This window comes from Notamacropus eugenii, chromosome 2 (genome assembly GCF_028372415.1).
Source record: "Notamacropus eugenii isolate mMacEug1 chromosome 2, mMacEug1.pri_v2, whole genome shotgun sequence".
Taxonomy (NCBI): domain Eukaryota; kingdom Metazoa; phylum Chordata; class Mammalia; order Diprotodontia; family Macropodidae; genus Notamacropus; species Notamacropus eugenii.
Window position 1 is genome coordinate 29,216,804 of NC_092873.1, and position 144,179 is coordinate 29,360,982.

The 144,179-nt window shown below is 40.0% G+C and overlaps 1 protein-coding gene and 1 pseudogene across 10 annotated transcripts; both read right to left on the reverse strand.

Annotated features, from left to right (window-relative positions):
- Positions 1-11,978: 11,978 nt before the first annotated feature.
- On the reverse strand, positions 11,979-102,690 carry LOC140524823 (ankyrin repeat domain-containing protein 26-like). Of its 10 annotated transcripts, none has more exons than XM_072639621.1 (22): positions 102,275-102,690; positions 86,132-87,337; positions 83,129-83,388; positions 77,281-78,564; positions 73,484-73,743; positions 68,663-68,922; positions 63,842-64,101; positions 59,019-59,278; positions 48,446-48,706; positions 47,682-47,831; positions 45,496-45,732; positions 43,732-43,790; positions 41,668-41,758; positions 39,482-39,695; positions 38,801-38,984; positions 37,042-37,185; positions 29,011-29,982; positions 19,251-19,363; positions 15,296-17,338; positions 14,911-15,014; positions 13,612-13,657; positions 11,979-12,236 (listed from the first exon to the last, which is right to left on the reverse strand). In XM_072639621.1, the coding sequence occupies exons 8-19, from the start codon at positions 59,149-59,151 to the stop codon at positions 17,203-17,205; spliced, it is 2,694 nt and encodes an 897-aa protein (XP_072495722.1). In that variant the 5' UTR covers positions 59,152-59,278; positions 63,842-64,101; positions 68,663-68,922; positions 73,484-73,743; positions 77,281-78,564; positions 83,129-83,388; positions 86,132-87,337; positions 102,275-102,690; the 3' UTR covers positions 11,979-12,236; positions 13,612-13,657; positions 14,911-15,014; positions 15,296-17,202. The 10 variants fall into 10 exon arrangements, with proteins under 10 accessions (XP_072495722.1, XP_072495727.1, XP_072495723.1 ...); XM_072639626.1 differs by having other exon boundaries at positions 13,463-13,657; XM_072639622.1 differs by having other exon boundaries at positions 11,979-13,657; positions 87,077-87,337.
- LOC140524825 (importin subunit beta-1 pseudogene) lies at positions 34,003-37,022 on the reverse strand (annotated as a pseudogene).
- Positions 102,691-144,179: the final 41,489 nt, after the last annotated feature.

Consider the following 144,179-nt stretch of genomic DNA (forward strand, 5'->3'; position numbering starts at 1 on the left):
TAGTAAGTGTCTGAGGCCCGATTTGAAATCAGGGATATAACTGATTGCTTTCACCTGCCTCTTCCGCAACTGGCTGCATCTGATATCAGGTGTTATTTAGTAGGGATGGCTTTCGGGTACCAGTCTCTGTTAACAGCAGCAAAAGATTAGAGAGCAGGGTGACTCAATGTTCAGTCACCAATTTCCTAACAACGACCTCCTAAAGATTCCTTTAAACTCTAAAGAAAATTAGGACTCATCAAACCAGTCATTTAGTGGGAATTTCCTCTTTTCTAAAGGAAGCAAAGCAGGGTTTCTTTAAACAGATGACTTCCCTAGTGCATTCATGTTTGCTCACAATTATGTTAATTTAGAATTCTTCACAAACTGGAAGCAAGGACAAAGTAATTTTGAATGATGTCAATCAGACAAATAAGAAAAGAGGATTTAATTTATGAAAATTCATTTTATGTACAGAAAATAAGTTACCATTGACATAGGGCTTAAAAGTTTGCAAAACACACTGTATCATATTTGGTGTTCATAAGAGTCCTGTGAGGTAGGTGCAACTATTGCTCTTGCTTTACACACAAGGAAGCCGAAGTTAAGTGATCTGTCTAGTTTAACTCAGTTAGTACATGTCTGAGGCAGGACTGGAACTCAGATCTTCCTGACTCTTGGCTAACCACCCTTACCTGATGGGCCACCTAGCTACCATGCCTTCATTTCCAAAGGAGGAGCTCTGAATTTTCACATTATCCTCAGATGTAGGTAGGGTTCTGTGTGTTTGTGTGTCCATCCTTTGTTCCCAAAGATGACCATGCCATTAGGGAAATAATGACGTAGGGTTGTGCAAGTCCCCAACCTGACTTCTCCTCCAGAGCCATCTGAATCCAGTGAACTCATCAGCATGACTGCAGATGACCCAGGACAAGGCAATTGGGGTTAAGTGACTTGCCCAAGGTCACACAGCTAGTGAGTGTCAAGTGTCTGAGGTGAGATTTGAACTCAGGTCCTCCTGACTCCTGCACTGGTGCTCTATAGACTACACCACCTAGCTTCCACTCACTAGTAAGGGTGGTATCCCTAAGTAGGAATTGCGTTATTGAGGAGAAATGGGGATGAATAGCCTGCTCTCTTTCCTTCCCTACACCCTTCACATGTGCCAACCAACTGCTCAGTCACAGAATTCCCCAGTAAAAGAACCTAAGCAGGAGGCTCATCTCCCCAAACTTGTGACTTCTTGGGGCTGAACACCATCTCTGAGTTCAGCTGTGTAAAAGCTTCTTTTTCAAATGATCCAACAGAGTCAGTTGCGATGGAGATACTTCCTTCAATTCATCACACCAGCCACCAGGTTCCCACTGGAACAACTGGCCACGAATCAAGACATTCTCACCCACAGAATCTACCTCTTCTTCTACAAGAGCCCCTGCTGTGCCAAAGACATCAGCGGGAGTGAACACGGCAAACAGGAGCCTGTTGCTTGCCTTGACTTCAGATGAAACAACAACTACATCTGACTCAAGTACTCTTTTACAGACCAGGCTGCCTGGGAGCCTTTCCTCTCTTCTCTCAATCATCACATCTAGAGCACCCCCAACTACCATGGAGAACTCCAGTATGGGATCAATAACTATGGCAGTTCCACCAGATATTCTCTGCACAACTGCCTCAGCTTTAGGGATGAGCACCAGTCCTCCTGCTTCCATGTCCTTCTCTCCTTCAACTTTCCATGCCAAAGAACCAGGAGAAAGCCCTGTACCAACTCCAGGGCAAGCTGAGGTCACTACCCCAGAGAAGTCAAACTCCCAGACGTGAAGAGAATCTGGCTCATCTGCCTGCACCATCCTGCTATAAGGATCATCCCAACACATGTGCATCCTTGGCACCCACAAAAGGGATATCTGGGCCCATAACATTGTCTGATTCCTTTGTGGAGAGTACACTCAAGCCCCACACAACTCTCAAATATCAAACACGTTCCTTGAGACCACCAACTTTTACAAGGCCAGAGACACATCTACTGTTGCCCCCCATGATATAAGATAGCGAGCCAACCATTCTACAATTATCCCCTCACCCCACATGACAAGAGCCCCAACAAGCCAAACTCTACGTCCTCCCACTAAACACAGGGAGACCTTGAATCCTGAGGGGGCAGACATATCAGTTGGATCAGTGACTGGAGATACATCTTTTCCTCCTAGTGTTAGAAGAGATTCTAGACTACAACTCTCTTGCAAACAGGCACCTAGCTAATAATATGGCTTCCATAACCACCTCTATGTTTGAGATGAGTTGGGGGTGGGGAGCAATGGTGCTAGGGCAACTTTTCATGCTGAGACCTCAGCTGACCTCCAAGCAAGTCCTGCTGGAGTGTCCAGCACCAGGTCAGATGGCTATTCCACTCTACACCACACCCTCCTTTCTGTGGGTTATAGCAGAAACAGTCTTGTGTCCTATATCAACAATGGCAAGTCATGATACCTTTAGCAGTAGTAGCTCTGTGACTCCTACAGGAGAAAGAACTTAGAGCACCTCATCTTCTTCCACATCTGAAGCCACATCTCTTGCCATGACTGGAATGGCTAACACCTCTACTTGACCAACAATTCGCCATTCTGCTTGCCCTTATGGGATCATATTACTAGTACCTGAAGGGAATTTAATTGTCTAGTACAAATGTCTTAAAGTAGAGAAATCTCTAAAGCAGATGTGAACCTTTGCCCAAAGACTCACAAGGATAAGCATTAGAGGTGTAGATTGAATCATATTCCTTTGAAATTCTTCCTGAAATGTGGTACACAGATTTTCCCATCTCATTGCTTTCTCCAGTGAAGCCTGTGGGGTAATTGCAACTTTGGAGAATTATGGGCAAGAGATTGGACAGGTATTGATCAGTCAGTTGAGCTTAAACTAATTTTCGTTCATTATATTTTTGCAAGGCAATTGGGGTTAAGTGTCTTTGCCAGGGTCACATGGCTAGTGACATATGTCTGAGGCGGGATTTCACTCAGGTCCTCCGGATTTCAGAACCAGTTTTCTATCCATTGAACTGTCTAGCTGCCCCCGAGTCTCAGTGTCTATCCTAATTCATTCCTCTGCCACAGATATCAATAGAATTCCAAGTAAGGATCAGTACCTTCTCCTATTATCTCTATTCTGCAAGTCTCCCTGGGATCTGCATGAGTCAAAAATGAATCTTGTCACGGTATAGGTTCTCTAACATGGGTGTCTCATGGACAAATGGGGCCACACTAAGCTAACATAGCAGTGTGTAGCAGTCTCTGATGGAATCCTTAGACCGTAGGTAAGACTTATCCAGGAACTGAAGCTCAACTAATGAATGCAGGGGAAAGTGAGGTGTAGTGGGTTGGGAAATGTCTCGAATATAGTAGGGGCCAGACTAAGAGGCAATGGAAGTCTGTCTAAATGATGCCAATTTCCGCCCACCAACACTTAGGCACATTTCAACCAACTGCCAACTCCAACTAACTTCCATGTGCACAGGATTCTGCACCTGAAGCACCGGGACATTGGATAATGTCAGTGGATCTGACCTGGAAAGAGACTCAGCAGAGTCTACCACCATCTGCAAGACTGTCTCCATTGTGAGAGATTCCATTTCTGACACTGCAACAGAGGTAATCATCATGGAGACAACTCCAGGTAGAAGAGCCACTGATAATTCACCTTCTCACTGTGGCCACCATAAGAGTTGGTCTCAGGCCTAAGAAACACAGAAGAATCATATACTCTTCCATAGAAACTTCAACACCACCTGGATCATTTCTTGCAGATACCCTGAGTGCTGAAAGTCCCCTACTTTCCTTGCCTCCAAATGGAAGCCACAGCCAGCTCAAACTCCAGCGGTCCCGTTAAAGATCAGTACAGCCAGGACAATTTCTTCTACATTCCCTTTGGACTTGCTTCTATCAGAAATATCCCCTTGAAAGAGTCCAACCACCACCCAGGCTCCATAGCCCACTGCAGTTGATTCTTCCCATGTTTCTGTCTGAGGGATAGGAACCGAAATCAGGCCCATTTTTTCTCTACCTGCAACTCCTACAGCCATCAGCGCCATGGGAGTTGGGCCAAACTCAGATATGTCCATGACGTGAACGAGCCCAGAGAATTCGGATGCCTGCCCTAGACAATAATAGTGAGGATCAGTGCCCTGTCCTCCATTGCTCCCAGAATCATCCCAACATCTGCTAGAAGAGATATGAGAAATTGCTTGCTGTCTACAGAAAAGTCAATGGTGGGTAAAATAGTGGCCACCAGTTTCCTTGAGACCACAAGATACTCCAAGACATGCAGCCCACGAGGTCCAGGTGTAACACTTTTGGCCTGACAGAACCTCCACCTCTTCTCTGCCAAGCCTCCAGGACTTTCCTTTTCCTCTCTGAAGGGAGTATAAGGAGCTCAGAAAATCCCACCTGTACTGCTTCTGACTGAAGTGATGTAGCCCACAACTTCCGAGAACTGTACTACTTCTGTTACACCAGTGACTAAATGCAGTGATGGTTCTGCCTTCTCCACCAGCACCCTAAAAGTGCTAGAAGAGGACACACAGTTCTTTCAGAGCCCAGTGAAAATGCATCAAGGATGTCTCTCCTGATGAGCTGACAGCTGGCCTCTTGATAAGCCCTGTGGGGACATGAGCTAAATATCGAATAAATTGGAGATAATCAATAAGGGAAGGACCCTAGAATTAATAGCGATCACTTAAGAATCAAGGGCGTCATGTTTATTAAGATCACACCTTCCTATAGGCTGGAAGGGGCTGCCTTTCTACAGGAACGGGGGAAGATTAACAGGAGCTTGAAGGAAGTCAGGAAAATGAGGAGGGAAAGAACTCCAAGGATGGGAGACAGCTAGTGAAAATGTGTTGAGTTGGGAGATGGCTAGGCAATGTAAGGAAGAGCAAGAAGACCAGTGTCACTGGGGGATAGGAGGAATAAATTGTAAGAAGATTAGGAAATGAAAGGAAGGGCAGGTTCTGAATGACTCTGAATGCCAGCTGGAATTTTCTATTTGATTCTTGAGGTAACAGAAAGCCATTGTATTTCACTGAATGGTAAAATGACATGGTCAGACCTGGGCTTTAGAAAAATCATTTTGGTCGCTAAGTGAAGGATGGAAAAGAATGTCTTATGACAAGAAAACGAACTAGAAGGCTACTGGAGTAGTACAGGTATGAGGTGAGGTGGGCTTCCACCAGGATGATGACTGGGTCATGTGAGCGAAGGAGCATATAGGAGAGGTGTTAGGAGAGCAAAATCTACATTCCTTATCAGCAGATTGGACATGGGGTTGGGAGTATAAGTGAGTAGTCAAAATTGACCTCCTGGGCTTTGAGCCTGGGTGATAGGGAAGATGGTGATAGCCTGAAATTGGAAAGTTGAGATGAAATGAAGGTCTTGGGGGAAAGACAATGAGTAGAGTTTTTGACGTGCTGCATTTCAGATGTATACAGGACACCCAATTCAAGATTTCTAACAGGAAGTTGTCCAACAGTTGTAATATAATTGGAGGTCACTACAGAAGCTAAGGGTAGATGAGTATGTGTGAAAATCATCCATTCTCAGGATGAATTCCCAGGTGCTTACAAAATCACAAAATTTCCTAGAAAAAGGAAAAAAGAGGGCCCAAGTTAGAGCCCTAATGTGCTACGCCCAAAATTGGTATTGATGACTTGGGTGAGAATCTAGCAAAAGAGACTGAGACAGGGTTCACGCAGAGAAGCAGGAGAGTATTGTCATAAAAATCTAAAGTAGACAGTATCAATGAAAATAGGAGAATGGAATGAAAAGCTACAGAGAGACGGAGAAGAATGAGGATTGAGAAAAGGGCATTTCTTTTTGCAGTGAAGAGTTTTATAGGAACATTAGAGAGGACAATTTCATTTTACTGATGAAACTGACAACCAGACTGTAGAGATAAAAAGGGAGTGAGAGGAAAGGACATGGAAACAGCTTTTGTAAATAGCTATCTCAAGGACCTGGAAGAGAAAAAGGAAGAACTAAGAAAGAAGGAAGAATACTATCAGGGAAAGAATGACAAACTGAAGGTGTTTTTTCTTTTTCTTTTTCATATTTTGCAGATGGGTTAGTAGGGAAACAGCCAGTAGAAAACCAGAGATTGAATATACACGAGAGATTGGGACAATAGAGGAACACTGCTATGGGAAGGATGAAGAAAGCACATATTTTGGAGTTTACAATCAGAACATGTGGAGATGATATATTGTACTTTGTACTCCGTGACTGTGATATGTGCACTTATTTGTTGCTACAGTTAGGGAAGTTAGTGTACTACCTGCCACACATATTCCGTATCGTACAGCATCAGGAGGCATGGCGGTACTGCCTAGTGACCCACTGACACCCGAGTCCACTTTAAGGCCTGTGGGTAAGAAAGTGCTTCTTGTGTTTGTCTTGTGCTTCCTAGACACTTGTCTTCCAGTTTTGAAAAAAGGTAGGAATTCATCTCCGTAGTCTAAGAACAGGACACTGATGGGGAGTGGGGGGTTGTAACTAGACTACAAGTCTAGGCAGATTCATCTGCCACATTCCTTTTGCGTCCTGAAGTATGTTGTAATAAGAGCCTTTGGATGAGGTACTGCTGGGGCATTTGGTACATTTCTTGTATTCCCTTCCATGTCTACGTGCTATTGAGGGCAGTTTTCTTTCGTTCCTTAAAATCAGCTCACAGCGAACTATTTCTTCTACATTCCCTGCAGACCTACGTGTATCAGACATGTCTCCAGAGAGAGTCCCAGCACCAACCTGACTCCATGGTCCACTCCAGTTCATTCTTTTCATACTACAGTCTCAGCCCCACTTTGTCTCCCTTCTCAACTCCTACAAGCACGAGGGCTACAGAAATGAGTCCAAGCCTAGACCTTCCTCTGAGACAAAGCACCTTGGAGAAGCAAGATCCCTAGCCAGTAAGAGATCCAGGCCCAGCTTCCCTGCCCTCTACTGTTCCCAAAATAATTCCCACATCTGCTGGAGGGGAAACAAGTATTTCCTTGCAGTCTACAGAAAGGCCAACTGAGGTAAAAATTGTGTCCAGCACTTTCCCTGATATGCCTGGAATCACTACCAGAGGGCACGTGTACTCTACAAGCCAAGGAGGACTTGACAGGACCTTCACCTCTTCTCTGAGCTATCTAAGTGCAGGACTCAGCCACTACAGGGCTGTCTCCTAACATTCTGTGGAAAATATGACAAAGCTTGGCCAGGACTGAAGGTCAGAGAAGCCCAGATGAATGGTCTCCAGAACAGCTCAGAGAGTCCACACCCCCTGAGGGAGGCACTCCCTCTGCTGCACCAATGACTGACTTCAGAACTAGGTGACAGTGAAAACTGACATGGTAGTTTGGCCTCTATCAGCACATCAGTGTGGGAGACCATCAGACCATGAACCTCAGCAGCATCACAATCTGGCACACTCATCCCAGGAATGTTTTTTCTGTTTGAGAACACAGCTTACTCCATCTCAAGTCCTTTTTGACGGCCTAGTCCAGAGCCAGCTGGCTACAGGACACCTTCCCACACTCCAAGTACTTCCGGGATCAGTCTTGAAGGAGAAACAGACTCATTCTTGGTTGTCACTTCACCAGCACCTGCTATCTCCATCACCCGCTTTACTGCAGCCCTGCCGGGAATAAAAACAGAGTTTCCCTGGACCTTGACCTCTTCTGAAGCCCCAGATCTCACCAGGATGGGTAGATCTTATGTCTACTTTGTCCCAGACCTTCTCTCCTTTGTCTTCAGTCACGTTCTCTGAGGATACTTACAAGTCCAAGGCCATGAGCTTGAATACTCCTGAAACTGACAGCCCAATTGTCATCAGCAGCAGCAGTGTCATAGACATGATCTCTCTTTATCTGGAGACCACTCCCAATCAAGAGCTTCTGGGTACAGTGGGAGAAAGTAGGACAGGTGCTTCTCTGATCACTCCTTTACCTGAATCTCCTACGTCCTCACTTGCTCTTCTGGGAGAAGTACCAAGGAGGTTAGGTACCACTGCTTCCTCACTTCCATTGGTGATTGCAGTTGAAAATCTCCAGGCCTGATCAGAGAAGATGACTGGGGATATCTCTATGGCTCCTACAGGACACAGCACAGAAGCTTAAGTGAACTCAACCCTGCTTCTTACCACCAGCACCAGTTGCATGGTTTTCCTTGGACAAAGCACAATTTCCTCCTCATCTACTAAAGCTGAAGATAGTGATCTCACCATCACTGAGACAGATACCACCCTTGCCTGGCCAAGGACACTCGATTCTTCAACTCTTGTAAACTCAACTGAAGTTATTCCCTTCATAGTGAACATTAGCTCAACTGCCCCAGGGCCTGATACCACAAGTCTCACCTTTATCACCAAAATGCCAGATATTGGCCCTTTCTGTCCTGTGGTCACCCTCAGCCCTGAAATCTCAAGTAGAGTGTCAGAGACAAACACAACTGAACAATAGACTACCACTTCTACTGATGACCAACTGTTCTCAAACACTAATTCTGGAAGTTCATAGATCACCACAGCTGGCTCAACTTTGGTGGCAAGTGATGCTCATATTTTTTCACAAGCAGACACAAGGGAGCTCAGAGCTTCCTCGGACCACAGAGAGCATGATTACATGCAGGGCAATAATAAGTATCACCTCAACTCCTCCAGGGCTCCACACAGCAGCTGAATTGAGCTCAGCCATACCTCCTCCTCCAATTGCAGAAGAGACTCCAAAAAGTTCTGAGGACATTCTGACTGCCAGAGATATAAGCCCTTCCTCTACTTGGCAATGGGTAAAAGGGGGGCTGCAGGGACTCCTGTCCATATGACATGAGGTTCAGGTGTGGCTGCTGTGTCCCAAACCATCATCTCTGGATTTCAAAGTTCATTTATCATCACCAAAGCCCCATGGGAGATTGACACAATATATGCATTGTCTTGTATTGCAATCGAGGTCACTAACACAGTTACTCTATTGGATTCCACTCTGATCTCAGAGCTAGAGGAGGGCCAGGATTCCAAAGGTGCCGTCTCATGGATAGAACCCAACAGGACCCATCCCACCTTGTTTTGCCCTTCAGAAAACCCCATAACACATGGCACTAGTCCTGTGGACACCCTCTGACCAAGCATTATCCACTGGGCCAAGTGAGCAATTGCTTGAAACAGACACCAGTGCTACTACTTTTCTTTTCAAAATGCTTGCTGAAGTCACTGTTCCAGCACCACAGAAAACTACCTAAGGGCTTGAAAGTCAAAAGCATTTCTACCCTGGATGGTCAAACTGCCCTAGCAGTGGACACTGGCCTTGTTGGGAACCTTATCTCTGCATTGTCAAAGGTCACAGCTTATATCAGCAAAGATAGGGAAACAGTGTGAAATGGAGCTCCTCAGGCAGCCAGCCTTCAAGGAATTTGCATGTAATGGGGGAGACAAGGCCTAGAAAGGAGTGGTAGCCAGTGAGAGGCAACTGAGTTATGCATCATGAAGGAATGGTACCTGGGGAACCAATGGAGTACATGGACACATGACAGTAGAGAAGAATGAGAGAGAGGATTGGGTCACATTTCCAGATCTGGAGAGGATCTGGGGGATGAAAGTGTACCCTTGTACAGGAAAGGAGAGAGTGAAATGAAGCATGAGCTTGAATTCGATGAAAAAATATATGAGGAGAGTGACACACCTGTGGGGACCGTGGTAGGCCAGGGCTATGTTTCTAGAGACTAAGCTTGAATGCTGCAACAGTAGTCTTTGGTGTGGGGATCAGGGCAGTAAGGAGGCTCGAGAAGAAATAGCCACAGCATAGGTTCAAGGCCTGAGCAGGGCTGATGAGTGTGCTCTACTGGAGGAAGTGCTGATGATGTGCATGGGGGAGGAAAGTGTAGCTCAGGAGTTTGGGTATTATTCCACTGAGAGAAAATGGATACCCCTGTGACAATAGCACCAAACCTGCCCACATAACTAACCAACTCCTCTGCTTGTAGCATTCTCCTCCAGGAGCACAGTTCATGGGTTAGTGAGTCTGATGTTACTAGCAAATCAACAGTCTACCAGCGTCCCCATGATGACCTCCACAGTGAGAGATTCTATTTCAGAGACTGTAAGAATGACAGTTATGGTGGACATCCCTGCAGGCTCCGCTCCCATTTGGGGTACACTTCTCATTATGGCCATGATCATAAGTGGGCTCAGATCTGAGACATCCAGAAGACCAGTAGATTTTCCCATAAAAACATTAGTTTCACCTAACAGATTCTCTGGAGTGATCCTGGTTTCTCCCATAAACCTCCCATGCTGCTTGTCTCCCGTAGAGCCCACAGTCAGCCAAGGATCTAGTGAGCCTTGAAAGGCCACACTAGTGGCATGGGATACTCAGGCAGGACCAGAGGCAGGTTCGGCTGCCTTGTCCTTCACTGCTCCCAGCACCACCCCAACAGATGGTGGAGGGGACATAAGTCCTTTCTTGTTGTCTGCAGATGGGCCAACAGGAGGTCAAGTGGTGTACAGCAACTTCGTACAGAGCACAGACCTGAACAGAGGCCTGAGTTTCCCTGGAGCTCACTGCATGAGGTGTGAGGGAGGGATGGTCTGACTGCAGTGGGCCTCCTCTCCTGAACTAGAGTACAGGCAGGCTCAGTGGTTGGTGAACTCTGCGTTACTGTCTTCTCAATTCCCGTGGCTGAAATAAGGTACACCTGGAGTCCTGGTGTTGGTGCTTATGGGTTTCACTCCCTCTGGGGTTCAGGATCTCCTCCTGGTTCTCTGAGCTTGGCCATCTGGGACGGCCACAGCAACGGGGTGTCTCCTTATGATTTTCCTAGTCCCTTGAACTAGGAGACTGTTCACCCCTTCAACTGATCCCACTAATTCCAGGACTTTTCCTGGAGAAGTATTCTCTGGGTTTTTGAAAGTCAACAAGGGGAGTGTCCAGACACTTACAGATCACTCTGCTATCTTAGCTCCCAGAAGGTCAGGTGAGTGACTTACATTTTATCTGTGGGCTTATAGTCTCAGGAGGAGCTGACTTTGAGTTTCCGTGCTTCTCTCTCCCTCAGTTCTGCTGCACTCCTGTCCTTAACTGATATGTTTGAGAATCTGCACTGCTGTTTCTGCTTCAATCTGCCCCTGAGGTTCCTGCTGGTATGGCCTGTGCACTCTGGGCTCTCCCGGTTCTGTGTAACAGATCCTTCTTGTCTACCTTCTGGCCAGTCCTGGACTGGAAATCTGCCACATTCCTGTCTGCCAGTGGATTCTGTCACTCTAAAATTTGTTGGGATAATCTTTTTTAGTGATATGTGAAGAAAATTGGGGTAGAAGTTAGGTGAGTACGTAGTCTCACTCCATCACCTTGACTACACCCCCCTCCCCACTTATCCTGTTTTTGTGGGGTTTTGTTTTGCGGGGAATAGGGAAGAAGAGAGCAGAAAGATTTCAGCAGAAAACTCGAAAAGAATTTTTATAACTAGTGTTTGTGATCAAGTCCTCATTTCTAAAATGTATAGAAAAAGAATTCGAATTTACATGAACAGAAGTCATTCCTTAAGTGGGGAATGTTCAAAGGGTATGAACAGGCAGTTTTCAGAGAAAGAAATTAAAGCTATTCATAGTCATATGGAAAAATGTTCTAAATCACTATTGATTCGAGAGAGGCCAGTCAAAACAGCTCTGAGGGAGCCTCTGTTGATCCACTGAGATGTTCGCAATCAGCAGCAGGCTGATGATAGATGTCAGCCCAGGCTTCTCCAGCAACGACAAAATTGAAGAAAAAGACATCTGTAAGTAGGCTCGTCCTCATCTTCAATTAAAATTCGCAATTAGTTTGGCAATTGTATATCAATAATTAGTAAAACTGTCTATCTTTTGTTAATTTCTTAAATAGAAAACACATTACAGCCTTTAAAGATAGATGACTAAAGAATTTTAGTCAATTTAGCGGTTTCTAGAGTACTAGTAACAATTAACAACTTGGGGGAGAGTTACAAATATAAAGAAATAGAAGTTTTTAATAAACAGTTGTACATACATATGAATACAAATATATACACATTGTACATATTCAAACGACACAACATATTTTAAAATACATTAGGAGTTTTTCACATTCATATTCTTAGTGGAAAATCATTACACATTATTAAACATAGTTCATTACACAAATGAACATTATTTCTTCCTTTCAAGTGAGCATTATTCTGGATCTTGATTTGGCTTTGGCATTCTGGAGGAATCCGATCCTATTGGAGATATAAAAAAAAAGTTCATCAGTAGCTGGTGGAAAAAGTAAGAAGAACAATTCACATCATACACGTGTGTGTGTGTGTATCTGTGTACACACAACATATTTATGTATGTGTGCAATTTCTAAATTTTGCTTGGAACAAATGATTCATGTGAAAAAATTCTGCATGCGAGAAGCATGAAAACGGTCAATGGTCCAACGTTTCCTGAACACTTTGAAGTCAAATGACTTGCCCATGGTGTCATGGGTAGCATATATCATCGGATAGGGAGGACATGAACTCAAGTTTACCTGGAAACCATCTACCGTACAGAGTTGTATGAAAACTCAAGTCAGATCATGTCTGCATAATGCTTTGAAAAGTTAAAAGTGCTTTAATAATGTCAGTAACTATCATTACACTTAAGATGTGTGTTGATTTTGGAAGAATTCATCAAATTGTTAATGTAATACTGCTTTGTCATCCTTTGCAAAAATTACTATGAGAAGTACAATTATAAATATGTTCGTGGCGATCTGTTTACTTATGGTCACAATGAGCTCTATTTCCTACTTAATTAGCATAACGAATTGCTTGACTTTTACCTTTGAGCTCACAATCCAACCAACCAGGCCAATTGTTTCATTTGACTATTTGAGGAAAATGCGAACCGCACTTCCATTTAGCTACAATTTCTATTTTTTGCTTAAATTGTTGGCAAGGGTTTCAGTATGAATATTGCTTTATTCTTTCAGGAGTATTGGTCACTGGACAACCAGAATAACTTAAGATTCTAACACTTCAACTGATATTCGTAGATGGTTTTTGAGTTGTGGGATTCTTAGTATGTTTTCCTCCTCTCATGACCCTCCTCTGTAAAATCACAGTAGAATCACAGAATTAAATAAAATAATAGAATTTCAGAAATGAATATGAGTTTAATGGCACTCTAGGCCAAACAAACCTTGAACAGCAATCTTGATTGCATTCTCCTAAAGTCACTGAATAATTTCATATCTGAAGATCAGAAGGCCCTACATAGAATTGAGGACCGATCGCTCTTCTGTTTCATGGGATGCTGTGGCCAAAAACTGCATTACCTACTGACCAGTCTTCAGGATCTAAGTCACTCTGTAATTGGCCAGCCTTGTCTTCTGGAAACAGCCAGAAGGTGGCTCGTGCTTATTCTAGCCTATTGGAAAAAAATCTGCTAGCTTATTGGAAAGAACCTGTTAAATCACCTGCATAGAAGAATCCAAGGTTACTTCAAAGTGATGAAGAAGAGTGAGATGACACTGAAGCAACAACTTTGTGAGAGAGTTCCAGCATATTTAAAAATCAGGTAAAACATCAAATCATAACATTTTATCTGTGAGCAATTTGGACATACCATCGTTAAGTTCCCTAGTTAATCTTTCTTCATACTCCTTCTGCATCTGAAATAACATTAAAATGCAAGTCAGAACGATGACGTACATGAGGAATAGCGAACTCTAGATAATACACAGAACTCAAAATCTCTTAAGAAGGGGAAACCAGATTGTTGATCAAGGAGCTGAAGAAATAAGAACACATGTATAGATCTTACACCAAAAGATTCAGTGAAACTAGCAAAAAAGTAGTGAAGATGAGCTGATTCTCAAAGCAAAAGAGTAAATATAATTCCTGTCTATGTACAAGTAAAACAAAGTGGCCAACTGATGGTCAAGAAGGAGACTTTCACGTGGCATATTTTACTCAAAATTGCAAAACTACTGCTTTTCAAAATGAATATTTTCATTCAAGTCTTCACAGGGAAGACGGGTTTATTAAGTAACATTCATGTTTCCTTATCATATCTAAATGATGCAGTTGTTGACCTCAAAAGTTTAATCCTTTCATCTTTATGAATAGATCGATTCATTCAATATCTACATTTTTGGGGTATTTTAGCAGTGTCATCAAAAAATCTAAACATTTGCTGGATTAAATGTTTACTGTATAACATTTAGCTTGCTAGTACTGGGAGGTCCTTAGTAATGGGCATATTTTCCAAAGGGAAAGATGTCATAGACATCCAATATCTCGTAAACTTCTAACCCTAGTTGAAGAAAGTCTTTATACAAATATGAACTAAAAAAACTGAATTAGGAAATAATTCTTCATAGTACATGTGATCGCTTTGTAAAAAAATTTCTCTGTGATATTGGGGAAAAAAAGAGGGTGCGTTCCTGTGGGTAAGGTTTTTTGTGTTTATGTAGTTGTTTAAGAAGGTCTGAAAAAAAAACCCAGAAAAATCACAGGTAGACTGTATTTTCAGTGTTAAGATGCCATTGCCATGGGAAAGTAAATAGGAGGAGATCAAGCCTCTCTTTAAGTACTGTCTGGTGGGGAAATAGTATTCCATGTAAAGAATAATTATATGAATGCCACTTGTCAAGGTCACATAAATTGAGTAAAACTAGGTATAACTATTTCTGAGAAGTTCACCAACGATAGTGGTAGATCTAAAAAAAAAAAGTTTTAATACTCAAGATTTAGCACTTCAAAATATTATTAGGTAAAAGGACAATATTTAGTAGATCATTTTAATATCTCACAAAAATCAATATGACGCATTCAAATATCTAACCAGGTAATTTAACGAAGATTAATTACTTTAGATTATAGCTTTAATATAAAGGAAGACAAAAAATTCCAAATGACTAACCTTTGCCAAGAAAGCATCCACACTCCTTTGTGAAGATTTTTGGTTTCCAGTATATTAAATTTCACGAGTTGTTGTCTCGTCTCAGCTAGCCTCTCCTTAGTACTCTGTGCTTTCAAAGCACAAAAATGGTTAGAATTTTTCGTAAATGTTTGGTGTTTTTTTTTTTTATTACTGCTATCATTATTGTGTGACTTTTGCAAGAAACTACTGAAAAGAATTAAAGTATGTAGGCTATTAAAGTTTTTCCATAATTGAGTTATTTCCATTAAGATCCTTTCCTAGTAAATGATATTAAAAAAAATTGAGTCAAGAAAAAGGTTTTCATACTGTCCTCGGAAACTAAAAAACCAAACAGATACGTGTAAATCTGAGATTTCTTACTAACCTGATTTTAAAGAAACCGTCAAACTTGCATTCTATAAATTGATATTGGAAATTAGTCGGTTGGTTTTCAGGGTAGCAAATCTGGGTGATTATCCCAGGCAGTGCTTGTGCAGTCTTTCTCCCAGGATTCAAGTAGCACCAAATGAGTCAGGTATGCAGTCTCTGGAGGGGAAAGGAGGTGACTCAGCCGAGGCTAAAATATATTCCTGAGGCTCTGAACTTTATAGGCAGCCTATAATACCTACTAACCATTGTCACCAGTATTTATAGCAAGGAAGATTGCTCTAAACCTTTTTCATGAAGAAATAGTGTCTTCTGGCTGTCCAAAACTCTAATCTAAAACCTCCTGCAATATTTGCTTTCTATCCATTCCCCTCCAATAAATTCCTTAGATGAGTTTTCATCTGTATAGAAACTGAAGGGATTAGACAGTAGGGCAATTGACTTGCTCTGGGTCAATAGGATGTCCCTGCATTCTTCAGTTCTGCTTGTCACCATTGGGAGAAGATTATTTACAAAGCGTTATATATTTCTGTAGTCCTTTCATACATTTCCAGAAATAATTTAGACTTTGAAGTGTTGTCATTCAATGAAATGAGAATGATATTCTAATATTCAAAATATCTGCTTCATCCTAGAAGGACTAATCTGTAGTGGACAGTAAAAAGAAAAATATGGTATACTTAAAATAATTTAATACGATTATATATTTATTGAGAACTGAAAGGGATCTCAGAAGCCTCCTAATCAAGCAGGCTCATTTCAAAGATGAAAAAAAAACACCTGAGGTCTCGGAAAGTTAAGTGACTTGTTGAAGGTCATAAGCATCAAAGGCAAGATGTGAAGTCATATCCTCTGTCTCTACAACAAGAGCACCATTTTGCCAATGTACCACACTGCATTCCTTTCTACTTAGTTAACACTAAAAAAAATTTTTGGTTTACCTATATGTGCCAAAATATAGAATCTCTACAGGTAATACTGATTTCCCAATGAAGTCATCTATTTGTGCATCAAGAATTTGTTAAAAATCAACATGGAGAGCTTTGAAAGCAATCTGAGAAGTTGATGGACCATTTTAAGTGTCTCTGTTTGGGCTTATAGTTGCTTCAGACCCCTCTGGGAAACAACATCTCCTTTTTCATATTCTCACCCTCTTTTTGTATTACTTTATTAAAATACTGACTTTATTTCACATATATACTTCTGTCTCCCCACCATTTCCATTTGTCTGACCACCACTACAACCATGCCCTAAAATAACATTCAATATACACTTAAATGAAGCAAAGGGTGGAGTTCCATCTTTGAAAACTAAACAAGCATTTTGGACAACACATTCTTGGCAACGTAATCTGGATGACATATTTCAGACTGGGTAGGGAAAGTTCTCACTCTGCATTAGAAAAGGACAGCCAGATATCAACTGTTACAGAAATAAGAAGGAAAATTTTAACAAACTGTTCAAACTTATTTTCTTAAAGAGATTTCCTCCACATCCCGAGATCTTGAATAGCCTCCTGATCAGACATCCAGAAGCAATTCTTTACATAGTGGATGAATTTGCCTTCCACTTTTGGGAGGGAACTACCCTTTTCAATGCTTATATTCATTTTTGCTTTAATATCCTCTCGAGGAGTAGGTCCTGTGGTAGTCTTGGGAGTCTTGTCCTGCTGTCTGAAGGATTCTTGACCTTTTGGTTTTGTTGTGGACGGCTTTGAATCTTTTCCATTTTGTTTTCATTTTTGTGCATTTTTTTGCTGCAACATCACCAACAGATTTCTTCTCTGGAAGAGGATGCAGAATCAGATGATGAAGAGGAAGATGTTATGAAAATCTTAAATATGTCTGGCAAACGATATGCTCCGGGAGTTGTTGGCAAGATTCCACAGGGAAAATAAAAATGTCTCAAGAAGATGAAGATGATGATGAAGAAGGTGATGATGATGAAGATGATGATAGCTTTGAAGATGAGGAAAGTGAAGAAAAGATCGCTTCATATTCTCTTGATTTATTGTTTGTTGTTATACACAGGCTTTTATATCTGTGAGAATGAACAGAAAAATTTTGTGAAACTTTTTATAATTTAAATATTATACAAAAAAGTCTTATTTTTGATCCACTCCCTTAAATTATTTTCAGTCATAGAAGGGAAAATAAATCCGTAAAGAGTTCTTGACGTCACCCAACTCAACGGACAGTATTTTGTTAACTAAAGCAGAGAAACAGACGCCTCACTAATCGCTTCATTCATCCTCAGCTCCTGACTAACATAACTTCATTGTAGAATATTCGCTAAATGATCATTGGTTATGCTGTCATATTTGCAGAAAAAGGGATACCTTCCAGTAATACATTTATTTTGAAAAACAGATATTTTGCAGTAATGTGTTGTGCCTTGGTCATTTTAATTGTAGATCTCTGTAAAGTAGTTGGTGAAGTATTCAATGGTCTCAGTTCACAAAACACTAATAATGTCATTTAATATTAGAATACAAAATTTCATTTAAAATGTTCCTTTAGTGATGTAAATATAGGAAGTCCCTAACTTGAAAAGTCAATTGGATCCCAAAAGTTACTCTCTGAATTGACTGGTTGGAACAGGGAATGCATTTGGAACTAGTACTCCAAAAAGGAGTTCAATAGAAGCCCGCCAAAACCTAATTTAACCATAACACAACTGAATTACTGTCCTGGAAAATGCATGATGATTTAGAAACTCTCCTCCGCCAATGAAATGGCAGCCTCTAGCCTGTGGTCAGAGGATCTTACATCTCAACAGTGATAGGCTTTTGCCCTGTTCAATTAAAATTCATCTATTGTAACTCAATTAGAAATCATTAAATGCTTATGCTTAAAGGTTGTGATGGAATACAAAATTTAGACAGACCCTGGTTCATGCTTTCATTCAAGTGAAATGTAAGATATATGTGTAGATAACTGAGATATAGAACAAAATGTAAGAGCTTTGGGGGAGTGTAAGAGATATTTTGATGTCAAATCTGATGATAAAGGTCATTCATCATCAACAACAGAGATCAGAATAGGCCGCAAGGAAGAGGTGGACTTGGGGGATGATGAGTGCAGAGGGCATGGGTGAATATCACAGGCACAGGGCAGAGATGGGAAAGCACAGGGCATGATGTGAAGGAGAGAGAATAGTACAGTTTCACAGCACCTTACGTTGTAGAAGAGGGAATAACATAATTTAAGTGAGGAAAGGCAGGCTGCTGCCACATTCTGAAGGGCCTTCATTTCCAGGGCAAGATATTTTGTAGGGTCTAGCTCAAAAGTCATATCCTTAATGGAATGTTGCTGATCTTACAATGTCAGAAGAAGCCTATGTCTCCTTCAGTCTCTGACTTCATTTTCTTCGGAAAAATCTTAAGCACTTACCTCATTCTTATTTGAACATCTTATTTGAGTCCCTACGTTACCTCTTTTACTAGAATCACCTTCAAAGCAGGAACTGCTTAAATGATCCACCTCTGTCCCTCCAGAGACAAATACAGTACTTCATATGCAACAGATATTGAATAATACTTTTTGAATGAGTGGCAAATGAACAAAACGAAGTAAACAATGAAGGAAATAAATTAGGATGGAAAACCTAGAGACTTACCTGACAGAAACATTTATGTGCAGAAACAATATATTTAACAAGAGACTGTCAAATGCTGTATAGTATAATTCTAGAAAACACACTTTAAGGTACAAGTGCTATACAGAATTTTACTATAGCTTCAAAGTCGCAGGGCAGAAAGCTTGTTTTCCACCAGTAATTTAGTGAATAAAATGAAAGTGAAAAACTCTTTCTTCACTTCGAGTTATACATATTGTAATTGTTGATGCAATGGTTAATACATAAAATGAATTTGTACTTAGGATGTAACAAAATAATTAAGTCCTTGCTTACTTAATGTTTGGATGAAAAAGCCTACAAAAAGGAGTCTTACCCACTGAGCTCTTTCTCTAATTCTTCATTTCTCTTCAGTTCTCGTTCTAGACGATTTTCCAGGGACTGATTTAATTCAGTGAGTTTCTTCAACTTTTCCCTTTCAGTATAAGGCTGTAAAAATATTTTTACAGAGAAAAATGTTACAACTCAACTGACATTTCTAAAGAGGATGCTTTTCATCAATTCCAGATACAACTGTAAATGTTAGTTAAAGCATAGTTTGTAAAACCTCAACAAATATAAGGAGATTTGAAAACGATTCATCTTACTTTAAACAACAAAGCTTTCCTGAGATTTCACAACAAACTCTTTCTTTTTTTTTAAATCAATGAAAGTTCTCATTTGATTTCAATAAAAGTATTACCTATACTAATAATATTAATAAATTTAAAAATGGTAGAAATGCATAGTATGAATAGAAAGGGGGTCAAGTTTTCCAACATACAACACCGTGGTGGAACGCTGGCTTTTCTCCTTTCTCTAGAGCCAATGGAAATGTTCCCTTCATCTTCATTCCGCCTCAGTGTTGGCGCAACCGGCCCATGTTGTAAGCATTCCTGTGCTGAGATGTCTATATATGTATTCTCAGGTAAGGCTGGAAAACTACTCTCCAAATCTCTTTCTATTTGACTAAGTGAGATGCAACCCGTCAATTGGTTTAGATTATGAGCCAGGTAATCTTTTCTGTGGTACACAGGAAAAAGAACCCTCCTCATTCTTCTGAATTCTGCTGCCCTTTCTAGATTCACTCCTATTTCTCATCTTTGCTTCCACACTTCTCCACTGAATGATTACAACAGCTGCCATTTCTTCATCTCTTATTCCTCTTTCATTCGTCTATTTACCTAGGATTGTTCACTTATTTATTTCATATGTACTGTGATTTAATTGGTATGCGGAATTCTCAGTGAAAAATTCCATCTCTCAATGCAAGGAATTCCTGCCCTCAACCTGCAATTGAGAATCTGCAACTCTAAGAGTCTTGGCGAATGACTTCGAGTACCCAGAGGTTACAAGGCTGGCCCAGGTTCACACCATCATTTATGTTAGTGTTGGAAATCTGTATTACCTTCCCACTACTTAAAATGCATTCCCAATAGGCACAAGTTCTCTCTGCCAAAATCTTTTTTCTAAGTCCATGACTTCACTGAAACATAGGATTCTCTTGCTCTTATCTGATTTGTCATTTATTATCCTTTCACAGTGTTTGTCTTTCCTCTTCTATCTCATGGCTACCACTTTAGTCTTGGACTAGTACCTCAAAGAGAGGATTAAAAATTGAGGGGGGTGGATATTTTAATCCAACTTTCTCATTTTCCACATTGGGAAACAAGCACAACGATATTGTCATTCGCCTGTGGTTTAATTAAAACCAAAAGGACTACAGGGTCTTTCTGTTCTAGTTTTACCCCTACACCAAACCTTACTACAAGACGCTAAGTAAATCATTATAAAACACTGTTTAGATCATATTGGGACTGCTATGTATGGGCCAGGAGATTGAGGCTAAAATTCTCTGCCTTCTTTCGTCTAAAATCTGACCTCATTATTTTTTCCCCAACTTTTACTTCTAGTTTCTTTACAGCAACCCTCCTCACCCTCCTGTGCTTCTTCTAGTTTCCTGGACTTTACTGCGCATCTGTCCTGTTGAACCCTTCCCGTATATCAAAGGCAACTCATATTTCTAACCTTTCTTCAAAGCTTTTCTTGGTATCTTGCAACAGTGATCCTTGCCTTCACCATATTCTTGGATATTTTGTTCGGCAGCACACAGAGAGTATGCCATTCTTGTTAGTTTTGAAATTTTGTACCATCACTCACTTACACCTTTTATTATTTCAGTATCTATCGGTGATATATTGTGTAAGAATATAGCAGGAATTAAATAAATACTTTTTCACCGTAGATTTACAAGAGCTGACTAGGCTAGAAGTAAGGAGCAACAACTGCAGTAAACTCGCTTATCATCGTCAGAGTGTTAGAGCAAAAAGGGGCCCTAGTGTTGAGCTAGTACATCATTTTAGAAACGAGGAATCTGAAGCCTAAAGACAGAAAACCATTTGTCAAAGTCATATGGATGGCAAGGTCCTGAGGCAGGGCTCAAAATCTGGGAAAAAGGCACTTTCAGGTGTAGGTTTTATACGTGTGTGTGTATGTGTCTGTGTGTGTGTGTGTGTGTGTGTATGCAAAACATAAATTGAATTTACCTATTTGTCACTTGTTCCAGTAGAGTTGCTAAGTCAGTAAATTTGCATTGAGTAGTATTTTGTGTTGAGAAGAGCAGGACTGGATTAAATACCATCTGCTCTAATCTCCAGCTATAGTGATCTCTACTTTTTATAAATACTTGCATGCTTACAATTCAGTTAGCAATTGTTAATATGCTACCACGTATTGTAAAGGAACTTCCTATATTTTGCGCTGGCATCCCAGAGAGAATGCACATTCTTCAAGGAGAGAGGGCATGTCTTCCACATAATTTTGGTAACCCAGTCTGCACCTATCATAGGGTAATTTACATAATTGGCATTCACTAATTGTTGTCCGTCCTTCGTTGACAAAGAAGACAATGCCATCAGAGAAATAATGACATGATTTGCACTTCACTCTGTTTTTTTGAGTGAGGGAGAACTGTGCAGGTCACCAGCCTCATTTCTCCTCCAAAGTCGTCTGAATCCAGTGACCAGATATTCATCAGTATGACTGGAGATGACCCAAGATGAGGCAATTGGTGTTAAGTGACTTGCCCAAGGTCACACAGTTAATGAGTCTCAAGTGCCTGAGGTGAGATTTGAACTCAGGTCCTCCTGACTCCTGCACTGGTGCACTATCCACTGCACCACCTAGCTGCCCTTCATTCACGAATGAATGAAGTGTTGAACCACAAAGAAATAGTCATTTGGATCAAGTATCTTATAGTGGAAATTGTCAGGGAAATTAGAAAAGCAATGGCTTCAGTTTGCCCTGAATTGCAGTTAACTGTGCTAATTCATATTGCTAAAGATGGACTCTAACTTATTGCTTCCTTGTTATATATTCTAGGGCTCACTTCACACCTAGTTTCTTGACTGCAGCCTGATGCCAAAAGCTTTTGAAGGTTAATATTTTAATCAATATGGGTTAAAAAGAAGATGAGGCAAAGAAAGAGAATGAGTGACAGGGGAGGTAATTGGGAAACAAAACTTATTTCATTCCAATACTGTCTTCTGAAACTTAGAAAAATTTCTCAAGCATAAAAATATGAAAGAAAAGAGTTTGCTGAAGAATGAGATTGGATCTCACGTTTATTTCTTAGATAAGACAAGTATACTGAAGCTAATCAAGTAAGAGAACACTTTTGTAACATTAGGAGGAACTTATCAAAATGTGGGAGGCAATGATTATTTGCATATAATGGACATTTGCCTTTACGTTTTCAGAGCAGAGAAACAAGAATTTATTAAGTGCCTACTATGTGCCAAGCACCATGCAAACACTTTTACAATTATAATCATTTGATCCTCACAACAACCCTGGGAAACAGAAGCTTTTATAATCCTCATTTTATAGTTGAGAAAAGTAAGAAAGATTAAGTGACTTGCATAGGATCAGATATATAAGGATCTGAGGTCACATGTGAAGTCAGGACTTTCTAACCCCACACCCAATATTCTATCCATTTTTCCCTCAAGGTACGTCTAAGCAGAGAAAAAGCTCATCATCAAAACCTATTTTGGGCCACTTTGGCATAGATTTCGATGACTTTACCATCGGTAATGGGTACTCGCTTGAAAATGTGTTTTGGAGCATATGAGAAATATCCATTTCTGTACTTTTTGGCTGGTGTAATGAAGAATGCCACACCTGTCACTGCCTGTAAGTGTGAGACAGCAACTGATGATGGAAAAATATATTCCATAGTAATAAAGGGAACACTTTAGGAGAATTTGACTGAAACTCTTCTATGCTTAACGTTGCTTTCATTCTAATGATTTTTAATAATAACAACAAAATGATTTAATGCTAAATTTCTATTTGCCCTTCGGGAACTCTGGGAAATTGAAAATTTATAAAAAGTCAGACTAGAAATTCTCAAAGTGCTTTAGTACAAATATCACCTTGGAGAAATTTTAATTTCAGTCAAAACTTCAACTCATGGCAAAGTCAACAAATAGATATTTAGTTTTCTTGTTCCTCTCCTTCCTCTTCATTTTCTTCTACTTTTGTTCCTCTTCTTCCTCTTACTATTCTTCTCCTTTATCTTCTTCTTTTACTGCTACTACTACTACTACTGCTACTACTACTACCATTTCTACTGCTACACTATCACCACTTCCACTACTATTACTCCTAGTACAATAATAACCATTACTTCTTCTACCTACATGCTGTGAAAAGGAAGTTCTATCGAAAATAATGGAGTATAAAAAATCCCTGTCCTCATGAAATTACAATCTAGTTGGGTAAACAAGACATAGACACAGGAAATGATAGTTTGAGAACAGATGTGAACATCATAAGAAAATAAATATAGAGTTAAATACTAACCTATATGTTGACAATGAAAAAGTGGAGCTCAGAAGATTAAGAAATCAATAGGGCTGAAAAGTCACAACAGACTTGTGGCAAAAGAATGATAAGTTTGGAATTCAAAAGCTTCTTAGAGGTGAAGGTGGGTAGGTAGCCTACATGGGGAGGTGTAACTAATCAAGAACAAAAACATGATGAAGTTAGGGAGATGGGAATCAACAGGGTGAGATCAGTTTGATTTAGAGGATAATTATGAGAATATCCATCTAATTACTTTAATTCTCAATTTCAGTTTGCATGCATAATTTCTATATTTACAAATTGTGAAGAAATATCATTTTCCATTTTTTCGAGGAGTAGTTTGAATAAAAGCATACAAATAACTTCTACTTCACAGAGCTGTTTTGGAGATTAAATGAGAAAATGAATGTAAAGGGCTTTCTAAATATAAAGTCGGATAGATATGAAAAACACTTCCTTCTTTGTGTCAGGATGGATAAACAAAATTGTCAACCCCATAAAAAGTGAATAAAATTACTAAAATTTCAGTGTACAAATGGTGGAGGTTATAGGTTTTGTTCTGTCAGTTTAAATGAAAGGCACAGAGTTCATAAAATACGTAATATTGGTGAAAAAAGAAATATCACGCTGAACACATTTTTCATAAATGGGAAGTTACTGATTTTTTGCATGCACACTTTGTTTTTGGCTTCATCTCTTTCCTTCGGTAGTTTTTTCTCAACTTCAAAATCATTTCGAGCAAATGATGTAACCTCTAGTGAAGTGTCGGTTTTGTGTTGTTCTTTTAAGAAATCAGCAAGTTCTTGTTGCCTTCGTACTGTAGTCTGATAGAGATATGTCCAAATAATTTCTCTTACATGAATCAATATCAGCTCATATAAAATGAATATACCTACAAAATTAGTTGATATCAATATTCTCACATGCACCTAAATTTCATCAACGTATTCATAATTATCATAGATTAGAGCTAGAAAAAATCCAAGGGACTATTTAATAAAAGTACCTCATTTTGCAGACGAGAAAAACTAAGTCTTAAGAGGTTAAATGACTTATCCAAGGTCATAATGGTAATAGTTAATAAAGGAAAGGATTGGAACTTGCCTTCTGAGATTGCAAAACTCTTTTGACTATATCACTCACCCTCCATTCAGCATGGATCAAATGCTATCCTCCGACCTGCTGAGTACACTCCTCATAAAGCAGTTCATTCAGCCTGATTTCCCCATTATCTCTTTTGAGAAGAATTATATCACCTCCAAAGCTTCTTAGGAGCTAATTTTTTTATGCACAATTCACATGGAAGGTGATGGAATAGGGTAGGGAAGAATATACAGTTTCTTATACTTGAGAGAAACATTAGGAGTTTCCCCTTCTATTTTTGAGAAAAGGTAACAATCTTATTTCTATGCAACTGTAAGAAAAGGTTTCATTTTCCTTGCTCTCATGGTTTCCCCTGGAGAATGAACATAAGCACTGAAACGCTTGTCAGGCTTGGTAAAAGCACTTGATATGAATGAACTGGTCTGCCCAAAGCCAAAATAACCAAAAAAAATAAGGTTTTTTAAGGTGAAGGCTACACTTCACATCTTCCACTGTCTTTGCCAAGTCTTCAAAGCAGTTCCTTTTTCTGTTCTGATAGGAATTACACTCCTGGTAGCAGTCAATGGACAGAAAAAGAGGAAACTATCGAAAATATGGTAGTTCTCATACTTATGTATATATAGTGTAGTGCAGGGTCTCAGTTTTGTAGAAAGGAGGCATGCCATTTCATTTTCTACCCTAGAAGGAAGACGTACATACATGTATTCAAGCATACATATATGTACATATACGTACATATGAATGCATGAATATATACACACAGAAATGCACACTTGTATATGTATATACAGATATGCTACAAAAAATCCTGTTGGTTTTCACTATACAGCAAAGCAAATGATTCCAAAATTACTTATAACAAACGAAGCCAAAAATCAAAAGAAATCAAAACTTTTCTCTTTTTAGATAAGATTAAGTCCCTTGTAAAAATAAATTTAACTAAAGTTTGATAAATTTTTTTAATGCAAATGCAAAACCAATGTACAGTTGTGAAGGATAAAATTGACATAATTAATTGAATTTCTACAAGTAAACTAAATTCTTGTATGGAATGACTAGATTCAAATACATGATCATACACAATTAAGCAAAATTTGAAAAAAATATTTATACAAAATTGTTACCCAGTGTAATATTTCGTAGACCTGCTAGCCACTCCATGTATGAAAAAGCACATATAATGAGAACATCTATTAGACTGTGAAACTATTCATCATCAACAAATAAAATCAGTGATTCCAGAAACTCTAATTTTGCAAACTGAGCAAGAACTGTTAGTAAAACATTGTTTTAAATGGAGATAAATAAAGAAATTAGTAGGGAAGCAAAAACAATTTTTTTGAAAAATGGAATTAGTACCACAGGCAAAAAAATTAATGCTTAATGCATAATCATATCCTTTTTGAATAGAATTATTGTCCTAAATTTTAAAGGAAACTAGTAATTGATCTTTGGAATTTCATTAAAACTTAATCCAGATGTTTCTAAAAGTAGTTCACAGCAGGTTGAATTAAAAGTAGTCATACTGATGAGTATGGTTAAATAGTTATAAAAAGGGTAACTGTAAGATCCAAAACTTGCAAAATAAGCATGCAATGGTCTCAGGCCACAGAACAGCTCAAAAAAGATTTTGAATATCAAGTAAGAGAGTTGCAGGAATAACTGGGAAGAGAAATGAGAGCAATGCAAAAAAAATCATGAAAAGCAAATAAACTGCTTGTTAAAGGAGACCCAGAACATGCTGGAGAAAATGAAACCTTTAAAAGTAGGCTAACTCAAATTGTAAAAGAGGTCTGAAAAGACAATTAGGAGAAGAAGGCTTTCGAAAGTAGAATTAGTCAAATGGCAAAGGAGGTTCAAAATCGCACTGAAGAAAATTCTTCTTGAAAAATTAGAATGAAGAAGATGGAAAGTAATGACGTTATGACAAACCAAGGAATTACAAAGCAAAACCAAAAGCATGAAAAAGTAGAAGACAATGTGAACTGTCTCATGAGAAAAGCAACTGACCTGGAAAAATAGATCCAGGAGAGACAATTTAAAAATTATGGGACTACTTGAAACCCACGATCAAAAAAAAAAAAAGAGCCTAGATATCAGCTTTCATGAAATTATCACGGAAAACTGCCCTGCTATTCTAGAACCAGAGGGTAAAATAAATATTGAAAGAATCGACCAATCACCCGCTGAAAGAGATTCGAAAAGAGATGCTCCTAGGAATATTGTAGCCAAATTCCAGGGTTCTCAGGTCATGGAGAAAATATTGCAAGCAACTAGAAAGGAAGAATTCAAGTATTGTGGAAATACAATCGGGATAACACAAGGTCTAGCAGCTTCTGCATTAAGGGGTCGAGGGCTTAGAGTATGATATTCCAGAAGTCAAAGGAACTAGGCTTGAAACCGAGAATCACCTAGTCAGCAGAACTGTGTATAATAATTCAGGAGAAAAAATGTCATTCAACGAAATACAGGATTTTCAAGCATTCTTGATTAAAAGACCAGAACTGAAAAGAAAAGTTGACTTTCAACACAAGAATCAAAAGAAGCATGAAAAGCTAAACAGGAAAGAGAAATCCTAACGCACTTACAAAAGTCGAATTCTTCACATTCCTACATGGAAAGATAATATTTGTAACTCTTGAAACATGTCTCAGTATTTGGGTAGCTGGAGGGATTATATACATATGTCTATCGACAGAGTGGACAGGGTAAATTGAATAGGAAGGGATGATATCCAGAAAAATAAAATTAAGGGATGAGAGAGGAATATATTGGGAGGAGAAAGGGAGAAATGGAATGAGGCAAATTATCTCTCATAAAAGAGGCAAGAAAATGCTTTTTCAATGAAGGGTAAAAGGGGGGAGGTGAGAGGGAGAAGGTGAAGCTTACTCTCAGCACTATTGGCTTAAGGAGGGAATAACAAGCACACTCAATTTGGTATGAAAATATATCTTCCACTACAAGAAAGTGGGGAGAATGGGAGAAGTGTGGTGGGGGAATGATAGAAAGGAGGGCAAGTGGGAGGAGGGAGTTGTTAAAAGTAAACAATTTTGGGGGAGGGAGAAGGTCAAAAGAGAGAATAGAACAAATGGTGGGCTGGATAGGATGGGGGGAAAGATAGGTAGTCTTACACAACATGATCATTATGAAAGTCTTTTGCAAAACTACGCATTAATAGCCTGTGTTGAATTGCTTGTCTCCTGAGTGAGGATGGGTGGGGAGCAAAGAAGGGAGAGAAGTTAGGACTCCGACTTTTAGGAACTATTGTTTAGAATTGCTTTTGCATACAACTGGAAAATTATAAATAGAGGTAATGGGGCATACACATTTTTCTTGCCATGCAAGACAAGAGAGAAGAGGGGTATAAGGGAAGGCAGGGGTGTGATAGAAGGGACGGCAGGCTGGGGGAAGTAGGTCATCACAATGCACGGCTTTTTCGGGTGGGGAGGGAAGAGATGGGGAGAAAATTGGGAACTCTAAATTTTGAGGAAATGAATACTGAAAACTAAAAAGAAATGAACATTTTAAAAAGGGTAACTAATATTTCACAGTAGTTCAATTGAGATGTCTGACTTGAATTGTTATATTATTACAAGAAAAATTTTGTAGGATTTTCTTAAATTTTATCGTGTCAAATTATTTATTCCATTGTATAATTAAATTGGAATATTAGGCATATTATTAGAATGATAAATTTATCAGTATTTATGGAAAAGTAACTAACCTATTTACTAAATCAAAATTGCATGGACTACATAATTTCTTTAGGTAGAGTGAGTCATCTTATCTAAAAGATGATTAAATCATTTCATTTTTAATTTATTTTACACTATTATTGTGATATTTATTATTATTCTCATTTATTCAATCAATTCTTTTGATTTTATTGCATTGTGTTACCAATTTTATAACTGTTATATTTGTATTTCATTATTTTATTATGGCCTACATCCTACTATTGATTCTTATTCTCCTTTCTTACATATCAGAATTTTTACAAGGAAAGTTAGTCACATCATCTGCCAGCTATAAATTCAAATTCCTAATTTATCTTCATGAATATTACCTTGAATTTCATTTCAAAAAGTTAAATACTTATCAAATTACATTATTTAAAGACCTACTTTTATTTCTGCTTTCTCCTTTTTATATTTATGCATCTTCTCTCTTAAGTAGTTATATTTCCTGGGTAATTCTTCATTTCTCTCTTTTCTCATAAGAGCTTGCTTTCCAGTATCACCATGAACGTAATGGCAGCGATCCATAAACTGTCCACAGCTCTCACTCATTACCTTTTCTTTAACGAAACATTTGTTTTGGGCATCTTCAAGCTGTTGTTGAAGTAACACATTTTCATTCTCGAGTTGGGCTAATCTTTTTTGGATAGATTCATGTTTGAAAATGTATTTGTCCGTTTTTTCCTTTTCTACTCGATTTAGGTGTTCAAGTTCATTTGCTTTGTGTTGGGTCTGGTTTAATTCTCTCTGTGTAGTTTCTAAAGTGAGTGTCTTTTCTCTGAGGGAATCATGTACACAGTTTAGCTCCTTTTCTAAACTACTGGTTTTACCTTCAGCCTTCCAGAGCTTTTGAGAAAGAACACCATTGTTCTCTCTTAGACTACCCAAGTGATGAATTAGTTCGTCCTGTAAACGAAGCAGCTCGTCTCGTTCTCGCTGAATGGTTTGTTCATGGTCTTGATTAGATTTGATAGGATTTGATATCTGACTTCGTTCATGATCGTGAAGAGCAGAAGTCAGACGGGAACGATATAGAGCAATTACTGTCTCTAGTCTGTCTGTTCTTCGTTTTGCCTTCTCCAATTTAGAATTCAGCACTTCATTTTCCGTTGTCAGAACGTTTAGTTGTCCGCTGTATTGGCATGTGATTTTTGTTAATGCTTCTTCCTCCAGTTGTAATTTCTTTTGAAGTTCATCAATCGTTTCTTTTAAAACTTCAGTGTCTTCTGTAAATTGATTTTCTTTTTCCTGAAGCTCCATTTTTACTCTGTGGAGTTCCAGTTTGAGCATGACAACTTCATCCTGTAGGATTTGATTTTTATCCGACAGATCTTTTCCTTTTTCATTGCTTTCAGGAACCTAAACAAAATAAACAGGAAAAAAATGATACTCAAAATATAATTATGCATTCTGATTTGTCCTTGCTATTTCAAAATAGAGCACAAGGTGCCAAAAGGCATAGCACATTGAAAGAAAAAGTAAATTGAGGGAGTTTCACCAATATCACATTTCTGTCAGACTCAATTTTCCCGAAGAAGAGTTCTTAAAAGTGTTTCATCAATCAGAACATATATACTGTATTTTGGGGGCTCAAATCTGTCTGCCATTCAGCATATTTGATTTCCTTTGCTCTCTCCATTCTATCCCACCCTGGCTACTCATGGTGTTACAATAACAATAACAGCACCTAATATGGACACATATTAGTACCTAATAAGGTACTTTGCTTAGTACTTTCAATACATTGTCTCACCAAAGCCTTGCAACATACTTACGAGGGAAATATTCATATTACTCTCTCGATGTTACACTGAGGACTTAGATGAGGAAAAGTTATTAGAGGATCTGTCCATTGTCACACTTACTAAGTATTCTAAGAGGTATTTCAATCCAGGTCTCTTCAGACTCCAAATCTAGCACTCTTTTCTTTTTTTGTTTTATTTGTTTTCACTGTTCTACAATGACTTCTGTATCCCTTTGATTTCTCCCCTCCCTCCCACCCTTGCCCCCTACCTTCCCACTCCCTTCCTGAGACAGAATACAGTTTTATATGGGTTCTGCACATACATTTCTATTAAATACATTTTCACCTTAGACATGTTGCATAGAAGAATGAAAATGAATGGGAGAAATCACAGAGCAAATCAAAATGTAACACAAAAGAAAATGATCGGCTGCATTCTGCAATCAAATTCCATAGTTCCTTCTCTGGATGTGGAAGGCATTTTGCCTTAAGAGAGCACTGGGAATTTTTTAAGTCCTTGCATTGCAATGAAGTTCTAAGTCTGCCAGAAAAATCCTCACACAAAGTTCTCCTGGTTCTGCTCCTTTCATTCAGCATCAGTTCATATAAGTCTTTCCAGGCCTCTCTGAAGTCTTCCTGTTCATCATTTCTTATAGTGAAATAGTATTCTATTACATCCATATACCACAATTTATTCAACCATTCCCTAATTGATGGGAATCCCCTTAGTTTTACGTTTTGGACAACCACATAGAGTGTTGCTGTAAATATTTATGTATGTGTGGGACTCGATCCCACTTTTATGATCTCTTGCTGATACAGTCCTAAAAACAGTATTGCTCAGTCAAAGGGTATGCACATATTTATAGCCCTTTGGGCATAGTAACACATTGCTCTCCAGAATGGTTGGATGAGGTCACAGCTCCACCAACAATGAATTAGTGTTCCAACTCTCCCACATATTCTCCAACATTTATCATTTTCCTGTTTTGTCATGTCAGTTAATCTGGTAGGTTTGATGTGATATCTCAGAGAGATTTGGACTTGCAACTCTCTAATTAATAGTGATTTAGAGCATTTTTTCATATGACTATAGATAGCTTTAATTTCTTCCTCTGAAACATGCCTGTTCACATCCTTTCATTATTTACCAATTGGGGAATGACTTGCATTTTTGTAAATTTGACTCACTTCTCTCTATATTTTAGAAATGAGGCCTTTATCACACACACTACCTGCAAAAATTCTTTCCTAGTTTTCTGCAATCATCTGAATCTTTGGTCCTATTGGGTTTGACTGCGCAAAAGATTTTCAGTTTAATGTAATCAAAAAAAATTCATTTAGCACTTCATAATGCTTTCTATCTCTTTTTCAGTCAAAAATTCTTCCCTTCTCCATAAATCTGATGAATACACTATTCCTTTCTCCACTAAATTGTTTGTAGTTTAAATCTTTATACCTAGATCATCTAACCATCGGAAGTATCTTCTTGTGTATGGATTCAAGCACTGGTCTATGTCTGGTTGCCGCCACACTATTATCCAGCTTTTCCAGAAATTTTTGTCGAAGAGTGGGTTCTTACCCCAGAAAATGGGATCCTTAGGTCTATCAAACAGTAGGGAACTATATTCATTTCCTGCTGTGTCTTGAGTACCTAGAAATATTCCACTTGTCGACGCCTCTGTTGCTTAGCCAATACCAGGTACTTTTGATAATTGTTTTATAATACAATTTCAGATCTGGTAGAGCGAAGCTACCTTCCTTAGCATTTCTTTTCGTGACTTCCCTTGATATTCTGGACTTTTTGTTCTTCCAGATGAATTTTGATATTATTTTTTCTAGCTCTAGGAAACAACTATCTGATAGTTTGATTGCTATGGCACTGAATAAGTGAATTGATTTAGGTGGAACTGTCATTTTTGTTGTATTAGCTCAGCCTACTCGTGAGCAACCGATATATTTCCACTTATTTAGAACTGACTTTACTCGTGTGGAAAGTGTTTTCTGATTGTGTTCATATAATCCCTGGTTTTGATTTGACAGATAGACTCCCAAATATCTTAGAGTGTCTGTCCTAGCTATAAATGGCATTCCTCTTTCTATCTCTTCTGCTTGGCTCTGTTAGTAATATATAGATATGGAGAAGTTGTGTGTCAGTTTATTTTGTAACCTACAATATTGATAAAGTTGTTTATTACTTCAAATAGTTTTTTACTTGAATCTCTTGGATTCTCTAAGTATATCATCATGTCATCTGCCAACAATAATAACTTAGTTTCTTTTTTTCCAATTCTAATTCCTTCAATTTCTTTTTCTTCTCTTATTGTTACAGCTAATATCTCTAGTATCATATTGAATAATAGTGGTGATAATGGACATCCGTGTTTCACCTGTGGTCTTATTGGAAATGCATTTCATTATCTCCCTTGGATGTAATGTTTGCTGAGGGTCTTAGGTAGATGCTGCTTATTATTTTATGGAAAGTTCCATTTATTCCTATGCTCTCCAATGTTGTCAGTAGAAATGGTTGTTGTAGTTTGTCAAAAGCTTTTTCTGCATCTATTAAGATAATCTTGTGGTTTCTGTTAGTTTTGTTGTTGATATGATCAATAATGCTAATAGTTTTCCTAATACTAAACCAGTTCTGCATTCCTGGTAGAAACCCTACCTGATCATAACGTATTATTCTTGTTATGAGTTGCTATATTCTTTTGCTAAAATTTTATTTAAAATTTTTTTCAAGTGTATTCATTAGAGAAATTCGACTATAAATATCTTTCTCTGTTTTGGTTCTTTTTGTTTTAGGCATCAAAATCATATTTGTATCATAAAAACAATTTGGGAGGACTCCTTCTTCCCCAATTTTTTCAAATGACCTACATAGTATTGGAATTAGCTCTCTTCTAAATGCTTGATAGCATTCATTTTTGAATCCATACAGCCCTGGAGACTTTTTGCTAGCGACTCCATTGATGGCTACTTCAATTTCTCTTTCTGAGAAAGTGATATTTGAGCCTTCAGCTTCCTCTTCTATTAATTTGGGCAATTCATATTTTTTAAAGTAATTCTCCATCTGATTTAGATGTCGAATTTATGGGCATACTGTTGGACAATATAATTTCTAATTATTATTCCAATTTCCGACTCATTGGAGGTGAGTTCACCCTTTTCATTTTTGATATTGGTAATCTGGTGTTCTTCTTTCTTTTTTTTTTATAAAAATTGACCGAAGTTTATCAATTTTACTGCTCTTTTTATAAAACCAACTCTTAGTTTTATCGATTAATTTAATAGTTTTCTTAATTTTAATTGTATTCATATCTCCTTTCATTTTCAGTATTTCTAATCTGATTATTTCCTTGGTGATTTTCAATTTGTTCTTTCTCTAGCTTTTTCAGTTGCATGCCCAATTCATTGATTTCATTTTTCTTTACTTTATTCATGTAGACATTCAAAGATATAAAACTTCCCTTAAGAACTGCTTTTGCAGTATCTCACAAGATTTTGTAGGTTGTCTCATCATTGTCATTCTCTTGAATGAAGTTGTTGATGGCTTCCATGATTTCTTATTTAAAAGACTCCTTCTTTAGGATTAGACTATTTAGTTTCCAATTTCTTTTTGGTCTATCTTTCCCTGCGTTTCATTAAATATTATTTTCATTGCATTATGATGTGAGAAGGATGAACTGACTATCTCTGCCTTTCTAGACTGGACCGTGAGGTTTTTATGTCCTAGTACATGGTCAAGTTTTGTATATTTGCCATGTACTGCTGAGAAAAAAGTGTATTTCTATCTATCCCCATTCAATTTTCTCCAGAGATCTATCATATCCGCCTTATCCAGAGTGGAATTCAACTCCTTCTTTCTTGTTTATCTTCATGTTAGATTTGTCAAGTTCAGGGATCGGGAGGTTGAGGTCCCCCACTCGTATAGACTTGCTTTCTATTTCTTCCTGTAACTCCCTTCACTTTTCCTCTAGGAATTTGGATGCTATACCAGTTGGAGAATATATGCTCGTTAATGATATTGCTTTGTGGTTTCTTTGTCTTTTAGTTGGGATATTGTTTCCTTCCTTATCTCTTTTGATTAGATCTATTTCTGCTTTAGCTTTGTAGGAGATAATAATTTCTACCCCTGTTTTTGTTACATCAGATGAAGCGCAATATATTCTGCTGCAACTTTTTACCTGGATCTTGTCCTTCAGTTATCAGTTCATGGATCAGGGGTCTGATCTCCAGTAATTTCAGCACATCCTTCCCAAAGTTGTACCTAAGTCTCCTAACAGTCCAGCCGCACAAGCTACTACTACATCTATGTGATCCTCATCTGCAGCAATGTGATCGATGTAGGAAAGAATAAATTCTACTCTGGACTGCATCAGGCTCGCAACCAGGTGTACATTCTCCTGGTCTCCCTTTAATCCCTGGAGATTCTGGTGTAGGCTTCCAAACACCTTTCCCTTCACTCATTCAGATAATACACCATGTCGTAGTGCAAATTGTCCACCTGGGCTTAGGAAGCCTCCTAAAAAATATTCACTACCACTTCAAGATACCTCTTCAACTCTTCTCCAATCACAAGGGAAATATCACCAAATACTGACAGAATCTGTGGATTGACAAATTTATGGACATTTTCATTTCTCAAGTTCACCAATAGCAACTGCATCACCTCTCACTGAAAGGTAAAATGTTGGAATATAGGGCTTGGCACTAGTCTTCCACCAGGCACACAACAGCCAAACAAACCTGGTACTCAGCATCATTCTTCAAACCAATGCCCAAGAAGTGTTTAAAGGCATCCATCTATTTCAGGATTTCACCACCCAACATTTCTACCAATGTGCTCACGGCCATCAGGGCATCTTCTTAACTCTGCCCCAGACCCAGTTGTGCTCTGGAACATCCTCAGCAAGGATTCATGGCCACATCAGAAATCGGAAAAGCGTCCTGGTGCTGCACTTTCCAGAGAACATTCTGAAGAGAATCATAGAGCAAAGACTGAAGGTCATTAAAATGAATTCTGTCTGATGTGCTCTGTATGTGAGACTATCTTCAGCACTTGCTGCAGTCGTTCCTTGATGACCAAAGTCGTTTCCTGGACTGCAGAATAACAGTCCTTGGCACTGTTTTTCATTATTTCCATCAGGGCTTCATATGCAGCACTCCTCAAGTTATTCTGGTGTTCGTTAGGTCTGTCCGTGGTCTCTAGAAGTTGCAGGACCATGAGTTCAAATGAAGTAGATAAAGAGTAGGTAGTTGGGTTTTTTTGATCATCAGCTACATCTGCAGCCTCACAAGCAGCTTCAGTCACACTAGAGAAAGCCCAGCACACGTTGCAAGCCACACTGGGTTCAGCGCTGAGGCCCTCTCAGAGACACTATAGTAAAGGAGCAAGGTAGACTCCACTGATGGCAGCCTCAGGGAGCAGCTCACAGATTCTGCCCACTGTCCAGGCAGTTGTGTTTCGAACCACCGTGCTGGGAACTTTCATTAAGCCTATGTGAGTGGGCATTGCCTGAATAACTACAAGTTTGAACTGATTCCAAGATGCAGACAAAAGCCACTGCATCCCAGTCTTAAAACTTCTTAGTATAAGTTGTGGGAAAAATCGGTCTTTTGATGGATGCATAGCATCTTCATAGCATCATTGATTTAAATTTTCTCGTCCAAATCACTCATTTTAGGGATGGGAAAAGTGAGACCTGGAGTGTGGTCAGTAGTGGGTAACCTAGGCCTAGCCATGCAATTTAAAGGAGTAATGAAAGAACCGTTGAGGCCAAAGTATAAAAAGTTGATATTGCACTCCCATCATAGTAAAACTGGTCCAGGAGCATTGGTCCCCATTCAGGACCAGTGGAAAGAGCTATATCAAAAAGCTAAGAAGCCCCATTCTAGGAGATCCCTTCTGTAAGGCAAGGGGGATTGTGTGAAGAGGTAGCAGCTGAGTTAAATGAAGCTCTCCAGTGACCAGGAACCAAAGGATTACTAAGGACCAAAAACTCAAAGGATTTACCTCAAACCACTGGGGAACAAAAGAAGAAAATGAAAAATTCTAAATTTGCCATTTGATGAACATGTGTTTCTATCATGCTAAGCAATGATGAATGCAAATGAATGAATCCTTGTAATGGATAGAGCTTTATGTCAGAAATCTAAGTGAAATTCATTCTTTCTGAAAATACTTTTATTCCTTCTCTTTCATGAAACATGAGCGAGCAACAATGTGAAGTAGACCAAACTATTAACATATGGTTTGGTGTAACCCTTCCTCTCTGCCCTGGAAAGCAGAAACAGAAGAAATCACTTAATCAAGGAAGAAAAGTGATTTGTGTATGAGATGTCCCCTTCTGCCTGGTTGCACTCCTTTCACCCCCTAGGGACCCTGAAGAGCTGCCCTTTTCCCATGTCCAGAAAGGGCCAAGGCATTACTGAGAAGCAGGGATTTTTTTCAGTAGGAATAACCTAGAGTCTCTGGGGCGATCATGCCATTCAAAGAAAAGAAACAACCGAGCAAAACAACCTGTGCTCATTTTGGTCACCACGTATGTCCCAACCTGTCTGCTGCAGACAGATGGACGTGACTGAGGATGACAAATATGTTCCAAAATGAGGAACAGAAATCCTGACTTTTCAAATATGTCGTTAAATTGGAAAATGACCAAAGTGAATACCTCAGAAGTCTGAGTCGCTTTGGAAGCAACTGCTTCTTTTTCTTTCTGCTTCCAAAGAAGATTATTCAGAGTTGACTCTTGCAAAGTTCTGGCTCTCTGCTCGTGAACAAGTTGTCTTTGAGTGTATTTTAGCTCTTCTTCAACCTGGGGACAACAATTTCATAAAATTTTTAATCATCTTTTTCCTTCAAAAGTCAGCAAATACATTTTACCTTTAACTGGAATATAGAATCTCAAAAAGGAAGGAAAATAGATTTTAAAAAATTAGGAAAAGTAGGCTACTGAAAATGAAAGTAACAAGATGGATAGTAATTGAAAATTACAAATGAACCTCGACAACTGTTTAGTTCAATCCATACCATCGTTATGTATCTAACTCTTACCAAACGCAACTTGAAGTCTTCACAGGTGGGGGAACTCTCAGGGAAACTCATTCTATTTATAGGGGTTCTATTTGTTAGCAATTTTCCCCTGACATTAACTGTAAAAATGTACTTTTTTGCCATTGCATCCATTGCTCTTAGCTCTGTCCCTTACACTGAAGAAGAGCAAAATTCACTCTTCTTCCACCTGACTGTCCTTCAATAACTTGAAGATATAAGGATAAACATCTCTAGTTCCTTTAACTGATCTTCACATGCAATAGACTCCAAGGGCCTTCCTCATTCTGTTTGCCATCCTGCTTACTAGTTACCTTAATTCTGTGGGAGCCACAAATGAATTCAATAGTACAAACAAAGTCTATTCAGGTCACAGTAAAGAGACATGTTTCGAAACTACGCTTCTCTGAATGGGAGGCAAAATTACACTAGGTTTTTGGTGGTCATATAGCAGAACTGACTCAACTTCAGCTTAGAACTGACTAAGATTCCTGTATCTTTTCAGACAAAATGCCATGTAATCATATTTCTCCCAGCTTCTACATATGAAACTATTTTTGCATCTAATTACATAATTTTACATTCATCCTTACTGAATTTCATCTTAGGCTCAGTCCAGTGCTCTGAGTAATGAAGACTTAGCCTTTCCTCCATTTAGAAAGACTTGAATAATGTTAATTGCATAAGAATTGCATCAGTAAAAGGTAAAGATGCTAGAGAACAGTAAACTATTCTGAAAGACGGAAGGATTGGGTGCTAAAGTGTCGCACAAGGGACAGAAAAGGGGATTGAACTTGCAATTTCATTGGCTTAGAGAATCTTCAGGTAAGGAATCTCTATCTACCAATGTGCTCTGGAATTTATATTCTTATCGAAGCTGAGGATAGAGCAGTGCTGTCCATTAGATCCCCCACCCCCAGTACTGGGGTCTGTGGGCAGCTTTGGGGGAATTTGAAACTTTTGGCTTGGGGTCCATCTAGATTGTCTACCCAGGGTCAATCAGTCAGGAAGTGTCCATGGCAACATTTGAACCCTCCTCCTCATGGATTTGAGGCCAGCTCTATTCATTACACCATACTGATTCTCTACTGTGAAACACACTTTCAAAAAGTATCAGCTTCAATTTATTTTTTCCATGGGCATTTAGACTGTAATTTTACATTCAAATGCTAAAATAGAGGCAACTGTTCCTTTTTTAGTTACGTATTTAAGAGTACTCATTTACAAATCATTGAACCCAACCTACTAATACCAGAAATAAAAAGCATAGCCATTTTTAGGATTCAAAAAAATGCAGTATTGATCCCCCCATTCCCAGGGAACCCATACGTATTCTTAACAAGAAAAAATTGAAATAGTGACTTTAGATTCCAATTTACCTGCTGAATATGCTTTCTTACTGTTGTCAGTTCAACTTCCAGAGATCTGGCACTGCATTCAAGTCGCTGGGTGAGATCCACTATTTTGCTATATTGCTCTTCTTCTCTTCTCAACTGTTCCATATGTTCTTCAAGTAGCATTTTTGTAGTCTCTAGCTTTATTTTCCCTTGGTTCAAGGTAAACCTAGATTAAAATTGCTGTTTATAAATGACAGGTCAGTAGAAATAAGGAATAGAATGCCATTTAAATACAGTCATCTGAATGACTAAAGGAAAAGAATATTAATTTAGGGGTAACTGGATCCATGTACGGAACTCACAGTCAAGAAACTCCTTTTAATGATGCAAATTGAACGTTCTGAGTTTTGACGCATTTGAATGACTCTGGTAAAAAGTGTAAAGGGGCATGTAGATAAAATTCAATCCATTTTCCCATCACTATGCATTATTCAGATTTTATTTTTGACCTCATTTTGAAAAAAAAATAAATTGCAAGGAAATGTGCTATCGTTTTGATAATTCACTAAAAATTTAACTCATAGATGTCCATGGAGTAACAAGGAATAAGTAGGGCTTATTCATAACATTGTTTTTCCCTTCCAACTTCAAATTCGCTGTCACATTTCTTCAACGTTAAAAGAAATGCTTCCAAGCCTTTATCGAAAATCTTGAGTTTCATACCTGATGCTACAGAGTTCTCTGTTGCATTCTGCTTTTTGATGCTCCAACTGGGATTTCATTTCTATTGTTTCTGACGTTTCCTTCTGCATTCCACTAATCATGTTTTCCAAATTCTTAACTTTTCTGGCGAGTAGTGTACAATGTGATTTTTTACGATCGACTGATTGATCATATCTTAGAACTTCATCCTTAATTTTCAAATATATAGTAGGATCTATGCAGAGAAAAATACAAGTCAATACAAATTGAGTATTTTAAAATCTGCTGAAGACTAGCAGTACATTTAGAATTCAAATGCTCTGGGAATTACAAAATAATATCTATCCATATAAATCCTACGATTATAGTAAAACACTACTTTGTCACAAGATTTACATTGAATATGAAAATAGCCTACTTCCCTGTGGGCACTGTGGACAATTAAGAAAAATCTCTAAGTTACCCATTACTTTATCAAAAAAAAAAAAACACTTGAGAGTTCCTGATTTTTCACAATATGGGAGAAGTATATGTGAGAAGTAAATATTCGGGTGTGTACTCTGTGTGGACAAATAAGATTAATAAAATGCGTCATATACTTAATATCTATGCATTACAAATATACTGAATTATTTTATAAGTAGAATAAATATTTTACTTTAAATCGTTGTCTATAAACACTGCTTCTTCTTTAGAGACTTATAGCATGAATAAGTATGTAACATGCATACAATAACATCTGTCCTCATTTATTCATTGGTCAGACTTCTGGTAACTTTAAAGAAAATATAGCTGAAACACCAGAGGAAAGTGAAAAAATCTTCTGAGCATTTTGTAAAATAGCTGCTGTCCCTTTATTTTTCAGAGAGATATGTCACCCAATTTAGACCTAATCCGGAGTTAGAAATGTATCAAGTGACAGATTCAACAGAGTTTGTTATTGGGTTTCCCTTGGTAATTTTGAAGTCTTCATATATAGTGTTTAACAGAGTTGAAGCAATGAGAGCTAACACAGTTGCTAGAGGTAGACACACTTATTGGAGCACGAAGTGAAGCTGACAGTAAAGGAAATGATAAGCTCAAAGATTCAAAGCAAAGGAAGAAACTGAGGCACAGAGAAGTGCTTGTTAAGGTTCACAGAATTAGTAGGTGTATAAGGCAGAATCTGAACCTAGCTACTCATGGTGTTGTGTCCAGTACAGTGTCCTATATGCCATGCTGACTGAAGAATTATTACAACGAGGCAGAACATTTGCAAGACTGTTGATACTTTGGCCCATTTTGTGAAAGATTTTAATATTTTGATTGTTTTTTCCATGAAAGAGCTCACTGCCTGTTACCTTTATACATCTAGTCATGTCATTCTCTTCAAATGGTTCTTCTATTACCAACCAAGCAAATCATATTCACATATCGTATCCTAGCATGCAATATTAATAACACATATTATATAATACAGCACGTAGAGCCTTACAAAATATATCCCCCCACAACAATCCTGTAATATATAGCATTTAATAGGTGAAGAAACTGAAGCTCCCAGTTTGAGAGATTTGTCTATAGACAAAATCTAGGCCCTCTCCATTATCTACCTTTCCCTTTTATTTCTTACTGCTATATATTGTCCAGTAAAACTGGATTTTTCACTGTCATTTCCTGGCTTTTTACTAAAAGTTTCCATGCCTGGAATGTTCATTTCATCCCCCTATACTTTCATGTTCTATACTGACTGAGTTCACACCAGTCCTTTAAATCTCAACACAGATGGTACGTTCACACATAGGTTATTTATTCTTAATAGTAAATGTTCTTTCTACACTGACCCTCATGTAGTAATATGACTGTATTCCTCCAACACATATATATTTTAATATTTGAGTTGTCTATGTAGGTTATATCCCCTATTAAATTGCAAACTCAATGAGAAAACTTATCCAAACTTTGTATGTTTCCCACACAGTAGGTACTTAGTAATTCCTTTTGAACTGAAACAAATAGAAGGTGGCTGAGAAATTTACTAGTCTGCAGTCAACATAATTCCTTTCACTTTGGCCACGGTCTGCCAGAGATTAGGCTCACTTCCACTTTACTATGAGTCAGACATCTCTGATTTCTGTTTAACACTGTTATTCTGTCAGAAAATTTCAAAACGTTCTTACTTTTACAATCGGCACTAAGTTGTTCAATCAATATGAAAACATTCTTACAGTTTAGGGGAGGTAAATCGTAATCCTCTGGAGCTGTGTCAGATGACTGAATGAGGTCATCATGATCATTTGCATCTCTCTGTACTTTGTCCTGTAAAATATATAACAGCAGGGTAAAATAACGCAAATTTTAAAATAATAATAACGGCTAATATTTGTGTGGCACTTTAAGGTTTTCACAACACTTTATATACATTATCTCATGCCATCCTCACAACCATTTTGTGACACAAGCATAACTGATAATGATTTTACAAAAGTTATGTGGCTTGTCCAGCATCCTACTAGACATACAAAGCTAGGAGCCCACGGATAGATTCAAATTCAGGTCTTTTTTGGTTTGTTTTCAGTGTTCTACATCCACTTCCATATATCTTTGATTTTTCCCCTCCCGCTCACCCCTCTGCCCTAACTCCCACCTCCCTCCCTGAGATGGCTTACAATTTTATGTAGGTTCTGCACATTCTTAAAATGTATAATGCATTAATACATTCTTATTACATTCTTAATACATTTTTATTAAATACATTTTCACCTTAGTCATGTTGCATGGAAGAATTAAAATGATTGGAAGTAATCATAAAACAAACCAAAATTTAATACAAAAGGAAATGATCGCCTGCATTCTGCATACAAATTCCATAGTTCCTTGTCTGGATGTGGAAGGCATTTCGCCTTAAGAGACCATTGGGAATTTTTTATGTCCTTTCATTGCAATGAAGTTCTAAGTCTACCAGAAAAAATCCTCACACACTGTGGTGGTTGCTGTGTACAAAGTTCTCCTGGTTCTGCTCCTTTCACTCAGTAGCAGTTCATATAAGTCTTTCCATGCCTCTCTGAAGTCTTCCTGTTCATCATTTCTTATAGCACAATAGTCTTCGATTACATTGATATACCACAATTTATTCAACCATTCCCCAATTGATGGGCATCCCCTTGATTTCCAGGTTTTGGCCACCACAAAGAGCACTGCTATAAAGATCTTTGCACATGTGGGACCCTTTCCCATTTCTATGATCTCTTGGGCATACAGTGCTAGAAGCGGTATTGCTGGGTCAAAGAGTATGCACATTTTTGTAACCCTTTGGGCGTAGTTTCAAATTGCTCTTCAGAATGGTTGGATCAGTTCACAGCTCCCCCAACAAAGAATTAGTCCTCCAACTCTCCCACATCTTCTCCAACTTTTATCATCACCCTATTTGTCATGTTAGGTGTGCTGTGATATCTCAGAGCTGTTTTGATTTGCATCTCTCTAATCAATAGGGATTTAGAACATTTTTTCATGTGACCATTGGTAGCTTTAACTTCTTTCTCTGAAATCTACCTGTTCATATCCTTTGATCTTTCGTCAATTGAGGAATGACTTGTGTTGCTGTACATTTGACTCAGTTCTCTATACACTTTAGAAATGAGACCTTTATCACAGACACTAGTTGCAAAAATTCTTTCCCATTTTTCTGCTTCCCTCCTAATCTTAGTTGCATTGCATTTGTTTGTGCAAAAATTTTCAGTTCAATGTAATCAAAATTATCCATTTGGCACTTCATAGTGTTAGGTCCTCAAGACACAGCAGTCTATGAATCTAGCAGTCTCCTGTTTCATAAACCCACGGATGCCAGCTTCTCAGATAAGAACTCACAGTTGGCCAAACTCAGGTCTTCTTGACTCCCTCTACTATGCCACCTAACTAATTGGAAGCTAAATGATTTAGCTTATAAAAATTATCATAATCATAACATTTCTTTCCACTTATAAATGGTCTTCATTTTATACATGTGGGAAATGAAGGAAAATCCAGCAATATCATTAGGTTTCTAGCATTCACCATGGACACATTTCACTAAGAGACTGTTTTTAAAAGTATCCGTTTTCAGACGAAAGATTCCTATACCTTATTATGCAAAAAAGAAGTCCTATGTGTTCAGTGAAAAATGCATTATGTTTTAAACCAATTTAAATGCATTTAAAAGCAAACTAAGTCCTGAAAAACTTTCAGTAACACTAGCATGAAAAGCAGCTTTAGTAAAGTAAAATATCAGAAATTTGAATGTCATTTTTACATACCTGTTGCAGGTCACTTTTATCAAAACTTTCTGAGCATTCCTCTGATGATCCTTTAAATTCTAAATGTCATGTAAAATTGATATGAATATTTAAGTAACAATTTATATTATTCAGAATTATTTTCTTACATAAATAAAATCCCATATATAATTTACCTATTTTAATCTCTTTTAAAATAAGGAATAAATAACAGAAATTCATACTAATTATGCATTCATCAAATTATATTGTATTTGCAGTCTAATGAAACAATTTACATTTCTAGTGGGACAGTCTTTTCAGACCAAATCCCAAGATGTGTGAGGATAGATTTATGTGGTTAATCTAGATGAAACCTTTATAATTCAAAATTCAAGGTAAACCAAGAGACAGTGATCATACGTGATCAATCTACTAGTTAGGCCAGCAGTTATCAATTAACTGGGTCACTTGTATTTCTCACTAACCAAAGACAACAAATCCAAGATAGGATTACTGCCCTCCATGGAATTTGGGGAAATATAAGAGAACAAAGAACGGGGACGGATAGGTGGGAAAACAATGAGTATACAGCATCCTGGGAATCAGGACAATGTGAGTCACGTTGGAAATTGGGAAGGAACCATTAGCAACAACCACTTCCTTCTCTCTTGTGACTAAGAAATATTCATTGCTTGAGTCTGCCTGCAGGGTCAGAGACAGAGGATCTGATTTCTTTAGATAATAAGCCAGACATCCTGGAAGGATAGCTTGGTGGTATAAAGATACTTGATCAGATTCCGTGGTGTCCACATGCCTCCGTTAAGGCTAGAAGATCACCTTGCAACAAGAATAGAAAAATGATCCACAACACAAGTAGATTTCTAAATATAACTCATTACAGGACTGATAAATTTCTGAGTTAAGTTCAGAGACAAAGAATCATGACATAGTCAGTGAGAGGACAAAATAAATAAATGAAAATTGACAAATCCGTTTGGTTATTTCAAGAGACAGAGCACAAAACCTAAATCTTAATATGTGAAACCACTGGCTAGGATCATTGCAAAAGAATGGAAAAACAAGACTTCTTCCTTAATGCCATGTTGCCTAGCGAAGTAAAAGTCCATGAGATCTGTATCATGAAGTAACTCAATAAGCTTTTCTCAGCAAGCCAAAATCTTGGAAGGAAGACATGCAGATAATACTCCAGCAGTGAATTTGAAAGTCACTGTACAACTTTCAGGTTCCTCAGAGCAAGACAGAGGACGATTACATGGAGAGAAAATTCCAGACCTGAACATACATACAGAACTTTAAAAGAATAGGAAGAAATAACTGTATATGTCACAGTACATCAAATCCATAGAAACAAAATCAAAATAATCATTGAAGCCTGAATATGAGACCAATTTCTTAATTTATGCAGCATCTAATAATAGTAATACAAACCAGCAACTAACTAGGTCATTTACTATTTGACATTTTAAAAAATAAAGTAGCAAATCACAGCTATCCCAGAGAAGACTAATTTTTCACAAAGGTCTAGGCTACTGCCTTTCAGTGTAGCTGGATTATGTTACACTGATTAAAGGAGAAAATAAAAATAGCTGTTCAAAAGACACCTGCCACATTATAAGCTGCATGAGAGGAGAAACAAGAAATGAATTTTGTCATCGCATGACTTCATCACTTATTTTGCTTACGTCTTCCAATAACGATTGGAATGCAACAATTTGAGAAAATGATCGACACATGAAAAATTCACAGTGTCAACTGTGCAAGATTCTGCATGAGCTTGTCTACCTTCTATTATTACAGGGGGCGGTGGTTCACCCTGCTTCTGAGGGACTTGCTTTGCTCCTGCAATCACACTTCCAGCTCCAGCTGCTTCATCTTTCAGGATAGGACTCAGTCTAAAGTCTGCGGATCCTGACCAGTTTTTGGTCACTGGCAGTGACTGGTAGGGATGATTCAAGTTAAGAATCAAATCCTTAGGATGTCTGTAACTGTCCTTTTTCCGACAACTAGTGGCAGATGCATCTGACAAGGAAATAGTGGAGTTAAATAGAACATCACTTTTATCCACCTGGCATATTACTTAAATTTATCATGGGATGTCACTCAAATTACTACCTAACTTTATGACTTGATTTTGTTAATTTATGCATCATGTATTTTATCTATGTCATGCGTGGAATAACCAATATCAAGAACGGTTTCTTTTCTTGTTTTTTATCCTACCCTCTCTTTTTGGGATTACCAGTTCTTACTCCCTCATCAAGATTTGTCTCCATGTGTAGTGTCAAACAATTTCTTAAGAAGGAAAGGCTTCAGCCAAGGCTTTTCTTTTGGGAGAAACTTTTAAAATTAACATTCACATTTGACTTTCACTACTTAGGATTAGAAAACAGACCCTGAACCTATGAATTTTACCCAGCATGTTATTTGCAAAGAACTCTCAGGTGAGGAAACTCCCCTTGAACAATGGAGACTGGCACTTTCTCTACAGCTTATAGTCTTAGAGAGTTTCCTTGAGAATATAGAGGTTAAAAAATTTGCCCAGGATCACCTAGCCGGGATGTGTCAGCGATGACATTTGAAACCATTTCGTTGTGGCTTCCAGGCCAGCACGTTATGCACCATGTTGAAGTACTTTTGCACAAGACATGCTCACAATTAGGATCCGTTCACTTCCTTTCTTTTTTTGGCGAACTCCCATTTGATCTGTGTATAGTCGCAACGATTTTGTAACATGTGAACTACATTAATTAAATGGGAAGATAGCTTTTTTTTTGAACCATCTAACTTCTTAAAGATTAATCATTTGAATTTTAACATCCACAATAAATTTACCATGAAAATAACAGTTTATAGAGTTTAAACACTCCCTTTTAAAATATAACAAGATTACTTCTATACTAGACTCAAAAAGGGCAACTAAAGGACAATGATGTAGGAAAGTAACCGCAACACAAGGACACAGAATCAACATTTAATTTCTGGGTCTTTAAAATTTCTCTCATCCTTCATTTAACCACGGCATCCCTTCAAGTTATTATTGCCCACTATCTCTCCTCCGTTTCACTCTCTAAATAATAGAGTTATTTATATCCACTCAGCACACTTTTTTTCTGGCTATGAGGCTTAAGATGAGGTTGATTACATATTTTCTTCAGTTTGCATTTTCTCTGGTAGACAGAGGGAATGAATAACCAAAGGTTTCAGAGCCAGGGGATCAGAGGGAGACGAATGAAGTTTGAGAGACAGTGTGGATGAAGATCTGACTCCAGAATGAGGAAGTCCTGAGCTTGAGTCCCACCTGTGATTTTGATGTTGCCTGTGTGATTATTAGCACACCATCTACCTTGTCAGTGCTCCAGCCCATTGTCTGAGACCCTTAGTTTCACAGAAGGTACTAACTTGTCCTGGTCAAGGAAGTTAGTTCTTCTCAATGGAATTACAAGCCTAGTCTCACAAACAAAAACAAACATGTGCCATGGACTGCTATAGCATGGAAGACACATGTATACCAAACTCATTTAACTGAAATTGAGCTCATGGTGGCTCCTGAAAGTAACCACCTAAATAGAAAAGGGATTTAAAGAGAACTCTCTCTTCCTTCAGAAACTTTGTGTGGTGTAAGCTCGAGGACAAATTCCTGCATTTTATCAGTCTTCCTGACAATTATGTGCCATTATATCGATTTGTTGGTTGCTTTGAAATGGATACTTGTTATGAAGAATATGAGTTGATGTTACCGAGCACACATTACTACATGCATGGATATGCAATCCTTCCCAAGTTTACTAAAGTAGACCCAAGAGTCATTGTTCTTTCAGAACTCCTCAAAAAGAGAAATATAGTTTAAATCTGGCAATAGGGAGATCCTTAGGGTTAAATGCACAAAGTAGAAAGCTCTGCGTGTATGTGTGTAGGGAGAAAGAATATGTGTTTGGCTCATGCGAGCCCCAGTGAGACTTTGATCTCACCTCTGATTTGGATACGGGAGTTCAAAAGCTGTGGCTGTCTGGACTGGCACAGCAAGATATAGGGTCCGTTGCCCCCATTTTCGCCAGGCCCTGCGATAAGGGTGATTAGGGAATGTTGTAGCAAGCAGCTCTCCCATGGCCAGCAACTCCCTTTGAAGAAATCAGACTAGAATAAAGTCAGAATATTAAGCCCTCTGACGTGTCCCCCTATCAAACCAAATCAACAATGAAGTTATGCAAGCAGTCATCCTGTACGCTTGTATTTATCACTCTTATAATCAACTAACTGGGTCATTTCACATCTTAGAAAAGGTAAATTGATTAAATTCCAGCTTGAGGAAGATACCTCTAAAGAGTTCAAAATGAGAGCAAAACCACGCCTATATGGCCATTGTGTGTGAACGGGAATTCATATAACCCGAATTGTTTAACTTGTTAAACATTTAGAAAGGGAAGTAGCAAATCACAGTTATCCCAGAGGAGACTAATTTATTACAATGGTCCAAGTTACTGTCTTTCAGGGCTTGTGGAATATGTTACAGTGATTAAAGGAGAAAATAAATATACCTGCTCAGAAAACACCTGCTTGATTCTAGGCTGCATGAGAGGAGAAAAAAGAAATGAATTTGGTCATTGCATGACTTTTTCATTTATTTTCTCTTGTCTCTTGTAATAAAGATTGGAACGTAAGAATTTCTGGAAGAAATTGACCCATGGAAACTTCATAATGTTAACTGCACAGCCTTCTTCATTAGCATCTTTACCTTCCATTTTTCGAGGGAGCTGTGGTTCACCGTCATTTTGAAGGACTGCTTCTGCTTCTGGATTCACAGCCTTGTACGCATGCTTAGAGCCACTTCCAGCTCCAGGTGATTCATTATCTTGGACAGGACTCATTCTAGAGCGTGTGGATCCTGACAGACTTTTGGTCACTGGCAGTGACTGGAAAGGATGATTCAAATTATCAGTGAAGTCTTTAGGATTTCTGTAACTGTTCTTTTTCCCACAATTAATGGGAGATGCATCTGAAAAGGAAATAGTGGAATTGAATGGTACATCAGTTTTATCCACCTGACATATTACTTAAATTTATCATGGGATGTCACTCAAATTACTACCGAGCTTTATGACTTGATCTTCTTAATTTACACATTATCTATTTTGTCTCATGTGTAACCGATAATGGTTTCTTTCTCTTTTTCAGCCTATCGTCTCTTTCTTGGAAATCCATCTCTTACTTCCTCATGAACATTTATCTCTATGAGTAGTCCCAAAGAATTTCTTAGCCAGATGTTTGAGGAAAGGCTTTACTTTTGGGATAACTTTCTAAAAATAACATGCACATTTGACTTCTCAAAGTCCTTAGAGTTAGGAAATAGATTTTCAACCAATTATGTTCAACCTGTGCTTCATTTACAGAGAATTCTCAGTTGAGGAAATTCCCCTTGAGTAATGAAGGTGGCCAACTTCTGTGCAACTTACAGTCTTTCACAGTGTCGAAGAGAACATAGAGGTTAAACAATTTGCCCAGGAATGGCTTAGCAAGGATGTGTCAGAGATGACACTTGAAGCCATGTCTCTGTGTCTTTGAGGCGAGCTCTCTTTCCACAATGGTCAAATATTTTGCCATAGAAAATACTCACAATTAGCATTTTTTCATTTACTTTATTTTTTGTAACGAACTTTCATTTGCTTTCTATATAGTTGATACAATTTTGTAACATTTGAACTACTTTAATTACATGAGAATTTAGCTTTTTATAGAATGATCTAACTTTTATGAATTAATCTTTAAACTTTCAATACTCCATATCAATTTAGTATGAAAATAAGAGCTTATAGAGTTTAAGCATTCCTTTCAAAAACATGACAAGACTACTTCTATACTAGGCTTAAAAATTGTAACTAAAAGACAGTGCTTTAGGAAAGTGAAAGAAGCAGCAGAAGACAGAATCAATATTTACTTTCTGTGGCTTTAAACTTTCTCTGATCCTTCATTCAATGGTGGTATCCCTTCAAGGTATTATTATCCAATATCTTTCCTCTTTTATACTCTCTCAATGATAGAGCTATTTATATTCTCTCCACACACACTTTTATCTTGGTATGGGGCTAAGACTCTACTGAAACTGCTGACTCCCAGATTATCAATGGTATCTTCACTGCTAAATTTGATAGCGTTTTTCTCCGTCTTCCTTTTGCTGCAACTTACACAGCAGGATAGCCTTGCTCAGGAGGTTGATACACGTATTGGTAGAACAAGCTCATTGCTGGGGAGGCAGTACTAGCTCAGTACTTGGAGGCTTCAAAGGAACTTATGGAAGAGAAGAGGTAATGGATTTTGGTGTGCTACCGAAACCTGGAGAGTTTACCAGTGTCATGCCAGGGAACTGAATCGCTTCCATCTAAATTTTTTTATTAAGGTACTGAAGATCATCTAGCAAGATAAGATAAGGTTTCAGATGCTGTGGTCCTTACTCGGAATTGAACTGCCAAGCATTCAAACTCCCCAACTCCATTTAAGCTGGTCATGTTGAATGCAAAATTTACGCCAGCCAAAGAAGCTATTTTATGAAGAACTGCCAAAGGGCAAGTGTTCCTATGGGGTTTCTTTCTCTTTCTGGTTCCAATGAAGCCACGTAATACTCTGCAAGTTTATGATTTCTTGATGGCTACTCTTTGGTCACTATGTACTGTCATCAGGCTATGTAATATCTTTTCCATAGTTAAAAGTGTCTGAAAATTCACAGGCTTTAGAAAGGAGATATGAAATGTCTTTTGAAAGATGGATTTTATTACATATTTTCTTCAGTTTGCATTTTATTTGATAGACACAGGAAATCAACAACCAAAGGTTTCAGAGCCAGGGGATCAGAGACACAAATGAAGTTTGAGATGCAGTGTGGATGGAGATCTGACTCCGTATTGAGGAACGCCTGAGTTGGAATCTCTCCTGTGATTGTATTATTGCCTGTGTCAGTTCAATGAAAACTTACTTTCACAGAAAGTAATAATCTGCCCTGCTCAAAGGAGTTAATTGATCCCAGTGGATTACACGTCTAATCTCGAGCACCAAAAAGGATTGTATGACATGGACTTGTATCATAGGGAAGAAATCTGCACAACAAAATCATTAAACTGAAATTGATCTGATTATGTTTCGGCAAATTAACCACCAGTTTATAAAAGTGATTTCCAAGAGAACGGAATTTCTAAACTTAACTCATTTCAAGACACATGAACATCTGAATTAAATTCAGAGACAAGGAATCAATAGTGAGGCAGGACGAGGATGATTTTTTTAACGACAAAATCAGTCTGATTATCTCAAAAGAGAGAGAGAAGAAAAACTAACTGTTAATATGTGAACCACTGGCAAGGGCTGTCTCAAAAGAAGTAGGAAAAAAGTCCTCTTCCTTGGTACCATATTGGAAGGGGAAGTCAAAGTAAATGGGATCTGAATCACTAAGTAACTCTCTAAGCTACTCTGATTGGGCCAAGAAACATGACAGCAAGATATGTATATAACACTCCAGCAGTTCATGTGAAATTCACTGTAAAAATATCAGTTCCCTCAGACGTAGACAAGAGTATGATTGCGTGGACTGAAATTCACAAGAATGAAAAGATTAACAGAACTTCCAAAGATTAGCCCCAGGTCAACCATATACTACTGTCCATATTTCTGATTTCCTGATGCCTACTCTTTGTTATAATGGATTGTCATGAGGCTGTGGAATCTCTTTTCAAAATTTACAAGTGCCTGAACATTAACAACTTTTACTAAGCAGATAGGTCATTTTATTTTAAGATGAAGTTTGTTACACATTATCTTCGGTTTGCATCTTATCTAATACACGGAGGGAATCAATAACCAATAGTATCAGAGCGAGGGGATCATAGAGAGACGAATGAAGTTTCATACGCAGTGGGTATGGTAACATGGGGAGGGGAAATATGTACCTGGATGAATAAAAATAAAAAATCTCTCATTAGAGACTGACGCCCTCATACCCTCTTCCCCCATATTGTTGAAAGCAAAGGGATCCTTGATTGCTCTCTCTTCCTATTTCCAATGAAGTTACATACTACTATGTACTTTTAGGACTTACTGATGCCTACTCTTTTCCCATGATTTATAGGCATCAGGCTGTGAAATCTCTTGTCTAAAGTTTCTAAACATTCCCACGTTTTAGTAAGGAAACATGTAAGTAGATTTGAAAGATGAAGTTTATTACCTATTTTCTTCAGTTTACGTTTATTTGATAGACATAGGGAATCAATAAGCAAACGTTTCAGAGCCAGAAGATCAGAGAGAGACGAATGCAGTTTGAGAGGCAATGTGGATGGACATGTTACTCTGGAATAAGGAAGGCCTGAGGTGGAGTCTCACCAGTGATTTTGATATTGCCTGTGTGACTCTTAACAAGCCACTTCTGGTTTCAGAGTAACCTTAGTTTGAAAGCAAGTACTAACCTGTTCTGGTGAAGGAAGTTAATAGATTCCAGAGGATTACACGTCTAATCTCCAGCACTAAAAAAATTGTGTGATATGAACTGGTGCTATAAGGAAGACATCTTCATAACAAACTCAATAAACTGAAATTGATCTTATTGTGTTTCCTGAAAATACCCACCAGAAGAGAAAAGAGATTTACAAGAGAATGGACTTTGTAAATATACCTCATTACATGACACATGAATTCCTGAAAGAATTTCAGAGACAAAGAATCAGGACTAAGACGGTACCGGGATTATTTTTTTTTTTCTTTTTAAATGACAGAATGAATCTGATTATCTCCAAAGAGAGAGAGAACAAATCCTAACTCTTAATACGTGAAACCACTGGGAAGGACCATCTCAAAAGAAGTGGGAAAAAAGTCGTCTTCCTTGATATCGTATTGCTAAAGGAAGTCAAACTAAATGACATATGAATCACTGAGCAACTCTTTAAGCTACTCTGATTAGGCCAAGAAATATAACAGGAAGATATGCAGATAACACACCAGCAGTTAATGTGAAATTCACTGTACAACTGTCACTTGCCTTAGAGATAGACAAGAGTATGATTTCATGAAAGGAAATTCACAAGATTAAACAGATAAAAAGAGCTTTCAAAGATTAGGAAGACATAACTCCATATGCCCCAGGTCAAACAAATCCATGGAAATACAACCAACATAAACACTGAAACGCGAATATAACACAATGATCATCATTTGTGGAGGTTGTAAGGACAGTATTACAAACATATTCCCTTCTATGATAAATGTATTCCATTTCATATAATTTCATGGAAGCAATTACTCAGATTTTGTACTTAGAATTTTCATTCCTTGGTATTAGATATGAGATCTCATGATTAAGGTTTAAAACATTGCTGTCACACTAAACCTAATCATATCAGCCCTCTCTCATTTCAAAGTCAAGTGGAAGTCATGTCATCATTTCTCTGATGGCATGGTGTTCTTCACCAATGGTGGACAAAAAAAACAACACTATAAAATAAAAACAATAAATAAACGCTAGCGTTAGAATGTTTTAGACTGTGCAATGAGACAGAGGAATCATGTAAAGTAAACCCGGAAGTTATTTCTGGCTAAACACTTGTTTATGTTTGACGCCCTATAAAGCAGGTGGGCACTCATCAGTGATTGGGGAATCCTCAGGGTTGAATGCACTAACTAGAATGCTGTGCATGTGGACGTGGACGTGTCCGTGGGGGGGGGGGGAAGAATGCGTGTTTCCCTCACTCGAGCCCAATGGAGATTGGATCTCAGCTCTAATTTTGATTCTAGAGTTCAAAATTGTGGCTGTCTTGACTGACACAACAAGTTGTTAGAGTCGTTGAACTCCATTTTAACCAGGCCCGTGGACAAGGGTGATTAAGGAATGTTGTAGGAAGGGGTGCTCCCATGCCAGGAAGTCCCATTGAAAATATAATTCCGGAAGAAAGTCAGAGTGTTAAGTCCTCTGACGTGATGGAATTTTAAACCGAATTAAAAAAAAAGAGGTTATGCAAACAGCCATTCTATATGCTACTATTTATCACTCTTATGCTCAACAAATTAGTTCATTTTATATCTAGGAAAATGTAAATTGATTAAACTAAAGTTTTGGGAGAGCAAGCTCTAAGAATTCAAAATCAAAGAAAAACTACGCAGAGATGGACATTTTGTGCGAAAATTAGTTCATATAGGGTGAATTGTTCAGCTTGTTAAATACTTAAATAGGCAAGTAGGAAATCACAGTTATCTCGGAGAAGATTTATTTATGACAATGGTCAGTGCTTGTGGAAAACCTTGCACTGAGTAAGGGAGAAAAGAAAATACCTGTCCAAAAGCATCTGCTTGATTCTAGGCTGCACGAGAGGAGAAATAAGTATGAATTTTGTCATTCCAAGATTTATCATTTATTCTTTCTTGTATATTGTAATAAAGACAGGAATGTAACAATTTGAGAAAAGAAGTGACCCACGGAAAAACCATAATTTGAAGTGCAGAGATTTCTTCTATAGTTTCTTTACATTCTGTTTTTTGAGGGAGCTGTCGTTCCCCGTGAATTTAAGGTACGGAAGTTTTGCTTCTGGAATCACAGCCCTGTATGCGTTCTTAGGGCCACTTCCAGCTCCAGCTCCTTTTTCACTTTGGAGAGGCCTCACTCTAGAGAGTATGGATCCTGACAGGCTTTTGGTCACTGGCAGTGACTGGACAGGATGATTCAAGTTTACAGTGACATCTTGAGGATGTATGTAACTGTCCTTTTTTCGCCAACCAATGGTAGATTCATCTAAAAAGGAAATAGTGGAGTTAAATAGTACATCAGTTTATCCACCTGATATAAGACTTGAATGTCTCATGAGACGTGACTCAAACATACTACCCAGCATTATGACTCGATCTTGTTAATTTACACATCATCTATTTTATCTCTTGTGTCACGTGTGAAAAAATAATCCCAGCAATGGTTTCTTTCTTTGTTTCAGCCAATCGTGTCTTTATCGGATATCCAGCTCTTACTTAATCATGAAGATTTATCTCCATGAGTAGTCCCAAAGAATTTCTTCATAAGATGCTTGGGAAAAGGCTTTTCTTTTGCGATATGCTTTTAAAAATACCATGCACATGTGACTTCTCCAATTCTTTACTGTTAGGAAAGAGATTCTTAACTAACAATGTCCAACCTGTGCTTCACTAACAGCGAAACATCAAGTGAGAAAATTCCTCTTTAGTAATGCAGTTTGGCACGGTCTCTGCCACACATACTCTTAAAGCCTGTCCCAGAGCAAAAAGAGGTGAAGCAATGTGCCGAGGATCACCTAGCTAGGATGTGCCAGAGAAAATACTTCAATCTTTGTCTCTGTGACTTTGAGGAGAGCTCTCTATCCACCATGTTCAAACACTTTCTCACAGAAAATACTCACAGGTAGCATCCGTTCACTTACTTTGTTTTCTGTAACGACCTCCCATTTCCTCTATGTATAGTCACAATGATATTGTAACATTTGAAGTATTTTAATTACATGGCAAGATTGATTTTTATTCAATAATCTAACGTTTTATACACTGATATATTAACTTTCAATACCCACAATCAATTCAGCATGAAAACCAGAGTTTATTGAGGTTAACCATTTCCTTTTAAAATATGACAATACTATTTCTACACTAGGCCTCAAAAGTGCAACTAAAGGACTACGATGGAGGAAAGCAATAGAAGCAGCAGGCTAGGGAATCCACATTTACTTTCTGTGACTAAAAACTTTCTCTGACACGGCATTCAATCACGGCATTCCTTCAAGGTATTATTGCCCAATACATTTCTCCTTTATACTCTGTCAATGCTAGAGCTATTTATATTCAGTCCTCTCACAAGTTTATCTTGCAAAAAGGCTAAGACTCTATGGAAGCTGTTGACTCCCAAATTGTCAATGGCATCTTCACTGTTAAAGCTGATAGTCTTTTTCTCCGTCTTTCTCTTCTATCAACGTATACAGCAACATAGCCTTGCTTAGAAGATTGACCCACATTTTAACAGAACAAGCTCATTGCTTGGGAGGCTCCAAAGAAAATTATGGGAGAGAAGAGGTAATGAATTGTGGTGTGCCTCTGAAACCTGGACAGTAGACCAGCGCCATGCCAAGAAACTGAATCGCTTCCATTTGAATTTTCTTATTAAGGTACTGAAGATCATCTGGCAAGATAGGATAAGGTTCCAGACCTTGTGGACCATATTCACAACTGAATTGCCACGTATTCAAACTCTCCAATTCCATTTGGGATGGTGATGGTGAATCTCAAATTTGCGCTAGTCAAAAAGCTATTCTACGAATAACTGCTGAAGGGAAGTGCTCACTTGGGGGATAGAAGAAACCATAAAGAGACACTCTCAACTTCTCTCTTAAGAATTTTGGAAATGATTGCTAGTCCTGGGATAGACTGACACAGGAACATTCATCGTCGCTTGCCCACATCAGAGAAGGTTTTGTGCTCTGTGAACAAAGCACAATTGAGACAGCAAAAAGGAACAGCCCGATGCTTATATTGGGAATATCCAACTCAACTATTCACACGGACTATTCATGTCTGAGTTGTGGTAAACAATTAAAAATAACTTTGGTGTGATCCTCCAGAGTCGAACACATTAAAATTTGACTCTGGCACAGTTATGCGAGTTTGGTACTCTTTGGGAAAAAAGGATACTAATGATGGCAGCATAGGCAGACTACAGAAAGACACAGTTGATTGCAGGTGAGAACTGGATCACATCTTTAATTTCCAAGAAAGAGGGATAGCTTCCGCAGCTATAACTGAGCAATATTTCATAGCATCAACATATTCTGTGTGGATATCATTATAAATCTGGCAATAGACAAATGACATTCCGCCGGTAGAAATAAAAGAAGCAGACTACACGTAGCTCACAACATAGGCAGATGGCAATGAGGGCTCAATTTCTCTCAGTTTCCACAGTATTTAGAGCAGTGTCAAGAAAAATGAAATCATGCTTCACTGGGCTCAATGAACATGTAATGCCTTTTTTGTCTACTGACTTTTTCATCAGTAATTCTCTTTCTGAGGAGTTCCTAAAGAACAATGATCCTTGTGTCTACTTTCCTAAACTTGAGTGGGATTGCATATTCATGCATGTAGTAATGTGTGCTCTGTAATATTAAGTCATAATCTTTATAACAAGTATCGATTTGAAAGCAACGAACAAATTGATATAATGGGACAGAATTGTCAGGAAGACTAACAAAATGCAGGAAATTCTGCTGGAGCTTACACCACACAGAGTTTCTGAAGAGAGAGTTGAAGAGATGACCTGAAGGGATACAAGGAGGGAACACCAGGCAGCAAGATGTGGAGACTACCCGATGTATTTGTTTGGTTTGAAGATGAGAGTGAAGATGAGCACGATTAAGTAAGGCTGGCTAGGGTCTGACTATCAAAGTCCTTAGTAGTCAAGACTTCTTCTCTTCAGAAACATTTCCAAGCACGTAACTCCGCTGAACCGCAGGAAATTTCTTTTGGAACTTTCTCTGTTATGCTATGGTCACCTAATTCAAGGATCTGTAGACTATGTAACTCGATGCCAACATGCAGGACAGCAAGCCACAAGCTGCTGAGAATGACGAGAGGAGACAGCATCAAGGCCTGGTGGGGAAATGAATATGGGGAGGGGAAACATGTATCTGGATGAGAAAAGTCAAGGAAACCCGAATTAGAGAGTGAGGTCCTCATCATCTCCACCGTCAAATTGAAGAAAGCCAAGGGATCGCTGGTTCCTTTCTCTTCCTGGTTGCAATGAAGCCACGTACTACTATGGTCGTTTAGGATTTCCTGGTGGCTGCTCTTTGCTCATGCTTTATTGGCATCACGCAATGAAATCTTTCTAAACGTTGAAGGGTCTGAAAATTCAGAGGTTTTAGTAAGGAGACTTGTCCGATTTGGAGAAAGAAGAAGGTCATTGCACATTTGCTTCAGTTTGCGTTTTATTTTAATAGGCGTAGGGAATCAATAAGCAAAGGCTTCACCAGCCAGGAGATCAGAGAGAGAGATGAATGAAGTGTGAGAGGCAGCGTGGAGGGACATCTGACTCCAAAAGGAGCAAGGCCTGATCGGGAGTCTCAGGCGTGATTTGGATACTGCCAGTGTGTCTCTTAACAAACCACTTCTACTTTCAGAGCTCTAGTCAGTTCTCTGAAACCTTCCTTTCACAGAAAGTACTAACCTGCCCTGGTCAAGGGAATGAATTGCACCCAGTCGCTTACAAGTCTAATCTCTAGCACTAAAAGGAAGTGTGGCATACTCACTTGCACCATAGGATGTCATCTGCAGAACAAGCTCGTTTTAATGCAGTTGATCTTCTTGGGTTTTCTGAATGTAACCACCAGAATACAAAGGTGATTTCCAAGAGAACGTCATGTGTAAATTTCACTCCTTACAGGACACATGAATTCTGAACTAAATTCACAGACAAAGAATCCGGTCTGAGGAAGTGCCAGGATTCTTTTTCCTTTGGAAATGACAAACTCAATCTGATGATCTCAAAAGAGAGAGGGAAAAAAACCTAACTCTTCAAATGGAAACCACTAACAAGGACCATTTCAAAAGAAGTGGGAAAAAAGTTCTCCCCTTGAAAACATACTGCAAGGCGAAGTCCAAACATGGGATCTGAATCACTAAGTAACTCTTAGGCCAAGAAACACGACAGCAAGTTCTGCAGAGAATACAGCAGCAGTTCTGTGCAGTTCACTGAAAAAGGGTCAGTTGCCTCAGACGTAGACAAGCATATGGTTGCACGCAGTGAAATGCACATGAATGAAAAGACTGGCAGCACTTCTATAGAGGAGGAAGAGATAAGTGCATATGCCCCAGGTCAACGATTTCTGTTGAAACACAATCAACTTCCACATTGAAACCTGAATATGACACCATGATCATCATTTCTGGAGTTTGTAAGGACAGCATTAGTAAAGAATTAATGTTATTACTGTTAATTCATATAAGCCGAATTGTTTCCCTTGTTAAATACTTGAAAAGGCAAATAGCAAATGACAGTTATCCGGCAGAGGACCTCTTTATGACAATGGTCAGTGCTTGTGGAATACGTCCCAGCCATTAAGGATGAAAACAAAATAGCTGTCCCAACAGACCTGCCTGATTGTAGGCTGCATGAGAGGAGCAATGAGCAAGAAATTTGGCAGCGCATGATTTGTCATTGATTCTTTCTTATCTATTGTAATAAAGAGTGGAATGTAACAACTTGAGAAAAGAAGCGACCCACGCCAAATTCATAATGTGAACTGCAGAGGCTTCTCCATGAGCTTCTTTACCTTGTGTTTTTGGAGGGAGCAGTCGTTCCCCGTGCGTTTCAGGGACGGGTTTTGCTTTTGGAATCACAGCCGTGCGTGCGTTCTCAGAACCACTTCCAGCTCCAGCTCCTTCTTCACTTTGGACAGGACTCATTCTAGAGCTTGTGGATCGTGACAGGCTTTTAGTCACTGGCAGTGACTGGACAGGATGATTCAAGTTCACAGTGACATCTTAGCACGTCTGTAGCTGTCCTTTTTCCGACAACTGATGGTAGATTCATCTGAAAAGGAAAGAGCGGAGCTAAATTGTGTATCACTTCAATCCACCTGACAGATGATGTAAATTTCTCACGAGATGGAACTCAAATTACTCCCGAAGGTTAGGACTTGGTCTTGTTAATTTACACATCATCGATTTTATCTCTTGTGTCACGTGTGAAAAAATCATCCCGACAATGGTTTCTTTCTTGCTTTCAGCCAATCGTCTCTTTCTCGGATATCCAGCTCTTACTTCCTCATGAAGATTTCTCTCCATGAGTAGTCCCAAAGAATTACTTAGTAAGATGCTGGAGGAAAGACTTTTCTCTTGAGATACCCTTTTAAAAATACCGCCCACATTGGACTCTTCCAATTCTTCTTTTGTCTTAGGAAATAGGTTCTTCACCAACAAGGTGCAACCTGTGCTTCACTAACAGCGAAATATCAGGTGAGAAAACTCCCCTTTAGTAATGGAAGTTGGCACGCCCTCTGCCTCATTTAGTCTTACAGAGTGTCCCAGAGCACAAAATGGTGAAGCAATTTGCTGAGGATCACCTAGTCAGGCTGTGTCAGAGATGACACTTCAATCTCTGTCTCTGTGACTTTGAGGAGAGCTCTCTATCCACCAGGTTCAAACGCTTTCTCACAGAAAATACTCACAGTTACCATCCATTCATGGACATTATTTTCTGTAACGACCTCCCATTTGTTCCATGTTTAGTCGCAATAATATTGCAGCATTTCAACTACTTTAGTCGCATGGCAAGACTGCTTTAATTCACTAATTTAACTTGCTATAAATTAAACTTTTCGCTTTCAATACCCACAATTAATTCTGCATGAAAATCACAGTGTATTGAGCTTAAGCGTTTCCTTTGAAAATATGAGAAGACGAATTCTATAGTAGCAGACAAAAGTGCAATTCGAGGACTATGACGTAAAAAAGTGGTCCAAGCAGCAGAGGAGGGAATGCACATTTACTTTCTTTGGCTTTCAACTTTGTCTGACACTTCGTTCAAACATGGCATTCCTTCGAGTTATTATTCCCCAAGTTCCTTCCCCCTTCATACTCTCTCAGTGCTAGAGGTATTCATATTCACTCCTCTGGCAATTTTATCTTGCAGGAAGGCTAAGCCTCTACGGAAGCTGTTGACTCCCAGATTATCAATGGCATCTTCACTGCGACAGCTGAGAGTCGTTTTCTGCGTCGTCCTCTTCCTGCAATTTACACAGCAACATAGCCTTGCCCAGGAGGGTGACTCACGCATTGGCAGAACAAGCTCATTGCTTGGGAGGCTCCAGAGCAAACTATGGGAGAGTAGAGGTAATGGACCCTGCTGTGCCTCTGAAACCTGCTCCCTAGAGCAGCGCCACGCCAGGGAACTGAGTCGCTTCCCTCTGAATTTTCTTATTAAGGTACTGCACATCATCTGGCAAGATAGGTTAAGGTTCCAGGCCTTGTGGTCCTTACTCGGAACTCAACTGCCAAGTCTTCAAACTCTCCAACTCCAACTTGGGATGGTGATGTGGAATCTCAAATTTGCGCTACCATAAAAGCAATTTTAGGAGGAACTGCCGAAGGGAAGTATTCACATGGGGGTGAGACGAATCCATAAAGGGACACTCTCAAGTGTTCTCTTAAGAATTTTGGAAGTGACTGTGTGTCCTGGGAATACACTGACACACGACCATTCATCGTCGCCTGCCCACATCAGAGAAGGTTTTGTGCTCTGTGAACAAGGCCCAATTGAGATGGCTCCAAAGAACAGCGGGATGCTCATACTGGGAGTATCCAACTCAACTATGTACACTCAGTAATGGTGCCTCTGGTGTGGTCGACAATGAAAAGAAACCGTTGGTGTGATCTTCCCCAGCTGGACACATGGAATCTTGACTCTGCCATAGTTACGCCACTTTGGTCCTGTTTGGGAGCAAAGGGCACTCATGCTGGCAGCATTGGCAGACTGAAGAGAGAGACACTCAATTGCTGGTGACAACTGGATCACATCTTTCATTTCCAGGAGGGACGGATAGCTTATGCAGCTACAGTTGAGCAATATTTGTTCGCATGTGCCTATTCTGTGTGGATATCCTTCCAAATCTGGCAATAGGCAGATGACTTTCCCACGGCAGAAATGCAGAAAGCAGACTCTACGTAACTCAGAACATAGGCAGAGGACAATGAGGCCTCAATCTCTCTCACTTTCCACAGCATCTAGAGCAGCATCAAGAACGATGAAACCATGGTTCCTTGGGCTCAATGAGCATATAATTCTCTTCGTATCTCCCTACTTTTGAATCTGTATTACACTTTCTGAGGAGTACCTAAGGAACGATGACCCTTGTGTGTCCTCTCGTAAACGTGGGAAGGATTGCATAATCATGCATGTAGTCATATGTGCTGTGTAATATTAACTCCTATTCTTTATAACAAGTATCCATTTACAAGCAACCAAGAAATCGATACAATGAGACATAATTGTCAGGAAGACTAGTGAAATGCAGCAAATTGCCCAGGAGCTTACAGCACACACAGTTTCTGAAGGAAGACAGCGTTCAAGAGATGACCTGAAGGGATACAAGGAGGGAACACCAGGCAGCAAGATGTGCAGACTAAGTGATGTATTTGTTAGGTTTGAAGATCAGTGTGAAGATGAGCACTATGAAGTAAGGCTGGTTAGGGAATGACTGTCAAAGTCCTTAGTAGTTAAGACTTCTTCCCTTCTGAAACATTTCCAAGCACGTGAGGTACTCTGCTGAACCACAGGGAATTTCTTTTGGAACTTTCCGTGTTATCCGACGGTCACCTAATTCAAGCATCCTTAGACTATGTAACTCGATGCCAACCTGCAGGACAGCAAGCCACAAGCTGCGGAGAATGACGAGAGGAGACAGCATCAGGGCCTCATGGGGAAGTGAATATGGGGAGGGGAAACATGTATCTGGATGAGAAAAGTCAAGGAAACCCGAATTAGAGAGTGAGGTCCTCATCATCTCCACCGTCAAATTGAAGAAAGCCAAGGGATCGCTGGTTCCTTTCTCTTCCTGGTTGCAATGAAGCCACGTACTACTATGGTCGTTTAGGATTTCCTGGTGGCTGCTCTTTGTTCATGCTTTATTGGCATCACGCAATGAAATCTTTCTAAACGTTGAAGGGTCTGAAAATTCAGAGGTTTTAGTAAGGAGACTTGTCCGATTTGGAGAAAGAAGAAGGTCATTGCACATTTGCTTCAGTTTGCGTTTTATTTTAATAGGCGTAGGGAATCAATAAGCAAAGGCTTCACCAGCCAGGAGATCAGAGAGAGAGATGAATGAAGTGTGAGAGGCAGCGTGGAGGGACATCTGACTCCAAAAGGAGCAAGGCCTGATCGGGAGTCTCAGGCGTGATTTGGATACTGCCAGTGTGTCTCTTAACAAACCACTTCTGCTTTCAGAGCTCTAGTCAGTTCTCTGAAACCTTCCTTTCACAGAAAGTACTAACCTGCCCTGGTCAAGGGAATGAATTGCACCCAGTCGCTTACAAGTCTAATCTCTAGCACTAAAAGGAATTGTGGCATACTCACTTGCACTGTAGGATGTCATCTGCAGAACAAGCTCGTTTTAATGCAGTTGATCTTCTTGGGTTTTCTGAATGTAACCACCAGAATACAAAGGTGATTTCCAAGAGAACGTCATGTGTAAATTTCACTCCTTACAGGACACATGAATTCTGAACTAAATTCACAGACAAAGAATCAGGTCTGAGGAAGTGCCAGGATTCTTTTTCCTTTGGAAATGACAAAATCAATCTCATGATCTCAAAAGAGAGAGGGAACAAAACCTAACTCTTCAAATGGAAACCACTAACAAGGACCATTTCAAAAGAAGTGGGAAAAAAGTTCTCCCCTTGAAAACATACTGCAAGGCGAAGTCCAAACATGGGATCTGAATCACTAAGTAACTCTTAGGCCAAGAAACACGACAGCAAGTTCTGCAGAGAATTCAGCAGGAGTTCTGTGCAGTTCACTGAAAAAGGGTCAGTTGCCTCAGACGTAGACAAGAATATGGTTGCACGCAGTGAAATGCACATGAATGAAAAGACTGGCAGCACTGCTATAGCGGAGGAAGAGATAAGTGCATATGCCCCACGTCAACGATTTCTGTTGAAACACAATCAACTTCCACATTGAAACCTGAATATGACACCATGGTCATCATTTCTGGAGTTTGTAATGACAGCATTAGTAAAGAATTTTTGTTATTACTGTTAATTCATATAAGCCGAATTGTTTACCTTGTTAAATACTTGAAAAGGCAAATAGCAAATGACAGTTATCCGGCAGAGGACCTCTTTATGACAATGGTCAGTGCTTGTGGAATACGTCCCAGCCATTAAGGATGAAAACAAAATAGCTGTCCCAACAGACCTGCTTGATTGTAGGCTGCATGAGAGGAGCAATGAGCATGAATTTTGGCAGCGCATGATTTGTCATTGATTCTTTCTTATCTATTGTAATAAAGAGTGGAATGTAACAACTTGAGAAAAGAAACGACCCACGCCAAATTCATAATGTGAACTGCAGAGGCTTCTCCATGAGCTTCTTTACCTTGTGTTTATGGAGGGAGCAGTCGTTTCCCGTGCGTTTCAGGGACGGGTTTTGCTTTTGGAATCACAGCCGTGCGTGCGTTCTTAGAACCACTTCCAGCTCCAGCTCCTTCTTCACTTTGGACAGGACTCATTCTAGAGCTTGTGGATCGTGACGGGCTTTTAGTCACTGGCAGTGACTGGACAGGATGATTCAAGTTCACAGTGACATCTTAGCACGTCTGTAGCTGTCCTTTTTCCGACAACTGATGGTAGATTCATCTGAAAAGGAAAGAGCGGAGCTAAATTGTGTATCACTTCAATCCACCTGACAGATGATGTAAATTTCTCACGAGATGGTACTCAAATTACTCCCGAAGTTTAGGACTTGGTCTTGTTAATTTACACATCATCGATTTTATCTCTTGTGTCACATGTGAAAAAATCATCCCGACAATGGTTTCTTTCTTGCTTTCAGCCAATCGTCTCTTTCTCGGATATCCAGCTCTTACTTCCTCATGAAGATTTCTCTCTATGAGTAGTCCCAAGGAGTTACTTAGTAAGATGCTGGAGGAAAGACTTTTCTCTTGAGATACCCTTTTAAAAATACCGCCCACATTGGACTCTTCCAATTCTTCTTTTGTCTTAGGAAATAGGTTCTTCACCAACAAGGAGCAACCTGTGCTTCACTAACAGCGAAATATCAGGTGAGAAAACTCCCCTTTAGTAATGGAAGTTGGCACGCCCTCTGCCTCATTTAGTCTTACAGAGTGTCCCAGAGCACAAAGTGGTGAAGCAATTTGCTGAGGATCACCTAGTCAGGCTGTGTCAGAGATGACACTTCAATCTCTGTCTCTGTGACTTTGAGGAGAGCTCTCTATCCACCAGGTTCAAACGCTTTCTCACAGAAAATACTCACAGTTACCATCCGTTCATGGACATTATTTTCTGTAACGACCTCCCATTTGTTCCATGTTTAGTCGCAATAATATTGCAGCATTTCAACTACTTTAGTCGCATGGCAAGACTGCTTTAAGTCACTAATTTAACTTGCTATAAATTAAACTTTTAGCTTTCAATACCCACAATTAATTCTGCATGAAAATCACAGTGTATTGAGCTTAAGCGTTTCCTTTGAAAGCATGAGAAGACGACTTCTATAGTAGCACACAAAAGTGCAACTCGAGGACTATGACGTAAGAAAGTGGTCCAAGCAGCAGAAGAGGGAATCCACATTTACTTTCTTTGGCTTTCAACTTTGTCTGACACTTCGTTCAAACATGGCATTCCTTCGAGTTATTATTCCCCAAGTTCGTTCCTCCTTCATACTCTCTCAGTGCTAGAGGTATTCCTATTCACTCCTCTGGCAATTTTATCTTGCAGGAAGGCTAAGCCTCTACGGAAGCTGTTGACTCCCAGATTATCAATGGCATCTTCACTGCGACAGCTGATAGTCGTTTTCTGCGTCGTCCTCTTCCTGAAACTTACACAGCAACATAGCCTTGCCCAGGAGGGTGACTCACGCATTGGCAGAACAAGCTCATTGCTTGGGAGGCTCCAGAGCAAACTATGGGAGAGTAGAGGTAATGGACCCTGCTGTGACTCTGAAACCTGCTCCCTAGAGCAGCGCCACGCCAGGGAACTGAGTCGCTTCCCTCTGAATTTTCTTATTAAGGTACTGCACATCATCTGGCAAGATAGGATAAGGTTTAAGGCCTCGTGGTCCTTACTCGGAACTCAACTGCCAAGTCTTCAAACTCTCCAACTCCAACTTGGGATGGTGATGTGGAATCTCAAATTTGCGCTACCATAAAAGCAATTTTAGGAGGAACTGCCGAAGGGAAGTATTCACATGGGAGTGAGAAGAATCCATAAAGGGACACTCTCAAGTGCTCTCTTAAGAATTTTGGAAGTGACTGTGTCCTGGGAATACACTGACACACGACCATTCATCGTCGCCTGCCCACATCAGAGAAGGTTTTGTGCTCTGTGAACAAGGCCCAATTGAGATGGCTCCAAAGAACAGCGGGATGCTCATACTGGGAGTATCCAACTCAACTATGTACACTCAGTAATGGTGCCTCTGGTGTGGTCGACAATGAAAAGAAACCGTTGGTGTGATCCTCCACAGCTGGACACATCGAATCTTGACTCTGCCATAGTTACGCCACTTTGGTCCTGTTTGGGAGCAAAGGGCACTCATGCTGGCAGCATTGGCAGACTGAAGAGAGAGACACCCAATTGCTGGTGACAACTGGATCACATCTTTAATTTCCAGGAGGGACGGATAGCTTCTGCAGCTACAGCTGAGCAATATTTGTTCGCATGTGCCTATTCTGTGTGGATATCCTTCCAAATCTGGCAATAGGCAGATGACTTTCCCCCGGCAGAAATGCATAAAGCAGACGCTACGTAACTCAGAACATAGGCAGAGGACAATGAGGCCTCAATCTCTCTCAGTTTCCAGAGCATCTAGAGCAGCATCAAGAACGATGAAACCATGGTTCCTTGGGCTCAATGAACATATAATTCTCTTCGTTTCTCCCTACTCTTGAATCTGTATTACTCTTTCTGAGGAGTACCGAAGGAACGATGACCCTTGTGTGTCCTCTCGTAAACGTGGGAAGGATTGCATATTCATGCATGTAGTTATGTGTACTCTGTAATATTAACTCCTATTCTTTATAACAAGTATGCATTTACAAGCAACCAACAAATCGATACAATGAGACATAATTGTCAGGAAGACTAGTGAAATGCAGCAAATTGCCCAGGAGCTTACAGCAAACACAGTTTCTGAAGGAAGAGAGCGTTCAAGAGATGACCTGAAGGGATACAAGGAGGGAACAGCAGGCAGCAAGATGTGCAGACTAAGTGATGTATTTGTTTGGTTTGAAGATCAGTGTGAAGATGAGCACGATGAAGTAAGGCTGGTTAGGGTCTGACTGTCAAAGTCCTTAGTAGTCAAGACTTCTTCCCTTCAGAAACATTTCCAAGCACGTGAGTTACTCTGCTGAACCACAGGGAATTTCTTTTGGAACTTTCCGTGTTATCCGACGGTCACCTAATTCAAGCATCCTTAGACTATGTAACTCGATGCCAACCTGCAGGACAGCAAGCCACAAGCTGCTGAGAATGACGAGAGGAGACAGCATCAAGGCCTGGTGGGGAAATGAATATGGGGAGGGGAAACATGTATCTGGATGAGAAAAGTCAAGGAAACCCGAATTAGAGAGTGAGGTCCTCATCATCTCCACCGTCAAATTGAAGAAAGCCAAGGGATCGCTGGTTCCTTTCTCTTCCTGGTTGCAATGAAGCCACGTACTACTATGGTCGTTCAGGATTTCCTGGTGGCTGCTCTTTGCTCATGCTTTATTGGCATCACGCAATGAAATCTTTCTAAACGTTGAAGGGTCTGAAAATTCAGAGGTTTTAATAAGGAGACTTGTCCGATTTGGAGAAAGAAGAAGGTCATTGCACATTTGCTTCAGTTTGCGTTTTATTTTAATAGGCGTAGGGAATCAATAAGCAAAGGCTTCACCAGCCAGGAGATCAGAGAGAGAGATGAATGAAGTGTGAGAGGCAGCGTGGAGGGACATCTGACTCCAAAAGGAGCAAGGCCTGATCGGGAGTCTCAGCCGTGCTTTGGATATTGCCAGTGTGAGTCTTAACAAACCACTTCTGCTTTCAGAGTTCTAGTCAGTTCTCTGAAACCTTCCTTTCACAGAAAATACTAACCTGCCCTAGTCAAGGGAATGAATTGCACCCAGTCGCTTACAAGTCTAATCTCTAGCACTAAAAGGAAGTGTGGCATACTCACTTGCACCATAGGATGTCATCTGCAGAACAAGCTCGTTTTAATGAAGTTGATCTTCTTGGGTTTTCTGAATGTAACCACCAGAATACAAAGGTGATTTCCAAGAGAACGTCATGTGTAAATTTCACTCCTTACAGGACACATGAATTCTGAACTAAATTCACAGACAAAGAATCAGGTCTGAGGAAGTGCCAGGATTCTTTTTCCTTTGGAAATGACAAAATCAATCTCATGATCTCAAAAGAGAGAGGGAACAAAACCTAACTCTTCAAATGGAAACCACTAACAAGGACCATTTCAAAAGAAGTGGGAAAAAAGTTCTCCCCTTGAAAACATACTGCAAGGCGAAGTCCAAACATGGGATCTGAATCACTAAGTAACTCTTAGGACAAGAAACACGACAGCAAGTTCTGCAGAGGATACAGCAGCAGTTCTGTGCAGTTCACTGAAAAAGGGTCAGTTGCCTCAGACGTAGACAAGAATATGGTTGCACGCAGTGAAATGCACATGAATGAAAAGACTGGCAGCACTTCTATAGAGGAGGAAGAGATAAGTGCATATGCCCCAGGTCAACGATTTCTGTTGAAACACAATCAACTTCCACATTGAAACCTGAATATGATACCATGATCATCATTTCTGGGGTTTGTAAGGACAGCATTAGTAAAGAATTAATGTTATTACTGTTAATTCATATAAGCCGAATTGTTTCCCTTGTTAAATACTTGAAAAGACAAATAGCAAATGACAGTTATCCCGCAGAGGACCTCTTTATGACAATGGTCAGTGCTTGTGGAATACGTCACAGCCATTAAGGATGAAAACAAAATAGCTGTCCCAACAGACCTGCTTGATTGTAGGCTGCATGAGAGGAGCAATGAGCATGAATTTTGGCAGCGCATGTTTTGTCATTGATTCTTTCTTATCTATTGTAATAAAGAGTGGAATGTAACAACTTGAGAAAAGAAGCGACCCACGCCAAATTCGTAATGTGAACTGCAGAGGCTTCTCCATGAGCTTCTTTACCTTGTGTTTTTGGAGGGAGCAGTCGTTCCCCGTGCGTTTCAGGGACGGGTTTTGCTTTTGGAATCACAGCCGTGCGTGCGTTCTCAGAACCATTTCCAGCTCCAGCTCCTTCTTCACTTTGGACAGGACTCATTCTAGAGCTTGTGGATCGTGACAGGCTTTTAGTCACTGGCAGTGACTGGACAGGATGATTCAAGTTCACAGTGACATCTTAGCACGTCTGTAGCTGTCCTTTTTCCGACAACTGATGGTAGATTCATCTGAAAAGGAAAGAGCGGAGCTAAATTGTGTATCACTTCAATCCACCTGGCATATGATGTAAATTTCTCACGAGATGGAACTCAAATTACTCCCGAAGTTTAGGACTTGGTCTTGTTAATTTACACATCATCGATTTTATCTCTTGTGTCACATGTGAAAAAATCATCCCGACAATGGTTTCTTTCTTGCTTTCAGCCAATCGTCTCTTTCTCGGATATCCAGCTCTTACTTCCTCATGAAGATTTCTCTCCATGAGTAGTCCCAAAGAATTACTTAGTAAGATGCTGGAGGAAAGACTTTTCTCTTGAGATACCCTTTCAAAAATACCGCCCACATTGGACTCTTCCAATTCTTCTTTTGTCTTAGGAAATAGGTTCTTCACCAACAAGGTGCAATCTGTGCTTCACTAACAGCGAAATATCAGGTGAGAAAACTCCCCTTTAGTAATGGAAGTTGGCACGCCCTCTGCCTCATTTAGTCTTACAGAGTGTCCCAGAGCACAAAGTGGTGAAGCAATTTGCTGAGGATCACCTAGTCAGGCTGTGTCAGAGATGACACTTCAATCTCTGTCTCTGTGACTTTGAGGAGAGCTCTCTATCCACCAGGTTCAAACGCTTTCTCACAGAAAATACTCACAGTTACCATCCGTTCACGGACATTATTTTCTGTAACGACCTCCCATTTGTTCCATGTTTAGTCGCAATAATATTGCAGCATTTCAATTACTTTAGTCGCATGGCAAGACTGCTTTAAGTCACTAATTTAACTTGCTATAAATTAAACTTTTAGCTTTCAATACCCACAATTAATTCTGCATGAAAATCACAGTGTATTGAGCTTAAGCGTTTCCGTTGAAAGCATGAGAAGAGGACTTCTATAGTAGCACACAAAAGTGCAACTCGAGGACTATGACGTAAGAAAGTGGTCCAAGCAGCAGAGGAGGGAATCCACATTTACTTTCTTTGGCTTTCAACTTTGTCTGACACTTCGTTCAAACATGGCATTCCTTCGAGTTATTATTCCCCAAGTTCCTTCCTCCTTCATACTCTCTCAGTGCTAGAGGTATTCCTATTCACTCCTCTGGCAATTTTATCTTGCAGGAAGGCTAAGCCTCTACGGAAGCTGTTGATTCCCAGATTATCAATGGCATCTTCACTGCGACAGCTGATAGTCGTTTTCTGCGTCGTCCTCTTCCTGCAACTTACTCAGCAACATAGCCTTGCCCAGGAGGGTGACTCACGCATTGGCAGAACAAGCTCATTGCTTGGGAGGCTCCAGAGCAAACTATGGGAGAGAAGAGGTAATGGACCCTGCTGTGCCTCTGAAACCTGCTCGGTAGAGCAGCGCCACGCCAGGGAACTGAGTCGCTTCCCTCTGAATTTTCTTATTAAGGTACTGCACATCATCTGGCAAGATAGGTTAAGGTTTCAGGCCTCGTGGTCCTTACTCGTAACTCAATTGCCAAGTCTTCAAACTCTCCAACTCCACCTTGGGATGGTGATGTGGAATCTCAAATTTGCGCTACCATAAAAGCAATTTTAGGAGGAACTGCCGTAGGGAAGTATTCACATGGGGGTGAGAAGAATCCATAAAGGGACACTCTCAAGTGCTCTCTTAAGATTTTGGAAGTGACTGTGTGTCCTGGGAATACATTGACACACGACCCTTCATCGTCGCCTGCCCACATCAGAGAAAGTTTTGTGCTCTGTGAACAAGGCCCAATTGAGATGGCTCCAAAGGACAGCGGGATGCTCATACTGGGAGGATCCAACTCAACTATGTACACTCAGTAATGGTGCCTCTGGTGTGGTCGACAATGCAAAGAAACCGTTGGTGTGATCTTCCCCAGCTGGACACATGGAATCTTGACTCTGCCATAGTTACGCCACTTTGGTCCTGTTTGGGAGCAAAGGGCACTCATGCTGGCAGCATTGGCAGACTGAAGAGAGAGACACTCAATTGCTGGTGACAACTGGATCACATCTTTCATTTCCAGGAGGGAGGGATAGCTTCTGCAGCTACAGCTGAGAAATATTTGTTCGCATGTGCCTATTCTGTGTGGATATCCTTCCAAATCTGGCAATAGACAGATGACTTTCCCCCGGCAGAAATGCATAAAGCAGACTCTACGTAATTCAGAACATAGGCAGAGGCCAATGAGGCCTCAATCTCTCTCAGGTTCCACAGCATCTAGAGCAGAATCAAGAACGATGAAACCATGGTTCCTTGGGCTCAATGAACATATAATTCTCTTCGTTTCTCCCTACTCTGGAATCTGTATTACTCTTTCTGAGGAGTACCTAAGGAACGATGACCCTTGTGTGTCCTCTCGTAAACGTGGGAAGGATTGCATATTCATGCATGTAGTCATGTGTGCTGTGTAATATTAACTCCTATTCTTTATAACAAGTATCCATTTACAAGCAACCAGCAAATCGATACAATGAGACATAAATGTCAGGAAGACTAGTGAAATGCAGCAAATTGCCCAGGAGCTTACAGCACACACAGTTTCTGAAGGAAGAGAGCGTTCAAGAGATGACCTGAAGGGATACAAGGAGGGAACACCAGGCAGCAAGATGTGCAGACTAAATGATGTATTTGTTTGGTGTGAAGATGAGTGTGAAGATGAGCACGATGATGAGCACGGTTAGGTTCTGACAGTCAAAGTCCTTAGTAGTCAAGACTTCTTCCCTTCTGAAACATTTCCAAGCACGTGAGTTACTCTGCTGAACCACAGGGAATTTCTTTTGGAACTTTCTGTGTTATCCGACGGTCACCTAATTCAAGCATCCTTAGACTATGTAACTCGATGCCAACATGCAGGACCGCAAGCCACAAGCTGCTGAGAATGACGAGAAGAGACAGCATCAAGACCTCGTGGGGAAATGAATATGGGGAGGGGAAACAAGTATCTGGATGAGAAAAGTCAAGGAAACCCGAATTAGAGAGTGAGGTCCTCATCATCTCCACTGTCAAATTGAAGAAAGCCAAGGGATCACTGGTTCCTTTCTCTTCCTGGTTGCAATGAAGCCACGTACTACTATGGTCGTTTAGGATTTCCTGGTGCCTGCTCTTTGCTCATGCTTTATTGGCATCACGCAATGAAATCTTTCTAAACGTTGAAGGGTCTGAATATTCTGAGGTTTTAGTAAGGAGACTTGTCCGATTTGGGGAAAGAAGAAGGTCATTGCCCATTTGCTTCACTTTGCGTTTTATTTTAAAAGGCGTAGGGAATCAATAAGCAAAGGCTTCACCAGCCAGGAGATCAGAGAGAGAGATGAATGAAGTGTGAGAGGCAGCGTGGAGGGACATCTGACTCCAGAAGGAGCAAGGCCTGCTCGAGAGTCTCAGCCGTGCTTTGGATATTGCCCGTGTGACTCTTAACAAACCACTTCTGCTTTCAGAGCTCTAGTCAGTTCTCTGACACCTTCCTTTCACAGAAAGTACTAACCTGCCCTGGTCAAGGGAATGAATTGCACCCAGTCGCTTACAAGTCTAATCTCTAGCACTAAAAGGAATTGTGGCATACTCACTTGCCCCATAGGATGTCATCTGCAGAACAAGCTCGTTTTAATGAAGTTGATCTTCCTGGGTTTTCTGAATGTAACCACCAGAATACAAAGGTGATTTCCAAGAGAACGTCATGTGTAAATTTCACTCCTCACAGGACACATGAATTCTGAACTAAATTCACAGACAAAGAATCAGGTCTGAGGAAGTGCCAGGATTCTTTTTCCCTTGGAAATGACAAAATCAATCTGATGATCTCAAAAGAGAGAAGGAACAAAACCTAACTCTTCAAATGGAAACCACTAAGAAAGACCATTTCCAAAGCAGTGGGAAAAAAGTTCTCTCCTTGAAAACATACTGCAAGGCGAAGTCCAAAACATGGGATCTGAATCACTAAGTAACTCTTAGGCCAAGAAACACGACAGCAAGTTCTGCAGAGAATACAGCAGCCGTTCTGTGCAGTTCACTGAAAAAGGGTCAGTTGCCTCAGACGTAGACAAGAATATGGTTGCACGCAGTGAAATGCAGATGAATGAAAAGACTGGCAGCACTTCGATAGAGGAGGAAGAGATAAGTGCATATGCGCCAGGTCAACGACTTCTGTTGAAACACAATCAACTTCCACATTGAAACCTGAATATGACACCATGATCATCATTTCTGGAGTTTGTAAGGACAGCATTATTAATGAATTAATATTATTACTGTTAATTCATATAAGCCGAATTGTTTCCCTTGTTAAATACTTGAAAAGGGAAATAGGAAATGACAGTTATCCCGCAGAGGACCTCTTTATGACAATGGTCAGTGCTGGTGGAATACGTCACAGCCATTAAGGATGAAAACAAAATAGCTGTCCCAACAGACCTGCTTGATTGTGGGGTGCATGAGAGGAGCAATGAGCATGAATTTTGGCAGCGCATGATTTGTCATTGATTCGTTCTTATCTATTGCAATAAAGAGTGGAATGTAACAACTTGAGAAAAGAAGCGACCCACGCCAAATTCATAATGTGAACTGCAGAGGCTTCTCCATGAGCTTCTTTACCTTGTGTTTTTGGAGGGAGCAGTCGTTCCCCGTGCGTTTCAGGGACGGGTTTTGCTTTTGGAATCACAGCCGTGCGTGCGTTCTCAGAACCACTTCCAGCTCCAGCTCCTTCTTCACTTTGGGCAGGACTCATTCTAGAGCTTGTGGATCGTGACAGGCTTTTAGTCACTGGCAGTGACTGGACAGGATGATTCAAGTTCTCAGTGACATCTTAGCACGTCTGTAGCTGTCCTTTTTCCGACAACTGATGGTAAATTCATCTGAAAAGGAAAGAGCGGAGCTAAATTGTGTATCACTTCTATCCACCTGACAGATGATATAAATTTCTCACGAGATGGAACTCAAATTACTCCCGAAGGTTAGGACTTGGTCTTGTTAATTTACACATCATCGATTTTATCTCTTGTGTCACGTGTGAAAAAAATCATCCCGACAATGGTTTCTTTCTTGCTTTAAGCCAATCGTCTCTTTCTCGGATATCCAGCTCTTACTTCCTCATGAAGATTTCTCTCCATGAGTAGTCCCAAAGAATTACTTAGTAAGATGCTGGAGGAAAGACTTTTCTCTTGAGATACCCTTTTAAAAATACCGCCCACATTGGACTCTTCCAATTCTTCTTTTGTCTTAGGAAATAGGTTCTTCACCAACAAGGTGCAACCTGTGCTTCACTAACAGCGAAATATCAGGTGAGACAACTCCCCTTTAGTAACGGAAGTTGGCATGCTCTCTGCCTCATGTAGTCTTACACAGTGTCCCAGACCACAAAGTGGTGAAGCAATTTGCTGAGGATCACCTATTCAGGCTGTGTCAGAGATAACACTTCAATCTATGTCTCTATGACTTTGAGGAGAGCTCTCTATCCACCAGGTTCAAACGCTTTCTCACAGAAAATACTCACAGTTACCATCCGTTCACGGACATTATTTTCTGTAACGACCTCCCATTTGTTCCATGTTTAGTCGCCATAATATTGCAGGATTTCAACTACTTTAGTCACATGGCAAGACTGCTTTAATTCACTAATTTAACTTGCTATAGATTAAACTTTTAGCTTTCAATACCCACAATTAATTCTGCATGAAAATCACAGTGTATTGAGCTTAAGCGTTTCCTTTGAAAGTATGAGAAGACGACTTCTATAGTAGCACACAAAAGTGCAACTCGAGGACTATGACGTAAGAAAGTGGTCCAAGCAGCAGAGGAGGGAATCCACATTTACTTTCTTTGGCTTTCAACTTTGTCTCACACTTCGTTCAAACATGGCATTCCTTCGAGTTATTATTCCCCAAGTTCGTTCCTCCTTCATACTCTCTCAGTGCTAGAGGTATTCATATTCACTCCTCTGGCAATTTTATCTTGCAGGAAGGCTAAGCCTCTACAGAAGCTGTTGACTCCCAGATTATCAATGGCATCTTCACTGCGAAAGCTGATATTCTTTTTCTGCGTCGTCCTCTTCCTACAACTTACACAGCAACATAGCCTTGCCCAGGAGGGTGACTCACGCATTGGCAGAACAAGCTCATTGCTTGGGAGGCTCCAGAGCAAACTATGGGAGAGTAGAGGTAATGGACCCTGCTGTGCCTCTGAAACCTGCTCCCTAGAGCAGCGCCACGCCAGGGAACTGAGTCTCTTCCCTCTGAACTTTCTTATTAAGGTACTGCACATCATCTGGCAAGATGGGTTAAGGTTCCAGGCCTTGTGGTCCTTACTCGGAACTCAACTGCCAAGTCTTCAAACTCTCCAACTCCAACTTGGGATGGTGATGTGGAATCTCAAATTTGCGCTACCATGAAAGCAATTTTAGGAGGAACTGCCGAAGGGAAGTATTCACATGGGGGTGAGAAGAATCCATAAAGGGACACTGTCAAGTGCTCTCTTAAGAATTTTGGAATTGACTGTGTGTCCTGGGAATACACTGACACACGACCATTCATCGTCGCCTGCCCACATCAGAGAAGGTTTTGTGCTCTGTGAACAAGGCCCAATTGAGATGACTCCAAAGAACAGCGGGATGCTCATACTGGGAGGATCCAACTCAACTATGTACACTCAGTAATGGTGCCTCTGGTGTGGTCGACAATGAAAAGAAACCGTTGGTGTGATCCTCCACAGCTGGACACATGGAATCTTGACTCTGCCATAGTTACGCCACTTTGGTCCTGTTTGGGAGCAAAGGGCACTCATGCTGGCAGCATTGGCAGACTGAAGAGAGAGACACTCAATTGCTGGTGACAACTGGATCACATCTTTAATTTCCAGGAGGGAGGGATAGCTTCTGCAGCTGCAGCTGAGCAATATTTGTTCGCATGTGCCTATTGTGTGTGAATATCCTTCCAAATCTGGCAATAGGCAGATGACTTTCCCCCGGCAGAAATGCATAAAGCAGACTCTACGTAATTCAGAACATAGGCAGAGGCCAATGAGGCCTCAATCTCTCTCAGGTTCCACAGCATCTAGAGCAGAATCAAGAACGATGAAACCATGGTTCCTTGGGCTCAATGAACATATAATTCTCTTCGTTTCTCCTTACTGTTGAATCTGTATTACTCTTTCTGAGGAGTACCTAAGGAACGATGGCCCTTGTGTCTCCTCTCGTAAACGTGGGAAGGATTGCATATTCATGCATGTAGTCAAGTGTGCTTTGTAATATTAACTCCTATTCTTTATAACAAGTATCCATTTACAAGCAACCAACGAATCGATACAATGAGACATAATTGTCAGGAAGACTAGTGAAATGCAGCAAATTGCCCAGGAGCTTACAGCACACACAGTTTCTGAAGGAAGAGAGCGTTCAAGAGATGACCTGAAGGGATACAAGGAGGGAACACCAGGCAGCAAGATGTGCAGACTAAGTGATGTATTTGTTTGGTTTGAAGATGAGTGTGAAGATGAGCACGATGATGAGCACGGTTAGGTTCTGACTGTCAAAGTCCTTAGTAGTCAAGACTTCTTTCCTTCTGAAACATTTCCAAGCACGTGAGTTACTCTGCTAAACCACAGGGAATTTCTTTTGGAACTTTCATGTTATCCGAGGGTCACCTAATTCAAGCATCCTTAGACTATGTAACTCGATGCCAACATGCAGGACAGCAAGCCACAAGCTGCTGAGAATGACGAGAAGAGACAGCATCAAGGCCTCGTGGGGAAATGAATATGGGGAGGGGAAACATGTATCTGGATGAGAAAAGTCAAGGAAACCCGAATTAGAGAGTGAGGTCCTCATCATCTCCACTGTCAAATTGAAGAAAGCCAAGGGATCACTGGTTCCTTTCTCTTCCTGGTTGCAATGAAGCCACGTACTACTATAGTCGTTTAGGATTTCCTGGTGCCTGCTCTTTGCTCATGCTTTATTGGCATCACGCAATGAAATCTTTCTAAACGTTGAAGGGTCTGAAAATTCTGAGGTTTTAGAAGGAGACTTGTCCGATTTGGGGAAAGAAGAAGGTCATTGCCCATTTGCTTCAGTTTGCGTTTTATTTTAATAGGCATAGGGAATCAATAAGCAAAGGCTTCACCAGCCAGAAGATCAGAGAGAGAGATGAATGAAGTGTGAGAGGCAGCGTGGAGGGACATCTGACTCCAGAAGGAGCAAGGCCTGCTCGGGAGTCTCAGCCGTGCTTTGGATATTGCCCGTGTAACTCTTAACAAACCACTTCTGCTTTCAGAGCTCTAGTCAGTTCTCTGAAACCTTCCTTTCACAGAAAGTATTAACCTGCCCTGGTCAAGGGAATGAATTGCACCCAGTCGTTTACAAGTCCAATCTCTAGCACTAAAAGGAATTGTGGCATACTCACTTGCCCCATAGGATGTCATCTGCAGAACAAGCTCGTTTTAATGAAGTTGATCTTCTTGGGTTTTCTGAATGTAACCACCAGAATACAAAGGTGATTTCCAAGAGAACGTCATGTGTAAATTTCACTCCTTACAGGACACATGAATTCTGAACTAAATTCACAGACAAAGAATCAGGTCTGAGGAAGTGCCAGGATTCTTTTTCCTTTGGAAACGACAAAATCAATCTGCTGATCTCAAAAGAGAGAGGGAACAAAACCTAACTCTTCAAATGGAAACCACGAAGAAAGACCATTTCCAAAGCAGTGGGAATAAAGTTCTCTCCTTGAAAACATACTGCAAGGCGAAGTCCAAAACATGGGATCTGAATCACTAAGTAACTCTTAGGCCAAGAAACACGACAGCAAGTTCTGCAGAGAATACAGCAGCAGTTCTGTGCAGTTCACTGAAAAAGGGTCAGTTGCCTCAGACGTAGACAAGAATATGGTTGCAGGCAGTGAAATGCACATGAATGAAAAGACTGGCAGCACTTCTATAGAGGAGGAAGAGATAAGTGCATATGCCCCAGGTCAACGACTTCTGTTGAAACACAATCAACTTCCACATTGAAACCTGAATATGACACCATGATCATCATTTCTGGAGTTTGTAAGGACAGCATTATTAATGAATTAATATTATTACTGTTAATTCATATAAGCCGAATTGTTTCCCTTGTTAAATACTTGAAAAGGCAAATAGGAAATGACAGTTATCCCGCAGAGGACCTCTTTATGACAATGGTCAGTGCTTGAGGAATACGTCCCAGACATTAAGGATGAAAACAAAATAGCTGTCCCAACAGACCTGCTTGATTGTAGGCTGCATGAGAGGAGCAACGAGCATGAATTTTGACAGCGCATGGTTTGTCATTGATTCTTTCTTATCTATTGTAATAAAGAGTGGAATGTAACAACTTGAGAAAAGAAGCGACCCACGCCAAATTCATAATGTGAACTGCAGAGGCTTCTCCATGAGCTTCTTTACCTTGTGTTTTTGGAGGGAGCAGTGGTTCCCCGTGCGTTTCAGGGACGGGTTTTGCTTTTGGAATCACAGCCGTGCGTGCGTTCTCAGAACCACTTCCAGCTCCAGCTCCTTCTTCACTTTGGACAGAACTCATTCTAGAGCTTGTGGATAGTGACAGGCTTTTAGTCACTGGCAGTGACTGGACAGGATGATTCAAGTTCTCAGTGACATCTTAGCACGTCTGTAGCTGTCCTTTTTCCGACAACTGATGGTAGATTCATCTGAAAAGGAAAGAGCGGAGCTAAATTGTGTATCACTTCTATCCACCTGACAGATGATATAAATTTCTCACGAGATGGAACTCAAATTACTCCCGAAGGTTAGGACTTGGTCTTGTTAATTTACACATCATCGATTTTATCTCTTGTGTCACGTGTGAAAAAATCATCCCGACAATGGTTTCTTTCTTGCTTTCAGCCAATCGTCTCTTTCTCGGATATCCAGCTCTTACTTCCTCATGAAGATTTCTCTCCATGAGTAGTCCCAAAGAATTACTTAGTAAGATGCTGGAGGAAAGACTTTTCTCTTGAGATACCCTTTTAAAAATACCGCCCACATTGGACTCTTCCAATTCTTCTTTTGTCTTAGGAAATAGGTTCTTCACCAACAAGGTACAACCTGTGCTTCACTAACAGCGAAATATCAGGTGAGAAAACTCCCCTTTAGTAACGGAAGTTGGCATGCTCTCTGCCTCATTTAGTCTTACAGAGTGTCCCAGAGCACAAAGTGGTGAAGCAATTTGCTGAGGATCACCTATTCAGGCCGTGTCAGAGATAACACTTCAATCTATGTCTTTGTGACTTTGAGGAGAGCTCTCTATCCACCAGGTTCAAACGCTTTCTCACAGAAAATACTCACAGTTACCATCCGTTCATGGACATTATTTTCTGTAACCACCTCCCATTTGTTCCATGTTTAGTCGCCATAATATTGCAGCATTTCAACTACTTTAGTCAAATGGCAAGACTGCTTTAATTCACTAATTTAACTTGCTATAGATTAAACTTTTAGCTTTCAATACCCACAATTAATTCTGCATGAAAATCACAGTGTATTGAGCTTAAGCGTTTCCTTTGAAAGTATGAGAAGACGACTTCTATAGTAGCACACAAAAGTGCAACTCGAGGACTATGACGTAAGAAAGTGGTCCAAGCAGCAGAGGAGGGAATCCACATTTACTTTCTTTGGCTTTCAACTTTGTCCGACACTTCGTTCAAACATGGCATTCCTTCCAGTTATTATTCCCCAAGTTCGTTCCTCCTTCATACTCTCTCAGTGCTAGAGGTATTCATATTCACTCCTCTGGCAATTTTATCTTGCAGGAAGGCTAAGCCTCTACGGAAGCTGTTGACTCCCAGATTATCAATGGCATCTTCACTGCGAAAGCTGATATTCTTTTTCTGCGTCGTCCTCTTCCTACAACTTACACAGCAACATAGCCTTGCCCAGGAGGGTGACTCACGCATTGGCAGAACAAGCTCATTGCTTGGGAGGCTCCAGAGCAAACTATGGGAGAGTAGAGGTAATGGACCCTGCTGTGCCTCTGAAACCTGCTCCCTAGAGCAGCGCCACGCCAGGGAACTGAGTCGCTTCCCTCTGAACTTTCTTATTAAGGTACTGCACATCATCTGGCAAGATAGGTTAAGGTTTCAAGCCTTGTGGTCCTTACTCGGAACTCAACTGCCAAGTCTTCAAACTCTCCAACTCCAACTTGGGATGGTGATGTTGAATCTCAAATTGGCGCTACCATGAAAGCAATTTTAGGAGGAACTGCCGAAGGGAAGTATTCACATGGGGGTGAGAAGAATCCATAAAGGGACACTGTCAAGTGCTCTCTTAAGAATTTTGGAATTGACTGTGTGTCCTGGGAATACACTGACACACGACCATTCATCGTCGCCTGCCCACATCAGAGAAGGTTTTGTGCTCTGTGAACAAGGCCCAATTGAGATGGCTCCAATGAACAGCGGGATGCTCATACTGGGAGGATCCAACTCAACTATGTACACTCAGTAATGGTGCCTCTGGTGTGGTCGACAATGAAAAGAAACCGTTGGTGTGATCCTCCACAGCTGGACACATGGAATCTTGACTCTGCCATAGTTACGCCACTTTGGTCCTGTTTGGGAGCAAAGGGCACTCATGCTGGCAGCATTGGCAGACTGAAGAGAGAGACACTCAATTGCTGGTGACAACTGGATCACATCTTTAATTTCCAGGAGGGAGGGATAGCTTCTGCAGCTGCAGCTGAGCAATATTTGTTCGCATGTGCCTATTGTGTGTGAATATCCTTCCAAATCTGGCAATAGGCAGATGACTTTCCCCCGGCAGAAATGCATAAAGCAGACTCTACGTAATTCAGAACATAGGCAGAGGCCAATGAGGCCTCAATCTCTCTCAGGTTCCACAGCATCTAGAGCAGCATCAAGAACGATGAAACCATGGTTCCTTGGGCTCAATGAACATATAATTCTCTTCGTTTCTCCCTACTGTTGAATCTGTATTACTCTTTCTGAGGAGTACCTAAGGAACGATGACCGTTGTGTCTCCTCTCGTAAACGTGGGAAGGATTGCATATTCATGCATGTAGTCAAGTGTGCTTTGTAATATTAACTCCTATTCTTTATAACAAGTATCCATTTACAAGCAACCAACGAATCGATACAATGAGACATAATTGTCAGGAAGACTAGTGAAATGCAGCAAATTGCCCAGGAGCTTACAGCACACACAGTTTCTGAAGGAAGAGAGCGTTCAAGAGATGACCTGAAGGGATACAAGGAGGGAACACCAGGCAGCAAGATGTGCAGACTAAGTGATGTATTTGTTTGGTTTGAAGATCAGTGTGAAGATGAGCACGAGGAAGTAAGGCTGGTTAGGGTCTGACTGTCAAAGTCCTTGGTAGTCAAGACTTCTTCCCTTCTGAAATATTTCCAAGCTCGTGAGTTACTCTGCTGAACCATAGTGATTTTCTTTTTGAACTTTCTATGTTATCCTAGGGTCACCTAATTCAAGCATCCTTATAATATGTAACTTGATCCCAACATGCAGAACAGCAAGGCACAACCTGCTGAGAATGACGAGAAGAGATAGCATCAAGTCCTCGTGGGGAAATGAATATGGGGAGGGGAAACATCTATCTGAATGAGAAATGTCAAGTAAACTCGAGTTAGAGAGTGAGGTCCTCATCATCTCCACTGCCAAATTGAAGAAAGCCAAGGGATCTCTGGTTCCTTTCTCTTCCTGGTTGCAATGAAGCCACGTACTACTATGGTCGTTTAGGATTTCCTGGTGGCTGCTCTTTGCACATGCTTTATTGGCATCACGCAATGAAATCTTTCTAAACGTTGAAGGGACTGAATATTCAGAGGTTTTAGTAAGGTGTCTTGTCCGATTTGTGGAAAGAAGAAGGTCATTGCACATTTGCTTCAGTTTGCGTTTTATTTTAATAGGCGTTGGGAATCAATAAGCAAAGGCTTCACCAGCCAGGAGATCAGAGAGAGAGATGAATGAAGTGTGAGAGGCAGCGTGGAGGGACATCTGACTCCAAAAGGAGCAAGGCCTGATCGGGAGTCTCAGGCGTGATTTGGATACTGCCAGTGTGTCTCTTAACAAACCACTTCTACTTTCAGAGCTCTAGTCAGTTCTCTGAAACCTTCCTTTCACAGAAAGTAATAACCTGCCCTGGACAAGGGAATGAATTGCACCCAGTCGCTTACAAGTCTAATCTCTAGCACTAAAAGGAATTGTGGCATACTCACTTGCCCCATAGGATGTCATCTGCAGAACAAGCTCGTTTCAATGAAATTGATCTTCTTGGGTTTTCTGAATGCAAGCAACAGAAGAGAAACGTTATTTCCAAGAGAACATCCTGTGTAAATTTAACTCCTTACAGGACACATGAATTCTGAATTAAATTCATAGACAAATAATCGGGTCTGATGAAGTGCCAGGATTCGTTTTCCCTCGGAAATGACAAAATCAATCTGATGATCTGAAAAGAGAGAGGGAACAAAACCTATCTCCTCATGTGGAAACCACTAACAAGGCCCATTTCAAAAGAGGTGGGAAAAGAGTTCTCCCCTTGAAAACATACTGCAAGGCGAAGTCCAAAACATGGGATCTGAATCACTAAGTAACTCTTAGGCCAAGAAACCCGACAGCAAGTTCTGCAGAGAATACAGCAGCAGTTCTGTGCAGTTCACTGAAAAAGGGTCAGTTGCCTCAGACGTAGACAAGAATATGGTTGCAGGCAGTGAAATGCACATGAATGAAAAGACTGGCAGCACTTCTATAGAGGAGGAAGAGATAAGTGCATATGCCCCAGGTCAACGATTTCTGTTGAAACACAATCAACTTCCACATTGAAACCTGAATATGACACCATGATCATCATTTCTGGAGTTTGTAAGGACAGCATTATTAATGAATTAATATTATTACTGTTAATTCATATAAGCCGAATTGTTTCCCTTGTTAAATACTTGAAAAGGCAAATAGGAAATGACAGTTATCCCGCAGAGGACCTCTTTATGACAATGGTCAGTGCTTGTGGAATACGTCACAGCCATTAAGGGTGAAAACAAAGTAGCTGTCCCAAAAGACCTGCTTGATTGTAGGCTGCATGAGAGGAGCAATGAGCATGAATTTTGCCAGCGCATGCTTTGACATTGATTATTTCTTATCTATTGTAATAAAGAGTGGAATGTAACAACTTGAGAAAAGAAGCGACCCACGCCAAATTCATAATGTGAACTGCAGAGGCTTCTCCATGAGCTTCTTTACCTTGTGTTTTTGGAGGGAGCAGTGGTTCCCCGTGCGTTTCAGGGACGGGTTTTGCTTTTGGAATCACAGCCGTGCGTGCGTTCTCAGAACCACTTCCAGCTCCAGCTCCTTCTTCACTTTGGACTAGACTCATTCTAGAGCTTGTGGATCGTGAGAGGCTTTTAGTCCCTGACAGTGACTGGACAGGATGATTCAAGTTCTCAGTGACATCTTAGGACGTCTGTAGCTGTCCTTTTTCCGACAACTGATGGTAGATTCATCTGAAAAGGAAAGAGCGGAGCTAAATTGTGTATCACTTCTATCCACCTGACAGATGACATAAATTTCTCACGAGATGGAACTCAAATGCCTCCCGAAGGTTAGGACTTGGTCTTGTTAATTTACACATCATCAATTTTATCTCTTGTGTCACGTGCAAAAAAATCATTCCGGCAAAGGTTTCTTTCTTTGTTTCAACCAATCGTCTCTTCCTTGGATATCCAGCTCTTACTTCCTCATGAAGATTTATCTCCATGGGTAGTCCCAAAGAATTACTTAGTAAGATGCTGGAGGAAAGACTTTTCTCTTGAGATATCCTTTTAAAAATACCGCCGACATTGGACTTCTTCAATTCTTCTTTTGTCTTAGGAAATAGGTTCTTCACCAACAAGGTGCAACCTGTGCTTCACCAACAGCGAAATATCAGGTGAGAAAACTCCCTTTTAGTAGTGGACGTTGGCACGCTCTCTGCCTCATTTAGTCTTACAGAGTGTCCCAGAGCACAAAGAGGTGAAGCAATTTGCTGAGGATCACCTAGCCAGGCTGTGTCAGAGATGACACTTCAATCTCTCTCTCTGTGACTTTGAGGAGAGCTCTCTATCCACCATGTTCAAACACTTTCTCACAGAAAATACTCACAGTTACCATCCGTTCACGGACATTATTTTCTGTAACGACCTCCCATTTGTTCCATGTTTAGTCGCAATAATATTGCAGCATTTCAACTACTTTAGTCACATGGCAAGACTGCTTTAATACACTAATTTAACTCGCTATAGATTAAACTTTTAGCTTTCAATACCCACAATCAATTCTGCATGAAAATCACAGTGTATTGAGCTTAAGCATTTCCTTTGAAAATATGAGAAGACGACTTCTATAGTAGCACACAAAAGTGCAACTAGAGGACTATGACTTAAGTAAGTGGTCCAAGCAGCAGAGGAGGGAATCCACATTTACTTTCTTTGGCTTTCAAGTTTCTCTGACACTTCGTTCAAACATGGCCTTCCTTCGACTTATTATTCCCCAAGTTCCTTCCTCCTTCATACTCTCTCAGTGCTAGAGGTACTCATATTCACTCCTCTCGCAATTTTATGTTGCAGGAAGGCTAAGCCTCTGTGGAAGCTGTTGACTCCCAAATTATCAATGGCATCTTCACTGCCAAGGGATCGCTGGTTCCTTTCTCTTCCTGCTTCCAAGGAAGCCACGTACTACTGTGGTCGTTTAGGACTTCCTGATGGCTGCTCTTTGCTCATAATTTTTTGGCCTCACGCAATGAAATCTTTCTAATCGTTCAAGGGTCTGAAAATTCAGAGGTTTTAGTAAGGAGACTTGTACAATTTTGGGAAAGAAGAACGTCATTGAACATTTTCTTCGGCTTGCATTTTCTTTCGTTGACATAGGGAATCCATAGGCAAAGACTTCAGCAGCCAGGAAATTAGAGAGAGAGACGAATGAAGTTTGAGAGGCAGTGTGGAGGGACATCTGACTCCGAAACGAGCAAGGCTTGATGGGGAGTCTCAGCCGTGCTTTGAATATTGCTGGGGTGACTCTTCACAAATCAGTTCTGCTTTCAGTGCTCTCGTCAGTTCTCTGAAACCTTCCTTTCACAGAAAGTACTAACCTGCCCTGGTCAAGGGAAGGAATTGCTCGCAGTGGCTTACAAGTCTAATCTCTGGCACTAAAAGGAACTGTGGCTTATGGACTTGCACCATAGCATGTCATCTGCAGCACAAGCTCTTTTGAATGAAAGGGATCTTATTGGGTTTTCTCAGTGTAACCACCAGGATACAAACGTATTTACAAGAGAACGTCATTTCTCAATTGAACTCATTACAGGACACATGAATTCTGAACGAAATTCACAGACAAAGAATCAGGTCTGAGGAAGTGCCAGGATTATTTTTCCTTCGGAAATGACAAAAAGCAATCTGATGATCTCAGAAGAGAGAGGGAACAAAACCTAAGTCTTAAAATGGAAACCACTAAGAAGGACCATCTCAAAAGAAGTAGGAAAAAAGTCTTCTTCCTTGATGTCATATTGCAAGGCGAAGTCAAAAACATGCGATCTGAATCACTAAGTAACTCTCTCAGCTACTCGGATTAGGCCAAGAAACACGACAGCAAGTGATGCAGAGAATACACCAGCACTTCATGTGGAATTCACTGTAAAAGTGTCAGTTGCCTCAGACGTAGACAAGAATATGGTTGCATGCAGTGAAATGCACAAGAATAAAAAGACTGACAGAACTTCTCTAGATGAGGAGGAGATAAGTGCATATGCCCCAGGTCAACAACTTGTATTGGAACACAATCAACTGAAACATTGAAACCTGAATAGGACACGATGATCATCATTTCTGCAGTTTGTAAGGACAGCATTACAAAGATATTCCCTGGTAGGACAAATGTACTCCATTCTATCTAATTTCATAGCAGCAATTACTGCGATTCTGTACTTAGAGTTTCTATTCCTTAGTGTTGGACACGAGTTGTCCTGATTAAAGTTCAAAATATCTGTACCACGCTAAACCTACCCCAATCAACCCTCTCTCACTCAACACAAAGTCAAGGACAAGTCATGTGGTCATTTCTCTGATGCCATGGGGGTCTTTGGCAAGGAAGGAAAAACACAACCCCATTATACGATAAATAACGAAAACACTTGGCTTAAGGAATTGAGACTATGCAGGGAGACACAGGGATCATTTCAAACAAACCTGGAAGCTATTGCTGGCAACTGACCTTTTTCTTGGGTGCCCTATACAGCAGGTGGGCACTCGTCCGTCCCTGGGGAAGCTTTACGGTTGAATACACAAACAAGAATGCTCTGTGTGTGTGTGTGTGTGTCTGTGTGTGTGTCTGTGTCTGTCTGTGTCTGTGTCTGTGTGGGTATCTGCACGTGTGGGAAGAATGTGGGCTTTCCTCTTCCAAATGTCATTACGGCTTGGACCTCACATCTAATTTGGATCTGGGAGTTCCACACTGTGACTGTCTTGACTGAGGCAGCGTGCTTGCCCGCCGTTTCCCTAACACGCTTAATCAACGGTGATTAGGGAATGTTGTAGGAAGCAGTCCTTCCATGGCCAGCAACTCGCTTTGAAAACATTGCACTACAATAACGTTAGGGGATTAAGCACTCTCTTGGGTCTCCCTGTAACAACAGATCAACAGTGAAGAAACGCAAGCACCCATCTCTATGCAAGTATTTATCAGTCTTGCACTCAACACACTAGATGTTTTAATTATCTAGGAAAAGGCAAATTGATTAACATGAAGCTTTGGGGAAGAGAACCGTCAAAATCCAAAACGGGAGAACAACTCTCTCAGATGGACATTTGGGGTGAATATTCATTCCTAGAAGTCGAATTCTTTAGCTTGTTGAATACTTCAGAAGGCAAGGAAGAAATCGCGGTTATCCCGGAGAAGACTTCTTTATGACAGTGGTCAGTGCTTGTGGAATATGTCCTCCTGATCAAGGGCGAAAACAAAATCCCTGTCCCAAAAGACCTGCTGGATTGTAGGCTGCATGAGACGAGCAATAAGCATGAATTTTGCCATCGCGTGATTTGTCATTGATTCTTTCTTATCTGTTGCAATAAAGACTGCAATGTGACAACTTGAGAAAAGCAGCGACCCATGCAAAATTCATCATGCCAGCTGCAGAGGATTCTCCATGAGCTGCTTTACCTTCAGTTTGTGGAGGGAGTTGTCGTTCACCGTGCCTCTGAGGGACCGGTTTGGCTTGTGGAATCGCAGCCGCGTATGCGTTCTCAGGGCCACTTCCAGCTCCAGCTCCTTCTTCCCGTTGGTCAGGACTCGTTCTAGCGCGTGTCGATCGTGATAGGCTTTTGGTCACTGGCAGTGACTGGACAGGATGAGTCAAGTTCACGGTCACATCTTTAGAACGTGTGTAACTGTCCTTTTTCCCAGAACTGATGGTCGATTCGTCTGAAAAGGAAATAGTGGAGCTAAATTGTATATCACTTTTATCCACCTGACATATGATTGAAATGTCTCATGACATGTGACTCAAATGACTACCCAACTTTATGACTTGATCTTGTGAGTGTACACATCATCTATTTTATCTCATGTGTCATGTGTGGAAAAATAATCCCACCAACGGTTTCTTTCTTTGTTACAGCCAATCGTCTCTTTCTCGGATATCCACCTCTTACTTCCTCATGAAGATTTATCTCCATGAGTAGTCCCAAAGAATTACTTAGTAAGATGCTGGAGGAAAGACTTTTCTCTTGAGATACCCTTTTAAAAATACCGCCCACCTTGGACTCTTCCAATTCTTCTTTTGTCTTAGGAAATAGGTTCTTCACTAACAAGGTGCAACCTGTGCTTCACTAACAGCGAAATATCAGGTGAGAAAACTCCCCTTTAGTGGTGGAAGTTGGCATGCTCTCTGCCTCATATAGTGTTACACAGTGTCCCAGGGCACAAAGACGTGAAGCAACTCGCCGAGTATCACCTAGCCACGCTGTGTCAGAGATGATATTTCAATCTATGTCTCTGTGACTTTGAGGAGAGCTCTCTATCCACCATGTTGAAACACTTTCCCACGTAAAATACTCACAGCTACCATCCGTTCACTGACATTATTTTCTGTAACGACCTCCCATTTGCTCTATGTTTAGTCGCAATAATCTTGTCACATTCCAGCTACTTTAGTCACATGACAAGACTGCTTTTAATTCACTCATTTAACTTGCTATAGATTAAACTTTTCACTTTCAATACCCACAATCAATTCAGCATCAAAATCGCAGTTTACTGAGCTTAAGCGTTTCCTTTGAAAATATGAGAAGACGACTTCTATAGTAGCACACAAAAGGGCAACTCGAGGACTATGATGGAAGAAAGTGGTCCAAGCAGCAGAGGAGGGAATCCACATTTACTTTCTTTGGCTTTCAACTTTCTCTGACACTTCCTTCAATCATGGCATTGCTTCAAGTTATTATTCCCCAATTTCCTTCCTCCTTTATATTCTTCCAGTGCTAGAGGCATTTCCATAAACTCCTATGGCAATTTTATCTTGCAACAAGCCTAAGACTCTACGGAAACTGTTGACTCCCAGATTATCAATGGCATCTTCACTGCGAAAGCTGACAGTCTTTTTCTCTGTCTTCCTCTTTCTGCAACTTACACAGCAACATAGTCTTGCAAAGGAGGTTGTCCCACGCATTGGCAGAACAAGCTCACTGCTTGGCAGGCTCCAGAGGACCCTATGGGAGAGAAGAGATAATGGACCCCGGTGTGCCTCTGAAACCTGGTCACTAGACCAGCGCCATGCCAGGGAACTGAGTCGCTTCCATCTGAATTTTCTTATTAAGGTACTGAAGATCATCTGGCAAGGTAGGTTAAGGTTCCAGGCCTTGTAGTCCTTACTCGGAACTCAACCGCCAAGTCTTCAAACTCTCCAACTCCAACTTGGGATGGTGATGTTGAATCTCAAGTTTGCGCTGCCAGAAAAGCCATTTTATCATGAACTCCCGAAGGGAAGTATTCGCATGGGGGTTCGAAGTATCCATAAAGGGACACTCTCAAGTGCTCTCTTGAGAATTTGGGAATTGACTGTGTGTCCTGGGATACACTGACACACGAGCATTCATCGTTGCCTGCCCACATCAGAGAAGGTTTTGTGCTCTGTGAACAAAGCACAATTGATACAGCTGCTAGGAACAGCGGGATGCTCATATTCGGAGTACCGAACTCAACTATGCACACTCTGTAATCGTGCCTGTGTGTGGTAGACAATCCAAAGGAACCGTTGGTGTGATCCTCCACAGTCGGACATGTGGAATCTTGACTCTGGCGTAGTTACGCCACTTTGGTCCTCTTTGGGAGGAAAGGACACGCACGCTGGCAGCCTTGGCAGACTGAAGAGAGAGACACTCAGTTTCTGGTGACAACTGGATCCCATCTTGAATTTCCAGGAGAGAGGGATAGCTTCTGCAGCTACAGCTGAGCAATAGTTGTTCGCATGTGCCTATTCTGTGTGGATATCATTCCAAACCTGGCCATAGGCACATGACTTTCCCCCGGCAGAAATGAATAAAGCAGACTATACGGAACTCAGAACATAGGCAGAGAGCAATGGGGGCTCAATCTCTCTCACGTTCCACAACATCCACAGCAGCATCCAGAACAATGAAATCATGGTTCCTTGGGCTCAATGAACATAGAATTCGTTTCGTTTCTGCCTACTGTTTAATCTCTATTTCTTTTTCTCAGGCGTTCCTAAAGAACAAGGACCCTTTTGTCTCCTTTCGTAAACTTGGGAAGGATTGCATATTCATGCGTGTAGTCATGTGTGCTCTGTAATATTAATTCACATGCTTTATAACAAGGATCCATTCCAAAGCAACCAACAAATCGGTATAATGAGACATAATTGTCAGGAAGACTAAGAAAATCAAGGAAATAGTCCCGGAGCTTACACCACGCACAGTTTCTGAAGGAAGAGAGAGTTCAAGAGATGACCTGAAGGGATACAAATAGGGAACACCGGGCAGCAAGTTGTACAGACTAACTGAGGTTAAGATCCTATAACAGGATCATTGATTATACGTGTCTGCACCTTCTCTCTGGGCCCTTTCTTTAAACCCTTCAGACTTGAGCTCAGCGTGTGGAGTGCAGAACAGCACAATGCAGCAGTGACAGGACCAGGAACAGGCTTCAAGGCACCACCGCTAGCAGTTCCCAGATTGCTCAACCCACAAATGCCACAGACAGCTTTAAAGATCAGAAGGAGGTCTCCTTCAGCCAGGAGAGGCGAGGGGAATCTGGACCTCCAGCAGCAGGCACTGCAGCTGCAACTTTTGGAGACTTCTGCCTAGAGCCCCTGGGGGCATTAAGCCACTGATCTGATTCTCAGCTGTGAGCTCCACCCATGGATGAGAAGGAGCACTGGCAGTGGAAATGGGGGTGCTTGTGGTGAGGAAATTTTATTTACAGGTTCTACGCAGAAAAGTTTTTGATTGCTCCCAGACCAGTGTGCAGGTCAGGAAGGGAGTAAACTCCTCTACCTTCATTGTGCCACTTTGGAGGAACTGAGAATTTACAGGTCCGCAGAAGATGCTCTCTTCTTGACAAAGGACTCACAAGTCAAATAACTGGCTGGGAAAATGCCCAGAAAAGGGAGAAAAAGAAGACAATAGAAGGTTACTTTCTTGGTGAACAAGTATTTTCTTCATTCTGTTAGGATGAGGAATAACAAAGCATTACCTCAGAGGAAGTCAAGGCTTCTGTGTCGAAAACCTCCAAAATAAATATGCAATGGTCTCAGACCATGGAAGAGCTCAAAAATGATTTTGAAAATCAAGGAAAAGTGGTGGAAGGAAAATTGGGAAGAGAAATGAGAGGTATGCAAGAAAATCATGAGAAGCGAATCAACAACTTGTTATAGGAGACCCAAAGAAATGCTGAAGAAAGTAACACCTTTGATTTTCCGATTCCAGGAGTCAAGATGGCAGAGTGATTGGTAATTGATATTTCCTTCGTCTTGATGACCTTGACCAGAACAGAGATTATTTCCCTGGAAAAAACCCTGGAACAGTGGGAGCAGCAGAAGGGGTAAACACACTCGCAGCACAAGAGGCTAGAAAGATCGCTAAGAAGGGTTCCTCATGCTGTGGCCCAAAGGCGATCAGTGCAGGATCAGAGCTGTCCCAGATAGTCCCACTCCAACAAACTGGGTGAAGTTCCTGAATCCCAGGGAGGTGAAGTCAGCAACTGCCAACGCCAGGACCACAGACATGCCTCAGCACCCCAGTGGAATCAGGAAGACATGAGCACAGAAAGCTGACCTTGCCTATGCTCTAGCTGAGCAGAGGAGCTGTCTGCATCCAGATCAACCCTCCCCCACAACTGACGAGCTTCTTCCAGGGTAATTGTGGGGAAACCCAAAAAGTCCTAACTGGCCTCCACTGTCAAACACTAGCCAGCTCAGCACCAGGTAAACGGCAGTATTTAATTTCTAGCTGAAAGCACCAGAGGCCACAACACACAAAGTCTCAAATTTTAGGCACAAGAATTATGGGACAGAGCTCCCTATGCCACAGATGCAGAGAATTACCTTAAAAGTCAGGAAAAGGGTTATTATCATGAGTAAAAAGCAACACAGAAAAGAAAAGACCACAGAATCTTTCTATGGGGACAAGAACTAAAGCATAAATACCAAACAGGTCAGCAGTGAGAGTGTACTCCCATCTGAAATTTCAGAAGGTAATATGAACTGGTGGAAAAAACAAAGAGCCTTCTTGAAAGAGCTCTGCAAGAATTTTAAAACCCAAATTATAGAAATAGAAGAAAAACTGACCAATGATTTTGAAAATATAGAAAAGAGTGCACTGAAGAGAACAGCTCTCAATAAAGGAAAATTGGACAAATGGAAAAGGAAGTACAAAACCTAACTGGTGAAAATAACTCCTTAAAAAGAACAATTGAGCAGATGGAAAAGGAGATTCCAAAGTTAACTGAAGAAAACAATTTGACAAAAAATAGAATGGGCCAAGTAGAAGCTAGTGAATCTAGGAGGCATCAAGAATCAGTCAAACAGAATCTAAAGAATCAAAAGACAGAAGAAAATGTAAAAAAAATGTAACTGGAAGAACAGCTGACCTTGAAAACAGATTCACGAGAGAAAATTTAAGGATTATTGGTATACCAGAAAGTCATGATGAAAAAAGAGGCTGGACAACATCATCCATGAAATCACCAAGGAAAATTGCCCAGAAGTTCTAGATACGGAGGGCAAAACAGTCATTGAAAGAATCCACCATTCACCTGCTGAAAGGGACCCCAAACTATAAACACCAAGGAATATCATTGCCAAATTCCGAAATTATCAAGTGAAGGAGAAAATACTGCAGGCAGGCAGAAGGAAACAATTGAAATATCGAGGAGCTACAGTCTGGATCACACAGGACTTGGCAGCTTCTACATTAAAAGTTTGAAGAAATTGCAATATGATATTGCATAAGGCAAAGTAGCTGGGACTACAACTAAGGATTAATTAGCCAGCAGAGCTGAGCATGTTATTTCAGGAAAGGAGAAGGATACTCAATTAAATAAGGAATTTCCAGGTCTTCCTGATGAAAAGGTCAGAATTCAACAGAAAATTTCATCTGCAAACGCAGATCTCAAGAGCAGCATAAAAAGGTGAAGAGGGGAAAAAACTTGTTACATGGCATTGGTAAACTGTTTACATCCCTATAAGGGAACATGATATTTGTTAATCTTGAGAATTGCATATTTATTATGAAAAGTAAAAAGGATATACGTAGATAGAGGGAGGGGATATAACTTTAATTATGTGATGATAACAAATGTGATTTAAGGGTGTTAAGGGATGGTAATTTGAGATGTGAAAAAGAAGAGGCAGAAAAAATAAATTCTTTCACAAAAAGAGGCACAATAATATATTCGAGTAGAGGGAAAGAAGGGAGGAGATGAGTATTGTTTGAAAGGTATTCTCATCTTATTGGATTCAAGGAGAGTACAATAAAGTCAGTAAATGTAGAAATACAACTGGCTCTATAAGAAATAGGAAAGGAAAGGGGAAAGAAAGGCGAGGGGAGGCTAAAAGAGAGGGAAGAAATATAAGGGAAAAGGGGATTAAAAGGGAGGGAGGCTGAAAGAAGGGAGGAGAGAACGAGGGAGGCAGCAGCCAAAAATTAAAACTCTTGGGGAAGGGAGAAGGGAGAAGTAAAAGAATAAATGAGGGGAAAAGGGATGGAGGTAAAGACAGAAATAATAATCATAACTGTGAATGTGAATTGGATAAACTCTCCCAGAAAACGGAGATGGATAGCAGAATGGATTAGAGACCGTAATCTAACAAAATGTTGTTCACAAGAAACACATTTGAAAAGGGGAGGTACACACAAAGTAAAGATAAAAGGTTGGAACAGAATTTATTGTGCTTCAGCTGATGGAAAAAAAAGCAGGAGTAGCAATCTTAATCTCAGACAAAGCAAAAGCAGAAATCTATCTAATCAAAAGAGATAAGGAAAGAAACTATATTCTACTAAAAGGCACCATAGACAATGCAGAAATTTCATTATTAAACATAAGTGCTCCGAATGATATAGAGAAGTGCTCCAAATTCTTAGAGAAGTTAAGGGAGTTACAGGAAGAAAGAGAGCAAAACTATACTATTGGGAGACCTCAGCCTCCTACTCTCTGAACTTGATAAATCTAACCGCAAAACAAACAAAAAGAAGTTAAGGAGGTGAAGGTGAATATAACTCTGGATAAGGCAGATATGATAAATACGTGGAGAAAATTGGATGGAGATAGAAAGGAATACACCTTTTCTCAGAGCTACATGGGACGTATATAAAAATTGACCATGTACTAGGCCACAAAAATCTCACAGTCCAGTGCACAATGGAAGAGATTGTCAATGTATCCTTCTCAGATCATAATGCAATAAAAATAATATGTATTCAAAGGTCATGGAAATATAAACCAAAAACTAATTGGAAACTGAACAACCTAATCTTTAAGAATGAGTGAGTTAAACAACAAATAATAGAAACAATTAACAACTTCATTCAAGGGAATGACAAGAATGAGACAACCTACTAAATTTTATGGGATATTGTATAAGCAGTTCTTGGGGGAAGTTTTATATGTTTGAATGCCTCCATGAATAAAATAGAGAAAGAGGAGATCAATAAATTGAGTATGGAGCTGAAAAAGCTCGAAAAAGAACAAATTGACAATCCCCAAGTAAATATCAAACTAGAAACTCTGAAAACCAAAGAAGAGATTAACAAAACTGAAATTAAGAAAACGATTGAACTAATAAATAAAAATCAGTATAGCTTTTAGTGAAAAAACAAAACAAAACAAAACCAATAAAATTGATAAACTTTTGATCAATTTGATAAAAAAAGAGGAAAGCCACATTACCAATTTCCAAAATGAAAAGGGTGGGGGGGAGGAACCAAGATGGCAGAGTAGAAAGACATACATGTGCTAGCTCCGAAGCCACAGCCCGTAAAATACCTGTAAAGAAGAACTCCCAACAAATTCTGGAGCAGCAGAAGCCACAGAACAAAGGAGTGGAGGAGATTTCTGTTCCACAAAGACCTGAAAAACTGACCCGAAAGGAACGTCACACACTGGACCCAGAGCAGAGCCCAGCCCTGCCTCGGCTGCGAGGCAGCGAGAGGAGCTGATCCGAGCAGGCTTCAGGGACGGCATCTCTAGCAGCCACCCAGGTCCCTCCACCCACGGGTGCTAAAGGTCAGTGAGAGAGTCTCTTTGGCTCACCGAGAGGAAAGCAGGGTGTCCCCATCACTCAGGCACCCTCGGGAGGCAGCAGCAGAGGCAGCAGCAGACAGGGGCTCTAAAAGCAGGCAGGAGCTTAGATCCATTGTGGAAGGTCTCCATGTAAACCCCCTGAGGGAACTGAGCCTCATGAGGCGGCCCTGCCCCCACCTGAGCACCTGAACTTAATCTCACACTGAATAGCAGCCCTGCCCCCTCCCAAAGCCCTGAGGCTGGGAAGCAGCATTTGAATCTGAGACACTAAGCGCTGGCTGGGGGGACCTGGAGGCGATGTAGGTATGGAGAGGACACTCAAAAGTCAAGTCACTGGCTGGGAAAATGCCCAGAAAAGGGGAAAAAAAGACCATATAAGGTTACTTTCTTGGTGAACAGTTATCTCCTCCAATCCTTTCTGATGAGGAAGAACAAGGCTTACCATCAGGGAAAGACACAGAAGTCGTCAAGGCTTCTGGATCCCAAACATCCAGAATAAATATTCAATGGGCTCAGGCCATGGAAAAGCTCAAAAAGGATTTTGAAAATCAAGTTAGAGAGCTGGAGGAAAAACTGGGAAGAGAAATGAGAGAGATGCAAGAAAATCATGAAAAGCAGGTCCACACCTTGCTAAAGGAGACCCAAAAAATGCTGAAGAAGATAACATCTTGAAAAATAGGTTAACTCAATTGGCAAAAGAGGTTCAAGAAGCCAATGAGGAGAAGAATGTTTTAAAAAGCAGAATTAGCCAAATGGAAAAGAAGGTTCAAAAGCTCACTGAAGAAAATAGTTCGTTCAAAATTAGAATGGAACAAAAGGAGGCTAATGACTTTATGAGAAACCAAGAAATCACAAAACAAAACCCAAATAATGAAAAAATGGAAGACAATGTGAAATATCTCATTGGAAAAACAACTGACCTGGACAATAGAGCCAGGAGAGACAATTTAAAAATTATGGGACTACCAGAAAGCCATGATCAAAAAAAGGCCTAGACATCATCTTTCATGAAATTATCAAAGAAAACTGCCCTGAGATTCTAGAACTAGAGGGCAAAATAAGTATTCAAGGAATCCACCAATCACCGCTTGAAAGAGATCCAAAAAGAAAAACTCCTAGGAACACAATGGCCAAATTCAAGAGTTCCCTGGTGAAGGAGAAAATATTACGAGCAGCTAGAAAGAAACAATTCAAGTATTGTGGAAATACAATCAGGTTGACACAAGATCTAGCAGCTTCTACATTAAGGGATCGAAGGGCTTGGAATATCATATTCCAGAAGTCAAAGGAACTAGGACTAAAACCAAGAATCACCTACCCAGCAAAACTGAGTATAATACTTCAGGGAAAAAAATGGTCTTTCAATGAAATCAAGGACTTTCAAGCATTCTTGATGAAAAGACCAGAGGTGAAAAGAAAATTTCACTTTCAAACACAAGAATGAAGAGAAGCATGAAAAGGTAAACAGCAAAGAGAAGTCATAAGGGACTTACTAAAGCTGAACTCTTTACATTCCTACATGGAAAGACAATATTTGTAACTCTTGAAACTTTTCAGTATCTGGGTGGTTGGTGGGATTACTCACACACACACACAGACACACACACACATACACGCACACACAAAGACAAAGAACACAGAGTGAATTGAATAGGAGGGGATCGTATCTTAAAAAAATGAAATTAAGTGGTGAGAGAGAAATATATTGGGAGGAGAAAGGGAGAAATGGAATGGAGCAAATTCTCTCTCATAAAAAGGCAAGCAAAAGACTTTTTAGTGCAAGGATAAAGAGGGGAGGTGAGAGAAAAACATGAAGTTTAATCTCATCACATTCGACTAAAGGAAAGAATAAAATGCACATTCACTTTGGTATGAAAACCTGTCTTACAATACAGGAACGTGGGGGTGAAGGGGATAAGCAGGGTGGAGGCATGATTGAAGGGAGGGCAGTGGGAGGAGGGATCAATTTGAATTCAACACTCATGGGGAGGGACAGCATCAAAAGAGAGAATAGAAGCAATGGGGGGCAGGATAGGATGGAGGGAAATATAGTTAGTCTTACACAATACGACTGTTTTGGAAGTCATTTACAAAACTACACAGATATGGCCTATATTGAATTGCTTGCCTTCCCAAAGGGAATGGGTGGGGTGGGAGGGAGGAAGAGAAGTTGGAACTCAAAGTTTTAGGAACAACTGTCGAGTACTGTTCTTGCTAGTAGGAAATAAGAAATACAGGTAATGGGGTAGAGAAAGTTATCTGGCACTACAGGACAAAAGAGAAGATAGGGACAAGGGAAGGGAGGGATGATAGAAGAGAGGGCAGATTGGTGATAGGGGCAATTAGAATGCTCGGTGTTTTGGAGTGGGGAGAGCGGACAAATGGTGAGAAAATTTGGAACCCAAAATTTTGTGAAAATGAATGTTGAAAGTTAAATAAATAAATTTTAAAAAAATTTAAAAAATGACAAGGGTAAACTCACCTCCAGTCAGGAGGAAATTAAAACAATAATAAGAAATTACTTTGCCCAAATGTACTCCCATAAATTCAACAATCTAAACGACATGGATGATTATTTTAAAAGACACAAATTACCCAGACTAACAAAAGTGGAGACTGAATACTTAAATAACCCCTTCTCCGAAAGAAAAATTGAACAAGCCGCCAAGGAACTCCCTAGAGAAAAATCTCCAGGGCCAGAAGGTTCACAAATGAATTCCATCAAACATTTTAAGAACAATTAATTCCAATATTATACAGACTATTTAGGAAAATAGGGAAAGGAGTCCTCCCAAATTCTTTTTATGATACAATTAAAGTTTTTATACCTAAACCAGGAAGAGGCAAAACAGAGAAAGAAAAGTGCAGACCAATTTCTCTAACTAGCATAGAGGCAAAATTTTTAAATAAGATTTTAGAAAAGAGAATATTAATCACGAGAATAATATAGTATGATCAGACAGAATTTATACCAAGAATGCAGGGGTGGTTCAATATTAGGAAAACTGTTAATGTATTTGATAATATCAACAACAAAACTGACAGAAACTACATGATTATCTCAACAAGATGCAGAAAAAGCTTTTGACAAAATGCAACACCCATTCCTATTGCTAAGAATAAATGGAACTTTCCATAAAATAATAAGCAGTATCTACCTAAAACCTTCAGCAAGCATTACATGCAATAGGGATAAGCTAGATGCACTTCCAATAAGATCAGGGATGAAACAAGGATGTCCATTATCACCACTATTATTCAAGATGGTACTAGAAATGTTAGCTGTAACAATAAGACAAGAAAAACAAATTGAAGGAATTAGCGTAGGCAAAAAAGAAACTAAGATATGATGATATTCTGAGAGAATCCAAGAGAATCAAGTAAAAAACTACTTGAAATAATAAACAAGTTTGCCAAAGTTGCAAGTCACAAAATAAACCCACACAAACCTTCCACATTTGTGTATATTACTAACAAAACCCAACAGCCAGAGATAGAAAGAGAAATCCCGTTTAAATCTAGGGTAGATACTATAAAGTATTGGGGAGTCTACCTGCCAAAACAGACCCAGGAATTATATGAACACAATGACAAAACATTTTTCACACAAATAAAGTCAGATCTAAGTAAGTGGAAATACATCAGTTGCTCGTGGGTCGGCCGCACCAATATAATAAAAACGACAATATCACCTAAATTTATTTACTTATTCAGTGCCACTCCAATCAAACTATCTGATAATTATTTTGTAGTGTTGGAAAAAAATAATATCAAAATTCATCTGGAAGAAGAAAAGGTCCAGAACAGCAAGGGAACTATTGAAAAGAATTGCTAGGGAAGGTGGCCTAGCTCTACCAGATCTGAAATTGTATGATAAAAAAGCAATTATCCAAACCACTTGGTACTGGCTAAGAAAAAGAAGGGTAGGACTATGGAATAGGTCAGTTACCCAAAACCCAGTAGTCAATGAATATCAGATTGACTAACATGACAAAACAGGGTGATGATAAATGTTGGAGAAGATATGGGAGACTTGGAACATTAATTCATTGTTGGTGGAGCTGTGAGCTGATCCAGCAATTCTGGAGAGAAATTTGGAACTATGCCCAAAGGGCTACAAAAATGTACATACTCTTGGACCAAGAGATCATAAAAATGAGAAAGAATTCCACATGTACAAAAGTATTTATAGCAGGACTCTTTGTGGTGACCAAAAAGTGGAAATCAAGGGGATGCCCATCAACTGGGGAATGACTGAATAAATTATGGTATATGAATGTAATGGAATACTATTGTGCTGTAAGAAATGATGAACAGGAAGAAATCAGAAAGGCCTGGAAAGACTTCTGTTAACTGTTGGTGAGTGAAAGGAGCAGAATCAGAAGAACTTTATACACAGAAACAATCTCAGCGTGCAAGGATTTTTTCTGGAAGAGTTTCAACTTCATTGCAATGCAAGGACTTAAAAAATTCTCCATGGTCTCTTAAGGCTAAATGCCTTCCACAGCCAGAGAAAGACCTATGGAATTCGACTGAAGAATGTAGCAGATCATTTTCTTTTGTATTGACACTTTGGTTTGTTTTATGATTTCCCCCACTCGTTCTAATTCTTCTATGCAACGTGACTAAGGCGAAAATGTATTTAATAGGAATGTATGTGTAGAACTTGTATAAAATTTTATGCCAACTCGGGGAAAGATGGGGAAAGGAGGTGGGAAGGAGGGGGAGGGAGGGGGAAAAATCTAAGTTATATGGAAGTGATTGTAGAACAATGAAAACAAATAAAATAATAATAATAATAACAACAACAATAAAATAACGCCTTTAAAAATAGGCTAACTCAATTGGCAAGTGAGTTCCAAAAAGGAAATGAGAAGAAGAATGCTGTAAAAGACAGAATTAGCCAAATGAAAAAGAAGGTTCAAAAGCTGACTGAAGAAAATAGTTCTTTCAACATTAGGATGGACCACACGGAAGCTAATGATTTTTTGAGAAAACAAGAAATTTAAAAATAAAACCAAAAATTGAAAAAAAAAAGAAACTAATGAGAAATATCTTATTGGAAAAGCAAATGACCTGGAGAATAAATTCAGGAGAGAAAATTTTAAAATTATGGAACTACCTGAAAGCCATGATCAAAAAAAGAGCCTACACATCATCTTTTATGGAATTATCAAGGAAAACTGCCCTGATACTCTACAACCAGAGGGCAAAATAAATATCGAAAGAATCCTCAAATCACCTCCTGAAAGAGATCCAAAAAGAGAAACTCCTAGGACTATTGTAGCCAAATTCCAGAGTTTCCAGGTCAAAGAGAAATTGTGCAAGCAGTTAGAAAGAAACAATTCGAATATTGTGGAAATACAGTCAGGATAACACAGGATGTGGCAGCTTCTTTGCTAAGGAATCAAAGGGCTTGGAATATGATATTCCAGAAATCAAAGGACCTACGAATAAAACCAAGAATCACCTACCCAGCAAAAGTGAGTATAATAATTCAGAGAAAAAAAACGATCATTCAGTGAAATAGAGGACTTTCAAGCATTTTTGATGAAATGATAAGAACTGAATAGAAAATCTGACTTCTAACTACAAGAGTCAAGAGAAGTATGAAAAGGTTAAGAGGAAAGAGAAATCATAGAGGAGTTTCTAAACTTGAACTGTTTACATTCCTACATGGAAATATAATTTTTCTAACTCTTGAGACTGTTTTCAGTATTCAGGTAGTTGGAGGGATTATAAAGACACACACACACACAAATACACAGACACACACAGAGAGAACACAGGACGAATTGAATCAGAAGGGATGATACTTAAAAAATAATAAAATTGAGGGATAAAAGAGGAGTATATTAGGAGGAGAAAAGGAGAAATGGAATGGAGCAAATTGTCATTCACAAAGGAGGTAAGAAAAGGTTTTTTCAGTGAAGAAGGAAAGGGAGGAGGTGAAAGGGAAAAAGAGAAGTTTACTCTCTTCACATTTGGCTTAGGGAGAGAATGACATGCTCCTTCAGTTTGGTGTGAAAATATTCCTTGCACTACAGAAGGGTAGAGGAGAAGGGGACAAGCGGGTTGAGGGAGGTGATAGAAGGGAGGACAAATGGGAGAAGGGAGTAATCAGAAGCAAACACTTTAGGGGAGGAACAAGGTCAAAAGAGAGAACGGAATAAATGGGGGGGTAGGATAAGATGAAAGGAAATATAGTTAGTCTTACACAACATGACTATTATGGAGGTATTCTACAAAACTACATTTATACAGCCTATGTTGAATTGTTTGCCTTCTCAGTGGGGATGGGTGAGGAGGGAGGAAGGGAGAGAAGTGTGAATTCAAAGCATTAGGAATGAATATTGAGAATTGTTTTTGCATACAACTGAGAAATAAGAAATATAGGTAAGGGGATATAGAAATCTACCTTGCCCTACAAGAAAAGAGAGAAGAAGGGGATAAGAAAAGGGAGGGGTGTCATAGAAGGGAGGGCATCTTGAGGGAAGGGACAATCAAAATGCAAGGTGTTATGGGGTGGGGGGAGGGCAGAGATGGGGAGAAAATTCGGAACCCAAAATTTTGTGGAAATGAATGTTGAAAACTAAAAATAAATAAACTTAAAAAAAAACAAAACAACAACAACACCACACTGACTTCCAAACTGTCCAAAGATATGAATGCTCCCTTAACTGCCTGATCTAATGGTCTTTTCTCAGTCCTCATCCTACTTGACCTTTCTGAAGCCTTTTCAAACTAGAACCCTTTTCACCTTGATATTCCTAACTCCCTGTGTTTTGTAACACTACTCTTTTCTGGTTCTCCTCCTAAGTTTCGGCTTCTCTCCTCAGTCTCCCTTGCAGATTGCCATCCCCATTAACCTGACCTCCTAGAAAGCAGGGACAGCCCTCAGATTTCTTTGTATCTTTTGTGATTAGCTGGGTTCGTGGAACATAAAACGAGATTAATAAAAGCAGAAAGCATTTTTCTGCTTTGTTGCTTTTACACTCCTTATATAGTGAACATATTTCTCTAGATGGCAGGTAGGTGGCCCAGGGAATAGGAGTGCTGGGCCTTGGATCAAGGAGACACATCTTCATGGGTTCAAACCTAGCCTTACACAAATATCAGTTACGTGGCCCTGGTCAAGTCATTTAACCTTGTTTGCCTCAATTTGCTCATCTGGAAAAGGACAAGGAGAAGGAAATGGCGAACCACTCTGGTATGTATGCCAGGAAAATCTCCCGAAGGCCTTCACAGAGAGTCAGGCACAAGTGAAAGGCTGCAAACAGCATTTCACTAGAACAGGGTACCATTTGCTCCCACCACACCACTGGGAAAGCGGAAGTCAGCTGGAGGCTGGCTAAAGGAAAAGTGAAGGAGTTTCCCTTCATTAAAAATGGGTAGGCAGGAGGGGAAGGGGGTGCCAGCAGTCAGGACTTGGGATCCACTCTCCAGTAGGCAGAGCCTGACCCTGCGCTGTCCCAGATGCTGAGGGCAAGAGCTTGGCCAAGGGGTAGCCCAGACACAGGCACCTCCGTGGAGGGAGGAGGAAGGGGTGTCTGAGGCTGTTCCTGGGGGCCGTCCCTTCACTCTCCCCCACTGCCCTCTCACCTGCACTTTTCATCCACATCGTTGACTCCAGGCTTTTCGTGCAGCAGCAACTTCCACACTTTCTCCACATTCCCGAAGGCGGCAGCTTTATGGATCTTATCGAGGTCCTTGGCTTTCAAGATGTAACCAGTAGCCGGGTCGAAGGGTCGGATCCCGCTGTCCCTCCGGGAGAAGTAGGTGGGAGCTGTGCCTTCAGCCCTCCTGCCAAAGATATTTAAAATCTTCTTCATGTTGTCAGCGGGTCTCAGAGAGGGTGGGGGAATTCACGAGGAGTTCTCCCTTGGTGTCACGGACTTCTCTGGGCGTTCGCTGATTCTCCAAAGAAAACTTTTACCGCCAGAGGCGCCAAGTGAAGTGACTCCTAAGCCAGTAACAGCAAGGAATCGATCCTAGAGACGGCTGTAGCCCTAGCAACGCCTCGAGGGGGACCGAAATGCGCATGCGTTCTCCAGATGCAGGAGTCACGCGCATCGGCCCAACGGTAAAGCTAAGCCTGGGTGAGTGCACACGTGCCAGGTCAGTTAGCTCTCCGCGGGAGGGGTCCACAGCTCAAGATCACTAGGGTGGCTGAGCCCTGGGCTGGCTGCTTCCTGTGCTGGAGGTTCTGTGGAGCCTCGAGCTGTGACAGGATGCATAGAAGACGCGGGGGAGGTGATGGGGGCCATGTGAAACCTAAGGGGAGGGTGGGGCATGTGGATTGGGAGGACCTGGGTTCGAATGTCGAATCCCGGACCCGCTCTGTTGTTTCCCTTTGTGAAGTCGGGTAAAGCACTTCCTCTCTGAGCCTCAGTTTCTTCTTCTGTACAGGGAAGACTTGGGTCTCGATATCTTCCCAAGTGTCTGCCAGCCATGAATAATTCTGTGAAGCCCAGACTGAAAACCAGCACCATGTTGGTGCTCTGATGTCTGATGGATACCCTGGGGCAAACGCAGTCTAGGTTCCTCTCTCCTCTGATTCTTCCTTCAGGAGGACAGGGCAATGATTCCTCTGGGACAGGGAGCCTGGCACAGGGAGGGTGGAGCTGGCCTTAGCCAGGCAACCCTGGGTTCGAGCCCAGCCTGAGCAGAATTACAGTTGCCCTATTGATGCTGTTATTAGGGTGGGGCCTGAGGGAGTTACAGCAGTTCTTTGGAAAAAGATATCTCAGGTTCAGCTGATTATATGTAAGGCTAGAGAACAGAATGAGACTATTTTTTTTTTTAACATGGCCAAAGCAGAAATTTATTTTGCTTGACTTGACAAGCGTATCAGTGGAGTTTTGATGTTCTTTCTTTCTCAGTGAGGAGTAGGGCAATTGGATGAGAAAAGGTAGATTTCTTTTTGAAAAAAAAAATGATAAAACAAAATTTTAAAAATATACCTATTACATACCTACATGATAGTGATAGATTATTGCACAGGAAAAAATGATGAGAAACAGGAGGCCCCAGTAGAGAGCAGGCCAGCCTGTAGGTCAAGAAAATGAGAGTTCAGGTTCTACCCTGCCATATTCAAACTGTGGAACCCTTGGAATGCCATTTAACCTTTCAGGGATCTGAGGCAGCTCTCCTATAAGCCTCTAAGGATAGAGATAAGTTGTTTATCTACACAAGTGGAAGGAGTTAACACTGTTGGAATTGCTAGTAAAATGACAGGTCTGAAAAAAAGAAAAAGAAAAAAGAGGAATTGTACATAACAGGTATTCAGAGAAAGGTGGGAAAATGTATGTGGACTAATAGAATTAAATGAACATAACCAGGAGAACAGCACAAAACAGGAAAATCACAATGGAAATGAAGCGCGCAAAGACAGTCACATTGTAATTGTGATGACTAAGCTTTGAGATTAGCCCAAGAGAATTAGGAAATGAAGCTTGCCTACCCACTCTGTGGAGATGGGGAACTGTGGGAGCAGAATGTCACACAGGTAGTAAATGTCTGAGGCCATGTGAACTAAGGGCTTCCTGACTCCTAAGGCTCTACCCCCTGACCACATTGTTGCCTCTTAGACTAAATGGGTTAAGCGACTTTCTCAAGGTCACACAGTAAATATCTGAGGCCATTTGAACTCGGGTCTTCCTGCCTCCAAACCCAGCATTCTATCCACTGAACCATCTAGCTGCTCCCCCTTGCTGAAGTTAGTAAATGACTATTCCTGTCTTCACAAGGGAATCCTGTGATGACAGCAAAGATGCATCCATGATCAAGAGCTTGGTACCCAGACCAGACTTTCCGCATGCTACCATTTGCGTGAAGGACAAGACTGCTACCCTGAAGGTGGAACAATTTTTGTTTTCAGTCTCAAGAGAGGTACCTACTGAATGCCCAAGAGTGCCTTTGCTGTATCTCTGGAGATGCAGGCGTGGCATCTACTAGGACCACATCACTCTAAACAGTGGAGATATATACATACATACATACATACATATATATATATATATGTATATATATATAAAGAAATACATATACATATGTGTGTGTGTGTGTGCGTGTGTGTGTGTGTGTTGCTGGACTCAAGATCACAGCCTCGCTTGAGAGGCAGGCTGATCTTACTTCCAACCCCTCCTAAAGGGATCCTTCTCCAAAGCCCTCTCTTAACTCCCCATCTTTTCCCTCCTTCCTTCCTGGAAAGTGGCTCCTCACTGTTCAGCCCCAAAACCTCTATCCACTGCCAGGGAGCCCTGTTTAAAAGCAAAACTCCAACTCCAGCACCAGAGTGAAGCCTCTGCACTTTTTATTCCTAGACCTACTCAGCTCTGGTCCTTTGTATACTGCACCCTGAGGTCTATGAAGGTCTTTCCATCTGACTCACAATGGAAAGATCCTCTGTTTTTTGTCTTCAAATATAAGCTCCTTGAGGACAGCCTTACTTTTCTAAATACATTCCCAGTTCATTTCATAAACGTCTAATAAATGCTTTCCCATTCATTGTTTATTCCTCATTCATACGAAGTAAACAGAACCAGGAGAATCCAGACTGTGACTGCAATAGTGGCAAGGAAAAGAAGACACTTTCTTAGGGAACAGAGGAAAAAGGAAGCAGAGTTTGAATTAAAATGGCTAATGTTTGTCCAGGGAAACAGATCATCAAAAAGGCTTGCATCCTCTCTACTTGTAATCACTCAAACGTGTTGGAATGCTCTCAGGTCCTGTTGAAGAGAGAGTCACTGAGACTTTCTCTGTAGCCCTTGGGAGCATTATTGAAGCCAAAGCGGTGGGCCTGAGATTTAGCAAGGAGCTAAACACAGGCCATGGTATAGGAAAAGGACCAGATTTACGTGGGATGATTTTAGGGTTTCCTTGTGGGGGTTGGAGATCTAGGGTAAGTCTTGCAAGATAAAGGCACAGGGTGAGGAATGTAAAGGACACATAATAATGAAATCCCATTCCCCAGGAAGAGGGTTGGGAACAGGGAAATTTATGTTCCCCCAGGATGAGGGGTGGGAACAGGGAATCTGATGGTTCAGGATAAGGGGAAGTTGTGGTAAAAGGAAACTTCAGGGCACCAAGGGATTCACAAAGTCACAAAGAATATTGGGTAAAATACCTGCACAGTAGGTACCAAAATCTTTAAAAATTGACCACTCCCTAATCACTCCCCAAAATACCTAGTTAGCATATTTGGCACACATCTTACTATACAATGATTTATATAAAGTTTTTCTATAACTCTTTTACATGACAAGTTCCCTAAGAACTCTTGCCCGCTGAAAAGCATAATAATAATCAACTTTTTTGCCTACTTGATTTAAGACTGCTTGAATCCAGCGAATTCTTTCCAGACTAGTTGACAGGGACCTCTAGCGGTTCCTATACCTTTCTTGACCCTCATCATATTTTTGGCGACTCCTCCAGGGCATAGTCAGACATCTCAAGTCTTCTCCAAGTCAAGGGGAGCTGTCTTTTCCCTTAAGCTTCCTAAGCTTTCCCCTCTCCTTGCCCTATAGTTGAGGTTCACCCCATCCGCACTTACGAAGTCTTACCGGGGTTCAGGCAGAGCCTCCAATGGGCTCTGGCATTCTCCCGTGAAACAAGAGATGCCTTGTGAGGTTCAGTGCACTTTCTCTCCCTTGGGACGCCTGGAGACGATTGACTGTCGGCACTGTTGGTACTCTTTCTCCCTTTTGCCTATCCTCCTAAAGCTTACGTGCAGAAAAGATGCACCAATCTCCTCCTATACCTCGAGATTTCTCTCTAGGCACTCTTGGAAAAAACTTGGTCTTCAAGACCTCAACAAAAAGTGTCTTATGTTCTTTTGCAGCACTGCCTGGCCTCAATACATTCTGGAGGATCAGAAGCAATGGTCTGGTGGTGGAACCCTAAATTATAACACGGTCTTACAGCTACATCTCTTTTCCCACAGCGAAGGGAAATTTACAGAAGTTCCCTACGTCCAGGCTTTTATGACTCTGTCCCAGAATCCAGACGTCTGGAAGCAATGTAGGATGCTCCTAGTTAAACTTCAACCAGCAAAGGGGAATCAGAATGAACTTCACATACTTGATGATCCCCTCCTTTCAGAACCCCAGCTTTGGCTCCTGGAGAACCTACATAATCTCACAACCCCCTTGCCACTCCATCGGCCCCTCCCCTTCTTCTTCCCCTTCCAAACCATATAAGGAAATTAACAGACTCCTGCAACTAATCCCTCCCCCTTACCTGCCAGTGCCACTTGCCCATTGGTCTCCTAAACCTACACCTTCAGGGAATTCACCACTGGCAGCACTCCCGAACTACATTTCCCAGGAGCCTCTGATATTAGCAGAACCGCCTGCTCATTGGTCTTCTGGGCCTCTGCCCCCACACTTCATTACCCAGAATCATTCGTTCCTTAGTCCCCCTCTCACTAGTCAGGTAACTCTTTACCTTACCCCAGTCCAAAGCTCCTGAATCCTCCTTTCCCTCCAAGGTATTCCCATTAGGGAAAATGGCAGATACCACTACAGGAACGATTCGGGTGCATGTTCCCTTTTCAATAGCTGATCTCGCCCAGGTTAAGGAAAAACTTGGTCATTTCTCAGAAAACCCGACTAAGTTTACAGAGGGCTTTAGAGCAATCCGTCTCCAATTTAAATGATCATGGGGAGGCTCAAATATCATTCTTTCCACTTGTTGCACCATTGAGGAGAATAAGAGTATCTGGAATTCAACCCAGAGGTTTGGGGATAATCTGACTGTACCCACACCCACCAGGTACACTCTGGGAGCCACAGAGGTCCGGTTGTGGATCTTGGATGGAATTATCAAAGGGATGCAGACAGGGAAAAAAGGGACCATATGTTGTTATGCCTAATAGAAGGAGTGCAAATGGGAATTAAAAAGACTATGAATTATGACCCTCTCAGAGAAATTACCCAAGGAGCTTATGAAAGCTGAGCCCTCTTCCTAGGATAGCTAGTGGAAGCCTTAAAGCAATTCTCTAACCTGGATTCCAAGTCCCCTGAGGAGGCAACTATTGTGGGCATGCATTTTATTGGCCAGTTCACTCCACACCTTCAGCATAAACTTGGGAAGTTCCCCATGCGACCCCAGGCACCCCATCAGCTGGACTGAAAGATCTGTGAATGATTCAGTGTCACCACAGCAGGAGGCCTGTAGACCTGTAGAAATGTATATTTGGTGGCTAGAACTTGCCTCCCCAAGGTCATTTAAAGTCATTATCAATAATTCTGATAAATTCTTAAATGGCTTATCCACCAGATTTGTCAATGTCACCAAGGTGGAGGGATAATATATTCAAATACAAACTCAGGATTCAAAAGAATGTCAATGAGCTGGATGTAATGGGATTCATTTGGATGTTGAAAAATGTAAAACTGCATAGTTCAACTTCACAGGGATAAAATTAAGGATGTTGGTCTTTAGATGGCAATTCTTCTCAAAAAGATCTGGCAGTTGTAGAGGATTCTAGTGTGAAAATGATTTTTAGTTGTCAAATCCAAAAACCTTTCTCAATCGTGATTCTCCTTGCCCTGTACACAGCCTTGGACACTCGATCAGTCCCTTCTCCTTGATGATCTCTTCTCTCTAGACTTTTGGTTCTGTCTCTCCTTTTCCTCTTACCTATTTGATCATTCCTCAATCCAAATTATGACCTGTAACCATGGGCATCTCTCAGGATTCTGCCCTGGGTTCTCTTCTCCTCTACTATTTACTTGTTAATCTCATAACCTCCAGAGTAGATTTAATTAACGTAGAGATTAATTTATCTCTATGCTGACAATTCTCAAGTTTACCTTTCCTGCCCAAATCTCTGTGCAGAAATGCTGTTTCACCTTTGAGGCCTCTCCAGTTGCAAGACATTTGCAAAACAGAACTCATTATCTTTTCCCCAAAACCTCCCCCATTCCTACCTTCCCTATTATTGTAGACAGCAACAACACCTTCCCATTCTCTTTGGCTCACAACCTACGAATCAGCCTGGATTCCTCACTGTCTCTCATCGCCACTCCTCTTTTCCACCACATCCAAGCTCTTGCCAAGGCCCATTGATTTCACCTTTGCAACAACTCTAGAGTATGCCCTCTTCTCCCTTCCCAAGCAGACTTTCATGAACTTATGTCTACATTCTTGCAGTGGATGCTTGCCTCTTCACATTACAATTCATTCTCCATTCTAATTCTAGAGTTGTAAATTAGTTAATTGGTTCTGGACTTGAAACCTAGGACAACCCGCTGGAGGGACATCAAAGAAGTAGCCAGTGTAAAAATATAGATCAGGTACGGAGGAGGTAGCTGTATTCCTATACAGAAAAGAGTATGCTGAACCAAAAAGAATCATAGAATGCCTACAATAGAATATATTCTAGTTCAGCCAGTCCAGGAGTTAATATTCAAACCTTACTGGAATAATAATACCTACAGGAGTATTAACTACTCTGGTGCAGGTAACACTTGTTATCTATATTTCTTAAGTATAAAAATGCACACATTCAAGGGTAAGTTGAATTGTTCTGTTTCCATCACAAAAGCTTTCCCCATCCCTTCTTGAAATTCAACTGGTGTGAAAACTCACCTTCATTTTGACTGATTTAATTTTTCTTATTAGCTGCTGCAGAATGGTGTTTAAAAGAGATGTATATTTATATATATTTTTAAAGTTTCTAACCTATACTCCTTGTGCATGCTTGTACAGGAATTTTTACCATGCTAGCCTAATAAAGGCTTCTTTTGCTTTATCTCAAGACTCTTGCTGAGGTGTTATCCCAGACTTATAATGACTCCTTAGGGTCAACTTCAAATATTATTCCACCACACCCATGATCTATTCATATAGACTCAGATTCCAAGGATGAAATGGAGTTCTGAGGGGGTGTACTATCTCTGTAGTGTATTCAAGGAGTTGCAGTCCATTAATTAATTAGAAGGCTTTTGTCATCTGACAAAATCTGAATACATCTGAGTACATCATCTGAGTACAAAGACCTGAGTCTTCATGGTCTACAGAAATTAGTTACACGATATCTATATATGTTCTGGAGGTAATTGGGGAAGGTGTGTGTGTGTGTGTGTGTGTGTGTGTGTGTGTGTGTGTGTGTGAAAATAGCCTTGTATATGATTGGAATGCCACTGTATCACTTTCTAAGTCGGGGACAGGGTGGGTGTGCACAAGGGATGCTACACATGAATACATTCCCTCTAGGGGTAGCTCGGTCGTGCATTGGATAAAGCACCAGTGCAGGAGTCAGGAGGACCTGAGTTCAAATCTCACCTCAGACACTTGGCACTCACTAGCTGTGTGACCTTGGCCAAGTCACTTAAGCCCAATTGCCTCATCATGGGTCATCTCCAGTCATCCTGATGAATATCTGGTCACTGGATTCAGATGTGTGTGTTCATCCTTCTTTGCCGAACTAGACCATGCCATCAGAGAAATAATGACCTGACTTGCACTTGACTTTGTTTTGCACGGTGTGCAGGTCACCAGCCTCACTTCTCCTCCAGAGCCATCTGAATCCAGTGACCAGATATTCATCAGGATGCCTGGAGATGACCGGGGATGAGGCAATTGGGGTTAAGTGACTTGCCCATGGTCACATAGCTAATGAATTTCAAGTGTCTGAAGTGAGATTTGAACTCAGGTCCTCCTGATTCCTGCAGTGGTGCTCTATCCACTGCACCACCTAGCTGCCCTTATGCAACATGATATGGCTCTACACATGCATACCTTTTAAACATATTTTATATTAGTTATGCTGCACAGAAAAAATTGCAATGAATGAGAGAGAACATGAAAAAGAGAAAACAACAGAACAAAAAAAGAAAATAGTTTGCTTTGATTTTCATTCCAACTCCATAGTTCTTTCTCTGGATATGGATGGCATTTACCATCATGAGTGTTTTGGAATTGTTTTAGGTTCTTGCATTTCTGAGAAAGGCTAAGTCTATCAAAATCAGTCATCTCACACTGCGGCTGTTATAGAGAACAATGTTCTCCTGCTTGTTCTGCACACTTCACTGAGCATCAGTTCATTTAGGTGTTTCCAGTATTTTCTGAAATCTCCTTGTTTATCATTTCTTATAGTACAGTAGTATTCATATATATGTGTGTGAGTGTGTGTGTGTACACATATCTATGTGCGCATATATACATGTATATGTATATACATATATGTGCTTACATATGCATGTATATATGTGTATGTACATGTGTGTACACACATGTAATATATGTGTGTTTATATATATTTATTCATTCATATACCACAGCTTGCTCAGCAGTTCCCCAGTTGATGGGCCTCTCCTCAATTTCCAGTTCTTGGCAACCATAGGAAGAGGTGCTATAAATATTTTTGTACATGTTGGTCCTTTACCCGTTTTTATTATCTCTTTAGGATACAGTGCTCGAAGTGATATTGCTGGGTCAAAGGGTATGCACATTTGTTATAGCTCTTTGGGCATAAGTCCGAATTGCTCTGTAAAAAAACAATTTTTTTATATTCATTTTTACAACTTTCAGGTCCAGATTCTCTGCTTTCTTCGCTTCCCACCAACCATCATTGAGAAGGCTAGCAGTTCTATATAGGTTATACATGTGCCATCTTGCAAAACATTCCCAAATATATATATATATATATATATATATATATATATATATATATATATATATATATATATATATATATATATATATATATATCAGGTACATGAGACTCATTCAATAGTAAAAAAAATTATAAGCAAAATTAATCATATCAATAACAAAACCAACATGCAGGAGATAATTATTCGAACAGATGAAGAAAAAACTTTGACAAAATATAACAACCATTCTAGTTAAAAACACTGGAAAACATGGGAATAAAGAGAACTTTTCTTAAAATGATAAGTAGTATCTAAAACAGGGAGGAAGTATTATTTGCAGTGGAAATAAGCTAGAAGTCTTTCCAATAAGGTCAGGATGAAGCAAGGATGTCCATTATCACCATTACTATTCACTATTATACTAGAAATAGCAATAAGCTATAGCAAGAAATTGACCAAATAAGCTCAGGCAATGAGGAAACAGATAATACGATGGCTTAGGGAAACCTAGAGAGTTAACTAAAAAAATTGTTGATACAAGAGAATAGAAAATAACCGCACACAAATCATCACTATTTCTGTCTATTACCAAGAAAATCTCAGCAAGAAGAGAAAGATAAATATCATTTAAAATAACAACAGATTGTATATATGGGAGTCTATCTGCCAAGAAACACACAGGAATTACTTGAACACGATCATAAAATCAGTTTCATACTAGTAAAACAAATCTTAATAAACTGCAGAAATATTCATTGCTCATGGATAGGTGAATACAACATAATACCAAAAACAATACTGCCTAAATAAATATATTTATTCAGTGCCATATCAATAAAAGTACCAAAGAATTAATATGCAGAGCTAGAAAACAAATCATTTAGAGGCACGAAAAGTCAAGAAAATCAAGGGAATAAAAAAAGAAAGGCAAAGAAGGGGGGCCTAATCAAGAGCAGATTTCAAAATATACTATAAAGCTGCAACCATAAAAGAAATTTGGTATCAGATAGGGAAAAAAGTGGCTGATGAATAGAAGAGATTGGGTACATAATTTATAGAAGAAAACGTGAATAGTAAGTTAGTGATTGATAAACCCAAGTATCTTAGCGATTGGGGCAAGTATTCACTATTTGTCAAAACTATTAGGAAAGTTGGAAAGGAATTTAAGAGAAGTCAGACATAATCTAACTTCTCATACCATTTACAAAGATAAGCTCAAAATGGGTATATGATTTAGACAGAAAGGGTGATTTCATAAGCAAATTAATGGAGCATGTAAGATATGATCTCTCAGACCTATGGATAGAGGAAGAGTTCATGACAGAACAAGAGAAAGAGAAGGTCATGGGAAGGATACAACTTTTATTACATTAAGTTAAAAAGGTTTTAATGCAGTTAACATTAGAAGAAAGCAAGAAACTGGAAAAAAAATATCTTCACAGCAAGTCTTTGTGATAAAGGTCTGATTTCTCAAGTATATCAGAAACTGAGACAAATTTCTAAGAATAAGGGCCGTCATCCAATTGGCAAGTTAACAGGCAGTTTCTAGAGGAAGATATCAAAGTTACTAATAGTCATATTTTCAAAAAAAATCACTCTTTGAATTATTAATAATTAGAGTAATGAAAATTAAAACAATTCTGAGATACCAAATCACACCTATCAGATTGCCTAACGTGAGAGAAAAGCAAAATGACAAGTGCTGGAAAGGATGTGGGAAAATAGGCATGTTATCCATTGTTGGTAGAGATGGGAACTAGTGAAACCTTTCTGGAGAAAAATTTGGAAAACTTCTTAAAAGCTGGAAAACAGTGCATGCCCTTCAACTCAGCAATACCACTACTACATCTACATCCTCAAAAGATCAAAGAAAAGAGGGAAAGTACCATATATACAAAACTGCTTACAGCAGATCTTTCTGTCAGGGCAAAGAATTGAAAGCAGAGGGGATGCCCATTAACTGGGGAATAGCTAAACAAGTTACGGTACAAAAATGTGGTATATTTCCAAAAAATCTCAGAAGACTTATATGACCTGATGCAAAGTGAGGTTAGCAGAATGAGGAGAACAATTTACACAGTCACAATAATGTAAATATTGTTGTTGCTTTTCCTTCATTTTTTGAAGAGGACAATGACATCACAAGTTCATATTTTGACTTGCTTGTGAACTGTGAATTGATTAACTCCTCCAGCGTTCCTCAAGTCCAGTGACAGCACAGAAGTCAAGATGATTGGTCTTTCCCCAGGGTGCAGTGGATGACCATGGTGTCTTTGATGTCTGACCGAGCTCTAAGTGCTCCACAGCACATGCTTCAACCACTTTCATGGTCATTGAAACTGCCCATCCTCAGGGAAGTCTTCATATTCTTGAGGTAGATATCTCTTTAATTCCCTGACAGGTTTGACGTCTGTCAGTTACCCTCAACCTGGTTTAGCCAGTCTGGGAGATGGTGTTATCAGAGTATGGCTATTGGGCATGCTGCAGCTTCTTCAAACCAAAGATGAGAACCACCCATCTGTTGCACTGTAAATATAGCCAAGCAAAACTTAGCAACTCTGATCAACACAATGACCTACCAAATTCCAAAGGACTTATGATGAAAAATACTATTCACCTCCAATTAGAGAACCGATGGATTCAGAGTTTAGATTGAAGCATATTATTTCTCATTCTTTTTCTTCTCGAATGTGGAAATTTGTTTTGCATGGCTTCACATTTGTAATGGGCTTTATATTTCTCACTGGGTGGGAGATGAGTGGGAAGCAGGATAGAAGTCCCACTGAAAATAGAATTTAAATGCATATATGTAATTTTACGCATTCGATATTTAAATTCAATTTTGTTTTTAATTATTAAAATTTTAATTTTTATTCATAAAAAGAAAGTGTATTCATATAATGAAATCTAGGAACCGAAACAGGAGAAGAATAGGGGAAACAAAATATTTGGGAGACAGTCAATACAAGGAAAAACAAAAGTGATGTTATTATTGGACCTAGTCTGGCAAGTGTCTTAGATTAAACGAAAGTAGATTTCAAAGGATTCGGAGGAAACACAGGGTAGTAAGATCCCACAGAGTAAAACCTTTTAGGGGAATTCTTCTCAGGAGGGATGGGAGATGTTCAAGAATGAAATTCTGAAGACAAGAGGAAACCACGCCAATGAGAGGAAAATCAGATTTGTTTCAGAAGAGTGATGTGGGTGCATAGGAAGCTGAGATTACAGTTTTGGCTTAATCAAGAAAAGAACATAAAATGTAGAGAATGTTAGGTAATGAGAATGAATATGAGTGGTCTTGTAAAAATGTGCTTTTCAGTGTTCTGATACGACAAGAAGGCAAATATTCCAGTAATAAATTGGTAATACCATATTAATAATGTTTCAGTACAGATAATGTTGACCCCCAGATTTTTAATACAAATTTTGTATTAAGTGGACTGAATATTTCATAGAAATTGACTGAAAATGTCATGCTAATTTGCCTGATGTGGACGGAATTCATGAATTATATTGATATGTACCCATATTACGTCATAATTTTGTAAAGAAATATCACCAGTTATAGGTGATAATAAGCAAGGGTTTTATACTGCCCCTTTTTCTAAGCTTGGAAGGAAGATGCAAACAGCAAAACACTGCCAGCCCTCAGGGCCCTTAGGGAAACAGAAAAGGAAGCCAAAGGGGCTGGGCGAGTAATACTAAATGGTAGAAAAAATCCAGGAGGTGCAGCCTGGAATACAATGAAGACATGTTGGACTTGGTCAACCTCCTTCAAATGGAAACCCTAGAAGGAACCAGCCAATGTGAGGAAGACCTAGGGTTTTTGCCCTGTGACAAGTTCAAAGATGAAGTGGAGTTGGCTTCCAGTGTGCAGAGCTTTTTGTGGCATGGGTAACTGGGCCAAAGGAAAGGCAAGCAAAGCGTGGGTGGCTCTGCATCCCCAGGACCACCACTGCTCCCCTAGGCTTGGGTCATGGAGTCAGACAATGGAGATAGATGAACCTCACCAGAGCCTGCTTGGAGGGAGTATTTTCTAAAGCAGGATGGGAGGGAAGGTTGGTGCCCAGGAGATGGCCACCTCCAAAGCCTTGGGTTAAGCTCTGCTGAGCATCTGGGTGGTATAAAGTGCCTGGATCAAGAACGTGCACTTTGGGTCAGGGTATAGCTGACCAATTAGTCTGGTCAAGGTGAAGCTCTCATCCCATTAAGGCACTTGCCCCACCTTCCTTTCGATTTTCTTCCTTCTCTTCCTTGCCAGCTTACAGGACAGCCCCAACACACGTGCCTGAAGCAACTATCACCTTCAGTGAGGCCATCATTTTGGGCATTCGTAGAGAGTGTCCCTGTTCCTTTCACTACATTTCCCAGAAGATCGCGGGGCTTACTTTTGTAAGATTTCATCCTGTATATTGAATACAACTGGGCGTGCATGGCCGGAAGCTACCCTGGTGAGTCTGGAAGTTGTGCAGATAGGCTCAGTCCTCTCCCCTCTGCCCTGCGGGCCCTCCTGCTCAGGATGGTGGTACAGCCCTATGCCCAGCCAGCCTCGGAGCCCTGTGGGGCAAGCGTGGGGACAGGCAGGGCCGGGAAGAAGTGCAGGCAGCCTGGCTAGCCCCAGCCTGCCAGGTGAGGGAATCCCCGGGAGGGTGGGCAGTGCCCCGTGGATGAAGGGGCCCTCCCCTGCACTTGGTCCTTCTCTCGTTCGTTGCCTCAGGGGTTCACCAGTTCATTTATTCCTGTAATTGCTCCTCATTCCACCCCTCCAGTTCCTGGGGGGTCAGCTTCACTGTGTGTGACATCAGCTTCACTGTGCATGGCGTCAACTTCACTGTGTGTGATGTCAGCAGGTTTGAAGGCCACACCAAATGTCAGAGAAGCCTTTTATTCTCGAGGTTTCAGTGACTTTGGAGAAACGAGCCCAAGCCTAACCTGAATGTATTAGACATGCATTTTGATTTATCGCCTTTGAAAAAAAAGAAATACGTTTTGATATCTTTTCCTTCTCAGTCATTTTCATTTCCCAACATCAGCCTTCCTCTCTCCCTTGATAGGCATCCCTGAAAATATGTAAGGGAGCGACTGACTGACACAGTGACACAGTCAAAGGTAGTCAGAGACCCACACCACAAAGCGCTGACGTGGAGGCACTTTCAGGGTTCTGTTCTGTTTTCACAGTACTGAGTTTGAATTGCCTTGTTTTCAGCATTGTATTAAATGTACAGGCGGTTTTACTTCACTCTGCATAGTTCATAGAAGTGTTTCACGATAGTGTAGTCATCATATTCATCATTTTTATGGATGAATAACCTCTCACATTAGGGTACTTCCCCCAGTCCATTGGTATTTACTTACTCCAGCTCCTTGATATTACAGAAAGTGCTACTGCAAATATGTTGATGCATGTAAGTCCTTTATTTTTGTCATTGACTTCATTGCGGTAGATTGATAAAGGGGCTAGGGCTTCAGGAGGGGGCTACAGTGTGAACTTGAATTGCTTTAACAAAGAGTCAGGATGGAAAAAAGAGGAGAGAGTGAACAGTACAGGGAGACAATTGAGGAGTCAAGAAATCAGAGTTCATGGGGTAGGAGAAGAGGAAGTCTGGGAGCATGGTTGAAGAAAAAAGGGCAAAATTTGATGCTTAGGAGGGACAGGGTTGGCATGACAGGTGAGGCTGGAGGGAAACAGAGGGATTTCCTGGCTAGAACTAAATTGAGGTAAAAAAGGTGGCAGAATTTAGGTGGCAAAGAGTCAAGTTTACATGGGGAGGAAGGAAATCAGAGAGCACCCTAACTGAGTAGAGGAGGGGTACCCAGTAGGAGAGGGAGCAGAACTACTGGGACCAGAGAGATGATGAGGTGAGGGGACTGAGCCAGAGGCTGGGGTCTTAGGTGAGGGCCCTAGTGCGGCTTGGGTAGTGGGCAGGGTCAGGGATTCATGAGATTTCTATGAGGGATTGGGGCTAGATTTAGGCCAGCTAGATGTTGCATGCTGCAACCCAGAGTAGCAGCAGTCATGAGCCCCAGTGAGACCCTTTGGGGAATGAACATACACATCAGGGAAGAAGTGTTTATGTGAGGCATTGAAGGAGATAGTGAAGTGTTAGAAGTGTGTGTGTTTGTGTGTTGGCCCTTCGTTGCCAAAGATGACCATGCCATCAGAGATGACATGACTTGACTTGCCCTTGACGTTGTTTTGAGTGAGGGAGGGCTGTTTAGGTCACCAGCCTCACTTTTCCTCCAGAACCATCTGAGTCCAGTGACCAGATATTCATCAGCATGAGTGGAGATGACCCAGGATGAAGCAATTGGGGTTAAGTGACCTGCCCAAGGTCATACAGCTAGTGAGTGTCAGTGGTCTGAAGTGAGATGTGAACTCAGGTCCTCTTGAATCCTGCACTGGTGCTCTATCTACTGGACAAGTAGGTAGTGCAATGAAGGATGAACACACAAACACAAAGGAGACCTAAAAGGAGTGGTCAAACAGGAAAACCAAAAGAAAGAGCATTGACGAGGAAAGGATCGTGAAGATTATCAGATGCAGCAGAGAGGTCAAAATGTATGAGGACTTTCAAAAAAAGACTATCAAGTTTGTCAATTAAGAAAGCATTGAACATTTTGGAGAGAGCAGTTTCATTTTGTAATGAATTCAGAAGCCAGATTGAAAAACTTGAGGAATGAGAGGAAATTAATGTAATTGGCTTTAATTAATAACTTTTTGGCAGTTATTAAACTAGGACAACACAGAAATAGTATATTTATTGTAATCCTTGGCGCAGAAGCGTTCATTGCTTGTGTTGCTTAATGTCAGAAGTTGCAAAGAGTTGGTGAAAGTGGGAGAGAAGAGAAATTCGTAATCTTTAAACTTCCAGTTCTGAGAGAGAACACGTGAAATTCTTAACTTTTTTCAGGTTGATAAAGGGAGAAAAAAGACTTGGAAGAAGCTGATACTGTGAAGGAGTTGTCAGTCTCTTTCATGTCCTTATCCCCAGTTTGACACATTAGACACTTCAGGAATTTCTCCTTAGGTGAGATCTGAGACTCTCTCTCTTGGTTGAACTGAATTATTTTAATCACAATGGTAGGAATCATCTACTATATATATATTGCTTGCCATATATTCTACATATTTTTTCTGTAATTTCCAGTTTGTTAACTTGGATAAATGAATTTATTTGCTACGCTATATCTGTCCATTGTGAAATAAGCATTTGGTCAGAATGGGGTCAGTCTTGGAGATATGTATATGTGTGTATGCACGTGTGTGTATGTGTAGATATAACTAAGTGTATATTCATACACATGCATTTGCGAATGCACACATGTACACATTGTGTGTGTGTGAGAGAGAGAGGGAGACATACACACACTCACACACACACACACACACACACACACACACACAGTGCTTGGGACGCTCCTTCCCATAAAGGAAGAGTTATCGAAAGTGAAGCTGGGAGGGTGGAACCAAGATGATGGAGTAAAAGGAGCATTCCTGCTGAACTCTCCTACCATTCCACACCAAAAACTTCAAAATAACCCCTCAAATAAAATTTTGGAGTAGCATAGCTAACAAAAGCTCAGGGTGTGATATTTTTCCAGAACAGGACAGCTTACTTAAGAGGGATGAGAAAAGGTCTTTGACATTGGTGTGGGTGGCATGGAGGAGTGTAGTGGTGTTGCCAGATGTTGGGTTTGAAGGCTGTAGCATTGACTGCATCTTCCTGCATCCCACTACCTTGGAAACCCTAAACATAGAGACTCTAAGAATCATCTGTGAAAACAACAGATTGAAAGAAAATGAGCTAGGGACAGTTCTCCTACTTCCCAGTTTTAATATAAAGCATTCAAAGTCAAGAAAAAAAGCTGGAACAATGAGCAAAGAACAAATAAAGACCCTGACCATAAGAAGCTGCTTTGGCAATGGTTAAGATCAAGAACAAACTCAGAAGCCATTGGTATAAAAAGACGTGCAAGCAAAGCCTCAACGAAAAAATGCAAATTAGATACAAGCTCAAAACTAATTTCTAAGGCAGCTAAAGGAAGAGCAAAAGAAAAATTATGTTAAAAATCAAGTAAGAATAGTAGAGGAAAAACAGGGAAAGACAGGAGAGCGGTGCAAGACAATTATGAAAAGGCAAACATTTTGGTAAAAGATGAGCAGAAAATACGAGGCTAGAGGGGGGGGCGAAATACCTTAAAAAATCTAATTGACCAAATGGTAAAAGAGGTGCAAAACTAGGCTGATGAAAATAAAAACCTTTTAAGAAGCAGAATTGCCCAAATGGAAAAAGAGACTTAAAACCTCACTGAAGAAAATAATTCATTAAAAATTAGAATTAAGGAGCAGCTAGATGGTACAGTGGATAGAAGACTTACTTGCCTTGGAGTCTGGAGGATCTGTATTCAAATTCAGCCTGAGACACTTAATACTTCTGTGCCCTTGGATTATTCATTTAACCCTTAATGCCTCAAAAAATAAAATAAAATTGGGCAAATAGAAGATAATGGCTCCATGACACATCAAGAAACAGAATAAAGCGAAATGAATGAAAATGTAAGGAAAAAATGAATATTTAATTGGAAAAACAACTTACCTGAAAAGTTAATTAATGGGAGGTAATTTTAAAAGCCACAAAAAAGAGTCTAAGACACATTTCAAGAAATTTTAAGGAAAATCTATCCAGATATCCTAGAATCAAAATGCAAAATAGAAAATGAAAAAAATCACCAATCATCTCCTGAAAGAAATATGAAGATGGAACTACCAGGAATATTACAGTCAAATTCCAGAACTCCCAATTCAAGAAAAAAACAACGCCAAGGAAACTACACCAATATATCACGAAGATCATAACACTGTGATCAGGTGGAATTTATGACAGAAATTCAGGAGTGGTTCTATATTACTAGAACTATAAGTGTAGTTGACCTGTCAATAACAAAAACAACCACATCAATGAATACAGAAGAAACTTTTAACAAAACATATCCATTCCTATTAAAGACATCAGAAAGCATAGGAATAAATGGAGCCTTTATTAATATGGAAAGTAGTATCTGTCTGAAACCAAGAGCATAGATTTGTAATGGAGATAAATTAGAAGCCTTTCCAAGAACACCAATTGTGAAGTAAAGATGTTCATTATCACCACCACTATTCATTATTATACTGGACATTGTAGCTATAATAATAAAAGAAAAACAAATCCCAGGAATAAAAATGGGCGGTAAGGAAACAAAACTATCATTCGTTGTGGATAATGAAGAACTAGACATTCAATTAAAAATCTAATTGAAACCATTAAAACCTCCAGGAAATTTTCAGGAAATAATACTAACCCTAAATACACCATCACCATTTCTGAATATAATCAACAAAACCCAGTAGAAAGAGGAAGAAGAAATTCCACTTAAAATAACTACAGACAGTATAAAATACTTGGAGTCTCCCTGAAAAGACACACTTGCAAACCTGTTTGAATACAATTTTAGAACACTTTTCACATGAAAAAATCTAAATATCCAGGGAACTATTCATTGCTTAAGGGCAGGCTCAGCCAATATAACTCAAATGACAATTCTACTGAAATTAATTTATTTATTCAGTTCCATACCAAGGAAATTACCATGTTATTTTAGAGAGTTGGATGAAATAATAACAAAAATTATGTAGAACAACAAAAGGTGAAAAATATCAAGGAAATCAACAGAAAATACATGCAGAAGGTAACATAGCCATACCGTATTTAAACTATATCACAAAGTGACAATCATCAAAACAATCTGACATTGGGTAAGACAGTAGTAGAACAGTGTTAAAGATTGGGTATGCAACATAGGAAGGTAAATGACCATTGTCATCTAGAATTTGATAAACTCAAAAATTCAAACCTTAGGGACAAAAAGTCATTATTTGACCAAAAAACAATTCTGAGAAAACTGGAAAGCAATTTGGCAGAAACCAGTCATAGAAAAGATCTCACACTGTGTACTAAGAAAAGATTCAAAGAGAAGGGTGATATCATAGGCAAATTAGGGGAACATGGTAAAAAGGTACCTGGTAGATAAGGGAAATTTTATGACCAAACAAGCAATAGGTAGCTTGGGAACTAAAATGGCTAATTTTGGTTGCATGTAATAAATTTTAAACAAACAAAACTAATGCAGCCCAAATTAGAGTTAAAGCAAGAAACTGGCAAAAATATTTGACAGCAAGTTGCTTCAGATACAAGTTTCATTTCTCAAAAATATGGGGAACTGATCCAAATCTATAGAAATAGAAACCATTATCCGGTTGATACGGACAAGTTTTCAGAAGAATAAATCAAAACTCTGAGGAGTCATAAAAAATGCTCTAACTCTAATGCTCCAATCGAAACTAAATGCTAATAATCTGAGAAATGCAAGGAACAAGTCTGAGATGTTTACCAGATTGGCTAATATGAGAGAAAGCAAAAATAATAGACGTTAGAGGGGATATGAAAGAACAGTTACACTAAGGCTCTATTGGTGGACTTATGAAATAGTCCAACCTTTCTGGAAAGCAATTTGGAATTATGACCGAAGAGCTATCACCCATACATATTCTTTGACCCAGAAGTACAAGTACTTATTCTATAACCCCAAGAGATCAAAGCAAAAGGAAAATAATTTATACATACAAAAATACTTGTAGCTGCTCTTAAGGCGGCAAAAAATTGAAAATTGAGAAGTTGCTCATCAGTTGGGGAATGACTGAAAAAGTTATAGTATATGACTGTGACAGAATACTATTGTGGTATTAGAAATGATGGTTTTAGAAAAATCTGGGAGCTGATGAAAATGAAGTGAGAAGAACTACATAGTACTGTACACAGTAATGGCATTTTTGTAACATTAATCAACGGTGAAAGACTTGGCTACTCTAATTAATATAGTGATCCAAGGTAATTCCAAGAGTCCCATGATGAGAACTGGTACTCACCTCTAGAATGAGAACTGATTAATTCTGAATGAAGATTGAAGCACGTATCTTTTCACTTCATTTTTCTTGCTTTTTTACAACATAGCTCATGTGAAAATGTTTTACATGGTTTCACATATATAATTGGTATACTATTACCTTCTTAGTTGGTGGGGGGAGGGGATTGAAAACAGGGGGAAAACTTTGAACTCAAAAAAAATTTTTTTTAAAAAGAGTAGCTCAAACCTGAAAAGTATTTCCCCTAGACTTACAGTACTTAAGGAAGAAACTATAAATCTTAACCCTTTCTAAGACGAGCAGAGTGGCCAGCTACTACCTCCAATCTCCTGCTTTCTTTCTTGGCAAGAATCAAAGACTCCTTGGAGAAGGATGGAAGGATGACATTCTAGAAATATCTGCTTTTGCCTCCCTGAAAGTCACATCGAGACAGACCCACATAAACACTCATAACCTACATGGGTCAACCAAAAAGAACCACTAGCCTCTTACACTAGATTTTGGTGAAGTGTTTGATAAACTATCTCATGCTATTCTTATGGAGAAGATCGAGAGCCATAGTATAATCAGATGGCATAGCTAAGTTTAGAAGTCATATTAGATGACTTTGGAACTTGTTGAATGGCATCCCTCAAAGAATATTTGTTAATGAGCTGATGTTAACCAGGAAAGAATTCTCTATTAGCATGTCCCATGCATCTTTGCTCAGTTTGTTTAACCCTTTTGTCAATGACTCAAAGATATAGATGGATATGATTAATTTTTAGATTATTCAAACTGTGTGATGTAACCAGCATAATGTAAGATAAAATATTCATCCAAAATAGATCTTAACACAATGGAATATAGGGATTGAATTTTTTAAAAAGAAAATTGCATACAAATTTAATAAATTTGTAACCATTTATACTTTGCATCAAAAAACAACTCTACAAGTACAAGTTAAGTAGGCATGGGCAGTAATTATTTGGGAGAAAAAAGATTTGAGCAGAGTTTGAGGTCGAACTGAGTCAACACTGATGTGGCAATCCAAAAAGGGAATGTGACTGAGCTGCATTAAGGGAATTTTATCTGTTCATAATGAGATATCCCAATGCACTCTGCCCGTGTTAGATGACATCTGGAGCATTGGGTTCCATTCTGAGTCCTACTTTTTTGAAAGACCATAAAAGGGCAATCCGGATTGTAAATGGTAATGATTCCATCATATGAACGAATGCCAGTTGTACTGGAGATATTTAACTTGTAGAAGACAAAACTGGAACACAGTGTCTTTAAGCATTTAAGACTGTGTCACATGGGAAACGATTTAGATTGTTCCATATGGCTCCAGAGGGCAGAATCAGAAGAAGTGGGTAGAAGTCTCAGCAGCAAATTTGGACTTGAAGTCTGAAAAAAAAAATAATTGTTAGAACTCTTCAAAAGTGAAATGATCTGCCTTGCATAAACTAGTGGTTTTCCAAAGGCCACCTAACCTCCCATAGACTGTATCATAGTGGGGACTGTTTCAGGCATGAGTTTGACTAGATAAAAACTGGGTTCCTTCTGAACATGTTGCCTTCCCAAATAGAATCCGAAGTCCTTGAGAATAAAATCTATTTTTTTGCCTTTCTTTGTATCAGGAGAACTTAGCATATATAAAATGTGCTTGTTCAATTAACTTTTCTAAAATCTCTACCCAATGAAAGCGCAACAGACTTGGGGTTAGAAGAAACACTTGCTAACTTCAGACAGTTTCTTCTCTGGGTCCCAGTTTCCTCATCTCTAAAAGAGGCAAATTGAAATGTTTCTCTACAGATCAATTTCCAGTTTTTAACCTATGATTTCCCCCACCTCTGATTCCCTCTCCCTTTTGTTCCCCTTACCCTCTGTCCTCCTTTCTCTTCTCTCCCCACTCAAACCATCACTTTCTAAATTATGTCGTACTCATCTGAAGTTAAGTGACAAGCAACCGGCAAAGAACTATGAGCAAACAAAATATAATCAACCTAAGTATTAGATAAGGAACGAAGGAAGTCACTAACATGTAGCAGTATTGAGAAAGGCTTCTTGCAGAACATGGGATTTTAGCTGGGACTCAGACAAAGACTGGGAAGCCTCGAAATAGAATGGAAGAGAGAGAATTACAATTGCATTGGAGCTTTCACAGAGTAACCAAGGTGTTTGTTCCAAAATACCTAAGCATAGCTTTCAAAAATGTATTTATTTAAAGGACTGATATTGAGTTACCTAAGCCTAGGGAGTATTGAATTTGTAATGACTTAGCTCCAACTGGAAATGCGTTTAAGCAGGACACAGTTTGGTAAAATTAGGCAAGAGATGAAGTGGATTGTATGAAAATTGTGCCTTCTTCTGGCCCCCTCCTTCTAATCAATATAGTCAGTAAATTTATAGGTAACCGCTATAAAGGGACAATAGCAGGAAAAGGGATTGCAAAGAGGAGCCTGAAAGTCATGTACAAACTGTCTTAAAAGTCAAAGGAGCATGATTTGCAAATTGTGTCATACATTAATGAAAATTTATATCTCAGTAACATGTGCTAGTTCAGGGGAAACTATCTAGGTGTTGATGTCAAAGTTTTGATCCTGGGAAATGTGAATTCCAGACCACATCCAGCCCCTGCAATTTCAGATCAGCAGTGTATCCAAAGGGTGCTGATGACTTTCAGATGATGTGGATATGCCAACGAACTATCTCCAAACTGTCATAGACAGTTGGTCTGTTTCCACAAAAAATAAACTCTTGCTTCTTCCTCACCCCCAGTACTCTTCCATCTGAATCAGGTCCATGCTGGCCGACTCTAACCCACAGTTACATGAGTGATATTCTCTGCCTCTCCCCTTCCCTATCCTTTACTCCACACCACCTGCCTTCCTTCCACTCCATCCGTTTCCACGACATCTGTCTCTATCACTCTTCACCATTTGTCTCTGCTTTTAAAGGATATTTTGCCCCCATATTCTGTATCATTAAAGTGTTATTGCCACCTCTTTTCTCACTTCCAACTTGTGGTGTTTTCTGGCAAGTACACGAAACACTAGATATGCCTGCCCCCATTTCAAAATTTCATAAATTATCAATTCATAGATATTTAGCCCCTCAAGCCTCCTGTGTTCTTTCCAGCATTGATCCTTCTCTGATCACTTTCAGATGCCTAAAAACTCATGCTGTATACACATTCCTTTCATATCTTTCAAAACCTGTTCTCTGGAAAGAATATGTTTCCGTTAAATATAAAGGACTAATATTTAAAAATCTTTATCTTTTAGGAGGGAATAGGGATGAGGAGAGTTTTTTTAATTTAATTGACTGACAAAGCACATATCTAAAGAACTAGAATTCTAGGTAGAACCTGAGTCCTGCACTTCTTGAGGTGGGGGAGGTATTTGGGGGCTTCCAAATGACAGCAGAGTAAAGTGATAGTGTTTAGAATGGAAGAAAGTTGGTTTCCTTGCAGTGCCTTGTGCTGGAAATTATCTATTTTTACACTTCATGGCATGCCTTGGCTCAGAATGGAGAATTAATGGGATCGCTGAAGGTGAAGGTGCAGGTTTTGCTCAAGATAAGATTTTCTCAGAAAAGGGTCGAAAAAGGCTGCCTTAAGAAGTAACAAGTTCTCTGTCATGAAGAATGTTGGAGCAGATTTTGGATGAACACCAAATATACAAAGACACGTGAATAAAAAAGGATGGGATTGACTACCTAAATTCTGAAGTTCCTACTAATTTTAATCATTGTATTTTCAGATTCTATATATTTTTTCCCACTCTAAGTTATAAGAATGTAAGAGCTTTAAAGTTTTCCTAGCTAAAGTTTGTAGGCTTTAAGTTGTAAAATAGAAGCATATAGTTCATAATTACACAAAGCCTCTGAAAGCCTGCATCCTCTCAAAAAAAAAGCCTACTCATATGTACTGAAATTTCTTTTCAACGTGTTTAGAATGTACTTTATTTTTAAAGAAGTATCTTTTTGCACTGACTAAACTGTGGTCCTCATGGACAACCCCTTAAAAGAAAGCTGTTGATGCCTGTGTTGAATCTTACTCAAATTGAGGAGAATTGTACTCGTATAGCGTTAGAGCTAGTAAAGGGTCCAATTCCCTCAATGGAGGAACAGGGAGGGAAGGCAATTTGCTCAGTGCTTGCACCATGAGGTATGTCTTCTGCCTCCCAGTTCAGTTCTTCTCAGTGCACAACATTACATTTCTACCTGTAGGACTGGGAAATGACTAGTTACTCAGTCAAGTGCGTACTTCTATGTAAGTGGGGTGTTTCTGTTCTTCAACTGTTTTTCAGTTCAACCCTAAATGCCTGACTCTTCATGACCCTGTTTAGAGTTTTCTTGGCAAAGATGTGGGAATGATGTGTCATTTCCTTCCGCAGTTCATTTTACACATGAGTAAATTGAGGCAAACAGGGTTAAGTGGCTTACCCGGGGTCACACAATAAATATTTAAGGACAGATTTGAACTCAGAAAGATGAGTTCCTGACTTCAGACCCAGCACTCTAACCACTGTACTACCTAGATGCCTGAAAGTAGGTGGTATAACTTCAGTAAAACTTCTCTTACCTTAACTGCTAACTTCAGGTTTATCATTTTTTCAACTTTGCCAGGAATAGCATTCAAAGACTAAGTCTTCTGGTAGTGATCCTCTCAGTCCCTCTTCCATATATACCCCCAGGAGCACTTGTACATCGTCATCTAAAGTGAAGTTCTGAAGACATAATTAATTTGAATTTTTATTTAATTTCCATGATACAATACATGCAGTACAAATCAGACAAAGTGGTACATCCAGAGCCCTCTGGTCTTGCATTCTAAGAAGTCTGGCAATAATAATGTTTCATGTGTATGTGTGTAGGTCTTTTAACTTTCAAAGCACTTTCTTTATTTTCTCAATCAATCTTTCCATCATGCCTGTGGGAGGAAAATGTAGCAGAGTCATTATTATGATGATTCAGCAGGTGAGGTATCCAAGGCTTCAGAAAGCTTAAATTTGAAATAATTTACATTGAGATGACCTTCTTTTGGTGTTTTTCACTGAAGAAGGAAACTCAAATACTTGTCCATGGGCTGGTGTGGAACCAGCATTGTCAAATGAGTTTCCCAGAAATCTTTTCTTTCTTCTGAAACCCCCTGTCAGGGAAGCAGCAGATTCTTTACTGTTATTTTCATTAAAGCTTAAGCTCCTGGTCACTAAACCAGTGGGAGGCAAAGGCCATTCATACTGTCTTCACACAGTGCTCCATTCTCCTGGCACCTGGATGTACTCCAGTACCTGTGACTTTCATTAAATCTTGCAGCAGCCATACATTTGGCAGCAGTCTGACCAGAGGAGCACAGGAGCTTCTCACATAGACTCTGTCCTCTATCTAAAGAAGCAAAAGCAAAAGAATGAACAATTCAAAATGTTATGCCCTTGTCACCAAGAATAATTCATGGGTGTATAGTGAAACTTTACATTTTACCAACGCTTTCCTTATAATAGCCTTGTGACACAGGTAGTTTGATATTCTCACCCCCATTTTAAAGATAAGGAAATTGAGACTCAGAGAGTGACATGCCTTGCCTGTTCTTACACAAAAACTGGCAGTATCTGGATTCAGACTCAGATCTTCTCAAATTTGAAGTTGAGCACTCTTTCTACTTCATTACCTCTTACAGAGAAATTTGTTAACTAGAATGCCTCTTCAAGCACAATTTTGTATTATATAATGTGTTGAAATGGAATCCCCTGCTAGATTATAAACGACCTGAAGAGTTGGAAGGGACTTTGGAGATAGTCTTCTTCAGTCTCTACCTAAAACAAAGCTAGCACCTATAGCAACTATGGAGACCAGAGAGCCTCTGCTTGAACATTCCCAGCTCATTTAAGCATGACCCTCATATTTAGGAAACTTTTATGTTTTTCCTACATATTCTTCCTTATAAATTGTACTCATTAGTCCTACTTTTGCCTCCTAGAGTCAAGGAAAATAAACCTTTGATTTCTCTTCTGAATGATAGCCCTTAATAGATTTGAAGATCCCTGTATCTTCCTACAATCTGGTCTTCTTTACTGCAGTCTAAACATCTCCAATGCCTTTAGCCAGTCATATAGTAGGGATTTCAGTTCCCTTACCATCCTAGTCACATCTCTCTGGACATACCCCAACTCAACTGAGCTCTTTGTGTTATGTGATGCAGAGAACTAGACACAATACACCAGCTGTATTATGACTGGTGTGGAGGAAGACAGAATGATCACCTCCCTTACTCAGCATATTGGTCTTTCATAATTTATATCTGCCCTAGAATCAGGTATAGTAATCTTTACACAACAGGCACTGAACAAATTGTTAATTAATTGAATTTATTGAATTTTAAGGTCTGATAGGAAAGACAATTGCTCTATTAGAACATAGGCATGTCTCAAGGCATATGTGATGTCTTCACACATTAGAATGTAAGCTCCTCGAAGGCAGAAGCCTTCTCTTTTATTATATTTGTATCACTACAACTTGGCACAGTACCTGGCACATACTGAGTGATTGGTAAATGCTATCTCTCTCTCATCGATCCACCTATCTATCATTTATCTATGCATGTATGTATGTATGTATGTATGTATCATTTATTTCTCTCTATCTGATTGTCCTCTCTTTAAAGAGTTACAGGAATGAAAACTATTATTATTAATCATAATATTATTTTTTCACCTGGTAACCTAGCCTGCTCTTGATCTCTCAGGTTCTTTGACCTGATCCTGATTTTCAGTATTCACAAATCAACCATTTCAGGCTTCTTTCTCTCTTACATATAGCCCTTCATTTAGCCCTGTTTCTTCACTGATCATCCCCTGTACTTTCTCGATTCTGCATCTTCTTCACTTGCAAATCATTCTTTTGCAGTGTTGCAAACTCTTTGCATCTGTAAATCCTGTCCATTTTTCAAAAGTCAACTCAAATCCCATCTCGTCCATGAAGATTTTCCCCTACGAAACTTTTTAAGTCTGATCCTTATTTTTCACCTTTTCCTACTTGGCTTCTAGCCTTGTCATTTAATTGAAATTAAGATAATTTTTTTATACCAGGTTCAACTCCAATTTTACTTCTTCCATGAAGACGTCCCTGATGATCTCAGCTGATCTCTCCTTGCTTTGATCACGTGGATACAATTCTACAAGGCTTCAGTAAGTGCCTACTCTGCTGGAAACCCTGTTTTTGCCACTCATTTGACCCGTATTATATGATGTTTTGTATTGTTAATTCTTCTTATTTGTGTATGTATGCTCCTTGATGAAAGGACTCATTCTATTTTTCCCTTTTTATGCTCAGAGTTGAGCACTGTGTAAAGTGTATGACAGGTACTGAACGAATGTTTATTGGTTGATTATCTCTTCTGCTAGATAACCAATGACATAGGCACAGTGGCTGTGCCTTCCTGGAAGAATAGACATCACAGAGGTAGCCTACACCCTTATATCCCTGAACAGTCTATTCTATTTCCTCTATAGATTCCTCAGTAAGTGATCATCCAATTTTGACTTAAATGCTTCCACTGACAGGGAATTTATTATATCGCAAGAAAGTGACGCATTCCACTTAAATTTCTAGTAAATTTTCCCTCAGATTTCTCCTCGATCTGCCTCTTTGCAACTTCTTTCAATTGTTTTTAGTTCTGTCTTCTTAGGTCAAGCAAAACCAGTATAACCCTTCAATATAACAATCCTTCGTGTATTTGATAATAGATCTCATGCTCCACTGAAGCCTCCTCTGCTCCACTTTAGACGTTCCTACTCCCTTCAGCTGTCTTCATCTAATATCACCTCCTTCCATTGTATACTTGTTGATAGGCCTCAGAGTGCCTAAAATACATAATAGATGTTCAGTGAATATTCTTTGCTTGATACGCTGACAAATGGTGCTTCCAGTAGGAGCTAAGGCCATTGAAAATAACAATTTCATGGAATTAGGGAAGTTTAGAGTCATCTTCTCTTGTTGCTAAGTGAAGCATAAATACCATCACCATAAGATGATGGTGAGCATCCAGCCTCCATTTGAAGACCGAAATAAGTAGAATGAGGGGAATAACATATACAATGATTACCATAACCTAGACAAGGTAGTCAGGCTCAGATCAGTCACAATAATCAGTCTTTGGAGAGTACGTAATGAAACATAGCTGACAGAAAACTAAGGGATTATGGAGGCAGAATATACATATATTATTAGACCACTGTTTTGTCCATGGAAATGAATTAATTTTGTTATTTGTATAGAGGATTGGGGTGGGTGGGGAAAAATTGTGTAAAAAACAAAGGCATCGGTAAAACTTTTAAAAATCCAGTATAGTCAACATTTGAATTATTTAGAGTTTTGTTAGGTCTCTTGTATTTGCTTTTCCCATATTAATTTTTCTCATGTTTTTCTTATTGCATAATTACTTTATAAAATACTTGAAATTTATTTCATCTCTATTTATACATACATTTACACATACGTATGCATACATACATAGAAACACAAATGTATTTGCACATTATTGTGTATTTATTTTTTCTTTTGTTTATTTCCTATCTCTAACCAGATTATTCAGCTGATTGGAGGGAAGGGCCATGTGAACATGTAGCTTGTACTCAATGATTCCCTGCTAGGTTGACCTGAGCAACAGCCTCCGTGGGATCACTTACATTTTATTTTGTGATTCTCACATGTCACTTTGAATTTTGGACTACTCTGTAACTCATCGTCAAATTTCTTCCCTCGTCCCAATCACCAATGATGTGAAAAGCAACACCTACAACGAAGCAAAACGTTTCTTGTTCAAAGGTATCAAGTGTCCAGGCACAACTTTGTTTTCTCTTTAAAAACAAACTCCTATGGCTCCTCCTTTATGGAAAAAAAGCAGTGTATTAACAATGCTCTCTTGTAAACCAGCCCTATCAAAATAGCATCCCTAAAACTATATTCTATGAATCCCTGGGGTAGGTCAAACAGCCAAGGAATTCTTTGTGGAAACAGAGTTAGAATGGTGGCCAAAAACAACAAAACAAAACAAAACACAAAAACTGTCATCATATTATTCTGTACTGCTCACTGTGCCAGGAGTGCACAACTTATGTAATAAGCTGATGCAGATATTGATTGAAAATGTGTTGGTGTCCCCACAATTGTTGAATACTTTTAAACAGAATGTGATGCAACCAACAACATGACTGTTCAGTTAGTTCAGCAGAGTTCAAGTAGGATAATCAGTGTCCATTTGTATTCAAACGGACAACATTTCTGATAATTAGTATTGCCAAGCACTATTCTAAGTGACAAGGGTGCAAAGTAAGGTAAAAAACAGCCCCTTCTCTCAAAAAACTTACATTTTAATGAGAGCAATGTCAGAAAACAGGTGCACACAAGTTACATATGGAACAAAAAACACTTAATCTTAATGGAGAAAGCACTAACAGCTGGAGTGCCCAGGAAAGGCCTCTTGCAGAAGCATGCATTGGATATGAGACATGAAGAAAGTCATGGAAACTCAAAGTTGGAGGTGAGGAGGGGGAGCATTCTAATCATGGAAAGTAATAAATGCAAAAGTAGATGGAATGCCAAGTGTGGCAAGCAGCGAGCAGATCAGTGTGGCTGGATTTAGAGCATGTCAAAGGGAGCAAAGTGTATTAATGTTGAGAAGGTAGGTTGTAGCCAGGTAGTGAAGACTTCCAGTTTCAGATGGCCAATGAATGACACATTTGAAATGTCCCGAGTAGGCATCTAGTGATGTAGGACTCCAAGCAAGAGAGAGATTTCTGCATAGAAGTTATGATTAAAACCCATGGAGGCTGATGATATTCCCAGTGTGGCACTATACAATGAAAGGGCAGAAAACCCAGGAGAGAACCTTGAGCTATGCAAGTCATGTAGGCATAAGATTTATGCATTTTATTGTACCCAACACAGTTGAACAAAAGGAGCATGATAGCAGACAATAACCCTAGTTCTGATGCAGTTGGAGACATTTGGGCGCCTAATTCAAGAATCAAATGTGAAAGTGACCTCCTAGATGAATTGGTGGCCCTTTCTAGACCCTTAAAATCTCACTAAATAGACAGTCACGTTCATGTCTCTGAACCGTGATTTCTTCATCTGTAAAAGGAAGAGGTTGGCTTAAAAAACTTCTGGACTAGAGAAGCTCTAAGGCCCAGGTTAGTGCAGGGCCTGGTACTTAGTAGACAATCAATGTGAAATGAACTCAATTTAATTACAGATTCTTTCAGGTCTAAGAGTTTATGATTGTGTGCAGAGAGTAGCAGCTCTGAAGTCAGGAGTACCTGATTTCAAATATGGCCTCAGACTTTCACTAGCTGTGTGATTTTGAACCAATTTGTTCAGTTAACCCTGAAGATACTTAACCCTGTTTGCTTCAGTTTCTTCATCTTAAAATGATCTAGAGAAGGAAATGACAAACTGTTTCAGTATCTTTGTCAAGAAAACCCTAAATATGATCAAGAAGCATCAGACATGACTGAAAATGACTGAACAAGAACTTTGTCGTCCCAATAAGTTCAAAATAAGCTTGTTTTGTTCTCTTTGTTTGGCCTTTTTTATCCAGCAGAGAACAGGAGTAGTCTGACATCGACAAGGAGGCAACATAGAAACACTAAAGACTTGTGATAAAAAGAAAGGCAAAAACATACTCATTACTCTCCAGGTGCTCACATTCAAGTGGGAGAGATAAGCAGTAAATTAGTATGTACGTACAATTCATATGTAGTCTAAATGGAAGATAATCTTGAAAACAAAGAAGCAGGAGAGAGGAGGGGCAGACATAATTTGGGGAAGGGACAAAAGGACTTGGACATGCTGGATTTGATCACTTCTCACATTATTTTCTTCACATACTTTGCAACTATCTAGTTCTATATAAACACAGATCGTTTAGAACATGAATATTCCTTTGCCCACATTTGTAAATAAGTCTATCAGGTATCCTAGTACTTCATGATGGGCTTTGGTGATAAGACAAGCTTAGGATCACTCATAGCAGAGGATTTTAACAAAGAATATAGAAATCCCCAAGACAGCTATGAATAGATTTCAGGGGGCCTGTGGACTTGGATAGGATATATATATATATACATAATTCAATATAATTGGCTTTCCTTGTAGCACTTTGTAATTTATTTCATGTATTCAAAAACATTATTCTGAGAAGGGGTCCATAGGTGTCACCAGACTTCCACAGATCCCATCTCTCTCTCTCTCTTCCTCTCTCTCTCTCTCTCTCTCTCTCTCTCTCTCTCTCACTCACTCTCTCTCTCTCTCTCGCATACACACACACACACACAGACACACACACACACATACACACACGAAGCTATGGAGCTTGATTCTACAAGTATTCGTGATCCTCACTATCTTCATGAGTCAGGGCTTCATTGTAATGAACCTATGCCAGTTGACCTTGTGCCACTACAGTGTACTTACACGACATCCATATCACACAGCTATAATCCCCCATACTTATTCACAGGATCAATTGGGACTCCCCTTCCTCCTTGACCACAGTAACAGTCATAAGATTCAGATTCCTCTGGGCACTGAGCAGTCAGACCAAAGAGCATTTCTCCAATCTGGGGCATCTCCTGCTTGACTTCTCCCCTGTCTCCCAGTTGAACAAAGGTGAATCTGTCACAATCCAATTTACAAAAGAAAGAAAAAGAAAATCAAATATTCATCTTTCAGGACATCACAGGATCTGAGTTTTAACAGAGTGAAGTTCATGGCAGTCCATAAAAGAACACTACAGGAATACTTTTGGAAGGCAATAAGATTTTTAGTCCAAAAACCTGGGTTCTAGCCTTTTTCCTGATATTGTGTGACCTTGGGAAAATAACATTATTTCTCTGTCCATCAGCCTTCTTATCTGTCAGATGTAGACGAGTGGAACATGCTCGCTTTACAGATGAAGAAGTTGATGCCCAGAGGGATTAAATTTCTCAGGTTCAACACTGCTAGTCAATTTCTCAGATGAGACTTTAACCCCAGGCTTCTTAACTCCAAGTCCAGTGTTCCATCCATTGTACTATTCTGCTTCTCCTATAAATCAAGCAATCCTCTGTCAACAATCATTTGTTAAATACCTACTTTGTCTCAGGCATTGTGCTAAGTACTGCGGATACAAGAGAGCAAAAAGACAACCTCTGTCTTCCAGGAGAATATGTGTTTTTACTAATTTTTTTTTATTTTTTACATTCTTTTTTGTAAAGTGTGTTCCAAATTCTTTCTCTCCTTTTCTTTTTCTAGCTCACCCATTGAGAAAGCAAGCAATACAATATCAATTACACATATTAAATCATGTAAAGCACATTTCCATATTAGCCATGTTTCAAAAAAAGATAAAAACAAGAAATGTAAAGGAAATTTTAAAAATCCCTTAAATCTGCACTCAGACTTCACCAGATCTCTCTTTAGAGGTGAATAGGATTTTTATCATAAGTCCTCTGGAATTTCGTTGGGTTATTGTACTGATCAGAGTAGCTACATCTTTCAGAGTTGATAATACTGCTTTTACTCTGTATAATCTTTGAGGAATTTACAGTCTGATGTAGATAACATTGGCCTTATCTATTCGCAAATCTTAAGTATTTCGGAGTTATTTTTTATTTATCCTGTTGTTGCAATAGTATAAATAGTTATCCAGGTTCTGCTCACTTCACTCTGCATGAGATCTGGTCAGGTTTCTCTAAAAATATCTCTTTTGTCATTGACGGGGATGAAATTACATAATTCACATCAAAGTACTTCGAGGAGACATTCACAACCTTTAACAAATACAAGATACTATCCTTATCATTCCTTACAGTTCATGAAAATTTCTGGGGATGATGAAGGAATTACCTATGAACAACTCTGATTTCTCCAGCTCACTCATCACATTCGATGTTGCACTAAGGTCATTAAGAATGTGTCTTATCCCTCTGCTTTAAGAAAGTCTGTGTAATTGAGAACTGTCTATTTTTTCACCTTTGCATGACCATCACCTCGCACATACTGACAGCTGACTGTCTGTTCAATACACCTATCATAAGTGTGAATGTGAATATCACCAAAGAAATTTCCTAGGTCTGTCCCTTTACCTATCTTTGTAAATCCCCTGATCCGAACTGCTCACCTCACTACCTTCCCTCCTCCACCTGTAAAACTATTTGATGGGGTGACAATTCCTACATCTAGGGCTGTCTATCTATTTAAGCCAGGATTCAATCATACTGGGTAGTCTGTGTCCCCATCAGCACTTATATCAACACTAAATTTAAAATGGACAACAAGAGCAGCCTTGAAAGAAAAGCTACATGATGTTAACAGGCTTCTGGAAAGATTTCTATAGAAGTTCTTCTTGTAGGTACAATAGTCATAAATTTTCCCTTCATCTAGCATGAGACTAAGGATAGTGTCTTGTCTAAACATAGTATCCCCAAAATTGTTATTGAGAGGGATCAGAGAAGGCTCTCAGATGGGTTTCTAACAGGATATGTTTCTCCCCTCCTCCCATCTTAACCAAAGGCAGACTACCCTTACTTTCAAGCCCTGGAATTATTTCCAGTTTTTAGGGAAATAGGAAATAGCTCTCTTTCCTCAAACTATTATGGAATGCTGGAGGGATGTATGGAAAATCTAACTAATGTAAAAATCAGTCAAATCAATAAGCATATATGAAGCACACTGGCTATGTACCAGAAACTGTACTAACACCTGAATATACATAGAAAGTCCCAAACATGATCCCTGTTCTGAAGGAACTTACAGTCTGACACAGAAGATATCAATTAAAAACTATTTTCAAAATACATTAAAAGGCAAAAGGTGATTAGGTTGAAAAACAGTTGTAGATTCGCTGAAGTATACATACTCTTAAGGATACTATTGCTAGGTACATATCCCAAAAGAGAGCAAAGGAAAAGCAAATGGACCCTTATATACATAATAGTTGTATCAACTCTTTTCACTGAATCAAAGAACTAGAAACAAAGGAGGCCATCATCAAATGAGGAATGGCTCAATAAATTATGGTATATGATTGCAGTGGAATATAATTTTACATCTAGAAATGACAAAAGGGATATTTTCAGAGAACCCTGACCAGACACCTATGAGCTAATGCAGAGTCAAATGAGTGGCACCTGGGGAACAATTTATACCACGGCAATTTATTCCATCCCAGCAGGGATCTCCAAACCAAGACTGGAAATCTTCATGCACAGGGTCCGAATAGAATGATGGTATCTCATGCAGAGCTGGCCTTACATGTGGGTGCAATGGGTGAATGGTTCTAGATAAGTCTTGTCCCTACAAAAATGTCTTCCATGTTGACCCAGGGTGTCTGAAATTACCCATAACTTACCCCTTAAGGAACTAAAGGTGGCTATTAACATGCTGATGTTACAACAGCACTGGGTGCGCCAAGCTCTATGGAAACTGGTACTGCTTTTTGTAGACAGCAATAAGCAACTTATATATTAAGGAAAAATCTTTTTGATTGGTACATGTAATTATGAGGACATGAGATTAGTAGACAGGCATAGGACATCTTATGAACATTAACTGCTACATACTCAAAGTCTATGGCTTTAAAATGGAGTCGCTGAGGCTTACTCATCCCAAGTAAATGACATTACACACATATATGTATATGTTAATACACGTGTATGTATTTATTTCAATGTGTATATATTTATATCGTTATGCATGCCTTTTTCACTTTAGCTCATTTCAATAAACATTAAGTATATATCTCCTGTATGCCAGGCACTGTGCTAAATGTGGGATTACAAATGAGAAAAACACAATCCCTGTCATCAAGGAACTTGTAATTCAATAGAGGACTCTTTTTGAACAGGGAGGGAAGGCCAACAGGGAGCATTATAAACACGTCATATATACACCAAAAACTGCCCCCGATACTGTTGGGTTTTTGGGTAATAAACTCTTTTTATCTTATTTCTTGGGTTTGCCTTAGAGACCAGGATGAGGCCCTACCAAGATACTCTCTCTCTGTTTGTCTGTCTCTTTCAAACACACACGTGCATGCACACACATACATATACTCGTGTATTATATACAGATATATAGTTACACACAAATGCACATGTACAATGTACGCACATGTAGACACACATATATACATGTATTATATAGACACATGCATTGACATACCTATGCACAGGTATTATATACACATGTGTAATTGCACACACATATGTACACATGCATTATATACACACATGTAGTTAAACCAAACATACACATCATGTATTCCATATTACAATACTGCCATTTTGGAGCTCAAAATCAAAACCCTCCTTCCAAGGATTTAATGGCTCTCTTTTATCTATATGGGCAGGAGGCACTCTCTCTAACTGAATCCAAGGACACTGCTGGTATTCCTACTCACCTTTTCCTCTCATCTCCTTAGGGATCAATTCCAAAGCCTGAAAGTCAGAGTCCTCAGATTTAAGACCACACAAGGCACTTGTTGCTCCTCTCATTATGGAGACAGGCTGCAAGGGACCTAAAAACACATAGATGATAGCTCATATAGAAACTGTCAATAGAGAGATTAGTCAGTGGTCTCTGTATAAATGCAGAGACATAAGCTGGGTCTATCCAAAAGACCAAGATCTTTTCTTCTGATGTCACAAATGCTGGGCAGACAACTCTAAAGTTCTCTTCCATGAGAATTCCTTAGAACTTCTTTCTCAAAGGGTCAGTGTCTCTTCTCTGCCCTCTAAGGTTTTATTGTTTTCCTTCTTGTCCTTATTTGTAGGTTACTCATTTGTATTGCTAATGGCCTTCCTTCAATGAGCATTGTGATTAGAATGATGAGATGGTTTAGAATGACGCCAGCAGGAAGAGCAGCCTGCTTGGAGTCAGATGCACTGGGTGTGAGTTCTAACCCTTATTCACTGTATTCCCTTTGACAAATCACAGCACCTCACTAAGTTCTCCTTTCCTCGTGTATAAAACAGAGATAACAACATTAAATCTGAACTTCAGAAGAGAATATGATTACTCCTCAAACAGGTATTTTTGCTTATTGATCACACAAGTCATTTCATCAGCCATCTTTTTTCTTTTCATATGCTAACCTCCACTGTTCCCCAGGCCTGGGACACACTGCCTCCTGACCTCACACTTTGTAGAATCTTTCTTTCCCTCCAAATTTGGCTTAAATGCCACCTTCTACATGAGGCATCTTCTGATTTTTCTAGCTGCTAGTGCTGTCTTCCAAATGACATTACATTTATTCTGTACATAATAGTTACAGATATACATATGGTGCCATCTTTCCCCTAGAGATTTAAATTTCTGGAGGGAAGGTAGGATTTCATTTTTGTCTTTGTTTCTCCACACCTAGCACAGTGCCTGGAACATATCAGGTGCTTAGTAAGTACTTGCTTGCCTGCACACACATAAACTACTTTGAAATAACACAGAAAAATAATATGCATATATACATATATGTCCGAATACATGTGTGTATGCACACACACATATGTATGTGGGGGGTTATTGCTCTTCCTTGGATAGTTCTATGATTTATGATTTCATCAACGTGGGTAATTCAGCTCAATTAATAGGATATAAGTTATACTGGCAAACCCAGCCCTCTCATTCTATGTTACTCTTCTCGAAAGACCTCCCATAAATTTCACTGAAAAAGCGCTCCACTCAACCTGCTGGGAATCTCTCCGTGTTTCTTCCTACATTGTTATGTAGGTGGAGCGTGTGGGTTGTCCATTGCTTGTCTCTCAGTCTACGACCATCTTCTTTCCAAATCATGTAACTCTTTGGTGATCTACTCCCCTAGGCATAATTCCTCATATTGCCTAGTACACCTTGCTTCTGACTATCAGGTAGCTCTCCATTGCTCTGCGGCTAACCCTCAAATGTAATTCTTTTGGAGACCATGGGATTCAGAGCAATATATCATCACTGGAAAAATACTGAAAAAAAGATTTTGTGTAAACATATCATATTCGTGTGTATATACTTATATATATATACATGTATATATACACATATATGTATGCACACACACATATACACACACGTACACAATGTCTAGACATAATACATGTAATGTGTTTATATTGATTTTGAGTATGCATTGAATATGCATACACACACAGACACATGTATGATTTGTGCAGGCTCATACAGTTTACGAGTATCTAAGGCTGGATTTAAACTCAGGTCTTCCTGGCTCCAGGTCCAGTGCTCGATCCACTATGCCACTTATCTTTATGATATACCACCATGTGCACATAAATATACATATTTGTATATGAAACTGTACTTGGAGTTAGGAAAATCTTGGTACCAATTCTACCTCAGACCCTTATCTGCAGTGTGACCATGACTAATTCCCTTCACCTCTCTGAGGTTCAGTATCCTCCTGTAGAAAATGAGGTCAGACTTGAAGGCCTCTTGGGTCACTTTTTACCTCTAAATATAAGATTTAGTGATCTAACTAATTACAGATCTCAAGCCAAGGCACATTCTTTCTCCCCTTGGTTTTTCCTGCATTCATCTCAATTCTACTGAGTGAGTATAAAACTCTGGAGCTTTAACCTACTAGTACAATTTCATCTATAAACAGGAATATCTGGAAAGACTCAGCATTTATAGGAAATCCCTCCTCCATTGGGACTCAGAGCTGGGCATCCTTTCTGACAGCAGCAAAGATTTTTGCTGATCACTCATTGTTCTGTTTTAAGCCTCTTTCAATGTGAAAAGCAGTTTTCTTAGAAAGTCACCCACGTGGTTACAAGACTCTTCTGAGTTTTAGAGCAGTGACAGGAGACATCTTATTGGAGAAGAGCCAACAAAAGGGGCAGTTTCCTCTTGAATCAAATAATTCATAGTTTAAATAATGAGTACAGTGGGATTTTGTAGTTTCTGCATTTTTCAGGCAACTATGGGACAGACTTCTATGTGGTTCTACTGTAGGATAATTTGCCAATGTCTACTTTTTCCTTCTTATACCATCTTCAATAATATCCTCTAGTGTAGTCCAAACTAATAATCTTATGTATGGATCTGGCCATTTAACTTCACTGATCAAAAATCTTCAATATGTTGGTATATCCTGTCAAATTCAAAGTCTTCTCCCTGGCATTCAAGGCCTAAATTATCTGGTACCATCTTACTTTTCTTGCTTTATCTCATTCTTTCTCCTCATCTAAGCCTGTTTTGCTCCACTCAAACCAGACTACTCTATGTCCTTCTATGAAAACACTTACACTTCTGTTCAGGCCATTCCAGGTCTCTGGGACTGTATCCTTGGATGTGTGTCCATATTATTCACATACAATATTTGTTGACATGGGAACGTAAGTTCAGTAGGAAAGTGTTGCTATTCTCTCAGTTGCCTTTTGGAAATTTGTGGAGTGGAGGGACAAGGGGGGATATTATTTTAAAATTCTTGATTTTTCCAAGCATTTGGCGTCATTCCATGTTTCAGACATCGTTCAAATCCCCTGATTCTCTCCCAACTGTGTTAACTCTGGCATATATCTCCACCGTGTAGAGTCCTGGTCCACTCTGAACTCTACTTCCACGTGTTATACTTTGGAGATTTTGATATTAAAGTCCTGAAATAGTGATTCCTCTGCCATTGACAGAGAAAAGTGTTAATAATAAAAATCTTAATATGTCTTTCCCATTTTTTTTTGTCTGCTCTTCTCCTAGTTTTTAATCTTTACATACTCTTACCATGATCTGGCTTAACTGAGTTTCAGTACACTTCCTGTAAAAACTTATTTTTTCCCTGCATTCAAAATTATTATCATATCAGTAGCCAGTATTTCCTTTCTATTACAATACAATACATTTCATTCTTTTAAATGTTACTTGAATCTCACTATGTCCAAGTCTCCTCACACTTCTCAAAATATTCATGGTAAGTGGGCATGAAGTTTCTGCATAGTGTTCAAGGTTTTAGCTTTTCTTCTTTCCTCCATGTTTTCCACTTTTTTTTTTTGCACTTACCTCGTGGCATAGAACAGAGAGAGATCTAATAATAACAATAGCAAGAATTTATATAGCACTTGAAGTCTAGTAAAGTGCTTTACAAATACCAAATTTTATCTTTAGAACAACCCTGGGAAGTGGATGTCATTGAGGTAGACAGGCATGCACGGCTACACACATGAGTTAAGTGAGTTGTTTAGTGTCATACCTCCAGTAAGTCTGGATTTGAACTAAGTTTTTCTGACTCGATGTCCAGCACTCTATCCACCATATCACCTAACTGATTCCTATTAGAGGGCATATTGATTTAATGTTGGGTCTTCCTGAGCTCTTGTTAGAGCTTCTTTATCCCCAAATTATTTGCAACATATGACAAAAAGCTATAATTATGCTCATGGTTGTCTCTTTGCAAATATTCCTCCTAAGTAATGCACGAAGAAGTGATCCACGAAATAATGTTTTTGATCAGCAGGAAGGGGACTAGGGAGGGAATAAGCCTTTATTTAGCATCTGCTATGTGCCAAGCACTGTACTAATCATTCTATACTTATTATGTCACTTGTTTCTCATTAGGCAGTAGGTGCTGTTCTTACCCCTAGTTAAGGAAATTGAGGCAAACAGAAGTGATGTGACTTTCCCAGGATCATATACTTAGTAAGGGTCTGAGGTTGGATTTGAACTTGGGTCCTCCTGACTCCAGGCCTAGTTCAATAAAATCAACTAACTACGTCAACTATTGCTACAATTCTCTTTTGTCTTCTAGTATCATTTTTAGCAAGTATGCCAGGACTTCTATGATTCAGTTCCTCTAGCATATTGGTCACTAGGCAAGGATCTCACTTTTATTGAGAACTAAGGTAAAGGTAATAGAAGGTCTAAAATTTGTGTGATTATAGAACCCTTTAGGGACTTTAGTTTTTTTAAGTGCTATGATCAATGCAGAACCAGAAGGGGCCCCCATAAGACTAGGAACACTTTTATACATAATTTTTCTTCATGTGTTTCCATTACCAAGGGTCCTAGTGGTCTACTTAATGAAGCTGTCTATACTATGTCATTGTGACCCTTCTGAAATCCACTTTTTATGTGACAGAATTTGCCAAATCCTGCACTCTCTGTTCATGGCCATAGAGAACCCAGGGTCCCCCTCATGTCATGAGGAGGGACCAGAGTGGAGTTTTTGGAAGGTTATTATTTTTCATGTTTGGACAGGGCATAGAGCATAGTAATATAGACTCTCATCCAGTCCATCTCAGTTTCTTCCCACCTGGGATCACATAGACAGGATCTAAAGCAAAAGCAGTGCTGTTCTTGTGACCCTTTCTCTTCTATCTTTCCCCTACTTGGGATCAGGGGTGTGCTGGGGCTAGCTCAAACTGGCTCATGAGAGCTGGTTGTTAAATTTTCAGTGTTAAGTATTTACACCTTAGAAATCAGCAAATACTACAAATCAGGGCTTGTTGTTTGTCAGTCATCTGGAAAGTAATGGCAAAAATGCTGGTACATTTTTTCCCTATATGGCTGGTTGTTAGACATTTTCTGCCTGTCTGGGACCCTTTGGCTTGATGGTTTAAGTGCCACCTTGCTCAATTTTGTCAGTGATACCATGTTGGGGTTGCTAGGGGGCACAGTAGATAAAGCACCAGCTCTGAAGGCAGGAGGACCTGGGTTCAAATCCAGCCTCAGACACTTGACACTTACTAGTTGTGTGATCCTGTGGAAGTCATTTCACCCTGATTGCCTCACAAAACAAAAACCAACCAACCAACCAAAAACCACATAAATCATCAAATGAGCGTTCATTCCTATGCTAGGCATAGTGGCAAGTGCTAGCTATGTTACTGTGGTAGGGCCTGCGTCACTGTAGCAGTCATCTCCAGAAGGAGTACAACAGAAGTGCTCACAAGCAGATGCCTTACTTCACTCACTAGCTCAGTGATGTTGCTAAAGGCTTTAGTATTCTCCTTAAATAAAAAAATCTGAAAAACACTAGACTTAAAGCCAGTTGAAATTCTGCCTTAGACATTTAATAGCTCTGTGATTCTGTACAAGCTACCAGAGGCAAGCCCAAAAGAGGGTTGGTGCTAACCAGCATGAATCATTTCCCTGATGGCCAGGCAAATTAATCCCCCCTCAGCTCTCAGAAGGTAGAATCCATTATGACAGAAGAGGAAATCAATTAGAAACCTTTCCTTGGCTCCTTCTTGGGAAATGTGTGGGTATTCATGAATTTGGGACAATAGGGCCAGTGGAAAGCACATGACTAAAAATCCAAACAAGTGTTTATTCATTAAGAGCAGCAAGAAATAGCTGGTCTTTAAACAAACAGAAGCAAAAGGCCAGGGTAAAATTCTTTTTAAAACGAGGAAGCAGGCACCTGCCTCCCCAAATGCGTAAAGATCTTTGCACCAAGGGGGACAGAGCCAAGATGGCGGAGTAGAAAGACACACATACACATAGCTCTGAACCCACAACACATCGAATTGCTAAAAGGAAGTAACTCACGGCGAATTGTGTACCCAGAGGCCACGGAACATTGGAGCGAGGGAGATTTCTGTTCTGGAGAGACCTGCAAACCTCTCGCGGGGAATCCTTCGCGCTGCGAACTGGGCGCCGGGACTGGGAGCTGAGTGCAGGCCTGCCGCGGCCGCGGCACCGAGAGGAAAAGATCCGAGCGGGCTTCAGGGACGGGATCTCCAGCGGCCACGTGGGTCCCTCCACCCACAGAGGGACCTGCAAACCTCTCGCAAAAGGTCTGTGGCGCTGCAGACATGGAGCCCAGTCCAGACCTGCTGCGGCTGCGGCCACAGCACCGAGAGAAACAGATACGACCAGGCTTCAAGGACGGGATCACCAGCAGCCGCACAAGTACCTCCACCCACAGGTGACGGGGGTCGGTGAGAGAATCTCTTTGGCGGGTCGAGAGGGGAGT

Coding starts and splice junctions, on each gene's coding strand:
- LOC140524823 (XM_072639624.1), bottom strand. CDS start 59,151: ATGAGTCCTGTCCAAAGTGAAGAAGGAGCTGGAGCTGGAAGTGGTTCT. Junction 19,364..29,010: donor AGGAGAAAGCAGAAATAAAA/GTAGGTCTTTAA, acceptor ATATTTTTACAG/CCTTATACTGAAAGGGAAAA. Junction 17,339..19,250: donor TTAGAGAAAGAGCTCAGTGG/GTAAGACTCCTT, acceptor TCATTCTCACAG/ATATAAAAGCCTGTGTATAA.